This window comes from Hyalella azteca, unplaced genomic scaffold, assembly GCF_000764305.2.
Source record: "Hyalella azteca isolate HAZT.00-mixed unplaced genomic scaffold, Hazt_2.0.2 contig6416, whole genome shotgun sequence".
NCBI lineage: Eukaryota > Metazoa > Arthropoda > Malacostraca > Amphipoda > Hyalellidae > Hyalella > Hyalella azteca.
Window position 1 is genome coordinate 270007 of NW_025936579.1, and position 131688 is coordinate 401694.

Genomic DNA, 131688 nt, shown 5'->3' on the forward strand with positions numbered 1-131688 from the left:
TAGCATGGCGACTAAAAATGATATTCAACAAAGGCAATAACAACCCTACCTAAAAAAATAAATACAACTAAGACGAAAAGTCGAAACAATGTTGTCTTACACCATATTATTTTTCAAAAATATTATTGAGAAAAGGCAATTACCAAAAATCTTACGAAACTAATCAGAGTCAAATTAATAACGAGTAAGAATAAAATCGCGGAATTTTTTATACATCAAGTTCCCAATGTTACCACATCACAGTTCTCGAGTGCGTATTTGAACGCACAATTATTTTAAAGAAATTCCGGGCGCCGCTTCTTTCATGTTCCAGAGTGATAAAATTATTCGCGAAGAATTACTCAAACTATCGCTTATTTCTTAGGAAGTGGCAATAGCCCAACCAGAATCTCATGGTTTTACTTCGATATTGTTTTTAGAGGACAAAACTGTGCCATAAGAATAGAAAATGCGGGCAATTGGCTGGAATATATTGGAAGTTTAATTAACTGAATGAAGTTTCGGTTAGAACTCCTGCAATGTTGTACGCCGAGACAGTATCTAGTCCGGCGACACAGAAAAACCTTCTGCTGGGCTTGGCAGTATTTTTCTTAAGGCAAAAAGCCGCTGCTGAACTCGTAAAAGGAATATCGTAGAAGAAGCAAAAGTAATTAGTAATACTCTTGCATTTGATAAAATGAACTAAATATAACACATCGAAGGCAGAACTACACCTCATTAAACTTGACATCATTTCTTAAACTCCGTTGCGTGGTTGTAATAGTTTTGTCAAACAAAGATATTAGCGACATGAATGTCGTGTTATTTATTATTAATGTATAGCACAAATAATGACTGTGTAGAGTGTCGAATTATCTATATATACGACGACACATGTGACTTTGTTTGCCTACTCAAATATTTATCTATAGAAGCGAGATTATTGATTTTTAATTTTCATAATTATTTTCTGCATTTCATGTTCAAAATTCCTAAAATTATACCAAACTTGAACAATAAATGTATTAATAAGACTAAATCCATGAAGAATCTTATTAAACTGTTTGAGAAATTAATTACTAAAATTCATTCTTTAATTACTTATAAAAAATTTATTACCTGCTTTTTACTTCCGGAGTCGAGGGCTCGTGCAATTAGCGTGAGAGCTTCAGCCTGCTTTTAATCATTTAATTAGACGAAATGAATTAATTTGTTTCTATTGTCTTTGTTAAGTGATTTAGTCGGACAAAAGAAGCTTAATTGCGCTTAATGCTTCAGTTTCGAAATTAAGGACCGGTGGACAAAATGCTACTAAGAAATTCTATTGTTTCTCATATTTAATACTGACTCATGAGTGCTTCACTTCACAAGGTTCACAGAAACTTCTGCGTTACAAAAATGTACTTAATCCTTGATAATGATAATAATTTCTCCCATCCCATTGCAAAGGTTATTATTTCGAATGTTAATCGTACACTTTCGACGCCTGAATTTACATTTCGCTCCGATGACTTCATTCCAAATAGCGAGCGTGATAAGACTCCAACGTTCTTGCGCCTTCGAGTTCCGCGTCCGCAATTTCTTTTTCACAGGAACCATTGATCGAAAGGTTCTCAAATGGGACTAATTTATGTATTGCTGCAATTTGGAGAAAACTAATGATATTCGTTTCTACAGTGAGTGATTTTATCCCGATGTCGAGTATGCCATACAAAAAATCAATAATGTGCAGCCTTTGCAATGCTTCTATTTCGAATAAAAGGATCGAGTGCTATAGGAAAAAAAATCGTAAAAGTCATGCCGTATTATAAGTTCATTGCCATAGTCACTTTGCCAAGCTACAGATCCTCCGAAAAAAGGTCAAGCCTCCCTTCATAGCCATCCATCGTGCCTGGGTGTCTTGTTAGTCTAATTTAAGGCACCAGGCGCACAGCCATCGAGGCTGGGTGCTTTTTTTGCAAGGCTAACACAGTTGGACTGAAATCAATTGGTAGGATTGCCCTCAGTTCCTCGTAAACCTTTGTGAAGAACGACGGACCAGCGAGGTAGGCGAACCTTCCTGCACAAAAATCTTATGCGACTGTTGCTCAAGTTGCCTGGATTGCCCTTGCCGAAAAATAAGTAAAAAATCATTAAATTTTGTTTATATTGATATTGAGTTACTTCTAGCCTTAAAATAATCACTTATTATAAAGAATAAATAGCCTAGGAAATGATTAATCTCTTGTCGCTAATTGATCTCCTTCACGCGAAAGTCGTATTCCGGCAGCAATTTTTGATGCAACATCGATTCACTGATCCGACGAATGATCTCGAGACTCGAGCTGAGCAGCAGTCTTCACAAATTATTGAAGTCTTGGCGGATCTTTTATCCATGTGACTTGATGAAGAAGAGAAATTAATTTTTAAAAATGCGACATGGAAATAGCGGACGGATTGAATGTCCCGTGCAATCATCAATAAATGCTATACATTTACCGGAACTCAGCCATTTAGTGGCCGCCTATTTGACAACCTAAGTTCATCAGAACGCAGGAAATGACTTCCTGTTGATGAAGATAATCAATTTTATAGTTTCTTTGTGTGCCCCATTCACAATAGAGTGAATGCAAATGAACCAATTATGCTAGCTAATAACAAATGAATACTCTAAGCACAGAATCTTAAAAGAGCCAATGAAGATATACATGAGCCTTCCCTAACCGCAAGTAAGAAGGGCTGTTCATTTCCTCACTCAAGAAAAATTAGCAAATAAATATTTATTGAGGCAGTAATAGAGCGGGTGATGTGATCGGCTTTTAAAGTAAAAATCTTTGGAGCGTCAGATGAGCTACATGAGATCTGCCAGAGCGGAGGCGGCGGCGCATGAGAAGAAATGACGCGCGTCTCTTTAAATGCTAATACGAGCGCCATGGAGGGAACGAGCGGCATGGAGGGACGTCGCTCCCTGCAACCGAGCTGTCTTAAGTCCATGTGACACGGTGCCTCGGGACCAGGTGACGTTGTGCGAGACGGGTCACATGTAACAGGGCTCAGGGCCCTTATAACGTAGTGCGTTAACTCTGTGTGACGTACGTGTCTCATGAACATCTAACTTGGTAAGTAGAGCTCCATGACCTGGTGCCTCGAGCCCCTGGAACTTGATGCCCCAGCCAAGTCCCTAGGACTTGGTGCTTCCTGCAGTCCACATGACGTGTCGTTGGCTCACCAAGTCCCCGGCTCGCACGCCGAGCAGGGGACGATGAGCGGCGCGGCGGAGGCTGTGCTTCATTGTGCAGGAAATTGCCTGTGCCGAGTGATGCAATCAGCGCGTGACGTATGAGCTCATTCATCCTGCGGCCCGATCCTAATTATTTAAAATTTCAGTGTTGGGGTTTATTGCTGGAAATCCTACGCAACGGAGTACAGGGTGTCCAATCATGATTTAAATTTGGTGTGTTTATTTGTATAGGAAATTCTAGATTGTTTTTGATTACGGCAGGCCGTGATGTATTAAAAAGAGTCGTGTAGACTCGATTATTTCTTCGAAAAAATTTTACTGCTTAGATATTGTGGGCATATCTCAAAAAATGAACCATTGTTCGATCGTTAGCTCTGATTCGTGCGAAGACCAATTGAAAATAATTAGCCTTGGGACAAACTTAAGTTGAATTAGTCTTTCTGTTTATGAAGTTGAAGCAATTAAGAGATGCGAAGAAAAAGTTGAAGGCCACAGGCTCACGAAGCCAGTTCCCGACAAGGTTGCTCTCAAAGAAAAGCCTTCACTAAAGTTGTGCTGCTGCACAGCGTAGGTCAGCCAAGAACTTCTCCACTAATCAGAAGCCTCGAAATGAAATGGCATTCTTGATAATGCCGTCAGGAAGTTCTACTAAGTTATAATTACGCGACTTTTCTGCGTTCACTCCAGATCGCGGACATTTCGCTAAAAGCTGCAAAAGTTCGCTCAAGAAATTAGCGAAGCAAAGTCCGGATCGGGAAATGGTTGTGCTAAATGCAATCACCGCCTCGGGTGTCGGGCCTTGCAGTTAAAATCATCTTGACGCCTCCGGTATTTCCAAACTTTAGTTAGGTTCTTTTAGAAGAAATATTGGAAGAAAGTTGCATTTTCAATAGTTATGACTGATTACATTTTTCTACCCAACAAGAATTGAGATCTGTTAACGCTCATGATTCTGGCATAAAAGCTACTCAAAAGTTTTTTGCACAAACAAAAATTGTCAAATATTATCAAGCTAAATTTAAATGTTTACGAAGAAATTTCAGGGACGAAATTCTGGAATTGTTTATTATAGATTTACGAAGTAATAAATAAATTTAATACTATCGCTTGCTTACATTAATAATAATTTTCAAATTCTGAGCACATGCTGAGGTTAAAATGTTTGTGGTAATGTAGCGTTAGTTATGTTATCATTGTAACAACTGACTATTAATAATCGTGAATTTTTTGCTTTTTGTCAAGCATGATGGCATCGGTTCGGTTGCTATAACTCCGTACCACTTCAGATTATTCAGGCAAAGCTGATCCTATTGTTTCCCGGATACGTAATTCCTAAAATCTCGGAATCTTTCAATTCTGAATCCGGTGATCCCCAATCCTGTTATTCCAAATCACGTTATCCCGAATTCTGCTGTCTGTGATCTTGTTATTTCGAATGCCACTATATCCACAATCCCTTTATCCAGCTATATCCTGAATCCCGTCATCCCGAATCAATTAAATTGTAATTACTGATAGTAAGACCCCCGATATTTATTTATTTTCGAGCTTCAATGTAACTCTAGCTTCAAAGTTTGAAGAAATTTAAATTGCGAACAAATTAAAGCCCCAAATAAAAGCGAAAAATTGCATCCAACTATCCCTCTCCCGTTCTGTTATTACTCCACTGAAAACTGATTTTCAGGTCAAGTTTAAATACAGACACAATAAGTATCGTATTTACAACGAAGCATCTTAATAAAAATGCCAGCCTTCACACACGCATACCCATAAACTTTCAAAACTTAATCATAAATTATGAGGAAGCATTCCCATTGTTACCGAATAACTTACTACCTATTCGGGTAATATTCATTTACAATTTCTCACGTCTGTTACATTATCTTTCGTGGTTTGCGCTAGATCTTACTGGCCAAGTCGAAAGAGTAGCTGCGAAATATCGAGGTCCATAATGCCCAACTTTCGATGCATTTGGCTAATAGCGGCCCAAGTTTCGCGTCGACCGCAACTTGCGGCGATGAATTGTCTCGTTCAAAGGAGCGAAGGGCCGTTCATACCTTGCAAGATATCCGTAAATGTCCATCGTAGGAACCAAGAAAATGAGCTCCAGGAAAATAAAGAGCGATGCTTCGCTGCTTCCAAAAAGAACGGAGTATCGTCTTTCAAGCGAGAGTTCCTTGTAAACAATATTTTCGTGGAACATTCCATAGAAGTCGGGTCCAAGTTACTAGAGTATAATCCTTCTAATGCGATTAAGTGTCTTATTTTTACATCATAGACGTGAAGCTTAAGCTCGTTATTCATTTCAGTAACAAAGACGCATTAGTCCGTCGTCTTGTAACTAATTTTAGGCGATCTACAGGGAGCGTGATTACAGGGCTAATTATATTGTTTATGTAACGCGGACACGGAGCAGAAATATATTGCGTCCGCGATCTGCATTACGGAGCTAAAATTATAGACTAAATTATCGTTTTTTCGATGATTACCGTGCATATCGCTGATACTTTTGTATATGTAGCACAGTTGCTGGCAAGATGGCAGGAATACAGCGCAGTTGCTGGCAGTAATGCAGCGCAGTTGCTGGCAGAAATACAGCGCAGTTGCTGGCACAAACACAGCGCAGTTGCTGTCAGAAATACAGCGCAGTTGCCGGCACAAACACAGCGCAGTTGCTGTCAGAAATACAGCGCAGTTGCTGGCAGAAACACAGCGCTGTTGCTGGCAAAAATACAGCGCAGTTGCTGGCATAAATACAGCGCAGTTGCTGGCAGAAATACAGCGCAGTTGTTGGCACAAATACAGCGCAGTTGCTGGCAGAAATACAGCGCAGTTGCTAGCACAAATACAGCGCAGTTGCTGGCAGAAATACAGCGCAGTTGCTGACAGGAATGCAGCGCAGTTGCTGGCAGAAATACAGCGCAGTTACTGGCAGAAAACAACGAAGTTGCTGGCAGAAATACAGCTATGTTGCAGTCAGGACTGGAGCGCAGTTGCTGGCAGAAATTCAGCCATGTTGCAGTCAGGACTGGAGCGCAGTTGCTGGCAGAAATACAGCGCAGTTGCTGGCAGAAATACAGCGCAGTTGCTGGCAGAAATACAGGACTGGAGCGCAGTTGCCGAGCTGGTAAGTGTTGCAGTAGCGGCCGTCGCGGAGATGTGGCACACCTGCACGGTGTATTGATTCTGCCAGACTTGGCACCGTGCAACTCCGCCAATTATTTATGAAAGAACATGAAAAATAATAAAAAAATATTAACGGAACTGACGAATGAAAGAGAATTTAGAGCAACTTTTCGCGTTGTCGTGCACTTAGTGCAATGCTTCATTAATCAAATGCGTCTCGACGATTATTTTTTCGTGCTATTAAATTCAACTCCGCCAGCGTTCAACCCCAAACTTTTTCTTGAGTTAATTCAACCTCTTCACGAAAACTAATTTATTTAATAACTTGGCGCTGAGAGTGATTTTTTCAAGTGTTTCCCGTTTTTTGTATTGCCTTGATTATTGACAACTCATACATATTCTAAATAACTTCTTCTCCGTACTTACCATATTTTTTCGTTCTATACCATTACTTTGAGCCGATGTTTTCTCTCTTTAGAATGTCAATAAAAAATAATTCTTTAAGGTAATTAATTTGATGACTATTTGATTATTGAAGGTATAATTGATTGAACTTTTTATCCGCACCCAAATAAAGGTTAGCGTCAGTGACTCCCAAACTTCTTACATTTGAGTATTGCGTCACTGAGAGAAATGAGTGTGACTTTTTCCGAATAACGATGCATTTTTCGTCTATGGGTCATCCTGATTCAGTTTTGTCCGACTCAAGGACGTGTAGTGCTCGCCTTGCGCACCTCTAGTGAGCGTACTGCAATATATAGGCACCAATGGTGCACGTAATACGCAGGCTCGGTGCACAGCAGTCATGCACTGCAGTGACCGCATGCAGTGATGCAGTGACCGCATGCAGTGATGCAGTGACCGCATGCAGTGATGCAGTGACCGCATGCAGTGATGCAGTGACCGCATGCAGTGATCCAGTTTACGCTCAGGAGGCAACCTGAAGAACTAGTTATAATCAGCCCTTATTAGCTGGGGTGATTATAACGAGGAACTACCCTAACAAAATTTAGAGTCGCCCCAGCTTCTGGTAATCCAAATCAGAAGCTGCCGCGTCTGTAAATTTTCACTGGGTAGCAGCTCGCTAATGAGAAAATAATGATAAAATTTAATTTACTACTTATAATGATGAACTAGTGCTATTTTCCCTTTGCTAATGAGAAAATAATGAACAGAATCACCTAACAACAAGTGTTGGTTGCTGTATGAAAGTTGTAACATTTTTCAAGGGGTTATAATGTTATAGAACTTAAAAAAATATTCAGGGTGGGGCCGCAAGACAACATGATAAATTATTTATGAAATACAAGCTGAGTAAAGTTCTTTGTGTGACAGTTCTGACCTATGAAGCTAGTCTCTAGCTACTGACCGATCAGTGGCCCACATTTTTCTTGTATCGCTAAATTATTGAAATGCAGCGAAATTCCCATAAGTTTTTATTGAGTTTTTTTTTTTTCATGTCTTGGCGTGTTCGACTTCTCGATATAAATGTCGGACATCTCGGCTCTTAATAATGCAGAGCGAAGAACTCGCATCGTTCCAGCACATCGGAACGATCATTTTTTCGTGTTTTCTTACGGAATATTTGTGTTTTTATTTAATTTTCTGCGAAAAATATTTATAAGTTTTCTCAGGATATATTTTTTTATTCTTTTGAAATATTAATGGGTTTTGTTTCGAAAAATTTATTTGTGTTTTCTCAAAATAGATTTTGGTTTTTTCAAATGGAATATTTTGGGGTTTTTTTGATGACTATTTTTTGCGATCAATTATTTCTTACTATATGTGTTAGAGTTTTCTCACTGAAATTTCCGTTCGAATATGGTCCCTAATTTAAGAAGAGACAATTCTCCGAAATTCAACCACATGCTAAACGTTAATTTCATTTGTTTGTGAATAAGTGAGATAATGCAGCTGCTTATGTTCAGTTCTAAACGAGGCGTGTAGGCTTGACTCACCTATGCGTGAATGAGTCAGTATCTGAACAAATTACTCGCTTGATTTTATCCTAATTCGCTCATCTTGCGACGCATCAAATTTTGATGCACTTTGGCTCGGAAATATAACAGGTTGATGGGCATGTCATTTTGGTCGGTAATTTAAAAGAAATCATTCGATTTTTGCCATTAATTCAGTACGGATTTAAATTTTATTTGTATTTAAGTTATGCTAGATCGAATCATTACCAAATATAATCAAATAAAACTTTACTGCAATATTTCATTCATTAAATCAATTAATTTTGATTATGCTCACACCAATTTTTTAAGTTATTAATTATGATTATAACAATATAGACCTAATGTTTGCTGCTGCATTGATTAATGAACGCATTCGAATTCAAGGATATAGTATGAATTTCAAAAATAGGCTTTGAATGTTTTTAATCTTTTGCATAATTAGCCCATTTTTAGTTTTGTATTATTTCTTTTTATGTATTTTCATTGTAAAATTTTATAATTTGTAAAAAAATGGAATGATATTCGAAGTTCGGAGATTTTTACAGTCATTTTAACACGTTGACTCCAAAGTGGTACATATGCGTACCACGAAATGTATTTCTCCAGGACGTAGTGGTACATAATTCAGGTTGCCTAAAAATCGGCCATACCTGAGAACAAAAAAGACCAAAAAGGCCGATAACTCAATATATACTTGTTTATTTGTAGGTTCCGCTATAAAAATTCCATTTATTTTCTTTTTGCAGTATTTAAAATTTAATTAGGATGTACCCCTATCATAAATTTTAGCCGGCCAATTAACACAATTGAGAAAAACTAAATCACGGAGTTTGTCCGGAAAGAAATGACCGTCTTGAAACCCTGTTTAAAAAAGTACAAAAAATGAAATAATAGTACAAGTTGAAGCAATCGGAGTCAACGTGTTAAGCAACGAACAGCAGCCGAATTCGAATTTTGTGTTTTTTTTTTTTGAAATCTCAACAACTACAATATTCAAGACTGATATAAAGTCCTGCGTTCTTACGCTGCTATAACTTGATTTACAAGGGAAAACTCCGATTAAATGGACTGGATGATGGGCGATACGAGTCCGGCTAATTTTTTGCGTCCTCAGGACTTGATATTTATTAAGATAATGTATTATTAAGACCAGTTCTTATCTTGGTTGTAATGGGCATGAGAACGCGTGACTACCCTCAATAAACTCGTGCGATCAGTTTAGTTTTTCTACAACTGAAACGTGAATCCATGATATGCAGTTTGCTCAGGTCTTTACCTGAAAGTTATTTCCAAGAATTGTCTTCAATTGAACTTCGAAATCATGTGATGTCTTTCAAGACTTTCACGACAATTTGCAGTCCATCTTCACTCTCAAAACTGCTTTCTCGCTCATTGTCGTCTTGCCTGCTTGCAGTACTTGTTTTTGTCTTATATTTTGCGTATTATTATTTTAACGTATCGATTCTAATAAAACAACATTTTTACTCATCGAATCTTTACTGCTTTCTGTTTATCGTCTTAATGCCTTTGAAACCCTCATTTTTTTCCCACAAGTGTGCTCGCAAAACAGCCTTTACGAGCTCCTGAACAACGCTATTCTATTTGATGAAATTTGTGGTCAATTTATTATCTAAACTCGACGTCGAACGCAGACGCTCGTCACTGGGGCCATCATTGAGGTGTTGCCGATGCAGCGCGTCATTGTTGGTCCAAACTTATCGTGTCGCGCAAACTTATCAGCGCCGCCAAACTTATGCAATCATCGGCCGCCACATGAGGCACGGCGCAGGCCAGCTGTCCGCGCCACATGAGGCACGGCGCAGGCCAGCTGTCCGCGCCACATGAGGCGCTGAGCAGGCCAGCTGTCCGCGCCACATGAGGCGCTGAGCAGGCCAGCTGTCCGCGCCACATGAGGCGCTGAGCAGGCCAGCTGTCCGCGCCACATGAGGCATGGCGTAGACTGACTGATGAACGATAGCCACATGGTTTGCTATCAGAATTTTCGATCATTATTTGAAATAACTCATTAGGTTTATTAATGCTTGAAACCGTCAACTACTATGCAAGTTCTGACTGATAAGATCCCTATCTAAAATGCAGTCCCGCTATCGAAGAGTTGCAGCCGACATCATGCTGATTGTTGAGCAGAATTCAGTAATGAGCGCAGTGGTAATTACTTAATTATTTTATAAATATTAAACTCGGACGTCAGACTGTCTGACACGCACGTCACTGGAAATATTCGCGATTGTTAAGTTATTAAGAGCCTCGAGGGCAGTCATGATAAGCAAATAAATGTCGCAGAATTTGGAATATGTGTATCAATTTTTAATTGCGTGTAACTTTGAAGCCTTATCGATCTAAAATCTTAGAGTCTGGGAAGAAATATCATGTTTGACATGAATATCTTTCGTTGCCGATGTGACAATGAGATTGAAAATAATTTACATGCTCTAATCCTGCCATTGAATGGCTGATAATAAATTGAAGAAACCGAGCTGAAAAATTAACACGATTCGTTGGTTTAATCAAATATGTGAAGGCCGCGGACCGACATCAACTTGATTTTTAAACATGAGCAAAACAATGGACGTCGATATATTCTCGATAAGTAATGATGATCGAACAGTAAAAAATATAACTCAGTACCCACTGCAGTGTGGCAGAGAGCTCATTTTCTCGTCGACGAAAACGTGAAGTCACGGACGGACGGACAGGCAGACAGACGGACAGACGGACGGACGGACATGGCGAGCACAATAGTGCATTTTTTCCATAAATGAGGAAATGAGCTAAAAATGATAAGTAAAACTTGTCATAATAGGTGCGGTGAGAAAACTAACCAAATAAGCCACTTATATAAATAAATCTTGCTTGTTGAATGGTTATAATTGTGGTAATGCATTTGAGTTTTGATAAATAAATGGTAGTAGCGAAAATTATTCATAAAATATGAAACAATAACTTAGAATAATTGTAAATCAGATGTACTATTAATTAGATTGATTATATGACCTTCCCAAATATGGCTGCTATCAATTGTTATGATGCGAGCTTAAACGCATAGTGACTTGATGTTAAATGTTAGCAAAATCTAAAGTAAAATTCATTGTACAGAGTGTGGTTGTTGCTTCGTATGAGGTGCAGAAGTCATAAAAAAATAAATGTGAAAATAGAGAAAGAAATAACTAATTTTACTAAAACATGAGCAAGAATTAATGTCTTGAAAATACGTTAAAGTACGTAAAAAAGTAAGAATTGATATTAAAAGAAATAACGGATAGATTAAAGCTAAGTAAAGACGGTGATTAAGGCAAGTAGAAAGTACAAAAAATTATAAAAGTAAGCGGCAAGAAATACAGACGGGCGCATAAACGCTTATTGAGTGGAATATCGGCATTAACAATGCGAGTGTTCCTTTTATTTAGGCGCACGAGCAGTTTAAGCACGGCTATATGAGCGGTGCGTGCGATCAAACTACCTGCCGCTAATAACAAGTCTACAAAAGGCCATATTTCTTGCGCCTGAACCTTTGTTGCAGTCACGTCTCGAGCTGGATTGTCGTCTATTCATTATAAATGCATACAAACTGGGCTTACTAGCAACGAAATTTTTTTCATCTATGAAGTCTAGACGAATTGCCACAAAACCAAAATTTTGGCCTATTCGAGATTATTTTTCGCCTTTTTCAACCCTGTTATGCTATTATTGTGGCTATTAAAATTTCAGGACGATTGAACGATTGAAAAAGAATTTTTTTCGTTAACTTATGAGCAATGCTTTCGTTGTGACCCGAAAAACAGGAATATCATTAGAAAATTCTCTTTTTGTTTCGTAACTTTTGCTTGCAAAGCATAGTGGTCCTTGGAAATTGCAATTGTCTGTGTTATGTATCTGAAGTTAATTGGATGCGGGAGTTTTCAAAGTCAGCTCCCTCAGACGCAAGGGAGCTAGAATGATAGGAAGGATCTTCAGCATGGCCTGGGACTGCTACATCTGAAACTCTTACCAATGATACGAAAGCTTTTTAGAGCATTTTCTCATTTATGAAAAAAATGCACTATTGTGCTCGCCATGTCCGTCTGTCCGTCCGTCTGTCTGCCCGTCTGTCTGTCCGCCCGTGACTTCACGTTTTCGTCGACGAAAAAATACGCTCTCTGTCACTCACTGCACTGAGTACTGAGATATTTTTTTCATCGTCTGTCGTTCCCTATACAAACGTCTGCTTAATCTGGAGCGCTTGGCTAACCTGCCTGGTTAAATTGCCACACCTGGTTGACCTGCTGTGTCTATCCGTCTTGCTAGCTACTTGCCGCACTCACAATCATGCACATTAAAAATCCCAGGAATTAAAACGCAAAAATGCATTTATAGTTTTCAAACACAGTTGTATTGATGAAAAATTCATGCGTTGTGGAGTTCGAACTTCAGTGCCAGCCTCATTAAAGTAGCCTAATTCTATTACCCTTTCATAATTAAAATTAAAACAATCATTATCGTCATGCTATTAGCAGCATCGACGTTATATTATTGCGAGGACTTATTTCTGTTTGTTAATGTACGAGCTTTTCTACTCAGTAAGGTTTAATTACAATCAGGAACTCCATTACCGTTGCAATGTATTCCTAGATTAAAATAACAGTCCGCTGTAAGATGAAAGGCAAATAATGCTGCCAATTAAGCGAATTGAGCAACAAGAAGCAGGGCATGATGTTAATCGACCTAATTAGTGGCGGTAGGACATAGGCTTTCAACTATATCGTAACATTTCTTCAATTATTAGGCAATATTCACAAATTATCTATGCATCAAGCAATAATGATCTTATGCAGCAAAATATCTCTTAATATTCCAGATTATTTGAACGATTCCTGAAATTTTTACTTACTACAACAACGATTCCGTTGTTTAGTGACTTCAAAATCGTTATCGTTATAAAAGTTAGCAATAATTTTATAAATAATTAATATTGTCTTCCTATGATGTCGTGCACGACGTCAAGCAGGAAGTTCAATCTTAAAATTCTTACCGGAGTTAATAGAAATTTTCGACGAGCAAGAGCCAATCAACGTAATTAAAAGTTTTTTTCGCAATGTTCGTCCAGTTTTGGTTACCACGTTGGAATTTGCATATACCCTCGGTAAGACATTGCTGAATTGTGAGGAAATGCCGCAATTTTGGTGTCATTTCATGTAGGAGAACCGCTAATGCTATTCACGTGCTTGCATGAAGTAATATTTTCGGTTCGCTATGACAATAACCCTTTGAATGCTTATCGATTTGATTGCATTACTCGACCCTGCTTTATTGCGTTCGTTTTACAGTGTTTCCTTTATTGTGGTTTATTATTACGTTCGTGCTAACAGCGTTTCCTTCACTCTGGCTAATTATTACGTGCGTTTTACAGTGCTTCCTTCATTCTGGTTTATTGTTACGTTCGTGTTACAGTATTTCCTTCATTCTGGTTTATTATTACGTTCGTTTTACAGTTTTTTCTTCCTTCTATTTTATTATGTTCGTTTTTCAGTTTTTTCTTCATTCTGGTTTATTATTACGTTCGTTTTACAGTTTTTTCTTCCTTCGATTTTATTATTATGTTCGTTTTACAGTTTTTTCTTCATTCTGGTTTATTATTACGCTCGTTTCATAGTTTTTCCTTCCTTTTAGTTTGTTATTACGTTCGTTTTACAGTTTTTACCCTTCATTCTAGTTTATTATTATGTTCGTCTTGCAGTTTTCCTTCATTCTAGTTTATTCATGATCAGAATTTAATTATAATTTTCTAATAGATTCTAATTATCTAACAACTTTTTGTCCAATTTCCCTGCCCTCGTTTCAGGACTGACTCGATAACAAGAGAACTCATTTGTGATGTTGATTTTCACTCATTGCAAGGCCTATTTTTTATAAGGGAATACATTATTTTTCGCAACGATTCTTTGATGTTAGCTGTTGTTGTCAGATCAAAAACGAAAATCCAAGGTTCACAGAGAAAATTTTAATACAATGTGCTTGCTGTTTGCATTTATTTATATAAATTTATATATATTCTCCATGCGGTGCGAACGCCGCTATTTTCTCAACATAAGCAGCGCGCTCGTTGTTTGAAACCTTCCCTTACTAGTGGTGACGAATTTATTAAAAAAAATTTAATTACCGGCACCTATCACAAAATAAGCTATAGGCATAATTTTTTCTTAGGGAGAAACTAACTTTGTTTCGAGACTGATCATTATATTGTCGGCGCTATTGTGGCAGCCCACAGGTTCGGTATATACTTAATAAACCACCGCTATATTAAAACACTTTATTGCACAAATTACAGTAAAACATTGTACAAGGAACAACTCATTCTCGTAGACATACCGAAATATCTGTAACTCGACACTATCTAGTTTCAGCGTGACGTCTCACTAGACCCTTGTTGCCGTACTGAAGTCCACTATCATACTACTCGTTCCTAATAGGAGATAGTGGTCGTTTCAAGACGCTAGTTATTGGTTTTAAAGTTTGCTGAAAAAAGTTTCGCTTTAATAATTTCGGATTATTATTCAGCATTTTTTTAATATTTTTCAGATTATTCATTATTATTATTCATTCATATGAATAATAATAATTCATTTCAGATTATTCATTTTTCGGATTATTTTTCAACATTTCTTGTCTACCATATGCAGAATGCCTATAATAAGTTTGAATTGAGCTCTGCCTATGATTTATATTGCCGTGGGTATAGTGGCAGCCCACAGGTTCGGTACTTAATGAACCACCGTTTATATTAAAAACTTTATTGCACAAATTACAGTAAAACATTGCACAAGGAACAACTCACTCTCGTGGACTTATCGAGATATCTGTAACTCGACACTATCTAGTTTCAGCGTGACGTCTCACTAGACCCTTGTTGCCGTACTGAAGTCCACTATCATACTACTCGTTCCTAATCGGCAATCTCCATTCTCGATTCTGACTTTCTCTGAAACATTCTTACAATACTAATTCTAATTAATTACAAATTCACAATATCTATATATTTAATAGAAGCCTTATATTCCAACAGTAAAATACAATTTACAAGCCCTCTACAATATAGTTTATTTTCTTTTCACTATAGAACAGACGCCAATTATTTGAGAGTGATTTATATACAATTATAAGAACAAAAGACTGTTAGAACTGTCTTTTGTTTTTCAGAAAAGAATTTTCATCTGAACTCATCCCATCCGGAAGTCACATGCGCCTAACCGTCATTTCCAAAATAATAAATAAAATATTTCAGTGGAACACCATTGCCTTTAGGTGTTATTTTGTCGCGCTCCTTGGACAGCCTGTGACGGTAAAGAAGACGTATTTTGTAGCGCCGATGGCATTCCGGTCTCTTATATCCTGAGACTTGGAACGCGCCGTCGGCTGAAGGCATCGCCATATTTCCCAATGCAGTCACTGTACACATCGGAATCCGACTTGAATCTGCGATTCCATCCTGCCTCCTGATAGCGCAAAATGGACGCGAGTCGTGATTTCACTGAAGAAATATCGGCAGGGTCGTGGTTTTACTGACGATGGACTTGGAAGCCCATCGTGATTTGATTGGAAAAGAATTTTGTAGAGTCGTGATTCGACTTGAGAATTTATAGCCCAAATTCGAGGATTTTACTGAAGTTGGACTGAATGTCAGACTTGATTTGGTACAAGGAGGGTTTGACAGAGACATCAAATGACGTCAGGATAGTAAGTACACTACTAACGACAGATGAAAAACAAATTGGATGTTCTCAACAATCAAACCTGTTGTGACGCTGTCTATGTGGACGATATAGATTAGCTAACCAGGAACTGAAGTCTCCACTCTGGGGTTTGGTTTATTGTGTAATTCAAGGGGTCGACTATCACGCATTGGTGATGTAGATCCGTTTATCTTTATTGCTTCAAGCATCTGGAATCATTGCAAGATCGATATTGAAAACTATAATGGATCTAAATATAAAGAGAATCGTATGTATAATGATATTTTCTAACATATTTCGACTAACAATTTTACAATGTACAAAATGTATTGGTTTTGCCAGAAGTGTCGAAGTCTTCTAACAATTCTTGCTTGCATTTTATATGCTCGTAATGTGAGGGTCGAGTCAAGAAACGCTCTTCATAAAAAAATCATTACCACTGATCATAGGTACTATGTTAGTGGAAGAGATTCTGTTCTACCAGATCGGTCATCCACGAAAAACAGGGACAGTAAAATGCGGTTGCGCCGTATGTACGATGAAATGAACTCCAGACTGTCATCTTGAAGACACGCACAATCATAATCAACACGCTTCGTCGACGTCAACTGAAGGTTCGCAATCGAACACGAGTACACGCTAATTAAGTTCCTGACATAAAATTGGCCTCTGTCGAGAGAATTTCACTACGGTATAACATGACGCGAGAGAACTTTCCCTAACACGTCTGAAGTTCACGTCAAGGTATAAGCCGCTGCCGAGGACGTTATAAGCCAGTGTTAGGTAACAGTATAAATTTATTCATATTTCGTGACGTAGGAAGTCCCTCAGCACCAGAAACTTGACTTTCCCTTACATAAATTTAGTAAATTTAGTTCACGTAAGAATATTAGCCGCTATCGCGGAAGCTATACGCCAAACACATGACTGCTCATCACACATATTTAGGAAGCAAGAAAATATCAGCTCCTGTCCAGGGAATAGGTGAGCACAAGGCTAATTTATCTGCTGGAAGGTCATGGGCTGGAATTTAATCAAGATCTTGTGCTAGGGCTGGCAAGAAGTCTATTCCAGACCTCCAATTAAAGTCTTTCCAGTCCTCAGGATTGTCGAGTGACGCTCGCTAATTGCGCGGATTTTGCCAGATTCTGGCAGGCAGGATCCTCGAGATTTTATTCCTGAGACGCAGACGACGACGCACAGAAATGAGAGGCTTTTTCCAGGTGCGTCGAGCGAATCCTTAATTGTGACATCTGGATTATTCTCTCTGACGGCCAAAATGATAAGGAATCTTCTTGAAAAATTATTAAATATCCTAGAATTTTCCCTAAGACGCAGTTTTAATCACCTGTCTGACAAGCTTATCTGTCGAGTCCAGAGGCTTGAAATAATTCCTTTATTGTAAACCTCGCCTCTTGTCTCGTTTATAATGCTTCTTGATTTGCATACTTGACTTCGAACTAAAAAGATTGAATTCATTTATTTATTTAAGTTTGTCACGACACGCGAATTTTTTTTATCGGACTTGCATAACATTTTTGAATAATTTTGTTTAGAGTGACAATTATCAATTCACCCTATTTCACATCATTTTTTTAAAAACAAATAATTCGGTTGCTCAGAAATTATTAATCATGTTATTATATAACTCCAACGCAGCTCAAGCGCTTTACTCACTGCAATTGATCTATATTGTACGTACATTCCAAGACTTGAATAATTTTACGCACATTCCAAGACATCCATTATTTAGCGACACCGCCGCTCAATTATGTAATTATTCCAAGTAAGCGCTTATACTATATTTCTTAGCAATTATAAACGGTGCGTTTACCTCTTAACCACTTGAATTATTAATCGATAGTATTCTTCTTAACTACAGTAATTATCAAGCAATTATTGGTCATGCGAAATCTACTCAACAATCATTGAAAAACCCTACTTTAACTTTGCCTCGTCAGTCCCGTGAGCACGACTACCGAAGCAAAGCCGATTATGAAGATTACAACCGATTAATTACGAAACTCGGCTTACCCGTCGTAAGCTCTGAGTAATAAACTATTGGTTGACGTAAACTATAGGTTGTTCGTAGGCTGTGGGTTGTCGTAGGCTGTGGGTTGTCGTAAGTTGTGGTTTGTCGTTGGCAATAGGTTTTTGCAAGCTGTGGATTGACGTAATCTGTGGGTTATTTCATTATAGATGCGAGTCGCAAAATTTTCAGGTTGCATTGAGCTGTGGGATGTCAGTGTCAGGTTGTAGAGTCGAAAACTGTAAGCGTCGTAAGCTGAATGCTGTTAAAAGCTGTGAATTGGTTAAGCTGTAGTTGGTCGTAAACTGCGGGCCGTTGTAAGATTTAGGTTGTCATTGTTTGCTGTCGTATGCATGTAGGAAAAGGCAATATTTATGCTTCCTGCGAACGGTACCTACAGCACTGTCGCCTTTACCGTTCAAATGTTAGTCCTTTATTGTCACTGTCGTGCCTCTGCAGCACCATAGATGCCGACGAAATTACTAGGGCACTGAGGTCTTACATGCAAAATTATTAGTCCAGCATCGTTCCTGTCATGCGGCTGCGGCACAACAGTTAAAGATGTTATCATATGTTATCATCTATCATTCCATGCAACTCAGCGCTCGTTCCAGCAAGGAAGCATATTGCTTCCCTCTGCCGGCGAATTTATTGCAAATAGAAAGTTTTTTGCAGGACCTGCTATACTCGGTAAACTTTGTGAAAAAGTTACGGATGTTCTTTGAAGCCTAATTATTATTTAGCCTGCCAAAATCTTCGGCTCTGCAGACCCACAGATTTACGATAGTTTTTATGGTAGGAATAATTATGAAGAATTTTAGTGAAAAAACTATGTGCAGTACGATATCTTATCTTCTCGTGTGTGTATCAAGTTTATTTAAACTAGCCAAGAAAATACCCTGACTAATAACCTTGAGTGACTCGTTAAAGAAAAAGACTTGTAATTCTCGAAGCTAAAGTACACTAAAAATGTTCTCCTAAAGTCGTGACTACTTAACTTCTCTCTGGCCGCACTTCCCTGGATATTTCCCAAGCGAGCCGTTGAACGGAAGTGGAGGCCGAGTGCGATGGCTGCTCGGTTTTACGCACGTGCTGTGTTGGTTTTAAATATTATTATTCATTTCTTTTTATGAGTTACGTTTACTCACATATTGGTGATCAAGTCAAAATGCGAGAAATTATTTTAATGCATGTTAAAGTTAGGAATTTGCCTTAAGATATTGAATAAAAAGTTCAATGAATACTTATTTACCTTAATTCTTAGTGAATATTTTTTGAAGGAAAAGATTTTTGTAAGAATAAGGCTTTTAAAAATCGTCCGCATTATTATAATATTAACCTATTCCTATTTTTATAATTACCTCCATGTATACCGAGGTTAGTGCTCTCAATTGTGATTCATGAGCGAAATTTTCAATTATTTTGATCATGATAAGATGCAGTAATGTACTTACTACAAACTTTTCCTTCGTCACGTTTAAATATGAATATCACGGCAAAAAGTCAAAATTTTTCTAAAACTGTTTTCCTTATTCTACTTGGTCACGCGGTGTAAAATCATAAAGTTATTTTAAAAACCGTAGTATAAGTACCGACTTCAACTGACAGTCGCATATCAACGTCAATTTCATTTATAGAAGAATTGCGCAATTATCCTTAAAAGCGTGATGCTTAACTTTGTCGTTTATTTGACTGGATAATTGGGATGTTCAAACATTTTATTTTATCAATTCCCGGAATTCTCACCGCATTATCAATTAAATTAGATTGCAATGGAAGTTTGCTGCGTCAGGCATGCGATAGTAGGCATTGCAGTCTTTATTTTCTACTTTCCGCTGAAATTTTCAAAGCAAAATGTAGTCAATTTTGATCCTCCGGAAGCAAACCTCTTGAGGTACATTCAAGTTTAAACTTGTATCTTAAAAATATATAACAATACCTTCGACCACGTACAATATAATGTTTCCATTTTACAAGTCTTTTTTTGGTCATCATTGAATCAACACTGTTTTAATGGTCTCATTCAGTGATGCACGAACAGAGGTATGAGCTAAATTCTTCTCCAAGACGTCCTCTCCGTCTCCTAAATATTTATGGTCATTTATTTCCTAAATGAGCGCATCACTCATCCGCCATTTCTGCTGAAGTAACATTTCCGAGTTGTAACATTTAGTGCTGGCTGAAAAGAGTCAAAAGAATCTCACAGCAAACGTAAGCTCGTTAAAATGGGGGTATGGCTAGCCTGGATGTCGCTCCATTATTTACATTGACCTTACCAGGGACTGCGTCTTGCAGTCGTGGCTGTGACACCAACGATCTTTGCTTGCGCGAGATCTTGCTGACACTTTCATGACTTTCTCAGATATAATTGCCATATTGCAACATTTTCATGATCACGGATAGTCGCCATATTGCAACACATTCATGATCACGGATAGTCGCCATACTGCAACACTTTCATGATCATGGATAGTCGCCATACTGCAACACTTTCATAATCACGGAAAGTCGCCATTAGGCAACACTTTCATAATCACGGATAATCGCCATATTCTGCCTTTTTCATGATCACAGATAGTCGCCACACTCCGACTCATTCATGCTAATGGATAGTCACTGGAATTCATGGTTGAGGAATTCCAGTGCAATTCATGGTTGAGGGATTAGGAATCATGAAGACAGACTTCCACGCTATAATACACTCGCAGAACTTACCAAAATTGTTCAGATGATTGGACAATATTTGTTTGACGAGCTGCGCATAATTAAGACCGTAGAGAACATCAGGAGGGCTTCAGCAATGGACTATATGGCTCGCACAGGATTTGAATAAACGGTCGTAATAAAGTATATTAATTGTTACGGATTAATGAAGCGTTGTGAAGACGAAAGCGGTCTTCTTAACCTCCAGATGTACTGAAGGTGCTATTTTTAAATATTTGATTAAATATATCTAAATCTATGTTCGTGGTGCAATACATTTATGAAAATAAGTTATGCAGGAAACTAATAACAGAGATTCCTAGTTATTTAATGGAGGTTCCGTCGTACAGGAACGGTTCTGTTCGAACCCAGGCAACAGTCGTGCAAAGTAGATCCATAGTTCATACCACGTGTAAATTGAAATAAGATCTTATCTGTCGTTTAAATCAAGTACGATCTGTTTAACCGCCTTGTTTCTCTTCGTAGTTGATTCTCGTCAACTCTGAAAATTGTTGTTGCTCGCTACATAACACAGCAAAAGATACAAATTTTTTAAGCGTCCATGTTATATGTCAGCTCGTGTTTTTTTCTAGTGCATGCTATTTGTTCCGACGCGCATAATGAGCAGTGTGCGGGAAGCTGCAAAGGAAATAGATTATCTACATTTTTATATAACATATGATATAGGTATTTAACACGTACAATTTTGACTTTGTTACTTTTGTATTAAATTCAATTGATGGTAACTCCTCAGTGAAAAGAAAATGATTGACTTGCACAAATTTGTCCCTCCATTCCTGGTAATTTCTTCAGATAATTTTCTTGAATTATTTCGATCGTTCACGATTTTTTCAGTTAATAGAATTTCGAGTCTATTAAAATCATTCAGACAAATTTCGAAGCTTACTCTTGGCAGGCTATAGAATTTCTTGAAGTGCTTCCTCAGACCCTACAGAATTTCTTTTTTTTCCTTTTCAGAAAAAAAGTTTTTTTTGCAGCCATCGCCTGGCTCAGCACTAGTAGTTCCACTCGTTAGTTGCCACACTAGCGCCGTATATATGGCCCTCACTACCACTCGCTATACATAGTTGCCAATCTATAGGCAGCATGGCCCTCAGTGCCACTCACTAGTTGCCACTCTATAGGCAGCATGGACCTCAGTGCCACTCACTAGTTGCCACTCTATAGGCAGCATGGCCCTCAGTGCCACTCACTAGTTGCCACTCTATAGGCAGCATGGCCCTCAGTGCCACTCACTAGTTGCCACACTAGTCACAATGATCTCTAATGACTCAAATGGCCCTATAAGTACAACCCTTGAAAGCCTACCACTAGCCGAGCTTAGTCCTTCTTTCCTCTACATTGAGCCGCCGGCCATTTCTTCACGGTCGTTTCTACCGCCTAATGCCTTCTCTTGAAGTATCCTCTTAAACCTGAATTCCTTCTTAGATCCTGAAATACAAGCAATATCGGCGGGAATTACGAGGCTATTAAGTCAAAACTTTGTGTTGGGGCAACGATTCGCAACACATTAAACTGGGTAAGGAGCCTCTCTCTTAACAAAGCGTTTGCATTTGATGTTCTCGTTCATATTTTTCATCATCTTATGCTGGAGAGTCGCGATGCAATTATTCATATTTAAATAAGGAGTGCCCATGTTTGGCATTGTAAATCTTAGTTACTTTTCAATTATGGTCCGCATATTGTTCATTCCGTATATTTATAAATTATTTATTATCCATTGATTATATTATTGTGTGCTCTGTTAACGCATATATTGTTTCTGTGATTTTGTTTTCGTTATAAAATCGTCTAGTAAAATAATCGTTTAGTACCTAATTAAATAATAAATGAGTAAACAAGTCTCTTAAACTTCGTAGGGACACGATTTAATTGTCAATAAAAATCCTAATTGTAATTTTTATTTTCTTTTTATTATTTGTCAATAAAAATCCTAATTAGAATGAACTATAAATATTTCGATTTAGATGCATGGGATATCTCAACCTGTCGGTTTTATCTAAGAACGCCCTTCAACACGGAAACAAATATTTGATATGAGAAGTTGCTCGCAGTGAGTTCCAGCATTGCTCGGAGACGTTCATCTGCCAGTTCGCTTTGATGGCAGATGAAGTGCTGACTTTCCATCAAGAAAGATTGCTTGGCTGGGAGAAGTGGTTGCTTTTTCTACCACTCTTTCCGAAGCGAAATCTTCGGGATGAGAAATGCAGTACCGTATTTTCACGGGTGATGATGTCGTTTAATCATTTCTTCGGTTTATTTAGACAGATGTATTCCTATATTGAAAATATCGGGCATCTTTTGATAACGTACGTATGCAATAGGTTATTTTATGGTCAAATAATATCGCATTAGATTTTGCTGTAAAGTTCATTGCCAAGTTTGTGAAAGTTTTACTGCTCGCATTATCAACTTATCGAAGTATCTGTTAGATTTTTTCTTACTTTATTATCAGTATCTTGTTAAAAAGAAATTTGAATGTTGTATCATCTTGTTTTTTGTTTGTTTTATTTTTCGTCTCTTTCTAATATATTATGGATACTACTGTGGGCTTCTAAAATTAATAAATGTAATTTATTTCATTTAGGTTTATTCCTTAACGTTAATAAAGAGAGCATTCAGCTGCTCTATCTACAGCCACGCTCTTCAATTTGTGCCTCACGAGCTGCGTGAGCTCATCAGGAAATGAACAGCAATAACTGAGTTAATTTACAGCCTGCGGTGTATCGTGGTTCTTATTGATTCCTGCTGCCGATGTTAATTGATTCTGGCTTTCTAAACAGCTTTTTGTTTCCCAGAGCTTCTTTTTTACTAAATTTAACTATTATTTTAAAGTGCAGATGATATCAAGACAATTGCGCAAGAAATGTGTTTCACTTGTTTCGAAAATCTTCGTGCTTATTAAATTAGAGATAGCATTCAAATGCCCTCGAACAGAACGTTACCATGACGAGCACAGTTAAATCAGTAATTAGTAGTCAAGAATAAAACGAAAACCCTAAGCTGTAAAACGTACCTATTTACAGTTTCAAGCGGGGTAATTTTACAATTTCAAGCGGTTTCAATGTCACTATTTACAATTTCAAGCAAATGAGTGACATTGTTACCATGATGATGGTATTGACAGTAAAATTCATGGTAACAATGTCACTAAAATTGACAGTAAGTAAAAGCAACAAAGTCTGACAGATGAGATGACCTGGACTGACAGCGCTATCGTCCATACGAGCGACACGTGTCAGGTCGCGTCTCTTGCTTAATATTCATAGGATTTGCCTTGTAGAGGAAATAGATTTAATTTTTTGTTGTTGCATGTATATAATTTTTTTGTTGCTCTGTATTAGGTTCAGGATTTTAATTTGTTTTCACTTTTCAATCACCTTAGCTGTAACCTCTAGCAGTAGTGTGTTCTATTTGCTATTGTATCGGGAGATCTTGCCGTGGAGCTGCGTTTCTCGGACTATTTGTCATTAGTTGTAATTGTTTGTGATTGTTAAACTTTAGGAGGTGAATCGTGTTGATATGAGTATTGTCGTGTGGTAATTCAATTTTGTTTATTGGCATTTTATGCATCATTTTAGCTTCGGCGGCCGAGGTCCTTGTGGCCCTGGGGCCATACTTTCAAAATTTGCTAAAATAACGTAAGTACTCACGCTCTATTCTCTTGTCTATGATTGGTGGATTTTGCTTGAAAGGCCGTCAATGTTTGGCTGATGAACTTACGATCTCTTAACTTTTTTTAAAAGTATAGGCCCCGGTCTTCATCGCCTACTTGAAGGGAGCGGGAAGGTCTGCTCGGGTCTGGACAGGTTGCCTCGTTACTCAGATGACGTCATTAGTACTCATGGCTCATTAGGTCGGTGATGCAACTCATTAAAGGAGCCTCCTTAAGTGCACTGCAACGGCCCAACTTAGCCCAAGTTCGAAGCTCCTTCAAGTCCTGCTGGTTAAGCCAAACAAATGCAAGGCTTGCGCGCGATATTACAACCCAGTTAATAATAACACATATCTTAATAATCTTAATACGTTTAGTATACGAGCAAACTCGAGCTGATGCATAGTCTGGTCTAGAATTACTGCGTATTTTAACATTATGGCTAAAATAAAACTCTTAAATATGAATGGGTTTTATTGCCCAAATAATAACCCCTTTATTTATTAATAATAAATATAATAACCCCAAATAATAACCCTCTTTAATAATAACCCCTTTAACCCGCTGAACGACCAGAAATTGGACGTAGCTTTGATACGCCTTTTTGCCGTGCTAGACGAGGCCAGGATGAAACATATAAGGACAAGGTGTACGAATCGCTATTTTGTCATAACCTCACTCATTTCTCTATGTGTACGATATGTTCTAAACAAATTTAAATTCAAACTCGACGGCTGTGAATGTGCGATTCATTCCACGAAACTGCTGGATTCATGACATAGAGTGATCGTTAAATAAAATCCTCATTAAAGAGATAGTGATCGTTAAATATAATAAATATGCGACGTGAACCTTGAAGCATTTCTACCAAGACGCCAGTCACGAATACCAATACGCATGTTTAGTCTCATAAAGAATATACTGGTAGTTTAATCAGCCGAAAAAATAATCAAACTTTATTCTTCATGTAAAATTGCGCTCTAATTATAAAATTATCAGTGTGTAACGAAAGTGTAAATATAAGGAGGCCAGCATAAGCGCATATCAGTGACGATCTGATATGATGAGTATTAATCTAGATCAGGATCGCGCGATTCATGGAATTAGGTCGCTAGGACTTAATACTCAATTGATCGAATTTTAAATATTACGGTCGTGCAAGAAATTTTATTGAGAGGATTGAGGTTCAAACCCTGTGAATCGGAGAAAACCCTTGACCCGATTCAAATTTTTTGAAAATTCGAATAAAATTAATGAATCTAGTCTATTTGAATATACATGTAGGTCGGAGATATTGATGGGCGTGTAATAAAGAGCAAGCGATTCTACAAACTTACTACAAATCATTGCAGGCATGAAAGTTTTTATAAAAGAAAGAGTCGCAAGCTGACTTATCAAATTAAAAGTTGAAATATATAAGTGCGATTCGATGAGCTAGGTCCCCGTATCACGGAGAGTTCTTTCTTATTTCTTATTATTATCATTTCTTATTTCTTCTATAGCCTGCAGACAGCCTGTGTTAAGAAAACACACAGGAAAATGAAGTGGTCATATTGTTCAAATAGTGACACTCTCTGCACGTAGCGCTGATACGCACTTTAGCTGCTCTCAACTGGGTTAGAATAACCCACACATGGGCTATAAAGTGCATTGTTATTAGGACAAACTTTAATTTATATGAGTGTTTCCTAGTGATTAATTAGTATTCAAAATATAACCTAAGTTTTGCCTGGTCTTATCTCACTTCGAGGTCGCTTAAGAAAATTTGGTCAGCATTTTATTTCATTATTCCCTAAAATACTTGGATTAATTTCCATGACTTATTTTAAGTGCTATTATTAGAGGTTTCTAGCATAAATGTTGAGTGTGGACGTAATGCTGTACGTGTCATGACGTGGTCTGTCATCGGCCATGATTATAAGGAGTGTTTTTAAGCTGGTTTACTGGCTGCTATTTTTATAAGATCGCGTGTGTGCCAATGCGTATAGGAGGAAAGCTTCCTGAAATATCGAGGCTCCATATTATTCATTAAAGCTGCCGTTTATTAGTGAAGCTAGTCTTTAAATAAAGTGAAACTTTCTTCACTTGGGTACAATTATTCTTTATCGAACAAAAAATTGTTTCTACAAGCATCTGGCTAGGAAACACTATGGCAGGGGAGTTATTGTATTATACCTTATTTTACATTGTGTTCCTATTATTTATACCCTATGTGTACATTGTATTCCATTGTTATGATGTTTGCATTGTGGGGTGCACGTAACGAGGTTCTCAGGCTGCTGACTAAGCTGCCCTAATTGAACAGAAATCTCATGCGCGGATCACCGCCATGCAGTAAATTGACAATACGAAATTCTAACTACAAGTTCAGCGTTTCTGTTGATGAAGCTTACTCATAACATTGACATTGATGCCGACCGAATAGCTCAATGTCAGACCACTTTGCCAATATTGACGTGCCTTTCACGACAAAAAAAAACAGTCATCTAGGAGCTATATAAGTCGTCTAATATAAGTCATCTAGGAGCTAATTATTAACTATTGATCACTTTTGTTTACTTACATTTATCCTTTCAATTATCTAAGTTGCGAGAAAATTGCTCTATTGAAGTAGATGGAATATTGAGTTATTGCAGAAATAAACTTGAAGCTATTCTAAAGTGCAATTACTGATGACGAGCTTGGGACGAATAAAATGCACGGGAATAATACTTGAGTTCACGTGTCTCGGGAGAAGTGAGTTCTATAGCAGTAATATGTGTATCTGTTGCGCTGATAAAAAATTTGTGTAAAGTAGTAAATAAATTGTAAACTAGTTTGGAAAGTAATTCGCTGTAAGCCAAATGCATATGAAAAACGTCATTACGATTATATTATTACGATTGTCACAGAAGCTCGACTGCAAATCAAAATGTTTTCCGCTTCCAATGATCAAGCGCTCGTTTTCGACTGATCGTAACAGCCACTGGAACACAAATATCACCCACTGGAAAATATAAACTGCCACTGGAACACTCGTGCATATCAGCCACTGGAACACATAAACTTGTATCCAATCCTTGAAGCATAAAATTACTTTATATTTCAGTTAATTAGTAATTAGTGCACAACGTTACATGAGTTTAGTTTACTCTTCAGCCCCATTGTTATTTATCCGCTTTACTCAACATTGCGGCGAAATTATAATCGTTTGATCCGACAAATTTACATGCCTTTGTTTCTGCTATCGGCTACAATTTATATGGTCATTAGAGTTGCATCTATTGTTGCCACTGGCTCTTCAATAGCATTGAAAGGAATATATTATTTAAAGATATATCTCGATCGTTCGTCCCGAGCGCTTCAAGACTTCTCATAACGTACGATCATGTTTGTTGTCGCGGGAGCGATGTTGATTTCTCCAGGCTTCTGGAAAACAATGAATCCACTCCCCCAATGACTATAGTTGCGAGGTATGGAGGATAGTGAAGCGCACTATATGGCCTTTATGCTTAGATAAAACTTTTGCAATTGCCGTGTTGTGTCCGTGTTCGCGTACAGCTGTAAGACGTTAAGCCTTTTCAGCAGCAGCTGTAAGTCGATAAGCTTTTTCTGAACAACAATAACGTAGTAAAGGGATTTTTGTACATGCTTTGCCAAAAACATTGCAAATGGCCGCGTGGGTGGAGGTTTTCGAAAACTGACGAAATAACCAAGTTTTAGTGTTGCATTCAAATAACATGGCAGGCGTGTTGTGTTAATATTATGCGGAATGTTGTCAAATAATAATTTATGTTATTTGATGCATATTTATTATACATAGTGTTTATAGATGCCCAATTATATATATCAGCATTTTTTGGGAAAAAATTGAAAAAATGTATTTCTCTAATAAGATAAATAATGGTCTTATTACCCATTATTAATTTTATCCTCTAACTTTATTCCATTCCACTGCAAACTGGAGAGGCTAGTGGCCCTAACGACAGGCTAGCTTGCCGTCGTTACCAGAATTTACTTAATCGACATTTTGAATAATCTTAATAGCCTCAATGGACATTTCATTTAGTTCACTGTATTGCTAATCGTGCCAAGATGAACCAATTAGGTTGATGAATGGCAAAAATTCGGTTGGAATTACTGGATTATATTATTGTTGCATGATAAATGACAGGCCAAGGTGGTCGTTATGCAGTAAGTAGCTGGATATCGTTTATTTGCTACGCAAGAAATGAAAACTGAATCTCCTGAGCTTTTGAATAAATTATTTTGAATAATAAAAGCTGAGCCTTTTTGATCAGTCAGCTTTTGAGTAAATTAGATAGACATTTTCTTTATTTTCTGAGTGTCATCCCGCTACCATCGTGTAAGTTAGTGAGTATTTTCACGGTGAAAATTTTATTATAATTATAAGTATTGATTCCAAGTAAAATCAGTGAAAATATGAATTATGATTGAATTTCATATCCAACCATAGAATTAATAGGACACGGTTACTGAAAAATTGCAGCTTATCGATAGATGCCGCTGCGACTTTCTACCACATCTTTAAGTTAAATTATTATTTTTATTATATTAATATTATTTGTATTACTTTAAATAATATTGGTATCTATTCGTATTCGTGGCCCTTAGCCAATTAATTTTCTGCGGGGAATTTTCTGAATGACTGCACAGCGAGAACAACTTAGAAATTTGTCGCAATCTGATCTTCTATAATCACAAGAACAAGGGGTTACAAATGTATTATATAAGATCATATTTCCCCGCCCAAGAGTATTTTTGCCTGAAACTTTACGATCCAAATATATGAGTTCCACATCAATAAAAAATTCATATCTTTTATCTGAATGTTACTGATCAGAATAACTCAATTTAGTTGCACGATAAAACTTCGAACTAATATTTCAAAACGTTTACATTGCTGGTGCAATTTCCTAGTAGCTAGCATTCAACCATTCAGCGGTAATCGATTTGCCTGGTAATATTTTGGCTCGGTAAAGATTTATTCGCAGCGATGGAATGCAGGCTGGTCGATTCCATGGAGCTGTAATCAGCAGTTACCGCCCTCGTGGAACAGGGGCAGGCGCTGATGTTGCTCTCGTGCGCGAAATACAATGCAACGTGAACAGTTGCATTGTAACTGCTTATGTTGGTTTGGCTTTGATGCAGATGTGGAAATTTGACTGTAATTTAATGCTTCAGACGAATTTTGATGACTAAGCTTTATTGTGGGTAAGACTTTTATTGGGGTTCTTATCGAGACATAAAAGAACTCGGGATAATTTTTTTGGTGACATCGTTGCGGTACAGATCTAAGGCGTTAGTACATTACTGTAATCTATGATATATTTTGTTGTTATAGCTACGATGAATATTTGCACCGACAGATAATAATCGACCTCTAAAGAAGCATTGTTGTCTTGATATTGTCTCTGACTTGAATGTTCTAAAGCTGAAGTAAAGCTCGGAAGCAGAAGTAAGATGACTAACTTTTTAAAATCGTTTTTAAATCAGTAAACCCCATGAGAAAAAGAGTCGGACTTTTTGTCGATGTGTTGTCAGAAAATATTTTTTTCTGTACGGGTTTCAACTAAAACATTAACAAATGAAAAGAAATAATGACGCTGCAACAGTATCTTAATTAAATGATTTTTAAGTAAGTCTTCTGGCCATCGGATGAAGGAAAACTAGTTGCCGTGAGATGCAATTTAATTTCGCCGCAGATTGCTTGCTAATCTAAGCTGAATTTACTTTGCCGCAACTGCAATCAAAATGCAATTTACGGCTGTTTATTTTTTCATTTTTGAAAAATATGAGTAATTCGAATAATTTATTTCAATGTGGCATTTGATGTTACATTTGCTAGGGCCTCGAAAAATTTCAGTACATTCTGGCTTCACTTGAAGCGACGATAATTAGAATATTCATACTATCTGCTAACAAGACTTACCTTTGCTTTGCATGGCGTGGTAAAGACAATATCGAGCGCATCATGTACCAATGAATTTAATATGAGTAAAAATTACGTTATATCGTTTGTATTGACAGCGTGACATTTGTCGATCGTTGTTCATCAACACGGAACACGGTCTCGATTGCGAATATTTCAGGGCTTGCTGCTAATTATTGCGAGCCACTCAGAGGACGATCAAATTTAGTCATAAAGCTGCTTATCTAGCTTAATAATATACTATTTAATTACGAGTTCATTCTTGCATAATTCGTTCAAAATGCAAAAATTTTCATTTTGCTTCAATAATTATTGATCTTTAAATTTTTTCAGATTATTCAAGGTAACGACCTTTACAAATAAAGTTCGTTATCTTAACTAAATCGATAACTGAAGGAGTAGATGCCTTTAATCTCATTCCTCCCATATTCAGCTTGGTCTTCAAATTATTTTACCATAAAAAATATGAAACGGCAAATTAAGATGAAAATTCAATTTGTAATAAATGTATCTGTTCGTAGTGGATTTTTTTGCAATTTAAAGCACATCAAAATTGGAGACATGGTTATTTTTATTTCGATTCCCGTAAAATGAACGTATTATGGCAAAATTCAGTCCATATGTCCTGATTTACATTAATAAAATAAGCATTCTCGAAATTCATTTTATCCCAAATTATTATTTTTCATCCAATTCTATTTAAACATTTCTGCTACGCCTCCATAACTGTTGGAGAATATACTTTTGAATACTTGAGATACTCATCAAATGAAAGCCTGAAATGAATATGAATATATGAAATAATTACTTAAAGATACTAATCGTATCTTGCACCAGTAAGTAGCTTGAAAGCGTTATGCGCTGAAAAATTTAATGACCTGATTGTTAATTTAGATAGTAATGCATTTCTGAGAGCTTCAATTACGAACTGATTTGATGGAGAGACAAGCATGGGAGAGACGCTATAATTCAATGATTGCCGGGAATTGCCATGACTCTTAACGTTCTCAAGCGAACTTAACATGAGAAAACTTAGCAAGTTAGAAAACACGAGCCGAATATCGTGAAAAACGATTCTGGTATTAGTCTTCACATAGTAAACGAATGATGAGGTCCATTGACATGAATTAATAACGACTTGTGGGAGATTGAGCGATTTAAAATGTTAAAAAGCTTTAAATTCTCGTTAGTGAATTTCATTTGGAAAAAGGAATGTGGATGTCTGCAACAGGCACGAATGAGAAACTGATAACTGTGTGATTAAATGTAAAAAAGTATGTGATACCAATTAATTTTGCTGATACATTGAAATGTTTTGATTGATGCGTGAACTCTGAGTTACATGAAAAATTCAGTTGCAGTCTGGTGGTATGCCTCTGTGTGCAAGTGGAAGAGAAGAATGTGAATAACAATGTGGAAGAGAAATAATTCGATTAAAATTACACCCGAAACTAACGAGTAGATTTAATGATTAATGTAAGTAGCTCTCACAAATTATTACTGTTTTGAGTGAGCGACCATATTAGGCACCTACAAGCCATGATAAAAATCACATACATACGAATATAAGTATTGGAGAACCTTCACTAGTTGAATTTGCGGACGATAATCTGGCAATAACTTGCATTAGTATATAAGTACCGCCATTGATCAGCACGTCACTTCACCTCTCGCACCACAAAGCAAGCAATTTGCTGGTACGCGTCTCGCGCCTCTACAGACTTCGGCCGCAGGCTGGTCTCCTGCGACCTGAGTTGTCGCCTGACCAAAAATTTCACTGCCAAAAAATTCCTAGAATAAATTTGTTGCCTTATAATGAATAACACGTAAATTTTTTTAATTTTGAAAATCAAGTTTTAGGCCGGAATGTTTTTTATGGTCATCTGAAATTCACACCTAGTCGGAATAATGGGTATTGATGATATGGTGGCGATTGAGAAGTATATAATACGGAGGGAAATAGAAGCGACAACTGTGTGTGACAACTATCGTTTCACATGCATTGTGAGTTTGTGTTTACAATCAGTTAGAAATACCGGAAGCGTAACCTTCTGCATGAATTAAACAAAAAATTTTCGATGAGTTACTATGAATTTTTTCCCTCTTGATCCTCAGAAAGCCCGGAATCAGACGCTGGTCCGACAGATCCAACTTTCCGGCAAGTTTCAGCGGCCACTAAATCGTAAAAAGCTTGCCAGTCCTGGAAAAAGCTGATCAAAATGAACGTTAGAATTCACATACTAGTAAGATGTAGGACTGCAAAATTGTGACTTTTTTAGTCCTAAAATGCTGAGTTCCATCTGCGATGGACGAATTTAACCCTGAAATATGCGCTATTTCAACACTTGGCGAATTTATTTTCTTGTGACTTTGTAAATGTGCTGGATGAGATTTATAATAGTCAGTATTTCTTCGTTCTATAACTAAAATTTTTCCGATTTATAGTCAGGTCTTATTATAGGTTAATCAATTGAAAACGCGTTTAAAAGAAGATAATCACTTAAAGATTAGTCATATTTAGATATTTTACTGTTTTTGCATGTGAAGCTTGGTACACATCCTGGAGCTGCGCGGGCGCGTGTCCACAATACTTATCATGGCGGAATATTACTTGGAAGTTAAAGTTTATTCGTAGTGGGAGACTTGTAAGGCATTGCGAAAACATGAAGGAAAGCATTGGAATAAAACAATAAATTTTATGTTCAACTGTAAAAGTAGTTTTAATTTAAAAATTGGAAAGCCCTTTGTTTCATATTTTGCAAAGAGCGTCAAATGTGAGTTCTTTGTTCGATGCAAATTATTGGTCTGAACAGCTTTTCTTTTAATTAGCATATACATGTATTTGCTTATTGTTGTTAATAATATTTGGAAAACTGGGATTTATCAAATTACTATAATTATCGATCCGGGATTAATATGCCAGTAATATGATTGGCCGTCGCATTACGGAATTGTCCGGCGAACGTAGAGAGACTCTATGGTTGGAGCAAAGGTTGGGTTTGGCCGTGCAGAGAGGCAATGCAGCTAGCATCCTAACAGCAGTCAGAGAAAAGTTCGACGTGGGCCCGCTCCTCGCTCGCGTCACAGCTCAGTGACCCTCGGAGTCGGTGTAGGCCACCATCAGAGGCGTTAAGGTCGGGGCCCTGATCATTGACATGAAACCATTCCCTAAAATATGCCAGTTGTACACAATTTAATATTCAACAAATTAATTCGAACCACAGCACGTATAAACTAGACTGGCCGATAATTGAAGCAGTTTATCGTGTTTGTATTTGTTGAAGTAACCATAAGTCGCTTAACATGTGCTTCAGAAGGGGTCGTCTTGGCCATTCACATTACCACGCGTATATTGTGCCTTTGTTGGTAGTCCACCTCAGAGCTCGCGGTATTTGACTGTGAATTAATGAGATTAGGGACTTGAATTCGAGGGTAGGTTTCTGCTGTGGCTGGTCCGAAGTTTTGTATAAGCGATCGTTTGTACAACGAAGCCAAACGTGCCGAATTGGAAAATTAACTCAGCCCACACATTAGTGAAGCTTATTAAGAATCAATGAGGCAAAATATTTCGTTTCCCTTCTGTGTATTGTAAAATTATATATCGGATAATATTATCGATCAGCCTTAAAATAGCAGCATTTACGATAAGATTTCCAATACGATTGAGCATAACGTGTCAGCTTGCGACGCGAGTTAACCTTACCTTATTCAAATCTCCGGATTCTGCTCCAAATATTTGAATAACGAAATTTGACGTGAAAAGTTGAAAAATAACTTGAAGGAGCCTCAATTTTTATTATACATTAATAGTCTGATTTTTCTTTACCTTTTTGTAAATATGAAATTTCGATGCTTACAGCGACACTCTAATACTCTTTAAAACTTTTTTGTGGCGAAGAGAAATATTTCGTGCATGCCAGTTGTACTTTTTTCGTGTGATATCTGTTATATTTATTATAGTGTAACTTCTGTTTCTTCATTTCCAGGTGAGCCTTGGAGCTAGTTGGGAAAATCAGATGCGATGCTTCGCCGGCGACATGTTGATTGTGAGTAAAAGGTGCTCAGATTTTTAATTTCCTATCTCTGACTCGAGAAGGATATCAAAGCTTCCGTTTAATATGTTCGTATCGTCGTTTTTTCTCGGAAAGACAAACTTCGTAAGTTGGTGTGTCATCTTTTGGATGATAAAAGAATGTTTTTTACGATATTTTCAGTCTCGGGAATGCATTTGGAATTTTCATTTTTATAATAGAAATTTTTTATGGAAAGTCGACTGGGTTTCCTTTTCGTAGTAAATACATAGTTTTTATATTTTTATTGTGAGATGTAATATTCATGGACATATTTTACTAGCGTTTTTGCATGCGCAATTTATTTGCGCATGCATTTAATCATTTTAATTTGCGCATCGCTATTTAATCAGTCCTCCCAAGTTAATGGTAAAATAATTTTTTATAAAGAAATTTCAAGGTTCAGTTGTCAAATTAAAACTCTTAAACAAATTATTTTCAAGTCTTGTTGCGCACATTTGTAATTAGCTCTTACCATGGAAAAATTTTGGTTTGATTTGATGTTCGTGGCGTTTACATTTTTCACGACGACTGTAATAAACCCAATATATATTTTACGTTGAAATGAGTCAAGCACTTTAGCATAAAAAAAAGTTTCGCAAAAGTAATTTTGCTGAACATTGCCATAAAATCCCGTTTGCGTAATAAAATCAATCATCGGTTGCTTCCGAACATATGTATAAGCCTGCGCTCTCGCGCTACCGCCGAAGAATGACGTAAAAATCACAGAGCAACTCAATTTTTCGTCCGCCTCCATTTGAGGTTTCTCTAAAAAGCTGAAATCAATTGATTGCTTCATCAGCAATGCAAGGCCGTAATGGAATTCTCTGCACATCTGAAAGAATCCTTAATAAAGACGAATATGACGCAGGAAATCTATCTTAAAAATGTCAAGGTTCAATTCTTTCACAATTTCAAAGTTTTCTCTAGTCATTTTGTTTCAAGGTAAACATCTTCAACAAATGAATCAGTATGCTCTCGACGGAGAATTTCTCTTTATGTCCTTCTATCAGCTACAGAAAAATAAATGAGCTAAATTAGAATCAATGATACGAATCTACATGTTAGGTTAAATTTATCATGCCAGCTAGTGTCATTTCGAGTGATTGTATTTACTCTAGAGACTAGAACCAAGCCATTTATTCATTTATATTAACAACGCTTGTGATGCTGATAATGGACATAATTTCATAAATTTAAGTCTGTTTCATCTTGGACCGTATGATGGTTTCAGATTTTTACATTAAAGTTTCTGTTGACATGTGAGATTTTTGTAGCCATGGGATTTAATGAAGTAAGAATATTACAATTGCTCAAATAGAGCTGCTGTTCTTATATATTTCTACCGACCTGGTGAATTATTCAATCTGCCTACCGGGATATAAATTGAAATCTATATAGTTTTCGAATTCTTAGTTCAGAAAAATTAATTTTGTATATAGACTAGTTTAACGAGGCAATTTTAAAATACATTTTTAACCCCGTTTTTCTCGTTGAAATCTGGCGAACGATTCACTAGACTTGAATATTTAAGTTACTGCGTTCGTAGATCATGCATGAAAATTTCTTTCTAATTTGCTCGATCTTTTACTCAGAACGCTGCAAATGCCTGTTGCCTAATAAAGCTCGAAAGTAACTGACTTAATAAAAACAATAATAGTTTTGAGCATACGAGTAAGCTTCCGTAATTGTATTATTATGAGCGTATATCACTATATTTATTTTCTATAGGTATCTGAGATGTCAGATATGCACGTAGATCAGACAGGAATATTTCTGCACATTCCCTATTCTTTTTTCTTAGAAGCACCATTCCTCTGCACCAGATGCAATCTCGTCTTCCTTGCTTACCCTATAAAAAACGAAGCCTCACCATCACCGGTCAGGCGTCGGCCACCTATACGTCGTCTGATGTCGACCCGAGTAAAGCAGGTTGCAAAATCGGCGCTTCCTAACCCTGCTGTGTAGCAATGGTTCCATAACGTTGCCTGTCTGCTCTATGGGATCGTATGAATATTGATGCTTCATTTGGTGTGCCATTCCGCGAAGCCAGGAGATTTGTTCATTTGTTTTCTGTGCCAAATAATCTGGAATCTAAATTCTGTTAATGGGCTACATATTACCATGCGCAACTCCCTTTTATACTTTCCGCAACTCCCTTTCATACTTTTATAATGAATACTTTTATCGTCCTGCTGCTCAAAATTTGTATTCAATGCTCCAAATTTATACCTCGACCTGAATTTACGCTCATTCTGCGACATATTCCAGTTGACACGGGAGACTCATTATCTTCAGTGGGAATTACACCGAGGCAATGAAGATAGGCATCGCTTGTAAAATTCACTACCTTGTTCGTTGCAAATGGTATTTAGTGGTCGACCCGTCGAGTATTTATGCTTTGCCCTCATTCAAACATTAACGTGGCGTCATAAAGATAAGCACCGTGATTATACCCACACCCTCGTTCCTAGACAGCAATCAAAGGCCAAATGATGACCAGGCAGTGCAATTATTTATTGGACACGCAAGAATACGGTCGCATTCACAAAATACTGAATAATCTTTCGACTTTGTCATGCTTATCAGATAGTTTTTCTTTTCCTAAACCTTATATATGTAAGTCGTAAACAACTTTAAATAATTTATTGTCCAAGGTTAGGCGGCATCCCACACACGGTCATTAGAGAGATTGTTAAAGTATTTTAGCTGAATATTCCGTTACGTAATATGCACGGAAAATTTGACCCACGAAAGTCATACGTGCAATTGAAATGAAATCAGATCGCGCAAAATGCATTTGAGTGCTGAATTTTTTCGACCGAATGCTTTACAATTTTTTGGACGACGAATCTTGAAGCCTTCTGGAGATGCTTCTCGGGAATGCCGGCGAGGATCGTAGTTCCAGGTTCCATACCTGGTGCTGGCTGATGTCCTTGAATCCTTGCTTGGTGTTTGGTTATTTTAGTTCTGAAAACGTTTTTATTTTACTAAATTGTGATCGAACATTTTTGTATGTTGATTGTCGCTAATCAGATCTGAAAGCCTCCCCTTTGATCCACTGTAATTCGAACTCAAGCTCATCGTCCTGAAAACTTGAGTTAGAAATTAACCAGTTTTTTTAAGTTCCTCATCGTGTACAGCGGTGCAATGGCAATTCGTTTTTTTTATAATTGCCTGTTTTGTTCGCCAACAGTTAATCGTTTTTTACTCTTTCTATTTTTTTATCTTTTGCCTATTTCTACGCAATTTTCGAATTTTTTTGTTTATCTTTAATTTCTTAATTTAATGATAGAATCTACAGTGAATCGATTTCTTTGTTGGTTCATATGTTCCCTTTTTTACTTTGTGTTTAAGATAATTTTTGCTTTATTGTACTTTAATTTTTAAGGCTTTGCTAGTGTAAGTCTCAGTGTCGCAAACGTATTACGTTACAATAGAGTTTCGTTCAACAATTTTCCTACGCTGGTTTCTTCATCTCAGTTCTAATGCTTAATTATTTTAAAGTTAATTAGCATAACTAATTACTCTTTAACATCACTCTGCCGCTAATTAGACACTGAAAAACTTAGACTGAAATATATTATAAGTTTAATGTTGCGCTCGGAAAATACATGACTTTCTTTCTTCTAAGAATCTACGAGATCTGTTGGTAAATAATGAAACTACTGAGCACGAGTGATAAGTGACTTATGATCGGATTCATTTATTATTAGACTTTTTATTTTGATTTGATAGTTCATTTGCGAAGTCCACTATCAACTATAATCATTTTCTAATGCGTTCGCATATCGGTCCATGAACTAATTAAATAAAAACTTGGCAATTTCTATTTTGTTTGAGCTACTCAAATACTGCGGATGCTTTTTCCCGCTGTTGAGCTAGTTGACATTTGTATTTTAAATTGAATCTAAACTTATATTGAATAATTAAAACGTATATTTTATGTCCCACTCACGCACAGTTATCTCCTGACCTTCAACCGTCCCGAAAGAATTTTCGAACATCGTATCAATGTTGCAACTACTTACACAGTAAATTGATTTGTCAATTTAAAAAAAATTGTCATTCAAAAATATTAGTACAGTGCATTCAAGAAAATTGGCTGCACTTTCTCATTTGAATATTAAACTTCTAAGTCAGTTGGCGGTGCACTGAGTAAGCTCAACGGAGCTCCTCAGATCAGAAACCCAACATTCAGAGAACTTACTGGGTCATATTGTTCAAATAATGATAAACTTCCTGCACTAAGGACTCATGCGCCCTAACACGGGCCAAACCAAGTCAGGATGACCCACAACGGGTCGAAAAGTGCATCGGTATTTGGATGATATCCCACTCGTTTCTGTGAGTGCAAACTCGTTGAGCCCGTCGACAACAGCGCTTGCGTGACCTAGTGTCATGGCGCTGAGCGCCGCCTCAAGCATAGCTGTTCTCATGAGGCGAACAACGCGAAACTTGGTGTGTAAGTGGTTGCTGGATGAAGACTTTTAGTGGCAACTGTAACGTCAATAATGATGGTCGTCATGCAAGGACTGGAGATTATGTGTTATGCTACAATTGTTGTAATTCAAGAATTGAAATAAGTTTTGATAGGACTATGATACAACTTTTGTGGTGACTTCACGGACGGTGGCACCGTAGCCGTAAATGACATAATAATAATATTAGAATGAAACTTTGCATTTAATGATTCGTTCACTCCTGTTCAGTTACAGAGTTAAATGATAACAAAACCTAACCATTGAATTGCCACTACAATAAACATTAATCGTTCATCAAAAATAACATTAGATCGTCATGGTATGACCGAGAATATCAATTCATTATTATGACTTTCTACGTAATAAATGCATGTTTGGTGACTTTCCACATCACTCGTACCTCTTGAACCACGCAGCAAAGTTGTGTTGCATACATTTTCCTCACAAACTAATCAGAAATTTCCTTGCGGTTTGTTAATTTTGAAAAACTAATCTATTTTTTAACATTTTATAAGTTCGAGATTTTTTGGAGAGTATTTTGCTGGGTAGAGTTTCTTTACTTCCGGCCAGAGAGCTTCCCACAACTAATGGTATCTAATTCTACCCAGAAAAAAATACAAGTCATTTCATTTACAGTCGTTTCTAATTAGGTAGTGAATTAATTATTTAGTCGTTCACAGTCGTTTCTAATTAGGTAGTGAATTAATTACCTGATGGAAGCTCGGTGTTTTCGGCAGCCAGTCCGCCTTAGTGAAGCGCGTGAGTCATTGGAGCCGTGGCCTTTAATTGCACGATTGTTTTTTAGTCCACGGTGGCGGCTCAGAACATTTCATTAACTCCTTCGTTCGAGCGCTACGCTAAGAGCCTCGTAAATTGAACTTTTTTTGTTGATTTGTTAAAATTTTTCCCTTTATGAGAACTGTTTGAGATCGTGCATATTTTTAATTAAATGCCCTTTTTCAAATTTAACAGCTTCATGGTGTTCTTTTGTGAAAATACAAGTTGAAATATTGATAATTTTGAGTAGATCTGAGTGGTTACAGTGTCTTGTTATTAAATGAATCAACACATGCATGGAGTAACAATTTTTATGCGTTTGATAAGTTTGTTTAGTTATCATAATAAATATTTGGAAGCGATTAAGGGCACCTACATAGAATGAAATGTTAAAATTTACTTTAACTTTACTTTACCTTTAAAATTTACTTTACAACCTGCACTTTGATGGGTGCGGGCTGGATTGCTGGCATGAAAAATATATAAGCGGCCCGAGAAATGGTATTGAGAACTATCATAGATAATACGAGCCAGACTGCCGCAGACAGTACTTACTTAGAGTAGCGTTATAAGTTATAGATCAATTAATTACAAGCACTTAGATAAGCTTCTGATAAACATCCTAATGAATAATTACTTTCCACTCGAGTTCCCTCATGGACTGGCTTACTGAAACTCGTTAAAAAAGCTGTCGGCAATTTTCCCGATAAATTTTCAGTGAATAATATTAAATTTAATAAACTAACCAAAGGCTGTGTAAAGAATTTTCTTGTGTATTCTCGAAACCATAACAATAAATTAATACGCCGGTCCGTATTGTTATGGACCGGTTTTTAGAAATTGATACAAAAAACGTAGTAGAAGGAATAAATCTAGAAAATATTTTCAATGACATTAGCTATAAAAATAGTGAACAATTAAGTTTTGCCAAATTACTGGAGGCCAATCAAGTGCAAGTAGCTCAGCTGAGAGACCAATCACTATTATTCGTGCACGCTTAGATTAACTCTGCTGTGGAGCGTCAGCTTATAAATAGTGTGGAAAGTTGAGCTTTAACAAGCTAAATGTGCTCGATATAATTATTAATGTCGGGAATGTACTTCAATTTATTTTAATTGGAAACTTTAGAAAAATTCCTATCCACCAGATGCCCTACTTCAAATGAATAGACGGCACAAATTCTGATATAATTTTTTTATCTGTACGTACGATTTCTCAAAAATGATTATGGAATAAATTTTACAGTTAATTCTTTTAGTCGCCTAGCTGCACGAACTTTTATCACGTATTATTCCTAAATTCCTACCATGGTTAAAGATTTTCCCGTACGATTATGCTATTATGTTGATTACGATTATATACATTTATTCTTTCCAGAGCCTTACTCGGAGTACTTCTCTAAGTTAGCAATAACACTCGACTGTTCTAGTACGAACATTAAACTTTACCGGGACCTATTTTACCCATTCAACAACCTTTGAACACATTTATTTCCTGCAACATTGTCGAGTAACGCCCTACTGGAAGGCACCAGTCTCCGTAGCTCTCGTTGTGCTAAAGCTAAATTTTTATAGACTGAATTGTTAGTGTTATGGCAAGCGGTCCCATGGCAGAATCTTATGGTCCTTCCAATGAATGCTGTCCTTAGCTTTTTCTAGATCTATGGTTGTAACCACTGGCATGGCTTAGTTTACAGCCACTGTATCATTCCCTTGTTTCGCGGCAACTACAAAAATAGTTAGAGCAGTGATTAAAGTTTATAAATCTTGCTTGGATCAATTTTTGTGAAGAAAAGCAAACAAATTTTTGCGGATATTCTTGCTGCAGAATTTTTATTTCATTACCACGGAAATTTTGAAAAAAAGAACCATGACTAATTGTAATTTTTATTTACCGAATATTGCATTAAAAGGGTAGGGAATTGAACCATTGATTTCTTCTCGGATTTTACGACTTAATGAGGGGGTAACTGAAGGAAACGAATTGTCGATGATCAGACCATTCTCGATCGACCTCGAATTGACAATTGGCTTGATTCACCAAGCGATCTTATTTGGGGTTTCGCGATATACTTTCTAGACTTTTAGCACCCATTCTTATTTCTGTATGAATATCTTTTTTAAAGAAAGAAAATATTATTATATTTCGTTTATTACCAAGGTGCCTATTAAATGAAATATTTGGTCTCGGAAAACAGTTTGGAATCTTATTGCCGATGCTATAATGGGTGGGCTTTACACCGCCATCACGCCTTTAGTGGTGGGCTTTTCGCACCATTATAATTGAGACTTGAACCAGTCGTGTTGCCAATATCTTGTCCAGGTGGAAATCCTCTAACCTACGTATATATTTACGCATCGCTTACAACATTAAATAGTTTTGCAAAACACAGATGTTCTGCCTCAGTAACGAAGAGATCTGGCTCGATAGACATAAAATTCTATTCAAAACACCGCTCAGTATGGCCTTATTCATTATACAAATATTCATTTTGATAATGAAAGAGGGTTTTTCTATCTATTTATGAATTATGTGCCGAAGCAACATCATGATTATGTAATGGCTGGATAAAACGACGGATTTGGAATATAAAACTAGCACGGGCACAGAGCGCTGCATATTCTGCATTAAAGCAGCGTATGCAAGTATGAAAAAGTGGTTTGGAATTTTGGGTACTAGAATTTTTACGCCGCATTATTTAGGATAGTTATTGGTTCTGTAAAATTTCCACTTTAAATTAAAAACTAACTTTACAAGTTCTTATGAATCGACTGAAATCCATTAAAGTGATGGATCAGACTAAAATGTACGTACAAAACTAAGTTTAAATTTTTGAAATATTGTAAGCGTACGCATGGAAGCGAGACTAATTAAGTGACACATCGCCAGTATTAATAATTTGGCGACTAATTTTCCTGGAAAAAAAGTTTCACGTAATTTTTCAAGTTTTTCAATTTTCACATATTTTACTCTAACGAAGAATATTCATTTTAACAAATGGACAAGAAAATTCGTTGTTTGTTAACAGACTAAACTCAGAATCTCCATTTTAGACATAAAGGAAAACTTGCCGGGCATCTAGCGTCACTAACCTCGCCAAGTTTTTTGAGAGGAAGAGGAGAGACTAATTTGTTAACGACCATCATATGCAATACTGGCTTAGTTTATTATAATAACTTCATTTCGGATAAAAAAAATTTTTGTTTAAAAATTTGAAAATTTTGCAGGTTTTCAATTGTGAATTTAATTCTGAAAACTTTTTCGCGACGATGTTGGCAAACATAGAAGAATATTTAATATACTATACAATATATATAAGAATGTGATGTGAATCGATGAAATACGGCTTGGTCTCTGAAAACAATGTTTATGATATCCCTGCAGCAACCGAAGAACGGAAGACTTCAGCTATAGCATTAATTATCACAATAGAATCGTGCCCAAATTGTGGTGATATTCTACGCATGAATAATGAATATGAACTGTCGAACTGAGCGTCTAGAACTGTTGACGCTCAGAATTAAACCCTGTGAACTAGAATTGAGATCGATTGTATGCGTTTAGCCTTTGAAGAACTGAGGCAAAACACCATAGACATTTTGGTCTATTTATTGCCTTGCCATTTGACTAGAGAAAAACTCTTGATCTTCTATGTTGAAATGTCTTATTCATGTTCACAGAGGGCTGTTCAATATTTGTTAAACACAAATTTAATTCAACATGAGGATTTGCAAATCACAATTGTTATACTTCCAATAAAGCCATATGTTATACTCGTCCAAAATAATTCCTGTGAGAACAAAGTAACGATTAGCAATCGTTCGTGGCTGAAACGAAGCGTCCACGCTTGTGACTATGAGTAGTTGAAATACTTTTGATTAATATAGATATATAAATGAAGAGATTAATTCTCCCCAGGCGTGCTTTGGACGCTCTTTAATGACCATGTATCTAATGCAGACTCGTGCTCGCTGAAAGAAACTTGCATTTTCATCAGTTGAACTTTTTCCTCTATTTCAGCGCCAATTTTTAATGTCAGGAATTGCCCCTTCTCAAATGAGTGCTATTTGAGATTCAAATGAACGCTATTTTACCTTGCAGCTGGTTATATTTGGAAAACCCTTGACTAAAGAATGCAATCTCGTCATAACAAATTTCTTCGTCAACATCTCGTTGGCCCAGAAACAAGTGGAAATGTTGGTGAGATCAACCTTTTTGAATAATAACTAAAGATTTGAAGCGTATGGTCGTAAAATTAAATTAAAGTTACCTAAGATATGAAAAAATATTACTACTGCTGTAAATTTGTTGTGATAGTTAATTAATTTGAGTAACTTATTCGAATAACATCAATTATTGTTAGAGGAAAAAACAAATAGTTCACTTTGCGTCCGACAGTCGTTTTTCTTCGGAATATTTTTCTGAAGGTCATTGCTGAAGATAATGAAGAAATCCTTCAAAATAGTACGAGACAAACCTCTGAAATTGTAGAGGCCTTCATGCTGAACGTTGTTCATGAAGCTTCATAAAAGCTCAAGACGCTATCTGAATAAAGACCACACGATAATTCACCATACGTCGTCATTTCAACAGCGGTCATTATGAATAACAGATGACCAGGCTTGTTTGTTTGTGTTCGAGGCCATTCGTGGAACTGCGTAATACGATCAATGAATGTTTCATCCTCTTTTTAGCGCATTTTCTCATTTATGGATAAAAGGCATTATTGTGCTCGCCATGTCCGTCTGTCTGTCCGTCTGCCCGTCTGTCCGTGCCGTCCGTCCATGACCTCAAATTTTCGTCGACGAAAAAATGCGCTCTGTCACTCACTGCTGTGAGTACTGAGTTATATTTTTTCTTCAGTTTGTTTGTAGTTTATCTACAGTTTATTTTGTGTATAATAGTTTAATGGTAATATCTGTTCATTTCTAAAAATTCTTCCGCGGCAATCTTCCTTTTGTTTATCCCTTCAAAGTATTTAAATCGTTTCGAAGTTACGTGTCCCCGAAGATGTACTGAAGACCTTAAGCGGTAATACTGACTACAGTTTATTTTTTTTCATGATACTCGTGTGAAAAGATTTTGTGCAGGAATTCTCTACTATGCAAGTTTGATTAAAGACCAGATCATGCTTTTTATTAATTAATAATGTTCTCTAGCCAGGTCTAGAGAAGATAAGAGAATCTTCTCTAGCGGTAGAGAAAATTCTCTAGAGGGTAGAGAATTTTAACCCCCTTTTGAATAATTTTCACTGCGACCGCCCTTTTGGCTAAATTATGTAATCGATCAATTGAAGATGGCCTTGGGTTTACGCGTTACTATATTTCAGGGCAGATTTCAACTATACCCAATTTCAGCTTGCACTCGTAGCTTATACATATGTGAAGGTTTTTGCGATAATTTGACTTGACCGTAGCAATTAAGATGGAGTAAAACCAATAATATTTTCAATTAAAATCTGCAACGTATTTACACTTTCATAGACGCTCTATCTCTATTGCGATTATCTCGTGGCAATCAAGTTTCCGGAAGAGTGCGCTTGCAATAATCATGGCGACGTGTACGCATGCACAAACATTGAAGATAGTGTACTCATGCACAAACATTGAAGAGAGTGTACGCATGCACAACCATTGAAGAGAGTGTACTCATGCACAAACCTTGAAGATAGTGTACGCATACACAAACATTGAAGAGAGTGTACGCATACACAAACATTGAAGAGAGTGTACGCATACACAAACATTGAAGAGAGTGTACGCATACACAAACATTGAAGAGAGTGTACGCATGCAGCGAACATAGCGACGTATGTGCGTGTTGCTCTGTTGCGTGTAGTGTTCGCATCGATCACGCTGGCCGTCTACAGACCTGTGCCTAAGCCTGCATGTTCGCGACCTTCGCTCTGTAGTTAGTATAGACCAACGACCTGTACTTTGCAGTGCAGACGTTCTTTTCGCCTGCAGACTATTCGTTTGAAAAATAGAAAATATCTACTTCTTATTACGTAACAATGTTATTGGTGGATCAACAAAAATCTTGTATGAACTAGAGTTCAAAAATTACATCTTATTACTAAGCGCTTGCTAGCCGACCTTGCGTGTTTGAAGTCTCATTAATATGCATCACGCATATTTTAATCATTTATCTTTAAAAGTGCCTTCGCAAGAGAAGTTTTCATCCCTCGACTTTTTTTTCCTAATTTAGATCAAGATGCATTTATATTTTTGACCTCATTTACTAACCAGGTCATCTTGTGCGATCCATTCGGCTTATTTAGTTTCGCGGTGACGCAGATTGATGGATCCAAGAGACGATAACTTACCGCTGTCGGAATGAAAATTTTCCGCTGTAGCAGAGCTCAATCCTCTATATATTTTCCTCTTTCTTTGTGTGATCATTCATTTTCCTTAATATAAGTTAAATTATTTAGAGAAGAATCGGTTGCCTATACAAAAATACCCGACTTTCATTTATATTTTAAAGATTGTAATGATACATAACTATCCGACTAGGCAGTTGGATATTAGCTCAATTTAAGTCGAACGATGCTTGATGAGTAATGGAAGATAGGTCCGATTAATCATGGTGGCTCAAATTAATCGTCACCTACATCTTCTATACTCCTCAGAAAGCAAAATCCAAGCTTGTTTTCCAATGAATAATACCAACCAGTAGGGAGATATTATTGCTGGCATTACAAAATGAGATACTAAAGGAGAAATAGCAGGCGCTCTGCGAGACATTGTGCCGCCCATACCTCTTTGACTCACACATGCTAATGTTTTTTAGTTTCAAAGCGGTCATTTATCCTCTTAAAGTATTTGCAACATAAACGAAGGTTTGAGCTCGAAAAGCGCTGAGCTGAGTTCGCAGTGTCAATGACACGAGGTGTGCGTTTTGCTGGTCGCAGTGTCGACATGCACCCATTGAAACGACGAAATTTATTGCTCAATCAAATGTTGTTCTTGTGTTACATGTTTTCATGTAGCCATTGGTGGTAACAGATCTTACATGTAGAGGAGCATAGATCTTACAGGTGGAGTTGTTAGGGATTGAAATAGGATTCTTGAAATTAGTAATTTTAGTTTTGATTCACCACCGATATGACTTCGCCAAATATTGTTTTCTTATTTGTCATCGTTGCGTGATCAACCACAGAGAAAGGCTCCAAATCACTAATTTGAAAGTAGAATATAAGCAAAGGAAACGCGTAGTTTATATATATTTTGATTTATTGTATTTATCATTTATTTATCATTATATTTTTTAGATACTACGCATCTTTCAGATAGTATCTAAAAGTTTACACGTTATTTGGACTTCTTATCCACGCAAATACACAAGTAATCTGTCCAATAAATTCGTCTTCATTCAACAAATAGTGTTTTCCCTGATAAAAATTTCTCATTTCTCTCATTTGTAATTGAACTGTTGTCTTTCCTGGTCTTTATTTTGCACTGCTCAAACAAGAACATGCATGTATATTGCTGTTTACTCTATTGTAAACACGGAAGCGCGGATTTCATACCAGCAGTAAAATTGAAATCCAGGATTTGATCTTAATCACCGGGAAGCCACAGATTCTGGGCCATGAAGTTTAAGTGCCAAATAAAATTAAACGATTCATTTTATGCCTCACAAACTGACTTTTTAATGAAAATTTCCGTCAACACCGGCCTGGGCACCGGCAGAGTTTCACGTCCGGGGGTCAGTAATTAATGTTTGTTAAGAAATTTCAGTGGATCAAACTTGCCATTAACTTTAATAGAATAGAATAGACCTTCGATAAATAGCTGCACATTTTAGTTGCCGCTCTGCCTGACTGTAACATGATTCACTCACCGAGGCAACATCATTTTTCGTTCCTTATACAATATAAAAAAATCTCTGTTCATCGAAGTCGCTTCAGTTTTTCCATTTCGTTAAGTGGATATTTTTGCTACTGAATTTTCACCAGAGAAATTGTGCCAAAATAATTTGCATCGACACGACGACAGATGAACTCAATTCATTCGGGCGGATCGCATTAATTCATTCGGAATTAATATTAGTGAATTGCCGACGTAAAAGCTGACGTCACACTGACGTTTGTGATCTATTTCCTCGAATTGAACTGTTAGGAGTATATAAGCACCACTTTAATACATAGATTCTAGAAGGACTTTATTCATATAATTAAGTATGCAACGACTATAATTCCCTTGAATTTTTTAATAGATTTGGCGTGGCCCGCTCGTCACAGTAATTCAATGCTACTGGTAGGTAAAGTAAACTATTTACCCAATGTACACGACGAGCTTCCAAGTAGCGCCAAACAACGTGACTCATTTTTCTTTGTAAATTCTCCTCATTTGAGTGAAGCTAAAACTTGTCCATTATTTTCGTTGAAGTTTTATCAAAAAGTGTGGTTTGCTCCGCCAAAACGGAAAGCTATTTGTGAGGGCTGCCTCTGAGAACTCTTGTTAAAAATTTAGTGAATTGGGAGGAAAGTTTGGCTGCTACAGCCTCGCCAACGAAATGCAAAAGACGAGGGTATTCATCGATGAGCTTCTGCCACCGAACAGTGAAGTCTAGTGCCGCATTCAAGCTGCAATTGCATGTGAGTGACCGTGAGACGTCGTGGACGCTCTTTTAACACGGGGAGAGTGCGCTAGTTTTCTAGCTGAAATGGTTTATCAATATGAGAATGTCATGCGAGATGCAGCCTGTTGCAGCAGTTCCCAAAATCTTAACTTATAGTTGAGGATATGAACATAGATTCTTCAGATAATTTAGGACAAGTTACATGGGCATTGTTTTAGATGTTTTTGTTTATAAAGACTACCGTCGCTTAGTATGACGTGATTAAACTATCGCATTCCATTCTCCTCTCAAATCCGATAAAAATTACTAAAAATTATGCATTATTTTGCATTTATGACCCAAAAATCTGGGAATAAAACTCCTGACCCAATTATTTTCTCAAATTGTTCATCAGAATTTTTGAACCTGATGAAACATCATCGCTTATGCTGGTATTTTCATTTACGATGAAAACCGCACCGTGGTATGGCTTCACTGCAAAAAAGTATTGCTAGTGAGAGGTTGACGAAACTGTGGAATCATTCATGATAATTATAAATATTTTCTTACCTAAATTAGTTAAACGTGTGTTACCCGTTCAAGTGAAAAGGGTTTTTGTTCTTTCGCGGAAGACTTCTGCAAGTTTTTAGCTCCAGCCTCAATAGTCTACCAACTGTAGGCTGTCCGGAAGACAATCACTGTACGTGCCTTTGAAGTCGAGAATGACGAAGTTTGAAGCCTCTTAGTTGAAGCATCGAGGTACTGCTGCAGATTTTTGTAAATAACACACGATTTTTTCTTCGGCATCTCAAGAAAACTTAAATAAATGAATTTGGCCAGCGCAAAATAACTTTGTCAGATCACAAAGTTGAACTTAGTGATTAGAGAATGTGCGAGTCCGACGCCCGCGTATAGGGTGCTGTGTACTCCTTTGTTGCTTCAAAAAGCACCTGCCTCAAAAACCTTATTCATTTATCAAAACACTATAAATTCATTTGTTGCGTTTTATACAATTAACGCTCGAGTCTCTCACGACCTTTCATCTTAGTTACATTTGCTAAAAGAATTAAAATTAATTTATTTATAGCGATTTTAACTCGATTTTTTTCTCGTTTCAGACGAAGCACGTGCCTCAGATGACAGGAGGTCCTGTGAAGGATGGTCACGATGACTACAGACGCGGCCTGGCCGCTGGTCCTCCAGGACCTGGAGTGCCTGGTGGCGGTGGCAATGGCCGCGGTGCTCGCTATTATCTTAGACCCGAGTACCAGATTCAAGCCCCCCGACATCACGACCCCACCCCCAGACATGACTACCCTACCCCCAGAGACTACCTCCCGCCTGAGAAACTCGACGATATCTACAACCGTCACAAGGAAGATTTCTTCGGGCAACACCGCATCAAAGAGCGCGACGATCTTCCTCCGCCTGCGGGTTATGGTGGTCCTCCAAGTCCCGATGATCCCTTCGCGCGGCCCCGGCCGCAGAGGCCTCCCACTGACCGCTACCCTAGAATGCCCCAGGAGTACGGCCCGGCTGTTCCCCCTGAGTATCCCCCCATGTATACGCCCCCCACTACGGTTGCTGGTCCCGGACAAGAACGCGTTTCCAGATTGCTCGAACTTTATGGTACGTTGGACGGACGTGGTGCCGTGCCTGCGAGATCTCATTCCGACTTGTACGGATCATTGGACGGTCGCGGATCCCGCCTCTCTGACATTTTTCCGACGAGCGAGGCCGCCCGCTTACGACAAACGGCCGAGTTCCGCAACAATGACGAGACGCGTTCGCTCTCGGGTCGCGATTGCAGCAATCTCGCCGAAATGTATCGCAGACGTGAGCTACCTCCCGCCCCTCCCGAGTATCGCCTGCACGACTACCGCTCGCCGCCCCGACACGACTTTAGGAACCAACAGAAGCCGCCCATCGATCAAGACGTTATTGAAAATCCAATGTACGAAGTGGATCGTCGGGCCACTCCTCGAACCCCCGGACCTCGGACTCCTACCCCGAACCCTCCGACGCCATCGCACCCGCAGCACATGGCGCCCCACCTTCACCACCACCTGGGCCGTACCTCGCCCCGGCCTGTGCAGGAGGTGCGCTACACGCAGGCCATCGCCAAGCAGGAGGATGCCATCAGGTCAGTCACTCATTATACCGTGTAAAATTAGTATACCGTGTCTAATGACTATATTTAATTATATTTATTATTTATAATGGCGATAATTATGCATTATAATCATTATTTATCCGCTACATTCATCTCTGCGAGTCGTGTACCTACATGACTTGCACCTGAATTACTTAGCTTTACTAGTCCTTTTATCTGTTGGAGGATCGAGAATGATAAATTTTCTAAAATCTAGACGAATTTTTAAACTTTAAGCTAGGGAACAGAACACACGCCAGGTGAACGTTCGTCGGCGTCTTCAATGAAATTGGGAACTTATTACCCAATTCATTGTTTTTACGTTTATTGGACACTGGGCAAGCGCACTCGACGCCAAATCTTACTGCCCTTCAAGTATTTTGGGAGTCACTTTGTGTGATATTTTAGAACTAAAAATAATTAAAACCTAATGGTGGTGTAATGGTTTGATTACTGCTGCTTTAATGGTTGGAAATTGATGGAATGAAGAATTATCGGCGAGGTTTTCAGCTGAAAAGTTATACCTCAACACTGCCCAGAAATAAATGCATATTGCATAATCAGTGCTTCCTCGACGGAAATATTCGCTATTGTTTCTTAAGCTTCTGTTAGCAACGACTGTCCTTAGCAACGAAGTGGCCTTGCGTAGTCGTACGAGTTCCAATTTTAATAAAGCAAACCTTGAATATCAAAGGCACTCTTGCACATCTTTGTTTGAAGTTGGGGACTCAATAATTTTGAAATTCTGCATGAAATTGAATTTCTGCGACAAAATTCTGTAAACAAATTTGTAAAGCTACCCAATTAGATTGAGACATTCATTTCCCGTTAGATGAAATTTGTTAGTACACATCGTATAATTCATCGTGAACTTTGAACGACAAATTATTTTGTGAACTTACAGGCTCAATGCAACGCACGCATAGAATGACATCCAGCTTTATTCCGGTAGTCGTGCAGTCAGTTCTATCTAAAGTTTCGTGCTGAATCGGCACTGGTCAGCTTTTACTGCTCGTAGTACAAATTTTTTTAGCAATTCTATCCATTCTAGAACTAATTTACTTTTACCTCTTCCACTGCTGTAGCTGCTCTTAAATAAGTTACCTCGAAAACAGTGAAAAACAATCCCGAACGTGGCAGTTCCCCCACATCAGTTCATTCCTCAATTCGATTTGCACCTGTTAGGGGAAGTAGCTTGGCTCGGCATCAGCATTGAAAAATGACATACCTTCAAGCTGCAGTCTCGAAAACCCTTTATCAAAATTATTTTCCCTCACAAAAAAAAACATAGAACAAATCTTCTTTGTAGTCGATACCTTGCCCTGAACTTCGATAAAGTTTGATGCAATTGCTGTGCCGACCTATGGAACTTTAGGGGCCTCTCTTTTTCAGAAGCTCAAAAAATTACGATGTTACTGCCAGTTGCATAAAAGCCAATTGCCTGTGAAGCTTTTACCGCCTCTATTCTACGACAGACCTTGAAATAACTTGAAATTTACTCCGTTTGGCGAAATAGCTCGTGAGGTCTTACAAACATCGTCCAACGATGCTTGAAACAGTAAGACGCCCAAAAAATAGTCGTAAGTGAAACTTGTTAAGTCGAGAAAAATGCGAACGCAGCATGTTATTGCCTCTCGAAGTGCAGCGACGGGTAGAGAATTGCTTCCATTTCTTGTCTGATGGAGAGTCATCAGATATGCTTCTTGTTTTGCCCATAGAAGAACACGTGTAAGTGGAAAATCGTTTTGACTTACATTATTATATATATATGAACTCACGGAGAGGTTTCACCCTCGGCCTTTTTAATGTAGCTCATTGAATATACTACAATAAAATAGGCAGTTTTCAGTACGAATCTTATTCAACCTTCCCTTGAGTATATGTTTGTCTTTTAATATCTGTTTAATGATACCCAGAATGATACCTGATGTTCAAATTGACTAATTATCAACCTAAAGGTTGATTCTTACGGAAAGATATTATTATTATTTTTCAAGCGTAGATCTGGGTTGATATTCGAAAGAAAATAAATGGAACCCTTTACTTTTATAATAAATGCCGGGATTAATTCCTACATCGAATCTTTGGCTACAATAATTAATTAATTCTAGCTTTTAGAGTCTCTCGTCCTATTTTATGATATGTTTTCCAGGAGGTAGGTAGCTTACTCGCCTCGCATAAATTCTCAAGCATCCGCCATTTCTCTGCTCCTGCGTCATTTTTAAGCGAAACTGCCTGGGAAAGCCAGCGCTTGGCGGTCGCCTTTACAGGGCGAATGGGCCTGGGTTTTTGGCTGGTCATATTAATGGCGAGGAAGACATAAAGATGCTCGAGAGTGTCTACCAGAGCGAGCCGCGGGCGCTCTAACTCTGAGAAGATGTTGACGTAACTCAGAACCCTCTAGCGAGCTAGCCTCGGGAGCAAGCCCTCAGCTTTATGCATGAGACTTCTGAAAGCTTACCGGGACTTTTTCCTCAACGTGGCAAGTCTACTCACCTGCAATGGTATTAGGAAGATATCACTTTGCAAGGACTAAAAGCTCTAGCTTCATGCATGTACTGAACACGAGGAAATGACAGCAATGCTTCAACTTATCTCATCGAACTGGGATAGAAATAGTTAGAAATAGTTGCCTTGATGGTTGTCAGGCAGTCACGGTAGTTACGAACAGAGTGACGGTCACAGCCAGACGTAATCCCTGAAGAATAATTGTGGAAATCAGCTGTGCAGAGTAGCAGTCTTCGCAATGTAGGCTTCCTCATAGCATGTTAGCGTGACGATGTAGGTCTCCTCATAGCATGTTAGCATGACATTGACGCGAAGTAGCGTGACTACCGCTCGTGCCCGCTCACGATGCAATCATTCGAAGCGTTTTGTGAAGTCTTTTTGACGGCGAGAATTCTGTGATGTGGATCCTTAGGAGCTTTACTTAGTACATATTTGATGGCATTTGCGGCCCTTAGGCCGTCATATTGCAGCTAATTAATTTAACAACGCAAGGAGACGTAATATCATCAAATTTTGCAAATTATGTTAAGAGAAATTATTTCTATAGCAAATTTTTTTAAAGAAATTATTTCTATTCGTAACACTGTACAAAAGCAACTCTTCAACTTATTGGGAACTTTTAAAGGATACAAAACTGAACTGGGCAATTCAAGTTGAGTTTACATGTGTGGGATACAAAAATATTATGTCGTTATGTTCCGTTAATCAAAATGATATTTTTTTTCACATAATAGGCATTATAAATGTGAACACAATCCCATGTTTTACGATTGCCAGAGGTAACACGCGAGATAATTTTGCCGCTTCATGAAATGCGACCAAATCGGACACTTGCAACAAGCGACAGATCTATTAAAAATTTTTATGATTGTTTCCATTAAACTCGCTTTACATCACAAGCGCGATTGAATCAGGCCTTTAAAAATGGCGTTTCAATTTGCCAAAAGGATCATCACAGCGAGATCGGGGATCCGATTGTAGGATCGATGGCAAATCCTGTGCCAGATCTGGAGGGAATATCAGACGGCAGAGAACACGATCGCTTACTGCATTTTATAAAGCTGGCTTTGATGTCATCCTTTCAAAATATCGTTTCATGTGAGCTCCTGGCAAAAATATCGTGTATGATTTCTATTATCCTGATACTGTTATCAAATCAAAATTTCAAGTCAAATAATCTATACAGGTCTCAATAAATTCATCTTAAACCTGTTACGATTAACGACCTGATGATCTTTATTTATATTTTATGTATAATGTGAAATAATTTACCATTCGTTGGAATGAATAAGTGACGAAGTTTGTTTCATAATCACTTTCTTATATCATACCAGCCGTTAAAGGTCTCTCGTTAAATTTGTAGTGTAATGAAGTATTAGGGGACGTTACAAGGTTATCCAGGCCGATTTTGTTGCATAGAAACCACTGTTCCCTTTATTTGAGCATCGTTACTTGTTGAAATTTCTGTTCATCATCTCACATGCATATGTGCGTACTAATCACGTCTAGAGAGTCCAACGTAAATGTAAGCGAGCAGCGTGGTTTGCTTGCCGTGCATGTGATTAATTTTTCTACTCAAGAGCATAAACCCCTTGACTTGCGGTTGTTTACTAGCGCCCAAGACGAGGCTCGTCCTCAGGACCTGCAAGATGCATCGCTTACCAAGCCATCTTGTTGACATGCTGCCGCCGGCAACCGCGCTACGGGAATTCGTCTCAATTTTGCATCGGTCGATGCAACCAAAGAACGCTGGTAGTGCGTATTATTTAGACACGCTGCTCGGCAAAAAGAAACTGGGCCATGCGGTGAAAGTGTGCTTATTCAAAATATTTGTTGGTTTACCTGATCAATTGTTAGCGTTTGCAAAAAATTTGGTTAATTGTAGGCAGGATCAACTGCGATAAATAAAATTTTAATCAAACTAAATGGAATTATAATAATTAATAATTTCTGCTCATGCACCTTTTCAATATAATTAGCATATGAAATAAAAAAAAAGATTGTCTGTGTGTTGTTTGATGTGCGGCGCTTATGAAATTATTTCATAATTACCGTATGAAATGGATTGAAGGCTGTCCGTATGCTGTTTTGAGGTACTGTTTGATGTGCTGTTTTCCTAACTTCTACTGAGAAACAATCAGCGGTGAACGTCCATGTAATCACAGCCCATGCGACGAAGGAAAAGTTATCTCGAATTAGTTCACCAATTCCAGAATTTCCTGAAAACTTCCTCAAGTAATCACCACCAATTTCTCCTGGAAAGTCAAGAACTAAAATTGCCTACTTCCTTTGGAAAATTGGTATCCAGTCGAGTGTGAAATTCTTTAATAGAAATGGCCGAGCGAGCATTGCTTTTGTTTGAGGGCGAGTAAGACTCAGGCTTCGTTTGTTCATAAAATAAATTTATGAACTAAGCAAGCGAAGCGTGAGGATTTAGCTTCAGAGAAGAATTCTTATTTTACAGCTCATTGAAATTCATCAGCGATTCATTATTTATGGGGAGACAAGGAAAACTCGAGTAATGAAAATTGAAAAGAGGATTAAATTGGTAGAAGGGATTAAACTCGTTAGCTTTTGAACAACTGAATTGCGATTTACTGAATCGCTATTTCATATTTAATGTCAAACTCAGCTATTTTGAATGTCATTTTATGTCGTTTCACTAAATAGCAATGTAATTATAGTTACACGACTGTTGTAAGTCATTCAAATTTTAGATTAAAACTATTTACGTTACTCACATGATTAACGCATGTTAACAGTGTATCACGAGAAATATTTATATAAGAATTACCATCTTTCTCTGCACTTAGTAATAAAAAGTGCGATATCCTTACAATACATTGCTTATGAATTTTAACTTAACTCACTTTATGAGAAGAGCTCTAAATTATGCTCAATAGGAAGTTATATTATTATTAATATAAGAAGGGCTTTTAATTATGTTCAATAGGAAGTTATATTATTATTAATATAAGAAGGGAAGAAGGGCTCTTAATTATGCTCAATAGGAAGTTATATTATTATTAATATAAGAAGGGCTTTTAATTATGTTCAATAGGAAGTTATATTATTATTATTATAAGAAGGGCTCTTAATTATGCTTAATAGGAATTTATATTATTATTAATATAAGATGGGCTCTTAATTATGCTTAATAGTAAGTTATATTATTATTAATATAAGATGGGCTCTTAATTATATATATGCTCAATATGAAGTTATATTATTATTATTATAAGAAGGGCTCTTAATTATGCTTAATAGTAAGTTATATTATTATTAATATATATAAGTAGGGGCTCCTAATTATGGAAGCTTAGCTTATTGACTTGATAATTTACTAAAATTCATATCACGACGCCTCAAGCGTTTCTATAGATGGAGTTACTAAATAAATTTTATATACACATATCTTTTTCTCAATATTGTAAAATACCTTTTCATTCAAATGAACCAAAATTTAAACTTGAAATAACTAATAAAATGTCCACTAATCCGCTATTAATGATTCAAGAGCGTTGCTTATCTCTCTCCTCTTGTAAATACCTGCATCTTGCTTTGTTTGCGCTCCCTTGGTATTTGTTTAGCGTTTACCCTCAGCTCCTTAAGATTAAACATCAGTTTTGTATTCAACGATCCCTTTGTTATTGCACACTTACCCCTCACACTGATATTGATGGCACTCGCTTAATTGGGTGCATTTTTTCTGAAAATTACCGCGGATTGTTCCCTCCACTTAACGACTTTTCACACGGTCGTGCAGATGGAATTTTCCCTCGTCAGGAAGATTTTATGAGGCCATTGTGTTTGCATTTTCCCCTCACTGTATAAGGGAAAAGAATAAAAAATTTATCCACAAGGGTAGATATCGATACCAAGTGCTAGACGTGATTATTTCGGCCGACTCAGAATATGCCTTTAGATAAGGAGTCGGCCAAGTAGCACGTACAAATCGACCCCAGCGGGTTGAGGACATAACTTTAATTAATTAATTTAATTAGGTTTAATTCATATATTTTATTAATTCATTAATTCCAATATTTGATTAATTTATTCGGGTTGGGAAGAAGTCTGTTAAGGGAAAAAAATAATTTTTGTATTCCATTCTTTCTGGTTTTGTGTGAGGGCATCTGTTTTATATGCATCTTCAAACAATGTTTACATAGCAATTCTCTTTGTTTTTGTTCCACTAAAAGTTAATTACTCCTCACCATTTTTTCCACGTGTTTGTATGCATGTGTGCATGAAGGTCGATGTATATACAAATATACTATGAAGTGGTCGACAATCAAAAATATAAATTGAAGAGGTTAAGATCCTGCTATCCAACTTTATTAAAATCTATATTTTTATTAAGCATTAGGTCCTGTAATTATTATTTCTGTTTTTGTGAATCTCTGTCTTCTGTTTAATGAAATGACATTTCAGAAACTTTGTTATCTGTTTATTAAAATTTTAAAATTGATTAAATTTTTTTGAAAGCATTGAGATCGAGAATAGTTTTAATGATGCTCCGACTAGGTAGACAGTCTTCAAGGTTTGAGGGTTTAGCAACGTAGCGCTCTCAGGTCTTGTACATAGTCTGCAGTTTACCGTATACTGAGTCGTATACTGAGTATGCAGTATAGTTTACCGTTGCGTTTACCGCAAGTCGTATACTGAGCATGCAGTGTAACGTACGCAAGTCTTTCACCGAGTCTGCAGTGTAGCTCGCTCATGTCTTGTACCGAGTCTGCAGTGTAGCGCGCTCATGTCTTGTACCGAGTCTGCAGTGTAGCGCGCTCATGTCTTGTGCCGAGTCTGCAGTGTAGCGCGCTCATGTCTTGTACCGAGTCTGCAGTGTAGCGCGCTCAGGTTTTGTACCGAGTCTGCAGTGTAGCGCGCTCAGGTCTTGTACCGAGTCTGCAGTGTAGCGCGCTCAGGTCTTGTATCGAGTCTGCAGTGTAACGTACGCAAGTCTTTCACCGAGTCTGCAGTGTAGCGCGCGTCTTACACATTATATTTACGAAGTCTGCGAAGATCTGTCGGCGATTGGCAGCATCGATGCGTCTTTGCGAGCAGCTCTACGGCCGCGGATTTTATTCGCTCGTAAAGCATCGTCTGGGCCGTCTATATTATTTGCCGAACTTTTGAATCTTTCTTTATGGTTCAGAGCGAATTTATTGGAGCAGCGCCCAAGAAGCATCGCTACCGTTGCATGTTGCGACTGCTTCGCTGTATATCCAGAGGCCTTGGGAAAGGTGGTCCAAGTGGCTTAAGATTAGTACGACTGGTTTCAAAACTGATAGTTTTGTGAGTTACAGCTAAAATATCAGAGAAGCAAAGAAATTGTTTGCTCCTGTCATGACTCGTATTAATATAACAACTGTGCTGAATGAGTGAATGAATTTCCCTGTATTACTTTAAAACGTATTTGTGAGCGTTGAACCCTGCAGTGAAGTTCCGTCATCACTACTCTACTCAACGTTCGCCATTTAACTAATCAGCACTTGAGCGAATTTTGGCTCAACAGAAACTGTGATTCCGATGATGTCATAATACATGGTGATATGGGGAACTAACCGTAATTGTAATTAATCATAATTAATCCGGCTAAACTATGAAAACTTTGCACATTAGGCAGAATTTATCGGGAATTAAATTACAGGTTTTATGTAACAAGAGGTGCCTGTGGAGCACAATGTTACAGTTTGTAGAAACCACGTGATGTAAATATATTATATTGAGCTACTGAGTCATTTATTATAGTTATGATCACCAGTAAATCACTTGACGCCAGTGATTTACTGGTCACAGTAACTGTCAAGCAGAGCGCTGTAGGCTCACTGCTTCTTCAGCTGCAGGATGCGAAGCAGTGACTGGAATGAGAAGGATACAAAGTAAAAATCTTGAATAATTTTACTTTGAGCTATTCATTTTTTCAGGATTGACTGACAGGCTGCAGCCGTGAATCACGCACTGCTTTATTTAAATTTTTAAATGAAACAAGAAAATATTTTTCCAAGCTCGATTCGTTATGGAGTTATTCTTACATTTATGAGTGTCAAGGACGTATGCGTGACCGACTTTTATCAATATTATCACAGTGAAAGTTTCAATATAATTATTTCTAGAAGTATCATTATTAATTCATATTACATACGCATTGATTAAAGACCTCTAGTGATGTTGAGTTGTATTAATTCATCATCGCATTAATTCATTCACCTCATTCATTATCGCAGAGACGGCCGTCTGTTCCACCAGAAGCTGCTCAGTCCTCGCAATAAACTTGCGCATTTACCCCGCATTCGAGAAAAAGATATTTGTTTTCAACATGAAATTCTTGTCGATTGTCATTAATTCTTTGCGTTTGAGGATCGGTCGATAGCGAGGGAACGTCAATAACAGTTTCGAAGGTCAGTATGCTGGCAAGTCAAGAATCGGTTACGAGTTTTATTCTCAATTCGTTATAATAATAAACCTCGTCTATTGCAAGTAAAAAGAGCCAAATATGTCTGGTCGGAATACATTTAACGTTCACGTGGACTTTATGGGTTATAATAAATTAGTAATTTGTTCGTGAAATTGTTTACATTGTATCAAATTTGGTATTACTATAATGTTTTTATTGGCACCGGTATTGGTATGAAAAGGAGACCGCAACATGCTTTCTGTTATCACTAATTTTTATAGCGTGAAATCGTTTACTAAATATTGTTTTCAATCCACTTTTCCTGTAGCATACGACATTGTCTGGATCCAAATTTTTATCCACATTTAAAAAACTAAATATTTTTTCACACACGATTTCCTGCTAAATCCTTCCATTCCTGGAAAAATCTAGCTTACTCCTTGTCCCTGTATTATATCCTCTATTGTAATACTCCTTTTGAACGACTCGTGGACAAAAATCGTCGAGGTGAAACTGTCCGATTCTTGACACTTTTAAAAGAGCAGTTTGCCGTTTCTCTTCTGTAAATAGATTGTATGAGATAAGTTCCGTAAGCTTAACATAATAAATTGAATTCCTATCACTTTTTCAGATGAATTGCAACTTTATTGTAAAGCGTTCACTAGGGAGCGTTGTACGACATTCAAAATTCCTAGTTTTACTCGATTAAAAAAATTATCCGCGAAAGAAACCGAGTAAGCCAAGGGACTCGGTATTCATAAAATTCATATTCACGGGCAGTGCTCTTGGCCTGAGTTAACACAATTAAAATTTCGTTTTGAACAGAAAAATTTGATCCCGTTATGTTAAATTTATTCTCGATGGAATGAGAAAACACTCGAAATTGAATAAACTCTCAGTACATAAATGATCTTGACATAGTTTAAACATTTCTGATATATTCAAGGATTCAGTAGCTCATTTACATCTAAGTATTATTCTAAACTTTAAGCTTTACGAGCGAATCACATTAATAAGTTAAGGGAGCGTCTGCAGTAAACTTCCTTCGCTTACCTCGCCAGCTAATTGGACGTAACGACCTGACTTCTCCGCTGCCTGATATAATCACCTGACTTCTCCGCTGCCTGATATAATCACCCGATTATAATTCTCCATCGCCATACCCGAGCTTCGGTTTGTCCAATCCTTCCTGGTTAGCTCGCGCCTTATCATGTATAATTGCTCTTGTCATTGCATTCTCAACGCTTTGCATCGTAAAATAAAGTAGTTTGAAACTATAAGATGTTTTCAAGCTCTGTTGATTCATTCACTATGACTCCTGCTTCGGCAATTACATGTTTATTTTTTCAATGATAAATATTGTCTTTTTTTTCTTCTAATTATACCGAAAAGCTGATCGATCATCAGCTCCCAGTTTTAAAAATCGAGTGAAATGTGCAATTAAAATATTTCGTACATAGTTTACGTACGCGCATCGTGAACAATAATCAACTTTGAAAATTCACGGCAAACTTGATGTATGGTTGGCAGTTTTAAGTTGGATCACGGTATTAATAGATACATGTATTGGAAATAAATAATTAGGTATAAACTGTCAAAACAAGATGACTGAGCGTGTCACACCGTGAAAATAGCGTCTTGAACATGAACGATACGAGGTTTATAAGCTCGTGATTTGTTCTATTACGTTGTTGCTGGTAGCTGCTCTCGGGGGATGGGGGAGGGGAGGCTCTCTCTACCCTTCTCTCCCCTCCCTCTGTAGGAGGAGGGTTTGAGGGAGTGTAGGGGGTGTAGGAGGGGGCAGGGTAGGAACAGGGCTGGTTATGACCTTTAAAGGAGAAAGCGTCATTGCCATGTGCGTGTGTTTGATGTGTGCGTGATGTGAGTGTGTGTGTCATGTGTTAGTGTAAGCGGAATCCCGTGCGGTAAAGTAATCGAAGCTTTTGTGAATTGCGCACAAGTTTCCTTTGTAGCAAATGTCACTGCAATTGTTCAAAATTGTTGCATGGCTCTTACGAGGTTTGAATTAAAATATGAAAACTAGAAAGAGTTTTCCTCATGCATGGATTGCTCCTCGACACGCTGTAGTGCGCAGTCGGACACTGGAAAAATGAACGTGTTTTATCTGCGCTTAAAATTTCACAAAACGTGCAGCCTCGTGTGACTTCGCACGGCTGCTTCCATCGCTTAGCGATATTTCAAAATTGTCAAACAACTTCTAGGATAAAAGGCCAAATTATTACCTGAGTTTTGTGGAACGAAATGAACATGTTTCCACATTAGGTCGAGTAAATGGATGGGTTGAAATTCATTTGCATGTAGTAGCATGAATGTAGGTAGAGCAAATTATCATGTGAAAAAATTTATACCGACAAGCGCTTGTGGATCGCCATGAAAATACATGGAGCACATTCATTTCTTGAAGTTATTGCACCTTAGGTGTTAGTGTTAAATTTACTGACTTCTTGCATAATATTCAATCGAATATTTGAGCCTTTTATTTAATTAAATAACTAAATAACTAGAGAAATAAATAAAGCTCACCCCAAAAGACAGTATCGGTCCATCATCATGGAGAACTGTAGTTGCGTTTACAACTCCCACCGTGAAGCAAAGCGTTTTTTCATTTTGTGTTTGACTTTTTAGCGCATTTTCTCATTTATGGAAAAATGCACTATTGTGCTCGTCATGTCCGTCCGTCTGTCTGTCTGTCCGTCCGTCCGCCCGTCCGTGACTTCGCGTTTTCATCGACGAGAAAATGCGCTCTCTTTCAATCACTGCAGTGAGTACTGAGTTATATTTTTTTAATTTGTCCAAGAATTGCAAGCCACTGATTGGCCCGCATTGACGTAACTCCGTCATAGCACAGAGCAAAATTAATTAATGAAATGTTTTACCGGGTTTTGATGTGTTTTTATATCGTCGACAATGGCCCAACATGAGCCTTATCATTTTCATTAATGGTAAACTTACACAACATCGTTTAACCTTCCTCTTATTCACTGCCCAGATGCTTATTTTCATGCGAGAAGTTAGGAGGAGCATTTGAAAATTGTTACCATTTGAAAGAAATTTTTTTCATTTTCCTTTACGTTCCCAATGACTTAACATTTCCGCATGCAGTAAGTTTTCTTTGTTATTTTCATTTATTTTAACAACAGAGGTTCTACGCCCGTTCCTCTTGGAATTGCTACTTAGCATTGAAGCATACATTTCACTCTCAAATTCAATCAAATAGCATTGGCCGGTCTATGGACGGAATTCAATGCATCAGAATTTACCCAGGATTTCGTAGGCAAACGTCGAACAGGTTTTCCTCGGCAATGAGAGTCCGCAGGTGCGGAAATTGGAATGTTGGAATATCTGCGTATGGCGCCGTATAGAGACCAACTGCTTTCCATCTACTCGGCTGCCGCGGTGTGCGTGTTGCAGGGGTAACTCTGAGCACCGTATAATTTTTGATCTAATCTGACCATAGAATAGTTTCTTTGTCTACTTTGGTGGCTTGAATCTCCTATGTCCATCTTTGGCTGTGATAATCGTATTATTTATGATCTAATCTGACCATAGAATAGTTTCTTTGTCTATTTTGGTGTCTTGAATCTCCTATGTCCATCTTTGGCTGCGATAATCGTATTATTTATGATATAATCTGCCTATAGAATAGTTTCTTTGTCTACTTTGGTGGCTTGAATCTCCTATGTCCATCTATGGCTATGATAATAGAATAATTTATGATCTAATCTTCCTATTGGTAAGCTCTGTGTTTATTTCGTTACATGCGTTAAGCTCGAATTTTCTTTCTCATTCTTTAGATAAACTTTACCTACATTGGTGTGTTATTAGTCCAATGGAAGATTGATCTATGTATCATATTAGCAATTTTGCCAGGCTTGGACATTTGCATCTAAATGTGTTCGATCTGCTTTTTTAAACGTCTGAGATCGTTCTACGTCAAATAAACTTTCTGAAATAGATTCTCGCCTGTCATTCTTTTTGCAATCCAACTTCAGTGAGGGTTCTGAAAGTTTCCATTTTCAACTTCCGGATACTTAATTTGAACCAGAAAATGGAATTCCATCTAAAGCTTGTCATCTTCAAACGCCAGAAATTTTATCAGGAAACTTTAAGGGCATCAAAGAATTGGAATTCAGTGTACGATTCGGCGCGCGCTGTGGCGAACTGCCTTTGATCAGAACGCCGACGGTCCGCATACAAATTTGAGCCGCGACGACGTCTGCACTCTTTCCTTTACTGCCGAGCATCCGCAACGACGTCTGCACTCTTTCCCTTACTGCCGATCACTGCGACGACGTCGGCACTCTTTCCCTTAATGCCGAGCATCCGCGACTACGTCTGCACTCTTTCCCTTACTGCCGAGCATCCGCAACGACGTCTGCACTTTTTCCCTTACTGCCGATCACCGCGACGACGTCTGCACTCTTTCCCTTACTCCCGAGCATCCGCGACTGCGTCTGCACTCTTTCTCTTGCGCTCGAGCAGCCGTTATGACGTCTTCACTCCTTCCGCCTTCGTATCTAATTCTGAAATATAATATAGCAAAAAATAGTTCGAATTTCCCGATTCGTATCTAAGTCGCAAGTTCTCTGTCTTGATCGAACGCGGTTTGACAGACGTATCTGCATAATTTAAGCGATTGGAAATCTGCTCACATTTCTAGATCGTGATTATGTTAAAGAATCCATATTCTGATAACTTCTTTCGTTTTTTCATGAAGAAGCAAGAAAGGTTTTATACTCATGTTAAGGCTGTCAAAAGGACCATAAGGACGTACGTAACGTATAAAAGCAGTATCCGCTGAAGCACCACGGCAGTTTTTTCTAGCTGAATAACATTCATGGACTTGCACCTTCATCTTTCATCACTATTATCTTGCTGTAGCCTTATGTCATAAATTATTCAGTGCTGCAGCAGAATTTTGCTCTGAAAACTCCCGCCATGCGTCTGTCGCCTTTTGCCGGGTATTGTTTATTTTATTATTTTTTTTTTTTTTGTGGCTGTGGCTTTCCGCCGTGAAGAATCATGCCTTGCGACTGCCGACCTTTGTCGTGTGAAATCCTGTCTTAATTGCCCCTGTGCATTTTACGTATATTCAGTAGTGCAGCGTTTACTATATTGTTTGCTGCCTTGTGTCGCGTATCTTATCACTATTTTTTTTTGTGCCCTGTACCTTGACTAACGGTTGTTATTCTTGAAATATCTCTAGCAATTGAGTGGTCATTCGTTCTATTTCTACTCATGATTAAGTTAACTACCTATGCGCAATTTGAAATAAATATACAGCTCACTTCTGATTATAAAAGATGCGCTCCCTTTGAAGACTTTGAGGAAATTAACCACAAGTGGATAAAAATTTTGACGATTAACTAGCTTTGTGATCTTAATGGAAATTCGCGTTCACTAATGAAACTTAATTTGCTTTGATCCTTGTCGTTACAGGAAAAAATCTTCTTCCTGAAAAACAAGTTGTTGAAAATAGTTGTTGATCTCAAACGAAATTAAGTGAACAGTTTTACCGTCGTCAGCAATCTTTGCTTGAGTTCTGTCTCTTATCTGTGACTCTGTCTCGCTAGGCTTGTAAAAGTCCGAGTTTATCAGTAAAATATCGTCCTTCTGGTCTGCTTAAAAACAGAGGCAATATACTCGACAATTTTCCAGTGCTGGGTTGTCCCTTGGTATTTTGTTTTTGGCCCATAAAAGAATTTATCTGGTGTATCTTTAGAGTACATTTAATGTTCTAACAATTTGCTTCTAAAATAATAGATAAACCTCGACAATTTACTTTTCTCAATGAAATTTAAAGTAACGTGTCGTAGTGGTGTAGTGATTGTAGTCAAAAAAGTAGTGATTGTAGTCAAATAAAAAACTACATTTATTCACTCGGAATAATGTTCTCATCCTGATGTTCTCATCTCTCTCAAAGATATAGATTTTTTTAACAATTTACGCGGTAATCAATTTAAGTCGACTTGTTCATTATTTTTTGTCACCTTGATTGTATCCTCCGTCAAAGTTGAAAGAAAAAATTGTTTTTGTTTATAACCGAGTCCGAATTTGGCCATCAGTTTTAGTTGAATCAACTGCCCTGTTTATCTCTACCGATGTCCTGGAATTTTTTTATATTTTCAACTTATTTCCAAGTAAATCCTTGATCGATCTGCTCTCGAAACTTTTTTTTTCTTTTAAATCGTCACAGTAATTAACGACGCGGATAACATTCGCCTGTATAGCAAGCTGCCTTCAATCTGAGGTACCCGCGCTCCCTCGCCGCTCATTAGCGCAAAACACAAGAACTCCGTTACTTCATTGAATTTCATATTTATTTACATTTCGGTTTTTAATTTCGACCCACATTTTTTCATATGAGTTTCAATTTTCACTGTTTGGTACCAAGATCCAGGGTGTACTATTTCAGTGAGTAACTGTAAACCGTCTTTTAATTATCGTCTAATTGACTGATTGCATAGATATATGAATGGTGAATTTTCGCGCGTATGAAAGCAAACTTATGCATAACACGTGGCGCATTAAATTAAGATTTTATTTAAACTTCATTGTCTTTAAGGGGAGCGTCTACCCTAAAATTTATCTCGGCTATTTACGAACGGATCACTCTGAAACTTGGTACACATATGTAAAACAGAATTCTAAGACATTTTTGTTCGTGTGAATTTTTCGAAAAAAATGAAAGAAAACGTGAAATTCTTAGAAAACGGCACTATCTAATTACTTAAAGAACTCCCCCACCCGCCCTCCTTTCATGAAATGTCGTGAAATCATAAATCAACGTACAGATATGGCAGTGGTACCGTTGGATAGGGCAGAATGTCAGCTTTAAAATGAGTATAAAAACTGAAAAAGTGAAAATTTTCAATTTTAGGGTAGACGCTCCCCTTAAACTACATTATTACTTCAATAAATACATCATCATCGAGATATTTCCTACCTTGTTTATAGTTAGCCTTAGTCCTTACTTTGATTAATGAATCAACTTTGCTTCATCTATTGTATTTAATAGTAAAACTAATTGCCATTGAGTTCAATAACAAGCTATTAGTATTTTTAACGACCTTTAGGTTATTTATACACCTTTTATCATAGCTCACCTGATAATAAATACCATAGACAAATTTCACAGCTGTCAATGATTGCATTTCTTGACTCTGCCATCAGGAATCACAAATTCGATCGTTCCCGAATCATTTTCCCCGCTAGCCTTCAATGCCTTCATATATCCCAGTCTCGTTGTCCATGATTGCCGGACTGGGGCCATACTTTCATAACTGGCTAAGTGAACGTAAGTACTTACGCTCTATTTTCTTGTCTATGATTGGTGGATTTGGCTTGAAAGGCCGTCAATGATTGGCTAATGAACTTACGATCTCTTAACTTTTTTTGAAAGTATGGGCCACTTATAAAGAGCTCGAGAAAATAATAATAGCTATCCAACTTGTACACATGAATAACATTATCAAGGTGGTGAAAATTACTTATATTTACCGAGATTGTAAAACCTAATAAATCTATTGAAGTTGTATAGATGAATAAAATTAATAGCGCTTGTGAAAGTTACTATAATATCTAACGAGATTGTCAAACTTATAATATCTAGCGAAGTCATAAGAATCAATAATATTAATCAAGTTTTTTTAAAACTACTCACATCCGTTAAGCTTTTAACAGTGAACACTATCTATCATGCTTGTAAAATTGAATAATATCCATACAGCTCGTGAAAATGAATCATATCCACATTTTCATTTAACGATATTTAATGTAACAGTTATACTAATTAATGAATGCTTTTTTTAACTAATCGAATTTTCATATCTTTTAGTTTAATATGAGCATTCAGCAATACTCAAAGAATATAATTTTTTTACAAGTAAATTTTAACTTAAAACTCTTCCGATTTCCGAGGCTAGGTCAGGAACGAAATATTTGTCTGACCGTTCTAGATTATGTAAATGCCTCTCAGCGATCTAAAAATATGCGTTATGGTTTGCCTTTTGTTCTAATGCTAGGAAAAAGTTAAAATTATTATATATTTTTTCGGAATATTTTTATTAAGAATGTTGAGAAAACATGGGATCAGTTGCAGAGTCTCATTAGTTTCAGTTTATGAAATCATAATAATGGCTTCATGCTAATGCTGACCATTTCGATTGCTTGTCGCTCAATCCTGACATTATTGCAGGTCATCCACTATATCACTCGCCTGGGTCAACTGCATTTTACTTTACTCGACCGGAAAGTGATCACCACCTTTCCGGACTCAAATGATTCTGACTATCACCTTTCCTGGCATAAAATATAACGGCAGGTCTTAGTCTTCTTAGATATAAATGACGATGGGTCATCTCTTTCCCAGACATGCTGTACAACTGGCCATTATTCTCCTCGACACCAAAATGATAATGGGTCATATAGCATTCCCTGACGCCGTAGATCGTCATCCATCTCATTCCGCGTCACCAAATATTTGCGTATAAACCATTGTCTTTTGGGCGTCGACAAAACGATCTGGGCCTATACTTTAGTTAAGTTAAGAAATCGTAAGTTCATTAGCCAATCATTGACGGCCTTTCAAGTAAAATCCACCAATCATAGATAAGAAAATAGATCATAAATACTTACCTTCACTTAGCGAATTTTGAAAGTATGGCCTCTGATGTCTTCATTTCCTTCGCGTGTGTGCAGTGTCAGCTATCGGCCACGTAGCTCGCCGCGCTGCCGTAGACGTGAACTCAGCGTTACAGCGCTACGTTATTTTACTTGCTGTTTAGCCTTCCATTCAATATCTTTGAAAATGAGTTGTATCTCACTCGCTGACGTATTTTATTAATTCAGAATCTGATCATATATCGTTCCCCTCGGTAATTTGCGAAGTAAGAAAATAACATTTTACGGTCGCATACTTCAACACAGTTACATGTACCCAGAATTTCTTTATTTAGTCATCCATGCAGATATTTTCATGGACTTTAAAAAAAACGCTATATTTTGCTGTGGTATCAAACGATAATTCCTATTATTTTTCGTTTTTCCCTACGGGAGAAATAGAAAATACTCCCATTCGTATCTGATTGAAACCTACGTCATAACACAAACGTGCATCTCTTTCTTGTTTGAAGCATCATAAAACTTATTCTCACTTCTGTGATATCGCGGTATAAGTACTTACAAGTTTTCAACGATGATCTCGTCAGAATCAAGAATTATTCCTGGTATTTTAACTATTTTTGCTTATTGAGTTTATGTCTGTAATGCTTGTTGTGTGATGACGCGTGAGCAGCGAGCATGTGGTTCCCAAGAGGCGCTCAGAGCCCCGAATCTGTAAGAGTTTCAAGACTGCAACTGTTTTTCATTTGCATGCTTCTGATTTACATCTACCTATCTCTTTTACCTCATTTTCTTCATTTCTAAATTCTCTATCTTCTACGTCGTTCATTTTAATTTATTAATTGCATTAACTTCAGTAGGAGGTATAAAGTCCCACATTATGCAATGAAATTTTCGATGAGTTTGAATTCTTTTTTGACAGAAGTCTCTTGAACGTTATCTTTTTCCAGCACTAGATTTCATCTGATGCTTCCCCTGCTACAGAGAAGTCCTTGTCCGTCGGTAACTCATCGCCTAAACATTATTCATTCAGAATGTTCCGTTTACATTGCTTTCAAAGTTATCATAATCTGTACCGTTTTTTTGTATGTTGATTATTATCGTTATCGCAATATTTTTCATGATTTATTTACACAGAATAGCGGGATTTTCCTTTAAAATTAAATTTAAGCTTATTTTCTCATACGTGTAAATGTCGAGATCCCATCACCACGGCCGTCCAAATTAGAGCGTATTGCAATCCTCATTCCATGCATCTCCATTGCGAAATTTCCAACAATTTTATTCATGAGAGTTTGCATCAAAATCACAGGATTTGCGACCAAGATTGCAACAGACACTCGTGCAAGTAGAATGCACGCACTTGATGCATGGCCATGAGACAGCGGCTCAGGGTCGTATGTGATATGACGAGAGCTCGGCGACGCTCAAGCCGGATGGGTAATTTGGTCAGCTTCGGCTTCTCTGTAATTGAAAAAGCCCAACAGGGAGGCATGCGCGCGATGTCATGCGAATTGTACGCTCTACACTGTTAGAAAAAAACGGTGAAAAAACGGTCCCACTGGCGTTCTAGTGGCCGGTCGCACCGTAAAAATAAACTGTTTCGCCGTTTTTATCAGATGTGTTACGGATTTCTAGTGTTAAATTAGCATAAAAACGTCGACACGGTGTTTCTTTTCACGTGCCGACCGGCCACTGAAACGTCGATAATACCGTTAACGGTAATTTGTTTAACAGTGTATATACGTGCTCAATGATCTCAGACTGTGTTATATGTTTCAAAGTTTGGGTATTTCGCCATTTATTTATTTGATTAATGTTTTCCTAAAAACGGGATTTAAGTTAGTATCATTTTGAATTTATCATATCTAGCAATGTATTGGGTACCTACTATAGATATTTTTTTTGCCACGGAATTGCTATTAAATTTCATTGGCTATTCAATGTGATCGTTTTCATACATGATCTTTCATTTACATTTCCATTAAAACAAAAGATGTGGAAGTGTTCAATTTCTTCTCAAATTTACTTTTTACGTATTCAGTTTGCTTCTGACACGCGTGTCGTGCACATAATAAATATATATATCGTGGATTTAGTTAGATCTAGACTTTTAGTTTTGTGCTCTTGAGAGAAGTGAAGGAAATATCTGTACGTGTTTTGATTCTAAACATTCATTCCACTATATGGAACTATTTTAGTGTCGTGACCTGTATTTGAAATAAACGATTTTACTTTTCGATCATAAATAATTTGCAATACTAATTTTATGTTAACAATTTTTACCACTGTATATTTTTATATTATTACAAAAACCATTTTAATAAGAAAAGGGACGGAAATCGTGTATTCAAACTCTTTGCAAACGAATGTACGTCACATGAAGCATTTTCGTCCATCTAGAACACAGTGAGGTAGAAAAATGAATTCCGTTGTTTCCAATGGAGCGGTTAAAGCGCAAAGCCCGACAAATTCCATTTAATCCATAGAAAATCGCTGATTTTATCAATCAGTCTTGTTTTGTACCGAGGCTCAACATAGCCTTTAGCAAGATGAGAAAATTGACATTGATTAAAATCCCGACTTCTCTGGATTTTGCTGAAAAAATATGGAAGAGAATGTGGGAAAATTATTTATTTATTTTTGTTCAAAAATCAATGGGACTCTTTCAAAAGATAATGCATGTAATATGAAATGTATATAATATTTTCATTGGTACCTTTTCTAAGTTTCGGTTGCGACTTTTGCAAAGAAGATCATTAACAGGTAATACGACAACAATTATATAATAATTGTGGCAAAATATGCTTGAGTCCAGATTTCATAACAAACCCGAGTATGTTTCAAGTAAAATAGTTGCATTGTCCGAAGCTCGCATGCAAGGCGTCATGCATTTCAACAGTCAGCATTATTTTAATTCGTTCAAGGTCATTTTTGAAACGTATGGAAGATTTCGCTTATTCAAATAGAATATTCATCGTCTTCTATTCACGATCATTTCATGCATTCTGAAGTTATCATCTGATGCTTCTTTACTTTAATATAATCATAATTCGCGGCTATACCGGCCGAGGTCAATATTTTTTGTGTTATCTCACAAGACATAAGCTTGGAGAACAATGCCAACCTAAATCAATGAAGAAATGACACGTCAAGGTCATTACTTCACTGCGTTCTTAATAAGAACAAAAATTCAATCTATAGTGATTGGTATAAGTCATCAAATGTAGACATCTAATATCACGCCAAGGCAATATTACTGAGTGATTAAAATCTTGCTGCCTTCAAAAATAGCCTTACTTGCTTGTGTTGAGAAATAACTTAAGTGGCGCGAGGTCAGTTAACAGTTTTCTATTGAAAATAAATAAATTCTGTTTCTAGAACCGCAGCAAATTAATGGCATGGGTTCGAGGATGGATTCATTAGAAAATGTTCAAGTTCATCTCATTATAATGTCAAAAGGCGAATGCTTTGATGATACTTCATGAATGTTAATATCTTTTATCAAATTTGAAATTTTTTCTTTAGGAGATTCATAAATCCATGGTTTGAAAAGAATTTTTATTTATGCAAATAGCATTTTTTTATTGCATCACTTAAAGCTCTCGTTGCTTTCGCTCTGAAATTTTCGACTTAATTTCAAAAAGGTTTTCCACTCAGCAGATTGATTTTGAAATTTATCTGCAAAATGCAGGACTTTTCTGCCTTTCATCAAAAAGTATTGGTTAATATTTAAAGAGAATGAAGTAATTTCATGGATGGAAAGGACGCACATTTTTATTTATTTTTTAAATATAGCGTTGGCAATAACTAGCAATGTCAAACATGCATTCACTTACAAATATTTTTCGCGTTCAGTAGCTTTGATTTAGTTTCTTAAATTTGATATTTTCACTTCATCAAGTGTGGTATCCATTTGTGTATTTAAAACTGAAATTGGTATTCGTTAACTTTTCTTTCTCTGCCACTTCGTTTATCATCAATTTTCCGTGACGTCATTAATGAACGGAATTCTCTTCCAAGCTCCGACGAACGTTCGTCTCTCAGTTCCTTCCTGCAATACTTCTTTGTTAACTTCTGTCATTCCTTTGAGGTCGGTTTTTCCTGAAGTGTTTTCAACGAAGTTATGAAACTTTTTACGAGAGTTCCATGGCAGTTTTGTTCAGAAATTCATCAAGTTGAATGCGTGCTCTTTTTTGTGCTCATTATCGATTAATCCGCAAAGGTAATTCTGCGAGGCTGCTATTAGGACACTTTTCGACGTCAAGATGAACAGAATATGCCAAATCTTTTACTTCTAATGTTCTACATAATTACAAAATTTTATGTTTCCTAACTATGAATTTAAGGATTGAATAAATAAACGATATTTATATAATGTACACTTTTAAATCTCAATTTTGCGGTAAATTTGGGGACGGGGTGACAACAGCTCTTGTCGAATATCAATCGGAAAAGCTTCAAGACTCTAATTTGCAGCATTTCCTGAATAATGAAAATCCCGGATATGTGTTATTTTGCTATACATAAACTATTAACTATTATTTGATTCAATTATATTGATTCTCTAGATTATGCTATTTCAAATAGTTTCAATAACATGCCTTTCAGTCTCAGTTTTTACTTTATTATTATTATTTTTTGAGGCACATGCAAAGAATGTTCGTAGGTAAAACGTGTAAGCCTTCTACCCTTCCTCGTTTGTACTCGGAAATAATTTCACAGCAACCGATAGATGTATTATCTGCCTCGGCATTTATTGCTGGCCAGTCGTGGCATTCACTATTGGCCCTGCCTTTGTTACCTCGCCGTGTCACAATCGAGTGCCGACTCGACACAATGTAGGAATCTTGCAACCTGCTTGCTCTATGACGTCCTGTTGTGTTGGTTTTGATCCCGTCGAATAATTCATGAAATCATTGATTCATGAAATCGTCGATTAATTCATGAAATCATTATGATTAATTCATGAAACCGTCGATTAATTCATAAAAAAAATTTGTCCAGCAGTTCAATAACTTCGGCTCTCCGGACGTCGTTTCTGGTTTATCACTCCCGCGCGCTCGTATTGCATGCGTCAGACGTTGCATACGCTGTTGCCGATGAAATGAGTTCTAGAGCTTCATCCTGAACTGGAAACGATTTTCCTAAACTAACTACCCACTTATCAGAATGACAATGAATGACTGAAAAATCACCGATAAATCATGGTTACTTTCTGGTTAATTCACTCGCAACGTGACCTGTTGGCCTTTTTTCAAAGACTGTCGATCAGCGTTCGTATTGACCCAAGTTGACATTTGAAGCGCCAATACAATGAACAGCAGCAAATAATTCACTTAATTTCCTTTTGTACTTCGGTTAAAAAGTAGCTAAATATTCTGTTCAGAATTTCCAGAATTTATTCCTTGCAAGAGAAGAGGTCGCAAAACTCTGCATGCTGAACTGTTCACGCTTCCTATAAACGTCAAGGTATAAGTTCACCGGCGTGTCATGCGAAGAAATGACTTGTAAGTCTACGTATGATACACTCCATGCAAGATCTACACGATATCCAGTTCGGTGGCCTCTTATAGCAGACGCTGTTTTTCACAAGACTTGAAGGGTAATACCGATTTTGGATTTATCAGTTTTCGAAACTCTTACAAAAGATGAAGCATGAAGTTCGGACCGCATCGAAAAAATACGGAACTTCCATGTAGGAACCGCTAGAACTGATCCTCATAAGAGTTAAATACTCGGATATTTATGGAGTCGTGGCCTATAAGCCGACATCGTAGCGGTTGCGGTGGCCACCTGCGATGATGAAACAGTCCTCTATTTATTGGCTATCGGTTCTCGGGACGAATTTTGTACGAAGATCCATGGCAAAAAACAATTAGATCAGTACTCACTGCAGGGAGTGACATAGAGCGCATTTTCTCACGTCCGTCCATCCGTCACGGACGGACGGACATGACGAGCACACTAGCACCTTTTTTTTCTATAAATGAGAAAATGCGCTTAAAATTACTTCATCAACTACCGAGTGAAGGGAATAATTTTTTAAATAGCATCCCGACGCTTATTAGGCAACATCGTTATCTAATATGCGAGTCTACCGGAAGCTGACCAAGTGAAACTATTTTAAATCTTGTAAAAAATAAGAACCAGGAAGGGAAAAACGATGAAGAGACGTTGTGTAAAGGATAAAACAAAGCGTTGAAGAGACATTGTGTATAAGAGAAGACAAATATAGGCGATTGCAATGTACGACGAATTTGATGATTAATAATATTAATAGTCCATATGATTCAAATGATGATTCAAATTAGCATATATTTAAAACGCTTGTTTTACGATAAGATTAATGTAATCTAATCGCTTCATAGTGCTTTCGATGTTCGTAGACTGATGGATGTTTTTGCCCCACAGGGCCAACTACGTCTTGTTCGGCGAACCAAGGTAAACATCAAGTTTTTAACCTTAATTATTTGTTATTTACTGAAATGCTTTACATTGCTTGCAACTTAGACTAGCATAGCGTTATTTTGTCTTTTTTTTTTTTTTTTTTGTCTTTCCTTTAGTGATGCAAACCATCTGCGGCTTTCGTTGTTTTAAGTAATGTCAAAGCTAATTTACTTTTTAACAATATTTTAATTTGCTTCAAAAAAATTGTTGATGCTTTGAAGTTGCGAAAAATTAAAATACACATTGTTATTGCGATATTTAAGAATTAAAAATTGATAATAGAAGTCCCATGCCGTTCACCATATTTGTTTTAACTTCAAAACTCTTTCCTGTCGCCACCAAAATTAAATAAATATTTATAAAACACTCGATTTATCTATCAAGGAATACGTGCATACTAAATATCTTAATCACTTCTATGAATACTTCAACTGATTCATTTTTTGTCAATCCTTCACCTTTTTTATTTTTTTCCCTGTATGGCTTCAAAGCTTGTCAATGGAGATAGAAGAAATTTATTAGTGATGTTTTAGGATAACCATTAATTTGTAGGTGAAGAAATTAAAATACCTACAATATCCTTAATATTAATTGTTGTGTGTCCGAGAAGATAATTATTGTTATCCAGAAAAATCTTCGCCATACGCACACTATCACACGCTCTAGAAGTGCTTAATCCTCTTTGTGTTTATTCATGTTTTTTCTCCATTGAAATTCCTTATTTCAGTATTACTTCTTATTATCTTACTTATTAGTCTACTTTGACTGCATGGCATCTGCAGGTTTTATGAACTTTACCCTGAAATACTGATTAATAAAATTTTAATGAATCGAACAACAGTTGTTCGTGCCCAATGTACAGCCTTTGATTTCTTGTAATTTGTAAACAATGCTTGAAGATTCCTATTGGTCCATTTCAAAATTCACATCGAATTACTACTGTTCCATAATTCTGTGCCCATTTTTTATTCTGGTTCCTCAAAACAATTTATTAAGGGCTAGTGATTTCTTTGCACCAAAACATTATTACGATTGCGAACAACGAACTAATTGTTCTCGTACTCTTCTTTAAATTATCATAGCAGTTTTCTTGTAACTTAAAATTAAGAACTTACTTAGCCTTCCTCGCCGTGCATGAAAGCCACTGTTAAATGTTTCAATTTCTCGACCGTTCTCTATCTCAAGCGTGTGGTCTTCTGCACTAAAATTCCATTTCTGTTATCATGCATGACGCTCAGGTGGATGGGCGTTCCGTCCGTGCATTTCATCACAAATATGTCAGAAAACTCGTTAGGTTGCAGCCTCTTTTCAATTTACAAGAGAGCCTCGCTGCCTCTGCTTTTGCAAGGAAATTTTTTTTAGCTAGAAGGATTTTTTGAATTGCCGTACGGAGGAAAGTTTCTAGCTCGAATCCGCATTTTTCGAGCACAGCATTAGACTTTAATCGAGTGAACCATATTGGCGGGTGGAAAATTTTCCTACCTAGAGTATGAGAAATTCGGAGTCTTGATAGTCCATTATTGGGACGTTTATATGGCAGGATGCTTACGGCCATAAATGATCGTGCAAAATGAATTTTGTTATCCATTCAAACTTAACACCTAATATATTTAGTATAAATTTCTTGTAAGTGAGGTTGAGTATTAAGATATTAACGAATTTTATTTCGTTCTCCTGAAAGAATAAAAGAGCAACAATTTTCAGAGAAATTTTCAAGCGAGCTTATTTTATGTAGGTTTAAATACTAAAGAACTATTACTACACTTGCATTTGTGTTTCGTCAATATAAACGTAACAAATTACGTTGGATACATAAAATAGAATCAACGATTGATGCCAGTGAATGACTAATTCTCTTATTACTTCTGAACGGGATTAGTTTTACTTCTTCGATGCACCAGTTTAGAACTAATGCGTATCTTCCATTATTTTCGTGCGATGTGAAGGGAGTTGCCACTAACTACGTTGCTTCCACTAATAGCAACTTTCGTGGCACCCACAATACACTGAATTGATAAGTGCATAGCCTTCATAACCATCAATGCGATATCGACAAGACGTTGCTTACCTTGAACAATACTCATGTTTACTCACGAATTTTATGTCGACGAGGTAATTGAGGGGAAAATGATTTCTCGCGGGTGCCGTGGTGGCAGCTTATTTTGAGTGCTAGCGTCTGTGTCTTAATTAGCCACAAGCTAAAAGTGTTAAACTTTATAAAACATGAATTTAAAAAGGCAGAAACTAACTCTAGGTTTAAACGGAATATGCCTGCGAGCTTTTACTTAACATTCATAGAAAGTTTCACTTCGAGTTTACATCGTGAATAATAATAATAATAATGCCGGAATGAAACAGATGTGCAATATTTTAATGAAGTTCATAGAGCCCTGGGATCGAGTAACTATATCGATGGATAGGAAAATGTTAGTTCCTTTACTTGTACCTAAAACTGAAATTCCCACGTTATTCGTACTTTTCGACACGACGCAGACAGCCTGGAACAGGAGGTTGAAAAGGTGGACATTTTCCACGGCACGATCATGACACAAGATCTTCTCCCATCGGAAGTTTTAACGATAGAAATGTCTGTACGACGAACAAAAAACGGCCGCCGGACAGCTTTTTAAAAAAAACTAATGGCCCTTGCCGACCAAAACCCGCGCCTTTTCTGACCGGTGAAAATATTATATTTTACCAATGATAGTCCTCGTTCTAAATTATTTCCCTTGGGCCAGCACTAAAAACTTTCAACATATACATGGAAAATTCAGGCTTTGCTAATAAAAACCTTTGCGTCATGGTTAAAAACTCTGGTTTCACATGAAAAACTATTGGTCTCTAAAGAAAGACCATCAGGCTCAGAGAAGAGCCAATGGCTTCAGAGAAAAAAAACCTTTCCATGACGAAGGAAACGCTACTGAAGCTCCCGATGTTGCAGCGTTTTTCTTTTGCGTGACGTGCGCTTGTCAGGCTTGTGAAGGCAACCTTGTCGTTGGCCTGACGAGGCTTGGGGGCTCGCGCAAAAATTTTTGAGCAGAACGGGAATTAAATGCTGTCCCGCTTGCTGGCTGCCCCGCACATCCTAAAAGAAAATTGCATTTTTCTTTTGTCATTATAAGGCAATAAAAAATTATCATCACACGAATAGCCCGGGGTTTTTGGATTCTTGGTTAGAAAATAGATATTTTACCGAATTCTATGTTCGATGCTATACAAATTACAATGTTTCGGTTTGGAGAGGTACTTTTAAATTAATTTTTAATTCTACAAACATATGATAGATAAATAACTTTCAGCGCATTTGAAATTTGTGAACAGCAGTTCGCCTATATTTTATCAGCTTCAGGCTTTCAGACTTGTGCGTGAATCTGAAATCCTTTGATCCTTTGGGGTGCACCACAGCTCGTAAGAAGGATGCAACACTTCTCTAAAATCTATATAAAAAAGTTGAATGAAGACATGCACTGGAGGGGAAGACTAAAATGTATTAATCCAAGCAATGAATATTATCAAGTTGAGTCTTAAAGCAGAAGAATATTCACGACACCTCGATTTTAGTTACGTCTATCTACTACTTGGTTGAGTCACCCATGAGTGTAGGCGGTTGTTGCAGTAGTGATGATGTCACATTCAGAAAATAAATGTCTCAAATTGTCTAAAAAGTGAGATTTTGTTTCTGCGCGTAGTACTTGGTGGTTGGGCTAAAATGGGTAAAGATAACCCACACAAGGGCAAAAACTGCCTCACTATTTGGACAAATCTCCCTCATATTTCTGAGTGAATGGGACCAGGGGTGCCCAGCAGGTTGCTCCGCCAAGTAATTACTGGCCTGGAAATGAAGCGCTTGCCTCAGGAAACCAAGCTACTATGAACCTTCATTCCCGTCCCGACTTCCTGAGAGCTTTTCTGATAGTTTACATTTTGCTTTTTATCTCGACTTCCGATGGTTTAAATTCCATGTCCTGCCCAATGATTCTCAGCTTGTCGACCTTCCTTCTTTGGTTTGAATTTCTGATGGTTTAATTTTCATGTCCTACCTTATAACTCTCAGCTTCTTCAGTTTGAATTTCCTATTGTTTAACTTTCAAGTCCTTCCCATTAATTTTCAGCTTCTTTAGGTTGAATTTCCGATGGTTAGATTTTCATGTGACCAATGATTCTCAGCTTGTCTACCTTCGTTCTTTAGTTTGACTTCCCGGGCGCTTAACTTCCAATCTACTCAATGTATCCTTTTCTACTCGTACCTCATATTTCAGTTCGACTTAACGAGGTTTTTACTCGCATGGCGGTCTCGCGATCTCGAAAAGCAGAGTCGAATATGACAGTATTTTTTATTCATTAGTTATTTCATGTTTGTCGTCAATTCTGTTTATTATATTCTAAAGGATGTTCATTTCGTGTATCGTGGAAGTTTGTGTCGAATAAAATAATCACACAGGACAGGCGTCACTCGTTACATTGTGATAATTGCTTTCTGTGATTTTAGACTACTACTTATCATATCTATTATTTGTTTTGCCAAAGAAAATCATATATTCAATTCTAAATTAATTTTGAAATTAGTTTTAATAAATTATCACCTATTCCAGGTGCGATAGCTCAATTATATATACAGGTGAATTACTGTAACGAATCAAAAGGCGTCTGATGACGAGTTCGGCAGATTTAAATTTCAGAATGATAGACGATTTTTTTCATTAATTTGAATATCAATTAAAATTCAAATTTGTATCATAATTTCGATCATTTGCTTACGGAGCAATTACAAGTAAATTTTACTTCCCGGAAAAATGGAGCATTGCAGTTGCAAATTAGGTCGCAAATTTCTGCAATTCTGCCACATAAGCGGTGGTCAGTTGTTGAGAAATCCAGAGTTGTACGTTAATAAATACTTTATTTCGCTGTGTGTTGCTTTAGTATTAATGGAATAATTGATGGAACAAGTTACATTTGATCCATCGGAGTCGGTGAAAGCCATGATACATGCTTATTGCCATGCATCAGTTTAATACATCAGAATTTAACACAGAAGTGGGGCATGTCAGTTAATTGTACCGGCAGGATAATCCTCTGGAAAGAAAGCTTACGGGACTTCAAGAACCTCTTATTCTCATTATATATTGTTGAGTTACATTGTGTTGAAAATCACTTTGTTTTAAAAACCTCGTCGTCATGTCTCACTCCAAAACTTTCAGAAGGGCCGGAGTAACTCAAGTTGTTGTGTCGCGACTTGAGTTTCCGTCACGAAAGCACGAACTAAAACCACACGAAGATAACGAGACACGAGCAAAGTTTGAGCAGCTCGTGCCGAAGAGGGGAAGCATAAAGTTGAACTTCGGAAGCACGGAGAAGGGTCCTGAACGAGGCTGGGGGAGGTGGGGAGTGGGGAATATCGCGGGGCTGGAACGGTCAGCTTTAAGAGAACATTCCTGGAACTGCGTCCTTAGGGCCACCCTCGCCGTGCGCGGTAAACCCATGCTGGTGGCTCGCCATACCCTCAGCTGATCCTCAGACTCTCCGTTCAATTTGACTACCTTCAGAGTAGAAAAGTTACAAATAGTATTTGTTCCAACGTTCCACGAATTATCTCACCCGGTCAATTAGTCCCATTGTAGTTTAATCATCCTATCGATTGAAGTGTTTGAAGTCCTACGCTCATGAGCTTCGTGCATTTATTCTGCATTAATAATTTTCCCTAAATCTTCGGTTAGACTTTGTCTACGTTGGTCAATAATGTTTATGGAAAATATGCGCTTAAAGAACTTAGATATTCTAATATTAAATGAGACAAAAATATGATCGGTAAGATCCAAGTGATGAATCCTCATATGGCATATTTATATTGTATATTATGGCTTACCTATATGACGTGATCAGGTCATATATTAGCATTCTACGGATAGGGGTTTTCAGTAGTCAGTGCGATCACGTATACTATGCTTCTATGGAACAGACTGATAAATTTCTACGTAACGATACTTACATGACATACATAACAGTGTGTTCTCAATTCCTGCGTGTTGATGCATATGGAACAATAGAAATACTGGAATACATCATCTATTAATTATAAGATTGCCATATCTGAATGTTATTATGAAAGATAATTACCGTAGAATCCCATAATTTAAAAGTTATCTTTTTTTTGGCTGGCAAAGAACGACACAAATGCATATTATTTAAGGAAACCAGGGAACTTTAATGTTAATGAGCTATATATGTTGCGGGCGAGGTAATACGCGCAATTTCTGGTGACGTAATACGCTTTCATTGCTGACGAGGTGATACACTCCATTACTGGCGAGGTAATACGCTCCATTTCAGGCAAGCTGATACGTCATTACTGACGACGTAATACGCGCTATTGCTGGATGAGAATGACGCGTAACGCCTAATTGCTGGTAAAATTAGTTCATCGGGCGGACTCTTCTCTCACGACTAGCGTGTTGGACAGGTTTCGTGAACACAGCTTCTCATTTACATTGCCAAGACAACAACCTAGAGATCAATTTCAATTAATCAAATCATTATGTAATGAAACTAATAACGACGATTTTTTCACTTGTTATAGTTATAAATTTATTTTTTAATTGATCTATTGACCCTCGTATATTGTACGGTACATATTTTGTTCTCAAATATGATTACGCGATATCGTCGCGTTCGTCCCTCTCGAGGGTGTGACCGAACAGCGAGTTCCGGCGGATGCGTAGCTACGCCAGCCGACGACTGCTGCGTCCAGTGCGCCGCTTGCGCCTGGTGCTGAATAAGCGTCGGTGCGTCGTGTGGTCCTGGTGCTGAATAAGCGTCGGTGCGTCGTGTGGTCCTGGTGCTGAATAAGCGTCGGTGCGTCGTGTGGTCCTGGTGCTGAATAATCGTCGGTGCGTCGTGTCGGTGTAGCATCGCAGTTTTATCGTGTTCACAAGTGTTGGTGAAAAATTACGTTCCAAAAGCTTTTTCCGTCGTTGGTATTCATGCAGTTACCACTGGCGAACGTCACGTTTCATTGTCAAGTCATGCCTACACACTAGAATCCCAAACTCATGTATTGATTTCGGTTATTCAGAAGCTAAAATTAGAACATCGTGGCAAAAACAGGAATTTCTACTTATGCCCTCCAGATTGTGATTTGACTGCTAAATTACAAAATATACAAACAAATTTTATTGGCCAGGAACAGGAATGAAAATGTATTCTGCTTTCACAATCTTTCAAAAATTTAATGGAACTGAAACGTTCAGTTGTTCATCAAAGTGGAGATATGGATACTGATTAAAATGCACGTTATACGTCCATGAGTTAAAAGTAGCAGTTTAGGTGAAGGAAAAAAGAAAGCTGATATTCTCAGGGTTTGAAAGGAAATAAGCTTATGGTGAAATACTTCTGGGAACTAGAATTTACAAAACAATTGGAGATAGGAGCACGAATTCTATATTGGTACAAGTGATAGCCTCGAATTTTGCGATTATTTCTCAAATTTTTGACCAAAGGCCGTTAGTCAACCGTCAAGGCACCATGAAAATTTTATCACACGACGTATTTTTCGAAGCATGGAGGGCGTTTATTTAAGGAGAAACGCGAGTGACTCTTCCGGAGAGTGAGTGTGAAATTTTTTATGTTACTTTGTTCAACGCGCAGTTATTAAAATTATTCCATTTCATAGCTGGGAAATTTTATTTCCTCGTAATAATTGAATTTGTGGACATCTAAATTTAATGTGCATGGTGTAGAATAATATTATTGAGAATATCGACTTTTACAAGGCTTTGCCTACAGTTATCATGCACAAATTATTACTTTTGCATTTATTATTAGATTATTATTTCAAATTCTATCTCAACTCTCGGCAACGTCGATTATTTTGATTCTCAGAACCTATTGCTTAGTTTCAAAACTTTAGCATCAGAAGTTTTTTCGGACTCAACTTCTCTTCTAGTTGCACAGCTAAGTTACAAATAATAACTTGAGAAATTGTCTGGACCACTCACCAGCCACTTTCTTTTTATTGTAAGTATTTTACTCGATGTGGTGAGGTTGATGCGGACAATTCATGCACTATCTCACCACTTCTTCCAGTAATCATCTTAGTATGTAATTTTGACCAGTAGCAATTATATTGTAGTCTAATTTCCCTGAAAATTAATCGAAATTTCCTGTGAATGAACATTTATACTGCTATTATCAATCGATTTTGGATTGCGTTCGGGTTTCGAAGATGAACCAGTCCTGTAAACGTATAATTTCCCTAATATGAGGAGTTCATATGTAGCACTGCGATAAATTATATTCGTATTAATACAAATTTAATGCAATTTTATCTAAACTGGATAAAGCAGTTGAAATAATTCAGATTCTATCGCGTAAGTTAACCATTCTTGTAACAATCGTTTTGTTACCAGACGCATCGTACCCGTGGGAGGTCGACCAGACGGGCAGCGCGCGAACAGCACTCCAAATGCTGCTCTTGGGAGTAACCTTGCTGCTGCTGCTGCTGCCGCTGCTTCTCGACAGCAGCAGCAGCAACAACAACAGCACATGCTTCAGCAGCAACAGCAACAACAGGTTTCTCTGCAGCCTCCTCCATCTCAGCAACAGCACGGTGGCCATCCGATGGGTGGGGTTCCTCCTTCTCACGTTTACCAGCAAGCTGCTGGCCACCCGAGTATGTCTTCGCACGGCAGTGGCGGTCCTTCAGCGACCAGTTCTTCTATGGTGCCGTCGCACCTACAACCACCCACATCCCAGCACCAGCAGCCCCAATCTCTACCAACAGTGCAGCAACCCCAGCAGCAATCCCAACAACAACAACAACAGCAGCAGCAACAACAACATTCGGTGCCCCCTAACACCAATACCCTCGGGCACCACTCACACCCGAGCAACAGTTCCGCCACTCCTGCGCACTCCTATGCTGCCGCCACCAGCAGACAAGCTGGTTCCTCCGCACCTCCCATGACCCTGGCTGGCAGGATGTCATCTAACAACACCGTTTCTTCCAATAATTCAATGTCCACCTCCTGTCCCCCTTCTGCTTCCAATGTTGGCGGACTTACTAACCAAAACGGAAAGCCTCGCTACGCCCCCAACTCCACGCAATCCCGCAAAGAACAAGTTAGAGAGTAAGTATTACTCAAAGTCCAACAATTTTCCGACTAAGCATTTGAATGAATTATTGTTCCAGATCATTCAAATTAAATAGTATCGAGTATTTATGAAATACTAACCAATAAATATTTTATAGATAAAAAAATTTAATCGAAACTGTTATCACGGACGATCTTTGCTTCAAAACTCCTGGTTCTTTAAATATATCAGCATTCAAATCATGTATGCAGCTTCTCATCCCTTTCATGCTCGCAGTCCGTTAACCCTCTCACGCCCACAGGCCGCATGCCTACTCATGCCCACAAGCCATCAACCTTCTCATTCCTACAAGAAATCTACTAGTACCTTCACATTCTAGTTCACCCTTTCTTATGGCTGCAGGCCGTAAACTTTCTCTTACGGCCGTCAACCTTCTGTTCTGACCGCACAAGAAATCTACTAGTACATTCACATTCCAGTTCACCCTTTCTTATGGCTGTAGGAAGTTAACTTTCTCTTACGGCCTTCAACCTTCTGTTCTGACCGCAGACAGTTAAGCTTCTCTTGTGGCCGCAGGTTCGTGAAGAAGGAGACCCGGGAGTTCTTTGGCCTGGACGAGGGCTCGGAGGAGAGCCAGCGTCAGCGGTGGGAGGAGAAGCGGCGGCGGCTGGCGTCTCGCAAGTACGGACAGCTCAAGGAGAACTCGACTTCGCTGTCCGCTTCCCTGTCCGCGTCCGCCGCTGCCGGCTTCGGCGTCGGTGTTGGTGGCAGGTGAGGGCATTCGTGGTAAGCGTGCAGCAGACATGATAGTTCAGTGAAGGTAGAAAGAAAATAGCGATATCGGGAGAGAAAAACTGTGGGCGGTAGTAATTTGACCGAATCTTCCTTTCTCTGGATTATGGTGAACTTGAATTTGATCTATTTTGAAGCGATCTGAATGATATTATGAACATTTACGATTATTGCACTGCCGCAAGCATTGACAAAATTTGGTTATTTCGCATCGTTTTAATTTAGGACACTTTAAAAGAATTAGATTAGATTAAGTAAGGTTAATTTGATTCCGTACTTACAAGTAGCCTATCCAGCCAATTCAAACCGTGCCTAAAGCTCGATTAAACATATAACAAAATTATGGCAAGGCTCGCATCCCCGCAACGATGTTACTTTTAGCGTTAATGAGCTTTTCTGAAAATATGGATGGTAATTTGAAAAAAGGGGTTGTTTTATATCAAGTATCTTACTGCACAATTCAGTTCTAACTGCTGTCTCTAAAAATACATCAAACAATTTTGAGACCTTTCATAAGAAAGAAGACATATGCGGATGTTAACAAGTTTGATGCTTATTGTACAAACTCGTAACTTGTTCTTCGTGGTCAGATGCGCCGCGTCCTCCGCCACCGTGGCCGTGGGAGGCGCCAACAGTAACGCGGCAGGCGGCTACCACAACCACCACCATCACCACCACGGCCACTACGCTGGAAACTCCTTCAATAATGACTTCCATTCACTGAGAGACGTGAGTCATGCTGCTGCCTTCCATTCACTGAAGCCCCTTTCACACTGGGCGGGAAATCCCGCCGGCGTGGAAAAAACCGCCGAGAGATTTCCCCGCCTAACGTCAGCGGACATACAAAATGTGCACTGCTATTCACACACGACGAATTTTCACGCCTGACGACCGCGTGTGTCAAGCTAAAACTGCGGCGGGATTTCCCGCGACAGTTTAGCTTGCAATGGTATTCAATGTATTCTTTCACACGGGGCGGTTTTTCACGCCGCTACCTAGTGTGGTACAGACAGTGAGTGTGTGAGAGTTAAGGTTTTTCAATAGCTCTCTCATCTGCGTGCTGTTGTGGGTCAATTTGACTTACACACAAGACAATAGTTCATCAAAACTTTCGGCAGACATTCGACAATAATTGAAGAATTTTACTTCAATTTTCCAAATAGTGTGGCAAATTCACCTTCTTGTGGCCTTAATTTTACTATATTGTGAATCCAGCACCTCGTTTTCTTTCTTTGCTGTCTTTTATGCAGCAAATATATAAGGAGAGCATTCTTTTCTTTGCTATGAGCAGCCATTTATAGATATAGTTCTCAAAAACTGAGGACCACTTTTACGGAGAACAGCGCTGCAAGTCTGATAGATACAGCGTGAAAAACCGCCTCGTGTGAATGATAGCGCGGGAAATCCCGCGGCGGTTTTTTTTCACGCCGGCGGGATTTCCCGCCCTGTGTGAAAGCAGCCTGAGAGACGTGAGTCACGCTGTTGCCTTCCATTCACTGAGAGACGTGAGTCACGCTGTTGCCTTTCATTCACTGAGAGACGTGAGTCACGCTGTTGCCTTCCATTCACTGAGAGACGTGAGTCATGCTGCTGCCTTCCGTTCACTGAGATAATTCATGATATATGTTTCATAATCTGTATGTTTGTTTCGCCCATTAGAGTGAGACAAGCGTGGTCAATAATCGTACTTTTTCATCTGTTTCCCGTTCCTTTAAGGAATAATTATACTCGTGAATGCCAATCAATATTTGTTATTATTGGTACCTAGTAATATTGCTTGCATGATTGCATATCTGGAATAACAACGAGTACATCGTATATATTCATCCCAAAAAAGTCAGCTAAGACTTTTGTTCAGGGTTTTTTCATTTCATTCCGTCCAGCTTTCTTTTGATTTTGATAAAAATTTATTGGACTTTAAGTAATAAAATCAAAATAACTTGTAATGTAAACGCCGGTGGTTTATTTTTGCTCCCGATAGCGTCTTTATTCAGTCTTTTAAGATAAAGGAGTGGATTTTATTATCATTCAAGAGGGTTTTATGTCCTTTTTGGTGTTGATTTTCTATATATGCGTATGAATTTAACTGATAATCGAGCTTTAAAATTGAACATGACATGGCAGCTTCCCGAGAGCGTGTGGCGCGAGAGTGGCGACTATGGCGTGTGGCCCAAGCCACCGCCACATCGCGGCAAGGACTCAGTGGCTAAGATGACATGGGATGGCATTTCCTATATTGTGGCGGTGAGTAAATATTGCTCATATCTGACGCTTAATGAATACTACTTATATAAGATAGGTAACCTTCGAACTCGAATAAGCTATCATAAGTTTTCACTAGACTCAATTGTGAGTGTCGAGTGTCAGATGTTGATGGATGTCCAAGAAATACGCTTTATTTTTTTCGGAGCGAAAAATTTTGTCAATTAAGAAAGATATTCATTTGGTATATAAGTGCAGAACATCTAAATATCAAAATGCAGTAGATTACAAAATCACATTGCTGAAAAAGGACGTTTAACAAATAATAAATTTTAACGGAAATCCGTGAAGACAGGCTCACTGTCACCGGCCTTAGAGGTCCTTCCATTTTTTTAACCACATCAACGTGAATGTGATCTAACCACGCACAATAATGTATATACATATACCAAGAAATGAACTTTCATGATCTTTAGCACTATTCAGGCGGCAGAAGCCAAGCAACGACACTGAATATCCAAAGAACTAATTGATCGCGGAAACTTGGATGACGAACTAGAAGCCGGTCAAAGCGTCTCTTATTGCAGTAATTGCAGTAACATTGTTCACTGAACTTGTCTCCCTCCGCAGACGTTTTCAAAGCGTCCCTCATTGCAGTAACATTGTTCACTGAACTTGTCTTCCTCCGCAGACGGTGTTAAAGCTGTCTCTTATACACATCTAGATGTGTATAAGAGACAGGTGTTAAAGCGTCCCTCATTGCAGTAACATTGTTCACTGAACTTGTCTTCCTCCGCAGACGGTGTTAAAGCGTCCCTCATTGCAGTAACATTGTTCACTGAACTTGTCTTCCTCCGCAGACGTTGTTAAAGCGTCCCTCATTGCAGTAACATTGTTCACTGAACTTGTCTTCCTCTGCAGACGGTGTCAAAGCGCCGTGCCAAGAGCCAGGCCTCCGGCACCCCGGGCGGGCAGTCGAAGAGCCGCAGCTATGCGCCCACCAGCGTGCACTCACTGGACAGCCTCGCCACAGACCGCCTCATCTCGCACTCCGACTCCTCGCCAGCCTCCTCCTCCTCTTCTGCCTCGACCCAGCCCACTGACCAGTACACTGCCGAACTGCTGCAAGAGGAGGTGCTATATTTTCCTATTTTCCTTTTGTAAAGATGCACTAAATAATTTGCTTCAAGAGGTGCATTAAATAATACATAGTCCAATTATTTGCTAAAGACAAAATGGTTGCATTTTGTGCGCACAAATTATGCTGACGTTGCAGTTTCTTTTCTGCTACTTGTCATAGGAAATTTTTCTGTTTAGCCTTTTCAACAAAATAAGATACTCTAATAATTTGGTTTGCCCCAAGAAGATTATGTCCTCAGGAGGATATAAATGCAAAAAATATTGCATATTTTCCCCTAATAATTTTAATTATACAGGCTTGATATGTCATAATAATGTTCCAAGATCTTTTATTACGACAATCGTTCTTTATTTCGCTCACGAGTTACCGTTGTATCTCATCTGTCGACGTTTTCCTCAAAATAAAATTGTATTCCATATTTTATGAACAAGATAATTCATATATCGGCAAAATTTATCCTGAATTAATTCCTTATTTCTTGTTATGAGCATACGTAATTTGTTTCTTTTTTACCTTCACTAATGTTGTGCTGTGGACAGGTTTTCTTTGACGGGAAAGTCGCCAGCACTCCAGAGGGCGACGCCGCTAACGATAGCAACAAAGAAGTGAGATTTAGTTCATCCATTCATGAACGTGTCTCATAATTTAGTATGTTTTCCTCATGTTTTTAAAGCGAAACAATCAGTTTCTTGATTATTTTAATAACTGCACGATGGTTTTAATCTAATGAATGTCGTGTCTTCGGCCCTGTAAACGCTACTTAGCAGGAATATGCAAGGCCGGGGTTGTACAGGTTTTGAAGCATTTCATGGCTAATATAATGCAAAAATTGAATAGTTATATTACAAATATTGAGCACATTTATCAGTTCTTGTGATAGCATTTTTCTCTCATACTACGGACAGAATGATTTTGATAAAAGAAGGGCCTCATTTTTTTAAATTATGTCAGCTGCAATATTTATTTTTACAGATATTGCGAAACTGTTGTGATATATTGAATAACTTATGAGCAACCAGCTGAGATAGGATATACACAGCGAAAAGAAATTATGCCAAGCACGAATTACCTGACCCTTATTGATTAATAAATAATTAGTCTTTTCCATCCCTCATCACCTTTCAAAAAACGTTAATTTTCATGGTTTGTGATGACATCGCTCCTTATCATCTTTATGTTGTTATTCAGGGTGGTAAAAGATATCGCCCATTACCTCCGTTATGTTGCAGGGTGGTAACTCCGGCAAGTCTCACTACCACCCGACACTGAACCAGCACGAGTGGTACCGGCCCTCCACGGCGGCCACCTCGACCACCACTCCTGGCAGCCTCTCGTCCGCTGCTGATGGCCTCGATGTCGGCATGGCGTCCTCCAGTGGCCGGTGAGCGGCCGAAGCTACATTTAAATATTTAACATCAAATCATCAAATTCAAATATTAAATATTTTTAACGGCCACTGGCGTCCTCCAGTGGCCGGTGAGCGGCGGAAATTGCATTTAAATATTTAACATCAAATCACGAAAGTAAACAGTTAATTTTTAAATAAACTGTGCAATTGTTTAAGAACAAGCGATTGTTTCTGCTTAATGTAGAAGCTGAAGACGTAAATAGAATCGATGTGTTACTCAATAGTTGAGCGTTTTAATTTATCAGCCTGCGATAGTATCAATCTTGATCAATATCAGTGCCATCTTAGTTAATATCAATGCTATCTTGATGGAATATTCCAGCGCATATTAAAATTTTTAAGGTGAAGAGAGTTAATTTATATGTTAAAGAATCTAGACACTCTTCATAACTTGAAAACATAAGTTTTTTTACTGTTTTTGCGTGAATGAATCTTTTATCGTTACATCATACTGAAAATGTCGTTGATTTTATAGGAGTTGATGAAGGCAGAGATCAACAGTTGATCAGGATTGCAGGATATATGGCTGCAGGATTGCAGGATTTATGGCTGCAGGGTTGCAGGATATATGGCTGCAGGATTGCAGGATATATGGCTGCAGGATTGCAGGATATATGGCTGCAGGATTGCACATTTCTTGTAGGCTGGAGGCGCGTGTGGGCAGATCACGCATCTGGAAGCGCATCCTCGACCACTGCTTCGACAACTCAGACCGTCGTCAGTACGGCATGGGCGTCTCAGGCCGCCTCTTCGGCCGCTCCTTCAGACACATGAGAAACAGAGGCAGCCTGCACAGACACGATGTTAACCAGGTACTATACTTCTGTCCTTGTATTAGTTACACTAGAACTAGTGTTAGTAATTGGGCAACATATCATGATTTTAACAACTTATATGGTATAGAGAATGCAAGTCTTAGTTTATGAGACGGAAAGGTTACAGTTGCAGAGGCGCTAATGCCGTCACCCAATCCAACAGAAGGCTCGTAGCTATAATATACCAACTCTTTTTTACAATCTGATCTCTCGTCCGAGAAAGACCACGTGAACAAGACATGTGCAGACTTTACTTGAGGCATTCACGCCTTAAAAGTTCAATTTAATTTTCTTAACCGGCACTAAAAGGTTGCTGTCAGAAAGACAATTTTCCATCCACAATTTTTGTGCAGGTGAAGCACCAGCTGGACGAGATGGAAGACTACAGACCTTACTTCACGTGGTGGGTGAGTTTCGTGCAGGTTGCCGTGTTCCTGCTGTCCATCCTCTGCTATGGCATCGCCCCGTACGGCGTCAGCGTCAAGCAGCAGAGCGGGCAGGTGAGACGCCCATGCAACTTTCTGATGCCCGAGAAATTCACGTATTGCCCCTTGCTGTTTAGACTCATATTTAAAATTCAAATTTGATATACGTTTGGTTCGTGAGCATCAAAATCAAGAACAATATCAAAAAAATTTGCTATGCATACGTATTTTTCAACGAATATATGTAAGAAACTGTTTTATAACACGATAGTCTGTCCATATTAGGCGAAGCTTGATTATTATGAAAAGTCATTCATACTAGTTACCTCAATTTTGACTTTCACTCCATGCTGCCATGATTGAAAATTGATCAGTTATTGAAGCGATATGTTGCCCCGCTATTGTGTTCCTAATACCGGATGAAGAATGCATACTGCATAAACTGTGCTGAATTTTAAGTGATTGTTGTGTCAAGTTAATGAAACCAAGAACTAGAACTAAGCACTTGCTGATACCGTTTCCTTCTTTCTGGATTCAGGTGCTGATGGCAAGCTTGTCTATCCAGACTGTCGCCTATTGGGAGCCAGAGAACTTCTGGTGGGGGCCGAGAGCGGTAAGTGTTATAGGTGGCAAGTACTAAAATAAATAATACTTCTGGATACTCTTAAAATATCGCATGCAGTAAAATACTCTACAGTATTTGTAGCATTTAATATAAAATGGAGGTGTATCTAGTAAAGGCGTTCAACGATGTCATACTCATTGTCCAACTGTTGTCTGAGCTGCGCTTCATGGTCATCAGTTTGCTAACATGTAGTTGATTAATTATTCCAGTAACACTACTTAACTCTAATAATTGAACCATTTTTTCAATTCGGCTCAAATTTCGGAAATAAGAGCACATGAAAATAAGATGACCATATTTTGCAGCACTTTTACTTGCATCTAGATTCTTAAAATGAGCCATCAATTTATTCTTATTTCTTATTTAATTCATAACGCATTTCATAATTCTTTCCGCAAGTTATATCTATTTCGTTTATTAAATTTTATTGTTGTCCTCAGGCCGATCTGATCCATCTGGGCGCAAAGTTTGCGCCGTGCATGCGTAAGGACGAGAAAATTTTCCGCGACATCGAAGAGCAGAGGAGGTCGGAGCGCGAGACTGGCTGTTGCATCAGGAACGACGACTCGGGCTGCGTCCAGTCTTCCAGGAGGGAGTGTTCGGTGAGAGAATCTTCCGTATTTTTACAAATTGGTAATAAAGGAAACGCCGTCATTAAAACTTTATTCGGTAACTTATTGAATGTCTTCTTGGTAATTTACATATATATTACAGATAAAATTACCTTTGTTTTATCAGTGCGGATTCTTCAGAGCCTGACTTTCATCTACTGCTGAAATTGCAAATTTCTGCGTACCAGACTGCATGGAAATTCTTACTGAAACACTCGTAATGTTTGGTAAATTGTGCCAACTTATACTGCCATTTACCCAATAAAATTGGTTGTGAGTCTATTCCTGCTCTTTTTATTATTCTACATTAAGTCTATTTATGCCATTGTTGTTATTCTTCTGAATTAAATTCGGCATATCCTTTCACCTGTAAAATTTGAAGGTAAAATACAGTGTTTCAAATTACCAGCTAAGTAACATTTCTACACTCAGAGATGCGACCAACAATTATGCTGAGTAATATGCCATGAGCATCAAGCTTGGTAAACATCGTCGTGTCTCCATACGTTTAGCGATGTTCGTTTTTTCCGCCAAGAAAGACGCCTCGTCTTCGTGCCATTTTCTTTCTACCATTTCTTTCGACAGATGTAACGTGAACGTTTAAAAAGTGGAAGACCGAGAACTAAATTTTTCCATCTATAAACATACCGTATATATATAGAATGAAAGAAGCAATATCTCGTCAATTATTATCAGTAACATAGTAATATTGCATTAAATTTAAGTTTAACAATTTCCTTTAGCATTTGCAAATTTAATTCTTACACACCACCAAAGGAATTTACCGTTCCTATACGTACAGTAGAGGAAGAGTTTATCAACGTAGATTAACGACACATAGTTTTCTCCTTCGAAATTTTCCAAAAGTCAATACGTAGCTGACCTGAAAGTTAGTTCACCTTGTAATTGATCATATTCTCTTGTACTAGTAACATGAATTTTTCTCCCTGCCTATTACTATGTATGCCAGCTGAAGTGTTATTACAAAATTTATTTGTGATAAAAAGAAGGTAATCTACCATGTTCTTAATCGGAACATGTCGTCGTCCGAAAAATGACTTGAATTATGTCATTACCAGGACCAAAGTTGAAACTTAAGTATTTTAATATTTATTTAAAGAACGTAAAGATTTATTGAAATAACATAAACATTCATCGAAATATTCTGAATTTTTTTTTGCTTATGCCGTTTGTATTCAAGGCTCTCATTTTCCGATAAATGTCTCAACAACGGCAAAATTTCAATGTTTACGAAATTCAAATTTTCCTCACTTTCTACCGTCAACTTGCCCTTAGCCTTCCGGGAATGGAGTGGAAGCTGAATCGGTAAGAAAGCTTCATATTCTTTCATAATCATTATTATTATTATCATTATTTTACTTATTTATTTTGCCTGTTCCATGATTCTTATTCCTGTTCTCTGTTGAAATACAAGTATTTTTACACTAGACTACTGATTCCTGTATTAAAATTTGCGTCTGGTTGAATAAATTCCTTACACAAAATTTTATTTCCTTTCTAACTTATTTTTCACCGTCCTTGAATCCTTTATCTCACCAGTGAAAAATAGAAGTTTAGCTGCTGAACCCTTTCTCTCATTTAAGAGAGAACAGTTCCGCTGCTGAACCCTTTCTCTCGTATAAGAGAAAGCACTTTTTCACATGACGCTCCAAATTATTGGAACTTTATTCCTCAAGTACTACTTCGACTGATTCTACTCGTAAAAAATATGGCTCTATTTTTAACCAATAATTTTTCTCCTGAAATTCTCTAAATCGAAAAATGCTTCTTATAAAGTGTTAGCGGTAAATCGTTACATTACTATTCGTTTTCATGATTATTTTGAGGAGTCATGGTTCTGCCTACACTTACAATTTTATTTAGTTACTACGTTGAAATTTTAGATTTGCAGCAAAATCCTTATGAAGTGCAACTTAATTTGTTATTTTTCAGCTCTTTTACCTCAATTCACATGCGTCGTTTTGTGCATTCTCCTTTGTTAATATATAATTGACATCTATTGTTAAACATGCATTTATTATTGTGAATGTATATTAACAAATATGGGACTTTAATTGACATAAACACCCAATAAGGAAACGGGTATTTTTTCTAATCCAGACAAAAATAATCCAGCTACAAATATAAACTCTACTCGTCATCTAATTATTCAAATATTTAAAATACAAAGTCTTATTTATAAACTTCTTATTATGAATTGAAATGTATTACGAAATCATCTTGAGCTTATGTTGATAATATGTATATAAATTCTTATTATTATTAAATTAACGAGTAAATGTCTGCAGACACGCGTGTCCGTGTGGAAGAAATGGAGCGAGCTCGCCAAAGGCCCCAACGGCCGTCTCTCAGGCTCTGTGTGTGGCCAGGACCCTGAGTAAGTCTTGCGCTGCTGGTTAATTTTTGATTAATAATTTAAATATTTAATGATTTAATAATAACCAATGATGAAGTAATTTTGATTAAATTTTTGATTAGTAGTACAGTTGTTACAATACCGTCCTTGGTACCAGTTATTGTTATTTCTTGGCGTCCTTGTGAAGCATTTACTTGCCACTGCACAGCTACTGCAAAGAACCAGCGTCGGTGCCGCCGCACGAATGGCCTGACGACATCACGCGCTGGCCGATCTGCCGTAAGCGCACTTCTATCCAAGCGGTGCGCAAGTTCCACGCGGCCGAGCACATGGCGTGCGAGGTGATAGGCCACCCTTGCTGCATCGGCATTCATGGCGAGTGTCGCATCAGCACGCGCGAGTACTGCAACTTCGTCAGGGGATATTTCCACGAGGAAGCCACGCTCTGTTCCCAGGTACGTACATCCTACGTGCACCTGCATGCTGCATTCAATTACAAACTTGGTACAATTTGTTCAATACTCATACTGCACTCGTTTACAAACTAAGTACAAGTGTGTTCTACATACAATACACGTACATTTTGTTCAATGTAATGCCTACGTGAGTGCGCTTCCTTTAAACTATGTACGTACGTGCTCTATATTCTTTTTGTTTTGCACCGTACACAATCTACGTAAGTGCGCTACATACAACGAACATTCATTTTACTCTAAAGAGAGTTCTAGAAAATTCGTTCTTGTTTGAAGCTAACTTTGGTAATTCGTAAGTCTGTTAGCGTGGAGACCATCACGTTTTGGTTTACTGGGTAACATAAGCTCAACCTTCTAACCTTCTAGTATGTAGTACGTCAATCATAAATGTATATTATGTATCTCCCCTTTTTCAGTTCTACTTCAATCTGAATTAACTCTGACATAACTCATGCTTCACTCCAGCTTGAAATAGGCTTCACTCTGCATTTGCTCGAGCTTCGCTCTAGCTGTACTGTAGCTTCAATCAGACTGCGCAAGACTTTAATCGCGCATATGAGAATTACTTTTCCCATAAAATTTCATATATCATTAGTATGCTTAAATCGCTAGTTCATCAACCATTTAAATAAATAGCCAAGAGAGCTCACATCATCTACACTAAAAACAACTCCACAATCAGTTGGAAGAATTTATAGAACTCAGGTGCAATCAATAGTGATATTCAAATTCCAATAAAAACTGGCTCTTTGTTTGCTTTTAAATTCTTAGTTCTCCCATAAAGTCTTAAGAAAGCCAGAATAAAGTCAGAATCAGCCAAAAATAAAATGCTTCGATACTGCGCATATCGAAAATCGAATAGGACTAGAAGATGCATTAAACCAACGGACTACACGAACAATTTCTCCCGCACTCATTCTGTTGAGATGAATCGCAAGAGAAAAAAAGTTTCAGATCGAAGAAAAGCTTTTTTTCTATTTTATTACTTTTTCATATTGCTACACTTCAAATTTTATTATTGATTGAGAAGATACAATGTTATCCGCTACAATACCTCGCAAAACACACAAGGTTGAAGTAAATTTTTGGTTGCTGTGATTTATTATACTGGGAAATTTTATCCTACACATCAAGACGTGTTTGCCTCTTCGCGGCCATGAAGGCCTGCACATAGCCCACAGGCCACTAGAGGCAATTTACAGGCCGTAAATATTCTAAAGGACATTACAGAAATTCTTATTTGCTTATCAGACCAATGCCTCTCCGTCAGCCACTCAAGCCGAAGCCTCCTTAATTTTTAGATTCCTATTTTTGTTTCAACGTTATTTCTTACGTCGAACTCGTGGCTCCGGACATGACACTCAGCGGCTTTTAAGTGTGTCCTGAAACCTAAACCGAGATGGTGTGAAGAATTCTAATTGCCGTTAGCTTCTTGTGGTTTAGTTTTAGGTTTTTCTCCCGAAAATCTTCAAATATTCAAGCGGGTTCCCATGAAAGATTCTCTAATTGTTAAATTAGTTTTTGGTCGCCATCGAGTAGCCATGCCAGGCGCTCAGCTAGACGCTTATAAAGCGCATTAATTTAAAATTAGTGAAAACTTCTACGAACCCCGTAATCAATCTGCATAAAGTGGATAATTAGTAAAATTAGCAAGACCTGACTTATGAGGCTCCACTGCGAAGAATTGAATGCTGGACCTCCAAATTGACTCAGTCCACGCACATTTTTTCTGCAAAGATGATAACGTTCAAACATGCCTCCAAAGAACAAAGTCTGAAACTCTGGAGTGCATTAGATTCTTGAACCAGTAATTGGCAGCAGTAAAAATGAAATACCAAAAAGCGCTTGCTGAGAGCAGTAACACTAAATAAAAGTATAAAGAATTGTGTCTGTAAATGTGAATAACCTGAAACAAGAAATCGCGTTTGAGAGCTTCACCGCAAGCAACGCTCTCAAGCCGAGTCAGAGAAAGGAGCGAAGTAAGATAGGCTAGAACCTTCCTCAATGCTTTTTATCACTAAATCGATCTAAATAAAATCATTGGAAAATCAACCTCAGGAAGGAAACGATAGGCGTGGACAGAAGTAGTCTACAGGATTGAAAAAGCTGAACGATTAGCGTCAAAAAGGGGAAGGTTTTATAGGAAAGAAGAGGCTTACAGGAATTCAAAAGCTAATCAAATTACGCCAGATTGTTGGTGGATCAAGCGCTCACACCGGAATCAAATGTAAAACTTCTAATGATTAACGGCAAGAAGGGCATGTGATTGTGGCGGATAAATCTTCAGGAGATAAATGATTGGGGTTCGTCGACACGGACTTAGATGGCTGGAAGTTAAATAAAAAATTTCTTTGCTGGTGTTTTGCAGTTTCGGTTTTTATGTAAATGCACCTTTAACTATATTGCTATTTAGATACATCTTGAATTCTGAATGCATTTGACGATTGGGTGTTCTTATTGGAATTTCATGTTCAAAGAGAAGTTTAATGAAAGTAACAGAAATATGTTTTAAAATAAAATTTGTTTCACTTTGGAATCAATGATTAAAAATATGTATTTAATTGTGAAGGAAACGTTTGGAAACGAATCACAAAACGTTTAATGAATGGTCCGAAGCTTTATTTTCGTTCAATATACTAGCTGGTAGTTCTTCTGAATCGTCGCGTAATGGATTAGTCAATATCTGAAATGAAAAAAAGGCACTGTGAGAATTTAAAGTGATCTGTAAAAATGTTAAAAAGCTTACCAAAATTTGCTCAGGGGCTTGCACAAGAACAATTATTCATAATTATTGCATTAGTTTTGAAAACTTCAATTGTATATTCGTAATACTTATTTCAATATTATTTTTTTTATTTCATTGTGCGCCCAAGATTATAACAAGTATTATGGAATGTTTCGTTACATTCGAGGTAACAGCCCGTATTATGGAATTAATGTTTCGTTGCATTCGAGGTAACAGCCCGTATTATGGAGTGTTTCGTTACATTCGAGGTAACAGCCCGTATTATGGAATTAATGTTTCGTTACATTCGAGGTAACAGCCCGTATTATGTATGGAGTGTTTCGTTACATTCGAGGTAACAGCCCGTATTAAGAAGGGCTGCAATACGCTCACGGTAGCGGCCCGTATTAAGCATTACTGTTGTTCGCAGGTGTCTTGCATGAACAACGTGTGCGGTATGGTACCTTTTCACAGTCCCGATCATCCAGATCAATTCTACAGACTCTGGACTTCGCTTTTTATACACGCCGGGTGAGTATCGCTGGTATCTCAAAATCAAATTAACTTTTCATGATAGGTAATTTGACTTTCAAGTTGTTCTGTAGCTAAATTAACTATTATATTTACAGCGATTATTACTCTTTCGGAATAATTCTAACGTTTAAAGAACGGCTGTTGATTTCATTTTAATTTCATAAGAACAATGGACAGGTTAGTATTAAATTATTAATTACCAACTGAGGCTTAATTATATTGACAACGGAACACATAATTTGTTCAAGTTCAATACCATTGTTATTACCTTCAAGTCTTAACCAGGGACAATTTATTTAATTGAAATGCAGGTTTCCTGTAAATAAAGTTTAAGAGTCAACTAATCGTTTCATTCGCTATAAATGGCTGTCCTCGCACTGTACGTAATAAATAACATTACCAAGTTTACTTAAAAGTTAGTTTTTCACGACTTGATGTTCTTCATTTTCGTTGGTAATGTCTACAATTGCATATTTTTCAATTTTTCGATGATAGAGAACATACCGAGAGAGTTGTCTTAAACTCGCGTAAAATGTAATACATGCGAATCAGAATAATTTCGCGGTTTATCTAGAATCATCTTTTGATGGTCTTAAATAAGCAAAAGGAAGGAGCAAATCTCTTCCGCAACTGATCATTGACGCCTATTTTAAGAGAAGGTTCAGTTTAAAATTTATTTACGTCGTCATTTTGAACTGGGCAAATATGTTGTAATCAGTTGAGTTGTTTTCTCAATGTTATTTTCCTAAATTCAGACTGAGCATTATCGATTCACGAATATCAATCCTCAATTACACGACGATTAATCCTCAATTATTAACTTGTTTCGTTTGTTTGTTGTCATTGAATTAGTCAGCATTCAAAGAACTGCTGAGTGAAAGAAAGAACATGAAATATTAACTCTCTTTGCGGAGGCTCAGTGGCCATCCATGTGGCTAAAATGACAATTTATTGTCCCGTTGCAGAGTGTTCCACCTCGCCATCACCTTATTTCTTCAATTTTTCTGCATGAGAGACCTGGAGAAGCTCGCTGGTCCAGTGCGTATCGGCCTGATTTACATCATCTCGGGCATCGCTGGTAATTTAGCTTCAGCTATTTTCGTGCCCTATAGAGCAGAAGTAGGACCGTCTGGATCCCAGTTCGGGCTTCTTGCTTGTCTTTTCGTCGAAGTAATCAATTGTTGGCCGCTCATAAGACATCCTTGGTCGGCCTTGGGACGGCTTGTGGGCTTGACAGGAGCCCTCTTCCTCATAGGACTACTGCCGTGGGTAGACAACTACGCACACATCTTCGGTTTCATCTTCGGCTTCCTGTTGTCGTACGCGCTTCTGCCGTTCGTATCGTTCGGTCCCTACGACAGGCGGCGTAAAGTGCTCCTAATCTGGGTCTGCCTGTTAGCTGTGCTCGTTATGCTAAGCGCCCTCATCATATTGTTTTACGTTACACCAATTTACGAGTGTAAAATATGTGAATATCTCAACTGCATACCCTTAACCTCTGAACTGTGCGCTGAGCAAAACATCAACTTCAATAGAAAGCACCATAACTTGATATGAAACGAGAACGACCCGTTCATTTTTCTCTTACCTTTAGATTACCGTAAATAGGTTGTGGCTACCACTTTTCAGGCCTAGAATATTGCAATTTTGAGCTTTAATTTAACGGCAATCTCTATTACGTGGCTGTCGGATGAATGAAAGCATTATTGCATGCGAATGATCTTTATTAATTGTGAATGATATGCAGTTCTGACGCAAAACATCAGGAAATAACCGAAGTAATTTATTCTAAAACAGCTCCATTCGCTCAGCACGAGCTCGAATATCTCATAGGCTTGATCAAATGGTAGCGTCAACGTGTTTGGGGTGTAGGTATCGCATTGTACAACTTTATCAATTTAGTCTGTGTAAAGTATCTTCCACTAAGAAACAAAATTGTTTAGTGTAAACAAAATTTTATTGAATGGGAAAAGGTAATAAAGAAGAATTCTAGTTCATTCTCCAGAGCAAGATTCGATTGTAATAAATTTTCCACTAGATCATCCATCACACTGTTCTTGCCAATAGTTGAAATGTTGAATCCTGTACTGAATAATTATAAATTCCACATAATGATCTTAATAATACGATCTTGGGTTTAATCTCATTAATAATAATCACCGGAGCTTTAAAATATTGGGAAGATACTTTGCTGCATGCAAGTGATAAGATCGTCGCCTTTTGTGTGAAAAGAGACCTTAACTAATATTATACATGCTCAATAAATACTTCACACGGCTGCTTTTATCTCATAGTCGTCAGGGATTTTCTGAACTGTTGTTTGGAGGGGAGAAATGAACATAAATTGCTGTCAAGTTGTGCGCATTGCGGAGAAAAAGTTTCAAGTTGACGTATTTCGTTATCAAAGTTGATCGGTCGGCATTTGGAATGTTTTTGTGTTTCGAATTTCGGTGTGAAGGAATTTGCGATTTTTAAAATAAATACAATAAGAAAATTTATTTCAATATTAATTTTTTATGTATTTCTGAACGGTGGCATTATCAAAAGGGCATCGAATACAACTCTTTCAATAAAAAATCTTGAACTAACCACAGAGTTCCTGAAGAAAGTGATTATCTCAATTCATTACATTAAATGAGTGTAATGGTTTCTCCGCCAGAGGCAAATAATTTAATTGCGTTGAAGTAATCAGTGTGAAAAGAATGCGAACGTCTTGATGTGGAGGTGATGTGTAGACGTCTATTGAAGTTGATGTCCTGCCCTCAGGGCCAGGTATACCTTTTTGTGTGTAGCGTTCCATTGTTCCATGCATCATCGTGACGTCTCATCAGACAAATCCTGAACTTGCATCAGAATATATCAGGTGAATCAACGACTCAATATTCCCGATCCTAAAACTTGACTTCCCTAAAGATGTTACGAGATACCGAATGACTTGTGTTTTATATTTATGAACTCTTTGCTTTGATTTAATTCGACTAATTTGCATTTCAAGTTCTACTTTCATTCCTATTTATCTACTTTGTAATGAATTTCTTTCTTTCGATTAATGTAACTTTGTTGTAGTCATGTACTTGATTGAAGCTCATTCCATCGAATGCCGTTTCATTGAGACACTTATTCTTTCTAATTCATCTAGTGAGCCAAAACATTTTTTCAAACAAAGGTTCCACTATGATATATACAGGATAAGCAATTTTCTTTAAGGTCATTGCATCCTGTGTGCTCATATATGGAAGAAATAATTAAATTGCTTCACTATACTTGTACGGTAGCGGTAACTAGCTAGGTGCAAGGCCTGATTCTAACTAAGTTGGCAGATTCCTGCTGACCATATTTGCACTCAGTTTTCAGCAGGAATATATCTCAACCAAACATCGAGTGCACAAACCATAAAACAAGTAAATTTTGGAGATGTTTGTTAAAAACTAGCCGAATTATCTCACGCCATTGGTTCCATGTTTGAAGCTCAAATGTTAATGTAATTAATTTTTAATGTCTTATTATGCATATAACATTTTTTGTTAGTATGAATTATTTTAAGTTGAGCTGCTTTCTATGTTTTTAGTGAAACGAAAAGTTGACATGTTGAGTTGACCGCAAATGTCTTTTAAATACCTACTAAAACGTGACGTTTCTCGAAATGAAAGGTTGTGCAATCGCTTTATTTATTTTAATGTTTACCAAACGAGTCGCCTGTGTTTTGTAGCGCAATAAGAATTTGATGTTATGTTTTCGGTTAGAAATGCAATGCAAAGTTAAAAGGTATAAGTAAAGTCGAGTTTAAAGTGGTTGTCAAGATGAGACTTGCCGTGTTAAACTAGTAAATTGACAAACCAAGTTTGTATCATCATAGTTAATTGTTTTTTAAGATACTTTGAACTCAATTTCTTTAGAAATTGAACCAAATTTCGAAATTATCTCAATATTTCCTCATCGGTTTAAGCTCGATGAAAGAACCATCCAAAATTCCTCAATCGTTCCCTTTTTTTTTTTTGAGGCTAAGTTTCTAACTGTTCTTGCAGTTATTTGTCATCTTTGATTTTCAAGTGACGGAATTTCTTATGGACAAGAATCTCACTGCATTAGCTCTTCCATTTCAACTCCGAAGCAACTTTTATTTTTTCGGAGGAGTCGATGGCTCAGGAGCGGTCAGGTAACTCATCTTCCATGGCTTCGAGAAAATATTGATATTCGACCTCCCTGTCACAAAATATGTCTGTATGTGTATGTAAAGTTCATCTTCGTATAGTGTTCATCCCACTCACCGAATCATTCAACTTATATGAAACTTGTATGTATTTAATCTAGTGTAAATAACGTAAGTTAGTCACTTGGTTGGTCCGATGTTTTTTGATAACCTATTAATATTATCATCACTATTATTAATACTATTATTTGGCAGTAAGAAGCGTGTCGGTGTGATCCTCTTAGCTTACGCGTATTGCGAAGTGAACTAAAATAAGCTGTAGGGTAAACCAATCGTCGCCCTAGTCCCCTTATTCTTCCTCAATAAACGTAGCATCTCAACTGACACTTGATCTCTCAGAATCACCGCCATATCCTTCTCATTCTGCGTTCCACCGCCTCACTTTTTCTTTTGTCTACTTTCGCCCTTAAATTATTTTATGTAGAAAATACTCGTACGATTCATGAATGTTAATTTTTTCATAGTTGTAGCATCCCTGTACGATTTTGTACTTGCATAGTGTCTTTCCCAAATGGAAGGAAGGACAGAGCGGTAAAGTTCGTGTCTTTTGTGGCATCTAGCCATGGCAAAACATAGCGATTCCGAGATTAAAATTTAGCGAGTACTCAGAAAACATCTCCTAAAATCCCTATACCGAAAATACTCTAAATTTGTAATTAATTTTTTACTAGTTTGTTTCGCCCACGTTCTCAAGGGGGAACGTATGAGAAACAATGAAATTATTTTTGCTGTACGTTGTGCTCAATATACTTGGTGTACATGTTTGTTTGCGCTTATAAAGAAGAAGCTTTTTTATGTGCTACATCACTGATCATTGATTAATTCGGCAATCGGTATCCTCGAGATTTATTCTAACAGTAAAACAAACATACCTGACCCGTTGACAATATTTAGTGTCACACGAAACTGTAGAACTCGCAGCCAACTCTACCTAAATATTCAATTTATTACTTTCAACATTTTTTCATTCATTTAAGATTTATGAAAAATTGGACTTGATTGTTAAGGCAGGCAACCTCTACGATCAATGATGAACTGTGAGGCGGAGAAATGGCGACACTTCATTGAACATTGGCTGATTAATCTGTAGTGGCCGTCTCGTGTAGCATTACCAGAGTTTGGCAAAATCTGTAATTTTATATAAGCTTTGTTGAAAAGTACGTTTTTTGAACAATTTCCTCATTGTTTTTTGAACTTTAAAATTAAACTCGGTAAAAAATAAAAGTGTTGATACAATATACTCTCAAGTCTACATAACTTGCATTAGAATTCGCGAACCGATATTACTTTGTTAATGAAAGTGTTTCAGTAGCAGTGTTCCAAAGTATAGAAGTTGAAGTTTGTTATTCCATAAAAGTTTTACCGGCAGTTGTGGTTCCTTGAAACGATCGTCTTTCAATATACAGAAGCATTCATCGATACCCACTGCACTCTCACGTTTCCATAGAGGTAATACCACGTTTTCATTTATATAATACTATTATTACTTTCAATCAGTTATCGTGATAATTAAATGACAAGCTCAATGAAGATGATTAAATGAGATTAGAGTTGCGATAAAACTTCTTTTCTGTCTGTTCTCGTTGGGAAGAACTATTTATCCTGCAAATCGCATTCCACAGCCTGCATGCAATTCGCCCGTTATTTAGAATTAATAAAATATGATGTAAGGGAAATATCTCCTGAGATTTTTCCTCGACGAAGTTTCCATGAATTTTGAAACTCTTGGGATTTTCTGGCCTCTAGTCGCTTCTAGGTGCCGTTAGAATAAATTTGTGCCAATTCGATCTCATAAGTACTTGCTTGCCCATTGCAATTGATACATTTCACGAAATCATTTTATTTGTGAAGCCTAAACTCGCTGTTGCTGTAGAGTTGAATTTTCGCGTACAGTATTAAGACCGGAATAATTACAAGAGCGTTCCGCACTGGGTAGGACCCTTAGAAAGTTACGTACGCTCATTCAAATACTGCCAGTCTGACGGTCGAAAAAAGTGATGAACGTTATCGTGAATGCGTTATGCTATTTTGAAAATCCTTCACTTTTATTGAAGTTGATACGATCAAAGAAAATAATTTTGATTAATGTCCTGAATCATTTACGCTGTTACATTCAGATTCATACGATTGCAGAAAAAAAAATTCTTCCAATACGATTCAAATTCAATGATAGATCGAAGCACAATAATCAGTGCTTCAAGTAATTTCTTTTCTTACATTTCGAAAATAAAAATCTTTTTAAACATCTTGTATCATCTATCAAATCGCGTTAATATAAATAAATAGTGCTAGAATTCGTTATGAAAATGCTACATTTCAGCACCATTAAATATGACGAGGAAAGATAGGCGGGCATGAAGCCACATATTGAGTGATTCTCTTTCCGAATTAAAGTTGAACGATTTCCTCGGATAGCATCTTATACAACTAGCCTATGCAAGCGCACTGTTAATATTCGAAAAGTTGAGTAGCAGTTGAGCATCAAAGTAGCACAAATTATATCATCACAAACTTTCAAATTATCATTCGTAGCTCCAAATTCTTCAAGCGATTCTCAATCTCTATTCAATAAATATCCATTAAATGGACGGTTTATCATCAAAGTGTGTTACGACAAACTTGAAATTTGTAGCGCTCGTCGAACGAAACCACCAACTTTCATAAATTTCATGTCAACAGCGGATCTCGGTAAACTATACGTATTATTAAGGTGGAAATTTTAAACCTTTACCTACATTCCATTTGTGAGGCGGTTATATGTTCGTTCATTTGTTGTATAAAGAAGGCATGAGTGACATGATTTTTGTAATGAACCAATTACCGATGATATTTAACATGTATAGAAATAAATACTGTGAAAATCCCCGACATAGATTTTTATGAAAACGGGGGTCGAACATTTGTGTACTAATAAATCATGGAATGATACAATTGTTTTGTCATCCTGCTAAATCTATGAAACTTTTAGGAAGATCTCGACAGACAAGAGATAACCTTACAAAATTAAGCCGACAATGAACGCAATCAGCAAATGACTAGTAAGAAGTTATTTTAAATAACAACTTTTTTCAGGGTTGCCTTCATGGTTAATTCCTTAATGGTCGTGTTTTATGTTGTATTCATTAAGCACAAAATGTGATCGAAAGTTTTTTCGTGACAAAATGTTTTGTGGTATCGGCAGCAGCTAAGTCCAGTTTTTAGGCTTTTAATTTGAGACTACACAATATCAATTTCTGGTCATGAAAGTTCAGTTTCCAGTTAGAAATCAATCAAACGTTAACCTTACGCCTGGATAACTCAGCAGGCTAACTTTTTTGGAGTTAATAATACATGTTGTATCCATTCTTTTTATTCATTCATTTTTTATTCAGTTCAAGTTTTTGTTAGATTGAAGGATTGAAAGCCTTGGTTGAATGAAAATTACACATACATTTCGGAATAAATTCTCATCACATGACAAATAAGCGCTCCAAATAAATCATTTGCATAACTCGTAAACGATATAATACCAGAAAATATGAAAGAATCGAAATGTAAGTATACCTCACCATACACTGGTGGAGCTTGAGGAGAATGGAGTCCTTATCCATGAGGCTCAGTTTGCTATTATAAACACTAATAAACACCACATTACTAAAAACTCGAAATTTCTCAACCATTTTGCTAACCTTAACAGAAATTCTTTAAAGAACGCTACTCTAAATCGATTATTCTTCCTCCCCGAGCATGAAAGAAATCGGAATTATCCCCATCACACCCCTCGATTTCTCGCGGTTGTGCCGGCGCCGTACTTGGCGGCGCTAGAGCTGAGTTTGGCCGCTAGCGATGAGGTGCGCAAATTGGACGATGGTGCGCGTGGGGCGGCCAGACATTCCCTTGCTGAGGTACGGCACCTCGTCTCTGTTCTCCATCACGCCAGCGATGTCAAGATGCATCCAGTGCTCGCACGTCACGAATTGCTGAACACCGCGGCGTTAGAGCTCGTTAGGCATGGCATTGGCTCCGCAACGAGATTTATATCACACACATATATTTTTGAATGCCTTCAAATTATATCAAGACAATATCAATCATAAAGCACCCAAATAGATTAAAGATTCTATCGAAGTAATATATAATCACTCAAAAAATAAATGTTAATGTGTTTTCACAAATTAAATGTAATTCTGTAACGGTACGAACGCGCAAAGAGCAGAACCGGTGTAAAATCACTAGTATGGTTAATCGAATGTTACGGTTACTAAAAAAGGCCCATTCAATGAATTTATAGATTTTTCATTCAATGAAGTGGATCTTAGCACGTCTTCCATGCAATACAAACACAATTATTGTACTCTTTAGGCTCAATGGGGATCGGACGCAACATAGCTTTACAAATTTCAGATTTTATCCTTTCGTTCAGATTGTTCACGACCACCGCAAGAGAAAAATGAGAATCGGTCGATCAGGATGAGTTGAACTAACCTGCAAGAAGGAAGCTGCAGTACAGGAGCCGGCTTCCCTTTCGTACTTGCCCAAATTATGTACATCAGCCATACCGTGCTCTGTGAACGATCAGTAGTAGCAATTTAGATCAACTAAACACGAAAAAAATAATAAAACCAAATTTTAAAGCTGATGACAGACAGAATTGAACCAGATCGGCCCATATGACCTGGGCCGACCAGCATTGCGATGCGTATCCGTTAATTAAATAAGTTCCACGAGCTGCCGCTGGCGCTAGGATCGTTTCTAAGCGCGACTAGGCAACAGAGGCAGGTTGTTTGATTCCCCAACTCCAACCCCTTAACAAGCCAGCGTCCCTGTGACTTTTAGCCTTGCATCAGCAGGCGTCAGCGATGAAGTTTATTTTGCGTCTGCCGCCAGCTGCGTGTTGCGGTCTGTTATTCGTTTCCTGGCCGCTAGGAAGAAATCAGTGAAGGAAATTCACGAAGAACTTTGTCAAGTGTATGGAAAAGAGTGTATGAGTTCCGAGGGTATTATATGGGTATTATAATACTCGTATTATAATACCCATAATTAGAATTTCTTTCGAAAATAGCCTGAATTTGTACAAATCAGGTAGGAATGCAAAATATTCGAAAGGAAGATACGCGCAGAATTTGCAGGCCGATATTCGAGTCACTAGAATCTTCACTTCTGGTGTGCGATAAGTTGTCGTCCAGCAAGCCTAAAACCCGTCACCCAGTGAATAAACAAGCAAGATAACTTTTATGTTTTATGTATGTTCAATAATTTATTATGCGATACCTTCGTATCGTTCGTTCTTTAGATCCAGATGAAAAAAAACTAAAATCTTTCGGGAAGTTCTCCAATTCAACCTAAATCATGCATACGGCATAAATTATAAGATATTTAAAAATACGTGATGGCAAAATTTAGATGGCAACAAGCTGACTTCCGGATGTACGATTTACGGTTATCGTATCGAAAGAAAATAGATAGTCGCAATTCCAAAATGGAAATACAAGCAAGAAAATTCAAAGCCTTTCCTCCGAAATAAAAATTCATAGGAATGACACATGCATTCTTGTCGACTAATACAGACAACCAAGATACATGTAGTCAATATAAAAAATTTACATAAAATGACCATTTATGTGCCCTGACGCGACCCAGAAGTAGTGAAATGAAATAACTTGAGTTCCTAATTCCTCGGTTCTGCTCTTTACGCAACGAGTTACAAAATTTCATCAAGTAATTCACAGCCTGGGAACCATATGTTAGATGGACCTTCAACAAAGGCAATTCACTAAAGTGAAACTTTTAATTTTAACTCCGACGTAAATACAATCAATGTTGCGGCACTGTTTTAACTTTGATTAATGAGGCAAAATTGCTAGGTCGAAATTTTGGCTATAGAAAATCATCTGAACTTATCGTAGTGAAAACACATTTTTGAAAAGTTTTTTTAGGCCACCAATTCGTTATCGAAAATATAGATCACAAATGAAAATATAGATGACGGGAATCGCTGTGACTTTACCTGGAGGAAGCATGCAGCGCACGACGCGGCACCGCGCGGCTTGTGACGAGCCTCATTATTGAGGTCTGCGAGAGCGGCGTCTGCGACCACACGTGCTTGTCATATCACGTGCTTGTCATATCACGTGCTTGTCATATCACGTGCTTGTCATATCACGTGCTTGTCATATCACGTGCTTGTCATATCGCTTGCTTGTCATAGCACGACCAATGCACTCTAATGCACGGGTATCTATTATTAGGGCCAAGACATATATATGACAAAGCACCCCCATAGAACACCTTCATGCAGAAACAAAAATACTTCCCATAAAAGCACACCTTGACATGAGAGGAACACAGTTCATAGCCGCAGCCATAAACAACACACAACACCCATGCCACTACCTACGCGACCACCCACTTACACACAGACAAATAGTGCAAACCCCACACAGATACTACACCAACATACTAAACACAGTACCCCCACCCCAAGGCAACACCAGCACAAAAAAAAACCCTTACACACAATTATGACACTTAGAACGCTGGAGCTGGCCGGCAACAACAAAGTCCTTGGACAAAACACTTACACACAATTATGACACTTAGAACGCTGGAGCTGGCCGGCAACAACAAAGTCCTTGGACACCCACCACCTGCCATAAGCAGCACAGAAACACAGCTCTCTAGACTGGAGAGAGTACACCTAGCCAGGCTGCGCTGCGGCCACCACCCTTCACTACAAACTTACGCAAACAAAATAGGCCAAGCAGACACAGACACCTGCCCATCCTGCCAGGGAGCTCCCCACACAATCACTCACATTCTCCTGGAATGTCCACTCTGGCAGGACCTCAGACAACACCACCACATAACCTCGACCCTACAGCTCTGGAGCGACCCCTGTCGGTGGTGTCGTACTTGCGCGAGGGGAGTCTCTTATAAAAATGAGACCGGGGAACCACAACAACAACAACTAGGGCCGTAATATCAAAACTAGTTCATGTTCACGTAGCGGCCGATTTTCCGTCCATGATTGGTGTGTTTCGCTTGAAAAGCCGATAGTGTTATGACCTCGTAATCAATTTTGATAGTACGGCCCCTGAATTCTACTGATGCTGTCTGCTCATGTATATAATTAGAATCAATCTTCTTTATTAATAATCACGAGAATTGAATAATGAAGTTCGAAAATTTCGGAGATCAAACATATACCTAATACATACCTAAGTGAAATAATTAATAATCGCTTATAATGTACGCCCCGAAATTTATTTGGGAGCTTTAATGAAAAAAGTTACTGATTGCCAGATTGTACCTCACCTGTAACCTGCTTGCTGTAGACCTGCCACAGTGGCATGCGCCACACACGGTCACCAGTCGTCATACCGGCGGCTTGCATGGCATGCCACAGTTCGTCGGAAGAACTGAAGGCTCCTGCAGCACCGCCACCTAACGCCACACTCATCGCTCCTGCAACACACAAACGAAACTTTCGTTATTTTGTTGTTGAATATAGGGAAATAAAAACATACAGCAGCTTTAAATAGTAGGATCTGTTTCAACAAAAGTGCAACTTGGAAGTATCTTTCCAGCAAATTTACAGTGAATATACTGAAGAAAGTAAGCGATCCTGTTACAAAAAAATTTTTTTGATAGAATGGTCCCAGGAGTGCAAGCAGCTGCAAGCCTTACATTTAATTACTATATTTTGGATGAAAATTCAAGCTTCGATAATATGATTAAGGTCTAGGTCGCTTAAAGACCTCAATATGATTAAGGTCTTGTCGCTTTCATCAAGCCAATTTCATGCCAAGACACCCGAAGTTTCACATCTGCGCCAAATTTTGAATTTTACTTCTAGGCCTAAACCGCAAATACTTCAACACGTAAACCAGAAGACAACGAATTTATTATTATTATTAGCGGCACTTTAATTTGAAACTTAAACTTTCAATTTGTTATTCTAAAGTTAATATAATTTTGCTTAAATTCCCGCTTTAGGGGTTCTTATTCGGACGTTGGCAGTTCCCAATCGCTGGCTGTATATCCAGAATTAATTTCTTCCCGGGGTTACAGTTAGAAATTATAAAAGTTCGTGGCGGGCACTTGCAACGCGTCTGTTTTTACCCCCGAACTGAAACAAGAAGTTCCCGATCGTGTCACTACGAATGCCATTGCTAGCGGCTGTAGCCCTCGTCAGACCACCTAATTTTGCAACGTTACGAATGTACTAAGTTAGTGTAGGTACACTGTAACTAGTGAAGGTACACTGTAACTAGTGAAGGTACACTGTAACTAGTGAAGGTACACTGTACCTAGAGTAGATACACTCTAACTAGTATAAGTACACTGAACCTAGTGAAGGTACACTGTACCTAGTATGAGTACACTGTACCTAGTGTAGATACACTGTACCTAGCGTAGGTACATTTGTACCAATACAGTGCATAAAAGTTAAAGCGTAATCAGCGCGCGCAGTTCACCGGTGAGCGTGGCCATGTCCACGAGAGCTCGCGGCTTGTCGAGGCAGGCGAAGTGGAGGGCGTCTGCGAGTATCAGGCGACCCTCGGCGTCTGTGTTGTCAACCTGCACGCATCACAACATCGATGATTTATGTTCCATTTATCCATCACTTTATTATAATATTATACCTCTAATAGTTATAAATTAACCGTTTATGACGTTATAAACTAGCCGTTTATGACGTTATAAACTAACCGTTTATGACGTTATAAACTAACCGTTTATGACGTTATAAACCAACCGTTTACGACGTTAGAAACTAACCGTTTATGACGTTAGAAACTAACCGTTTATGACGTTATAAACTAACCGTTTATGACGTTATAAACTAACCGTTTATGATGTTATAAACTACGTAACCGTTTATGACGTTAGAAACTAACCGTTTGTGGCGTTAGAAACTAACCGTTTATGACTTTATAAACTCACTGTTTATGACGTGTTAATCAAAAATTGGTAATTATTTGATTAAGCGTTCCTGAAACGCTTAATCCTTTGATTAAGCGTTCCAAACTTAATTATTCTAAACAGTTACTAACTCTGAGAGTGTTCCCGATTAGCTTCCGGATGCAAGAAAAAACTAGTTAAGTGTTCAACAAATTGGAAAAAAATGTTCGGTTTTTTATTCTTCACCTCCAAGTAAATTACAAATTCTTATCAAGAAAAAAAAACGCTTAGCTTTTTTGTTGGGCGAAATAATACCAAATTTTCTGATAACAGCAAATACATAAAAAATAAAAAAGTCAATAACTTGGAATGAAGAAAAAATATAACTCAGTACTCACTGCAGTGAGTGACAGAGAGCGCATTTTCTCGTCGACGAAAACGTGAAATCACGGACGGACAGACAGACAGAGAGACGGACGGACGGACGGACATGGCGAGCACAATAGTGCATTTTTTCATAAATGAGAAAATGCGCTAAAAACAGTAATTAAATTTCAATTTTCACTAAATCACCAGAAATCAAGAGCATAAGTAGGAAGCAGATTTTAAAAAAAAGTATTCATATGGAGCCAGGTTAAAATTGCATTGCAAACCTATATCAACTTAATCCTCAACTATAAAAAATGAACACTTTATTCATATAAATCACAATCATATTTACCATTGATTACATCTAACTTTGTTTCATTTCGAAAATAATATTGTCTTAAATTCTAGTCAAATACCATCACTTGTTCTTGCAAGTGCTCAATATTACCATTATTTTGATTTTTGATAAGTACGATTTCAACAAAAAATTTTTTATCGCGATAGGCATGATCAAAGTTGGCTATAGATCACACTTGTCATGGTGCCTGACAAGAATAACTTTAGTGTTCGCGTATAGAATAATAACTTTAATATAACATAATAATAATAATAATAATATTTAATAAGAAGAACTTGAGTGTTCGCTCCCCCGACTCACCTGGATTGTCTTGCCGTTAGCGGCGGTGATGACGTCACCAGGCTTAGTGGCCGTCCCGCTGGGCAAGTTCTCGCACAGCGGGATGTAGGCTATTGGAACACAATTAACTCGTTGCGATTATCCAACTCAAAAATATGGAGATATAGAATTATTAATATCAATTTGTGTATATTGATTCTAAATATTAATTAATATGTACTATTTTGAGCACCGACGTTGATGACAAAAAACGTCAAGATGCGTGAAATAGAACGAGATCGTGCAATAAACAACAATCGAACTCGATTAAAAAATCTTTAAATTTAGCTAAGGGATCGTGGTTATGTAGAGACCAACATAATTTGCTACATCCTGTGAACGATTTGACCTTATCTACTAAATAATGACAGCGCAATAAAATAATAAGCGAGCTCGAAATTTAACTCAGATGATCCAAAACAAATTGTATACCAGTTCAAAGTGGGTCGCAAACTAGTTTATACGCCATTATTGAAAGTGTAAAACATCAAGTTACTTTTCAGATAAAAAAATAAATTGAAAATATTCCAAACAGAGTCGACATCAGAACGATGAAAGTAAAGAAACCGGAATTACGACCTTTGCTTATGACCCTAAGAGGAAAGGAAGGTTTCCTTAAGGTTTCTAAGGACCTAAGGATGAAAGGAAAAGAACCTTTAACATTAAGTGGAAGCTTGAGAGTCGCTATTGCGTGCAGCGCCCCCACGACGCACGCAGCGCCGCCCATGTCAGCACGCATCGCCTCCATGCCTTTGGACGGCTTCAGGGAGATGCCCCCTGCGTCGAACGTCACGCCTTTGCCTGACGAACGGGGAAAAATTAATTTCATGTGAAAATAACAATGAAAGACACTGACTGCTATTGACTAACAATGAAAGACACTGACTGCTATTGACTAACAATGAAAGACACTGACTGCTATTGACTAACAACGAAGGACACTGACATGTGAAGGACACTGACTTCTATTTTGAAATAGCGCTATAGTCTTAGTAATAAATTACATCGAAACCAATAAATGAGAAACTCAACAGCCTAATTCCAGGAAACATATAAATAGGGAGACTACCGATATACTGATAGAGTTGAAGAAAAATAAAAAAGTACACGCCATTCTAATGGGATAAACCAGAGACTAAATTAAGCTGACCATTCTTAATATTAACTGCACTATTATTTAGCCATAATGCACTCACCCACAAGAGCGAGGTGCTGCTGTCCCTGTTCAGCGCCGTCGTAGTTCAGCTCTAAGAAGACAGGCGGCTCAGCGCTGCCTCGCGTCACCGAGCCAGTGATGGTACTAAACTAAATTAAGCGGACCATTCTTCATATTAATTTTACTATTATTTAGCCATAATGTACTCACCCACAAGAGCAAGGTGCTGTTGTCCCTGTTCAGCGCCGTCGTAGCTCAGCTCTAAAAAGACGGGCGGTTCAGCGCTGCCTCGCGTCACCGACAGGAAGGCGCCCATCCTGCGCTCCTGGGCCCACGTCGCGTCGTGAGGCGTCACGCTGACGCCCAGGGGCTCCAGAACATCCTTGGCTCTCTGCAACAGTTGAAGGGGTCGCTTAAATTATATGGAAATTGATTCTTAATTACTTATTTATTTATTTTTATTAGGGGACAATTAAAATGAAAAAATATATGCAGATATTGTTCAGTGCTCTTACTTCAGGGCAATTCAGAGTATAATTTGGAATGATAATAATAATATTCTGCAATTTTACAGTAATTTTCCTATTTAACAATAAAATTGGCGGTATTAATTTCTTAATATTTTGAAATACTTGAAAAATTGAGTACGGAAATACGGAAACAGCAGCATGGTTTCTCAGTGCCTCGTTGCAAACTTATTTCGTTGCATATGTAAGATATTATAGCATGTTTTTCTTTAAACTGAGACTGGTAATCTGTGTTCAAGACTATAAACCTTCACTAATGAATATTTGCCAATTAATTACAACCCATAATTGTAACATGTACATTGAGTGCCGGTATTTTACAGGCATGCATTTTCACAGGAGCAGCACAACTGCAGAACAGGCCATGGGCCTATTACTTCAATGCCGAAACTTCTATTCTAACATATCTGTAAAAAGCTGCAAAATAAGTACATAGTTACACAAAAGAAATATTTAATAGCACCTGAGCGAAAATGGTGGGCGTGAGATGGTTAGCCGGCGTCTCCATGAGCTCCCGTGCGAGATTCTGAGCCTCCGCCAGCGCTACGCCGCGCTTCCACCTGGAGCACAGCACTTGAATTGCTGAACACATCGATTTTTTTAAATTATCTCGCATAAAAGTGCATACAGAACTTGAATTATTGCTGAACACATCGATTTTTTCAAAATTATCTTGCATAAAAATGCATACAAGTATAAGTTTAGCAAGGCAATCTGGTGATTTTTCAATACATTTTTCCTTCTGCAAAAAATTATCACGAAGTTCTAGATAAAAACTTCGTATGTGCTAGCACTTTAGAAATTCGATGAAAATGTTATGCGTCAGTGATGGAAAACATTATCAAACACATCATTTAATACAAATTTACAGAACAAAGGCTATACGATAAAAAAATCGGAGCATGCATCAATTTACGTTAATAAAAGACTGAAATCACTTACGCGTCGCGAGAAAATGTTATGTCAGCCAAAGAAAACATTATCAAACAAACATATATCATTTAATACAAATATACAGAACAAAGGCTATATGATAAAATAATCGGAACATCAATTTACGTTAATAAAAGACTGAGGTCACTGAGAAAATGTTATGTGTCAGTGAAAGAAAAAATCATCAAACACATCATTTAATACAAATATACAGAACAAAGGCTATACGATAAAATAAACGGAGCATCAATTTACGTTAATAAAAAAGAGATTGAAGTCACTCACAAATATACAGAACAAAGGCTATACGATAAAATAATCGGAGGATCAATTTACGTTAATATAAAAGAGACTGAAGTCACTCACGCGTCGCGATCGGTCTCCGTGTGGGGCACAATATCAGGCCGGTCTTTCTTCTCGGTCTTGAAGGTCTGGTAGAGGAAGGACGCAAGCACCGCACCTTCAGCGGCCGCCTCTGCGTCACCGCACGCGTCCACAATCACTGAGCTCACCCCCACCTCGCTCAGTGAGCGGTACCCCGCTGTGCGTTTTGTTAACGTTAGTAGGTAATTACATGGATCGGTTACTTACTAATACCTAGTAACTTTACTAACTTACTACGCGTTAGTAGGTAGTTATATGGATGAGATACTTACTAATACCTAGTAACTTTACTTACTTACTACAAGTTAGTAGGTAGTTATATGGATGAGATACTTACTAATACCTAGTAACTTTACTCACTTACTACAAGTTAGTAGGTAGTTATATGGATGAGATACTTACTAATACCTAGTAACTTTACTTACTTACTACGCGTTAGTAGGTAATTACATGGATGAGTTACTTACTAATATACCTAGTAACTTTACTTACTTACTACGCGTTAGTAGGTAGTTATATGGATGAGTTACTTACTAATACCTAGTAACTTTACTTACTTACTACGCGTTAGTGGGTAGTTATATGGATGAGTTACTTACTAATACCAAGTAACTTTAACTGTAAATACATGGATGAGGTTCACATTAATGAACCCGTAATTATTTTGGTGCATTTGTAACTTTTATTACATGAAAAATGTTAGCAATAATTGCATTCAGTTAGTAATCATATTAGCACATTAGTAACTCATACTACATAAGAGATGTTGGCCTCACCTGCGACAACGGTAAAGATGGCCTCACCTGCAACGGCGGTGCGGATGACCTCACCTGCGACAGCGGTGCGGATGGCCTCACCTGCGACGGCGGTGCGGATGGCCTCACCTGCAACGGCGGTGCGGATGGCCTCACCTGCGACGGCGGTGCGGATGGCCTCACCTGCGACGGCGGTGCGGATGGCCTCACCTGCGACGGCGGTGCGGATGGCCTCACCCTGTCTCTTATACACATCTAGATGTGTATAAGAGACAGGTACAGCAGCACGATCAGTACAGCAGCACGATCAGTACAGCAGCACGATCAGCACAGCAGCACAATCAGCACAGCAACACGATCAGTACAGCAGCACGATCAGCACAGCAGCACGATCAGTACAGCAGCACAATCAGCACAGCAGCACGATCAGCACAGCAACACGATCAGCACAGCAGCACAATCAGCACAGCAGCACGATCAGTACAGCAGCACAATCAGCACAGCAGCACGATCAGCACAGCAGCACGGTCAGTACAGCAGCACGATCAGTACAGCTGTATGTCCGTACAATCCAGTGCGAGCGGTTTATAAGAATATTTCTAGTCTCCAGATGCCTGTTATTAACAGATTAAACTTATACCGATACTATTTACTTGGCTGAAATAGATAATCTAAAGGTCTTTTCATGCCCTTTCAAAGGCGTTCAATACATCGTCCTTCAACTGCACGTCATCGGTCTAAGCGACAGTCAGATTCGTTCAACAGTCTAGCGGGCCTGACCTGCGCTACAGCTTCCACTGTTATAGTTACGGGATTCTACATATATTTGTTTATTGTAGCGGAGGCGCTAAAACGAAATATAAGGATGCATCATTTTGTACAGTGCTGCCGATCCGTCGGTCACACATATTTGTATTTAAAAATTTCGAACTTTTATAACTTTCAAATTCTCATGCATTACAGTAGTAGAACGCTAATATGTTTATAACGTTTTAATAACGTTTCAATGTAACACAGTTCACTTGTTACTTTGGTAGCAATGACATGAATTATCTCAGAACTAAATGCAAACCAGAAGCTTGATGCGCAATTCGTTATTGCGTTGCGCATCAAACAGAAATTTTTTATTTTTTTTTAACATATTGAAAATTTTTACATCGGTTAATTTTTAAGCGGTAATATTAGGCTTCAGGGAAAAAAAAGAAGAACGTTACTGAACATTTACTCCGTTACAAACTTAAAAACAATTACAAATCCATGATTCTAGCGAACAATGAAAACTTCAAAACTAAACATTCTACCCGGAATACTCCAACCTCTCGCAGACTACTCGTACTTGTCAAGATTAAAAACATAAGAAATAGGCTCAATCGCGATCAACTAAGACTAATCAAACGTCGATTTGTATTGTCGACGAAAAAATTAAATTTTGCCACGTTTCTCGCTTGAATTTTGTATTCTACTTTAAAATTGAGCTAACGCAAACGAAAATTCATGGGGCTGACCTTGATCGTATGGAAAATTCTGATACCAATTAGAGGTTAGGAAAATAATAATATACCTAATCATACGATTATATAACAAATTAGTTCAGAAAACTAATTGGTGTTATAGCGGAAGCCTTTAATTATAAACCTATGAGGTTATGAGAAATGCTTCGAAATGCGTTAACAAAAATTCAGATATTATAAATCGATCACGACAAAGAACTTATTCAGAATAATACATATCGACGGTCTTTTCTTTCATGTAAACTATATTATTACTTGTCACAAATAGTCTACAGCCCGTCTACAGAACAACAGAGCTGAAATGACTCTGATAAGTGAAAATTTGACGCTTCAACATGAAATGTCGCACTTCTGGCAAATGGCAATGAAAAAATAGTTCTTCTGCACAATTAAAATAAAAAATGAGGACGAAAAACCGTGAAATTATTTAAAAATGAAACGAAAAGTAAACTATAAAGCGGAGCACGCGGATGTACAATTTTTTCTGCATCGATAAGGAAGATAAATGAACTTCTTGAAGTTTCCATAAAACAACTAGGTACGACCAGACATTTCAGAGGTTGCGTGAATTCAAGTCTAATGCATACACTTCGACAGAAGTAAGCGAGTGACGGCAATATACACATTATACATTGATAATACAGTTGTGTTAATAATGATCAAGGGTTCATACAAAATGTTTATAATGATCAATGATCAAGGGTTCATACAAAAGAACATATTAAGAAAATAATACAAGAGTCGTGCCAGCACGAGTCGCATTATTTAACCGAGGAACAAAGAAACCAGTTATGTCGATTAGAAAATTTCCCGTGGATGACAATGAAGATGGAAGTACCACAAAACAGGAATTAGACCACCGGTCGTAAGCAACTAAATTCCTATTCGAAAGACATTTTGTGGCAAATCAAAAGAAATCGAGAGTGTTGTGTAGATTCGCAGTATCAATATCGCAGAAGGTGGCTTCCGTTGAATAAAAAGTTTACGGCTATTTTTTAATTAGTGTCAAGAATATTGACATTAGATAGTCATTGCAGGTTAGTTAGCGACACTGTGAGTTGGGATATGATCTTTGGAAGGCTCCTGGATGCCGAGCGAAAAAAAATGTTGGTCAGCCAGTGATAAATTTCTGGTGATACTCCAAGGAACGAACTAAGACGCGTTTACAAAAAAAAGAACGACATATCCTACAATTAAAGGAAAAATGTTAATTACTCGGCACATTGAGTTAGGTATATTTTATAAGTCTAGAGATATCATAAACATCTAGGAATGATAGTAACACTTAGTTATTTAGCCACCAAATTAAAACGAAAGAAAGCAAATGTTGCGTTGAAGCAGTTAAGAAAATACAAGTTAGGTATCTTATACAACTGAAAGCTAGAGGTCCGAAAATAAAATAACTTCCGCATCTACGACTATAAATATATCAAAAATCAAGGTATAATAAACAAAGGAAAACAAAACAATAGGGCGTGAAATACATTACAAAGATGTAAACAAAGCATCGGAGGGCGTGGGGAGGAAGTAGAAGGCACTTAAAATGTCAGTACAGCTTATCTCTTTGAGCCGCAAAGAAGCTCACCAGGTTCCCATATCTTCATTTCCTATCATATAAAACATCAAAAGGTATTCAGCGAACAATAAACTCACAAAACATTTCTTGCAGAAAATATTTCAACGTTTAAAGCGTACAAGTGATAATGCACGCTGCATAACCCATCAAGGTTCTGCTCTTTCAGAGAAATTATTTCCAGGAAGCGCATCAAAGCTGTTGACTGTTCATTAAAATCCATTTTATTTGATAACAAACAATAGTCTCCTTCAGTCAGTGAAAACATAAGATTCTACAACGTCTCTTAAAGACATTCGTAATGGGCTCTAAATCAAAATTAGAGCCCTCAAGTTGAACAATTCTCCGTTGAAACACTTTCACACTTCTAGTCAAGCAAAAAAAAGCAAAAAATATTGCAGGAAAGTCCGGGAGTATTCGAAGACTCGTTAAGTTTTTTTCTTTCTCACATCAGACAAACTTTAGACCATTTGCAGAACTTTTATGATCCCCTGACTGTTGCCTGCAACCAAGACGTTAGAACCTTTCCTCCAGCACACAGCCGACACGAAATCGGTTGAATCTTCTTCGCGCGCTTCAGGGTCGACTACAAAACGACGTTGGTCGAAACGGAAGGAAATCATTTTCTTCGGCAGATCTTTGTAGTAGACGTAAAGTGAATTATTCTCTGATCCACAAGCAACGTACTCGCCGTCTGTGGCAAGTCCGACGAAATTCTTATCATTTATATGACCTTGTAAAGATTGAACGCAGTTCGGCTTATCGACGTTCCAAACTTTGAGTTGGGAATCGGTCGAGGCTGAGACGATCTCATTACTCGAGATAAATTTTACGTAAGACACGGCCTTTTTGTGTCCCTTGAAGAGTCTCAGAGGCTCTTTCATCTTGCGTAGGTCGTAGTAGTGGACGCAGTGGTCTGCCGAACCAAAGGCAAGATGATAACGACTCTCGGGATTGAATTGCACGCAACAAACGTTAGCTTTGGCTTCGAGACTCGTAAGGGATCGCTCGCTGTCCAGGTGCCACAGCTTGACGCAAGCATCGTCGCTACCGGACGCCATGAGTTTAGTGTCCATTTTATTGAAGTCAACGCTCCAGCAGCGCTTCTGGTGCTCTTTGTACACATGTTGTTTCTGGGTGGTGAAGGCATCCCAAATGGTGACGTCCCCGTCGTAGTCACTACTAGCGAGCTTATTTTTCAGGTAAGAGCTCCAACTAACGCAACTGATTTTTGAGTCGCACACCATCTCGGAGCAAGGGTAGTGTATGTCGACGACGTCGCCAATGACATTTCTGTAATCAAACACGCGGATCTTTTTCGTGAGGCCTGCAACTGCGAAAAACTCTCCGTCCTTGTCGAACTCGATGCTCGAGGCGATGTTGCTGGAGGCGGGGAATTTGTCCCCGGCGTAGTCAATGGTGGCGAGGGTTCTAAGGCAACTGAATTTAGAAAATTTGCTCACGCAGTCACCGAACTTGTTTAGGTTCTCATGGAGGTCCGTGGACTTGATGTGATTTGAGGTCGAGGGGTCCGATAGCACGGGAATTCTATACGTAAAATAACTCTCAGTGAGCTCTTCAAAATTCAAGTGGACCTTTTTCTTCTTGGCTTCGAACGAGGTGCTACTCGCAGGTAGTTCACTGTTCACAGGAACGTTGAACCCCTCGATGAACTGGAAGTCAGGTTCCTCCACGTCAGTGCACGCAGAAGAACGCTGCTCTGTGTCCACGTCAGCCTCGCTGACGGCGCTCGGGACGCTAATATCAGCCTCGGGGTTCTCATTTTCAACCTTAACGTTGTGGCACGCGTTCCTCTTCAAAGAGCTTCTGATGGCATCCAAGTCTTGATTAACGATAGCGAGTTCATTGTTGATAGTAGCAAGTTGGAGTTCCTTTCTTCTTCTGAGTTCGGCGAGGAAAGTGTCAAGCAACTTGTATTTTATTTCGTCCGAGTCAGCAATAAGTTGATTCTTTTTCTCCTGTAGCACAGCTATCAACGAGCTCAGGTCCGACACTCGCATGAAGCCAGAGCTTTGACCGATGTAAGCTTCCAGCTCCGTGAGAAGAGACTTTCTGCTTTTCCTGCTCATTGTTTCGTTGAGTTCGAGCGATTCTTTGTACTTGAGCACTTGCTGGTTAACGAGGTGGTTAGGGAAGATATTCTCGGTGCTAAACACAGAGTAATTGCACTTTGGACACCTCTTGTTGTTGTCTATACTTTTCTCGAGACAAACCCGGCAGAAGGTGTGGCCGCAGCTGATAATGTGCGCTTCTTTCATGAGCTCCAGGCAAATTGGGCACAGGAAATCAGAGCAAATATCCTGGGCAGTACCACTAATGCCGTCCTGCACCACCGACAACGGCCGCTTCGTGCCCCTAGGAGGCATCATAAGGCGAGCCGAGGTGGCGTTCAACGGCCCCGTGAGCGAAGGAGACGCGAACGATGAAAGACTCGGGCCGCTGGAGCTGCTGGCACTGTTAGCAGCGGCCGCCGCAGCCGCTGCAAACCGCACATTGCGGCGCACGTTGTCTGGCATGCCGCTTACGTTCATCTTTAATTTTTTCTCACCCAGGTAGACACTTGATTTCACCGTCCCACGTGAGAAGAAAAACGTCGCAATGTATTTGCTCTCAAGAAGAATGAAAACCGCAGGAGGCTGATTGACGTCAAAATAATAATTTATACATGTCCATGAGAATGGAGGACTTCGTATGCAAGATACACGCACCAAACTCGCTGTCAACTGGCCAAAAAATTAGTGGTAAAAATATTACCACCAAAAAATCCCATTTATGCTCAACACAACTATCTAATGCAGAGATTTTTTAAATGAAAGCGTGATTGATATTTTCCGGTCAATGTATAAAATTCATGGAGAACTTGAACCTTGCAGGTAACTTTTCAGAATTGTTAATCTTAGGAGTTTTTCATACTTCTTAACATACACAGGACACTTGAAACTTTACAACATTGATGTAATATGACCAAGGAAGTTATTTTAACAGCAGTAAGAAAGGGAAACGTGTTGAGCAAAGGACGTTGGACGTTGATGATCAAGAATGCCTTTGAAGTTTTGCAGTGCCACAGCCCTGCCGAGTCGGTGATACCTGAAAGATAACGAGCTTCATGTACTTTGCTTAATGAGCAATATGAAGTTTCATAAATGCTGTGAGGGACCAAGTTAAAAGAAGACGTACAGCAAGTGCTGTTGCTGTTGTAATTATTGTGAATACCGTAGTTCTTTTTTGGTAAAGCACAAAATTTAGTTGAACTTATAAAATCAATTTTGTTCTTGGTCCATTGAGAAAAATTTTAAGGACTCTAGGATTATGGAGTTTATCCTTTAAATTCAATTGTGCGTATAAAATATATTCTCAACATCACAATGAATTCCATGCCTCCAAGAAACTCAAAAGATTGATCAATTTTATGGAAATGCACATTCAATAGAGCCTTTATGAATAAAACATTAACAAATTAATCCATCAGTAAGCAACCAGAGTAGGTGCTACCAATAGCCATTAATGCAGTTATCTTTCAGGTATCACTGGCTGACATTCAAAGGGCAGTGAAGATAGGGTATCTAAAATCTTTCAGAAATCACTGGCCTGCATTAATTGCTAAACATTTTTGCACATTTTCCTTCATAAGAATCACTTTTGCCAGACACAAAGCAAGAAAAAATTGCTGTTCTAGGTTTGAATTGGTAGAAATACATACGGTACATGTAATTTCCAGGGATAGTTGAGGATGATCTGTACTATCTTTAACAGATGATCAGTTTGTTGACAAGTAATGAGCAGTTCATTCAACTTTTTGTTTTTTACATTTCATTTGGTATTAGCTAAATAACAGTTGCATAATATTTAGAGAGCATAAGCACGGTATTAATGCAATGATTGTGACAAAGTAGTTGAATGGTTCAGTTAACTTAGAAGTCCTTCATAATACCTACCTACCATAAGTTATATGTAGGCCAATGAAAAAAAATATATAACTCAGTACTCACTGCAGTGAGTAACAGAGAGCGCATTTTCTCATCAACAAAAACTTGAGGTCACAGACAGACGGACGGACAGACAGACGGACAGACAGACAGACGGACAGACAGACAGACGAACATACAGACAGACAGATGGACATGGCGAGCACAATAGTGCATTTTTTCCATAAATGAGAAAATGCGCTAATAATAATTATGTAATCTTATAACTATGATTCAATGCATTTTCTTAATTGCTTCAAGAACGAAAAAAAAAACATTAAATAAATATTAAAAATCAACAACCTTGAGCAGCATTTATTTTTATTTTAAAAAATTAACAATTGAGCAGCATTTATTTAAACATATAATAGTTAAAATTAAAAGAATCAAATTGCAATTAATTCTGATTTTTAACAATGTAGGCAAATTTAATTTCAATTTCATACAAAGACATTGATAGAAAGAAATGAATCACTCACAATAAATCATAACACATCTGTTCTAGCACAACTAAATCTGAACAGTTCAGCAGAAAATCAATACATTTTAGATCAATTGTTGTTTGCATGATACCTTGGCATGCCTCAATTCTCATCCATAATTGGTTGAAATTAATGTTTATCTAAAAAAATACCTAAGTACTAGTCAAAATGCTAATTTAGTGATACTCACTACTCTAGAAGTGTAAGGAGTCTACCAGATGATGCTTGGTCTAAAGAAGCTGCTGCAGGAGTCAGTTCAGTAGAGCCTTTATTCTGGTAGACGCCAACAAGAAGACCAGCCTGTAAGAACATCACACAAATAATACAATAGACAAGCAAGACTTCATTGTGAAAAAAACTTCAAGTATGAGTTTAAACTTATAATGAGGCATATACTGATCATAGTTGCAGACTGATGATGAGCATTAGTGAAAATGCTATCAAACTAGGGGAGTCTTTAGAATTATACTCAAGGACCAAGATATGAGAAAAAAAATGGAGGGAAAAAAATTTAAAAATTAGTACAGAATAAAATATAAATGCAGCTGTGAGCCAAGAATTGCTAAAAACACATGCATCCTTTTAGTTTGAGGAACTTATCATGTTGGGCAGGCTGGACCTTAACATTAACATTTCTATGGGAAATCATCACCATTGCAGTGATAAATATCAGATTCAAAGAGGTCTTTGAATAATACACAAAACAAATCAAACCACAAACTACTAAGTAATATTAACCCTCTTGAGGGTAAGCATTGAAATATCCAGAAATTAAAATTTCCGAAACCAGTTCAAGAAAGTAAGAAGAATTATCCAAAACATTTATTTGTATGCATTTTGAAAATTTTGCATATTGGAGTTTTAAATCACACATTAGGAATTTATCATGTGTGCTCACTACATGAAATATTTTCTTTATAATTAAAACTTAGTTTATGCAGATGAATAAATTAGTAACATAAAAATTTAATTCAATTCAATTAAATCTCAAATTACAATAAATAAATAAATGTATGTTGATATTTTCACCTTTTAAAAAAATGCAGAAAAAGCATAAATTTCATCAACCAAAAAAAATTCATTTAAATGCTCGTATATAAATTTATGGGCATAGCAGGTGGTGATGCTATGGAGAAAATGATGGTTAGATAATTAGTGATTGACTAAGACATGATAAGAAAGTTTCAAATACAAAAAGGAAGCTATGGTGGGTCTATTTGCAAGGCCATTTCAAGTGATCATATATGGTAACTGGCCCATGAAAGGGTTAAAGAAAAATACCATAGTAAAAGCTACGCAGATAGTAATAAGCCACAGATAGCAATAAATAAATTGCCACAGAAATTGCCTAGATAGTTAAAAGGAATTCTCAACCAAATGATTTATTCTAATCACCTTTATAAACTGCTGTTAAAGCAAAAGTAATATACCCCTCATTTTCTTATTGGAATTCAAGATAAATTTTCCTTGAAACATCTGGATGATCATAATGTTGTTTTTTCTAATCTTTATAAGGCAATACATGGAGAAAATATTTGAAATGAGTCACATTAAGCTGCATCTTCATTGTAATACAAAATTCTGTGTTACATTTGCATCTTCAACACATTTTCATATTACTTCCAATGTGGAAATTGAGAACATACTTTCAAACAAGAAAACTGGTACCATAAAATGGGGTTACTTTGACCGGCGGGGCAACTTTGAACACTTTTCGTTTCTTTAACAAAAACCCCCAAAACTCAAAAACGATTCGACATAGAAAAATTTTGTCAATGGCGATAAAAGGCCTAATACTGAGGCTACGTAACACAATAGAAAGATTTAAAAAGTTTGCATATCTAATAGGTTAAAAAATTAAAAATGTGACCCACAAAAAAGAGCTATTATTTAAAGCCTGTCAGAGTACCCCCTCCAATTTTTTCTATTTTTTGGTAAAATAGCTCCAGGTTTTGATGCATTGTAGTAGAACTCTTCTAGTTACATATGCAAAAGACAAATTTTAGAAAAGTGTCATAGTTTGCAAATGGGGGGCACTGCCCCCCAATGGGGTAACTTTGACCACCTAATGGCAGCTGTGATGGGGTAACATTGACCGGCTTGGAAATCAAGTTAAAATTACCATAGGTATCTATATAACATATTTTATGTTTGATATACCTATTAATGTTTTTTTCTTTATGTTTCAGACTCTACAGAGTCTTATATATGGTAATTTTAAATTAATTTCCAAACCGGTCTATGTTACCACATCACGGCTGCCATTAGGTGGTCACATTTTGCCCATTTGGGGGCGGCGCCCCCCATTTGCAAACTATGACACTTTCCTAAAATCTGTCTTTTGTATATGTAACTAGAAGAGTTCTACTACAATGCACCACAACCTGGAGTTATTTGGAGTTATTTTAATGAAAAATAAAATTGATTTTACGACCTGGTCAAAGAAACCCCAAGAGCTGGGGTAACAAAGACCATCCCTTTTTTTTAAATTACATCAAAACTATGAGAGGCAGGAGCCAGCAATTTTTGGTGAGTAAAGCCAGAGTATAGACCTGTGTTTTGCATGTTTCAATTTAAGTTTAACTTGTCTAGTAAAAAAATGGCATCATTTTGAAAAAAAAAGTGGTCAAAGTTACCCCATTTTAAGGTACTTTGGTAGGTTAGTGAATGATGCACATTATAGTTGTGATAACTAGATCTAAGTTGGACTCTAGGGAACTTTTCATCATTTCAATTCAGCCAATTACTACCTACCGTAAAATGGGGTAACTTTGACCGTTTTTTTTTCCAAAATGATGCCATTTTTTTTACTAGATAAGTTAAACTTAAATTGAAACATGCAAAACACAGGTCTATACTCTAGCTTTACTCACCATAAATTGCTGGCTCCTGCCTCTCATAGTTTTGATGTAATTTCAAAAAAAGTGCTCTTTGTTACCCCAGCTCTTGGGGTTTCTTTGACTGGGTGGTAAAATCAATTTTATTTTTTGGTAAAATAACTCCAAATAACTCCAGGTTGTGATGCATTGTAGTAGAACTCTTCTAGTTACATATGCAAAAGACAAATTTCAGGAAAGTGTCATAGTTTGCAAATGGGGGGTGCCACCCCCCAATGGGAGAAATGTGACCACCTAATGGCAGCCTTGATGGGGTAACATTGACCGGTTTGGAAATCAAGTTAAAATTATCATATATAAGACTCTGTAGAGTGTGAAACATAAAGAAAAAAACATTAATAGGTGTATCAAACATAAAATATGTTATATAGGTACCTATGGTAATTTTAACTTAATTTCCAAGCCGGTCAATGTTACCCCGTCATGGCTGCCATTAGGTGGTCAAAGTTGGGCAGCGCCCCCCATTTGCAAACTATGACACTTTCCTAAAATTAGTCTTTTGCATATGTAACTAGAAGAGTTCTACTACAATGCATCAAAACCTGGAGTTATTTTACCAAAAAATAAAAAAATTGGAGGGGGTACTTTGACAGGCTTTAAATAATAGCTCTTTTTCATGGGTCACATTATTAATTTTTTAACCTATTAGATATGCAAACTTTTTAAATCTTTCTATTGTGTTACGTAGGCTCAGTATTAGGCCTTTGATGGCCATTGACAAAATTTTTCTATGACAAATCGTTTTTGAGTTTTGGGGGTTTTTGTTAAAAAATGAAAAGTGGTCAAAGTTACCCAACCGGTCAAAGTAACCCCATTTTATGGTAGGTACTCTTAACAACACATCTCCCAATAAATCATATTAATTAAATAATGATGCGTTTTTTGGACATACAGTGGGGGGAAATAAATATTCGTACACTTGAAAAATCGTATTTTAATGTAAGTACACAAACTTAACAGGAAAAGTGATTTAAATTATGTATAGAGACGTATAGTATTCAAAAATACTATCAAAAGAAATTAAATCTCAATGCAACAAAAAACAACACAACATGTTCACTTTTCGGGGTGAAAAAAGTATTCATACAAAACAATAAATCCGCATTATTTTAATTTAATACTTGGTTGAATACCCTTTATTCAGCTTAACAGACACCAGTCTATTTCTATACGTCTCGACCAATGATTTGCAGATGCTAACTGGTATTTTATACCATTCTTCTTGGCACACCACCTTAAGATTCTCAATGTTTGTTGGGGACCTTTTCTTAATTTGAATCTTCAAATACAGCCACAAATTTTCAATCGGATTTAAGTCCGGCAACTGGCTTGGCCATTCCATAACGTGTACATTTCTATCAGCGAACCATTTCTTTGTGGATCTTGCAGTATGCTTAGGATCGTTATCCTGCTGGAAAATCCAATCACCAGGTAGCTCTAGTTATCTGTTGAGCTGAATAAAGGGTATTCAACCAAGTATTAAATTAAAATAATGCGGATTTATTGTTTTGTACGAATACTTTTTTCACCCCGAAAATTGAAAATGTTGCATTGTTTTTTGTTGCATTGAGATTTAATTTCTTTCGATAGTATTTTTGAATACTATGCGTCTCTATACATAATTTAAATCACTTTTCCTGTTAAGTTTGTGTACTTACATACATTAAAATACGATTTTTCAAGTGTACGAATATTTATTTCCCCCACTGTACATAGCAAGCAAGCCTTACCTCAGATGATGATAGTCTTGATGAAATTGAGGTCAGAGATGCCCTGGCACAATTGGCCATTACAAGAGACAAAAATTTGCTACTGTACATCAAGCTCTAATTTAATTAAAACTCCTAATTCTGTGATACTTTTAGCCTATAAAAAACTAATGACAATTGATCACATTCAAATCATTTATAGTAATAATAACAAATGACATAACTTGATAGAAAAATGAAGCAAAATTGTATTCACATGGTCACTGATAAATATTAAATTGTACCAAAACAGGAATTATCTTAATAAAATTTAAATTCTTGTAAAATGAAAGACTAAGTGCTTGTTTCAAAAATCAAATTTATTGCAAAACAAATCATGATTCATGACCAAAGACAGATGAGAATTTCTTTAGTGACTCGATAAATGCTACAGGATAATGAATTATTCCTGAAGTAAAAAAGCAATAATAAACAATAATAATAAATAAGATTTTTATGTATAAACTTTGGTCCAGAGTTTGTTGATATGTATAATGTTACTTCCAAACTTTAAGAATTTCCACATCATCTGGATCAACAAGAAATGCAGAATAAAATTATGAACATTCATACCTTACCAATTTCTATAAAGGTAAAAATCAGTTAGAAATCTTGCAGGCAAAGATATGTTAGCTCCGTATCTGTCCGCATTCATAACTCAGAGTAATGCAGTCATCAGAGAGCTTTTTTATTCTTTGGACATCAAGTAACAGAAATAAATTCAATATTTCTGAGTATCTCAGTCCAATACTATGATTATCTTTACAGAAAGTCTTCTTGAAAGCAAAAATGAGCTGGATTTACAGAAGTCAATAAATTATTATCATTATAAGGAGTATATAACTAGTATAACTATAGAGTTTATACAATAATTATATTGAATTCCTTCTACAACAATAATTACTACATTATTATTCTATTCATTGTTTGATAGGTCAAATTTTGCTAAACAAATCAAATTGATTGTCTTTATTTGTGTGTCACACCTGGATTGATGTGATGTTAATTCCTCTAAATCCAAGTTCTGAATGAATGCATATACATGTTATCAAGGCACAGCCAACATTCATTTTTGTAAAAGCTGATGGTAATGATTGAAATTGAGTCAACAACAACCTTGTGTGAGCTCCCGTTGCTTGTCAAAAATAGTATAGTTTTAGGGAATCTTTGTCCTTTAAATTTAAGAGTTCATTGCAATCTTAAGCCATTACCATAATTAGCCTTAAAACTATTTTCGTTCATTTTAATACGTAATAGTCAAATAGCTTGGCACCCATTCTAGCAACTTTGTGTGATACCGTCAACTGGGGCTACTCGGGACAATTTCTAACATCTAACGGAACTGCATGGGTTCATTGGCTGCGGGGCAATCAAGTCATGAGGTGGTTGGCTTCTTATCTGACCATTTGCATTCTCCCAGCCCAGTCAGGCTATACCAGCCTACATTATGATTCACTTTTTGAGATAAATGAAAAAAATTAGCCACAATTAACTGTGTTTCAATGCCATCTTTGACCCCATGCACATAGTTTTTGTTATTTGCTAGCACAGATTTCATGTGTACACTGTGCAGTTTAGTGTGTGAGCTCTCCCATAGTGGATTTGGTAATGGATAATGGATGAAATTGACCACAACACAAGGCACAGGCATTTTTAGAATAGAACACCAGGGTGCAGAAGGTGGATGCAGCGTCGCCAATATATGGGTTTTTAAGCCCTAAGCGTTGCTGGGTAATTTTAAGATGCGTCGCTGGGTAATTTTTAATGAAAAGCCATTTACGCTGAGGCCCATGGCCTGTTGCTGATTCTCGAATTTTTTGTGACTTGATTCACAAGGGATCTGGCCTTTGGAACCCAATCTTTTCATAACTGATGATTGATTGAGATCGCTGCTGGACTTATTGCCTGCTCTGTAATTTGCTAGGCATTTTAAGACTGAACATATGCTCCTGCATAGCTTCGTCTAGTCTGTTCTTGAAGGCGTTCATACTCGGAGCATCAACGATGCTATCAGGGAGGCTGTTCCACATGTCGGTGACTCAAAGCGAGAAAAAATGTTGTCGCATGGATGTGTTACAACGCAGTTTTTTAGTTTATAGCTGTGGCCCCTGGTGTTAGTTCTTGTTTCAAATTCTAGTAATCCTTCTGGGACCTTGTATAAGCCATGAGTATACTTGTATGCTTCAGTGAGTTCCCCATGCAGAGGTCAATAACTGAGGCTTGGAAGCTTCATAATCTTTAATCTTTCCTCATAGGACTTGCCTTTCAAGCCCGGAATTATCCTTGTTGCTCGTCTTTGAACACTCTTTATTAAATTTTTGTCCTTTTCAAATCACCAACTTATTTACAAGGTTGCATGCACGTGTTACCCCAAATAACTAAATTTACCCTAAAAACAGTCTGATTGTACAGCAAGTGTCAACTGAACATGTGATAATGCAGTCTGACCGCTCTAATGTGACTGCAACTACGTAATCGTAAGCTCGATGTTTACATTTTTTTGGCGGGAACTCATCGCATCTGATTTCCGGACAAGCTTCACTGCATCCTGATCCATCCAACATATCAGGAACCTTACTTTTTTTCAATAGTTGGCCAAAGACTGACAAATATATTAATTGCAAGAATTTCAATCTAAATGTGTCAGCAAGATCTTGCAATATTCAACCATTCTCTGCAGTGGAATAGAACAGAATTGTTGGCACTGAAGAAACAGGCCCATAGGCCAAGCGTGGAAAACATCTACCTTTAGGGCCACAACTAGAGCTTTCCTGCCATTTCTGGAACCACAAAATTTCTGCCAGATGAATTACCTCCATTCTAATTGTTAACAAAAATGCAAGATCGTGCCATGAGATTAAAAATGTATTTAAAATTCGTCATGTTGGAGCACAAAATTTCAGAAATAAGTAGGAAAATTCCAATCCTGTCTAAGTGATCCAACTTGGAATTAAGCATTTATTTAAGTATTTGTCATTTACTTATCATTCATGTATTTTTATTTTCTTTATCGTTTGTATACTATCAAAATGGACTTTATTCTGTTTAATTCTCCTTTTTGGTTAATTTATACCATTCATTTCTATCAGTCACATCACTCACATCATCAGTCGTATGACTGACATCTGACATGAGTAGGCTCTGAGCCTCTGACTCGCATCTCACACCTGCTTTTCCCACCCTCTTGCTGTCTTGCTGAGTCTTGCAGTCAAGTCTCAACCAAAATGTTTTATTTTAGTTAAAATAGATAGTCTAGTTAGCCCACAGGCCACAACTACAAGTACAACAAGAGCTTTCTAATGGTACTTAAATCTTTGAAATTTGCTAATAGGAAACCTTGATTATAGATATGATAGTTTTCCAAAAAAAAATGGCAAAAATTGCTCCATTTTGGAGACATAATTAAAGGCAAAAATTCATACCTTTTTACTTCTACTTGTATCAGTGTGGAATTCTAGAGGGATATTAAATTAACCAGTACACATAGCATATTGGAAAGCTCAAAGCAGGACCTGAAAGCTTGGAAAGGCCACGAACTTTCCCACTTTCAGTCCATCATATCATATACATAACCTATCACTTTCCAGCTGTGATTGGTTGATTGGATTGTGATTTTAGCCCCTTCCAGCTTTCCAGCTGTGATTGGTTAATGGAATTGTAATGTTAGTACCGTAAAATGGGGTAACTTAGACCACTTTTTTTTATAAATGATGCCATTTTTTTACTAGCTAAATTGAACTTGAATTGAAACATGCAAAATACAGGTCTATACTCTAGCTTTACTCACCATAAATTGCTGGCTCCTGCCTCTCATAGTCTTTTTGTAATTTCAAAAAAAGTGATGGTCTTTGTTACCCCAGCTCTTGGGGTAACTTAGACCGGGTGGTAAAATCAATTATATTTTTTGGTAAAATAACTCCAAATAACTCCAGGTTTTGGTGCATTGTAGTAAAACTCTTCTAGTTACATATGCAAATGACAAAC

General features: G+C 37.7%; 3 protein-coding genes and 1 non-coding gene across 6 annotated transcripts; 1 reads left to right on the plus strand and 3 right to left on the minus strand.

The window, feature by feature from the left end:
- The first annotated feature begins 49369 nt into the window (after positions 1–49369).
- On the plus strand, positions 49370–104752 carry LOC108670150 (inactive rhomboid protein 1). Of its 3 annotated transcripts, XM_018157604.2 has the most exons (18): positions 49370–50392; positions 74364–74393; positions 82802–83521; positions 84063–84257; positions 84869–85007; positions 86403–86522; positions 87402–87614; positions 88161–88226; positions 88851–89002; positions 89673–89841; positions 90198–90344; positions 90808–90882; positions 91335–91496; positions 92802–92831; positions 93815–93903; positions 94091–94337; positions 97511–97611; positions 98580–104752. In XM_018157604.2, the coding sequence occupies exons 1-18, from the start codon at positions 49386–49388 to the stop codon at positions 99169–99171; spliced, it is 4254 nt and encodes a 1417-aa protein (XP_018013093.2). In that variant the 5' UTR covers positions 49370–49385; the 3' UTR covers positions 99172–104752. The 3 variants fall into 3 exon arrangements, with proteins under 3 accessions (XP_018013093.2, XP_047736787.1, XP_047736788.1); XM_047880831.1 differs by lacking the exon at positions 92802–92831; XM_047880832.1 differs by lacking the exons at positions 49370–50392; positions 74364–74393 and adding an exon at positions 81956–81999.
- Positions 104753–105157: 405 nt separating this feature from the next.
- On the minus strand, positions 105158–116415 carry LOC108670151 (cytosol aminopeptidase). The gene is made up of 11 exons (XM_047880835.1): positions 116389–116415; positions 115718–115745; positions 114735–114909; positions 113899–113995; positions 113119–113299; positions 112407–112553; positions 111735–111823; positions 110281–110383; positions 109118–109267; positions 106289–106368; positions 105158–105783 (listed from the first exon to the last, which is right to left on the minus strand). The coding sequence occupies exons 1-11, from the start codon at positions 116413–116415 to the stop codon at positions 105625–105627; spliced, it is 1236 nt and encodes a 411-aa protein (XP_047736791.1). The 3' UTR covers positions 105158–105624.
- A 298-nt stretch (positions 116416–116713) lies between these two features.
- LOC108670152 (E3 ubiquitin-protein ligase COP1-like) lies at positions 116714–121693 on the minus strand. The gene has a single exon (XM_018157606.1). It carries the CDS (start codon positions 121141–121143, stop codon positions 119053–119055), a length of 2091 nt encoding a protein of 696 aa, XP_018013095.1. The 5' UTR covers positions 121144–121693; the 3' UTR covers positions 116714–119052.
- Positions 121694–128328: 6635 nt separating this feature from the next.
- Positions 128329–128452, minus strand: LOC125178005. Its single transcript, XR_007156748.1, has one exon. It is a non-coding gene; the product is annotated as a small Cajal body-specific RNA 8 (non-coding RNA).
- Between the last annotated feature and the right edge of the window lie 3236 nt (positions 128453–131688).

Coding starts and splice junctions, on each gene's coding strand:
- LOC108670151 (XM_047880835.1), bottom strand. CDS start 116,415: ATGTGTGACCGACGGATCGGCAGCACT. Junction 114,910..115,717: donor CATCCGCACCGCCGTCGCAG/GTGAGGCCATCC, acceptor CAAAACGCACAG/CGGGGTACCGCTCACTGAGC. Junction 109,268..110,280: donor GGACATGGCCACGCTCACCG/GTGAACTGCGCG, acceptor TGTGTGTTGCAG/GAGCGATGAGTGTGGCGTTA.
- LOC108670152 (XM_018157606.1), bottom strand. CDS start 121,143: ATGAACGTAAGCGGCATGCCAGACAACGTGCGCCGCAATGTGCGGTTT.
- LOC108670150 (XM_018157604.2), top strand. CDS start 49,386: ATGACAGGAGGTCCTGTGAAGGATGGTCACGATGACTACAGACGCGGC. Junction 74,394..82,801: donor GTCTTGTTCGGCGAACCAAG/GTAAACATCAAG, acceptor TTTTGTTACCAG/ACGCATCGTACCCGTGGGAG. Junction 92,832..93,814: donor ATGGAGTGGAAGCTGAATCG/GTAAGAAAGCTT, acceptor AAATGTCTGCAG/ACACGCGTGTCCGTGTGGAA.